Below are 138730 nucleotides of genomic sequence, written 5' to 3'. Positions count from 1 at the left end.
TGTACCACAGCTTGTTCAGCCATTCCCCAATTGATGGGCATCCCTTTGATTTCCAATTCTTGGCTACCACAAAAAGAGCCACTATAAATATTTTTGTACATATGGGTCCTTTTCCCGCTTGTGTGATTTCTTTGGGATACAACCCTAGAAGTGGTATTGCTGGGTCAAAGGGTATGAACATTTTTATGGCCCTTTGGACGTAGTTCCAAATTACTCTCCAAAATGGCTGGATCATCTCACAACTCCACCAGCAATGTAACAATGTTCCAATTTTCCCACATCCTCCCACATTAGGCCGAGCTAATATAATAAAAATGACAATTTTTACCTAAATTAATCTATCTATTCAGTGCCATACCAATTGAACTACCAAAAAATTATCTTACTGAGCTGGACAAAATAATAACAAAATTCATCTGGAAAAACAAGAGGTCTAGAATATCTAGGGTATTAATGAAAAGAAATGCTAGAGAAGATGGCCCAGCCATACCAGATATTAAACTGTACTACAGAGCAGCAGTCACCAAAACTACCTGGTACTGGCTAAGAAACAGAGGTGTGGATCAGTGGAATAGGATAGGAATACAAGATGGAGAAGTCAACAACTATAGCAATCTACTCTTTGATAAACCCAAAGAGGCCAGCTTCTGGGCTAATAATTCACTATTTCACAAAAACTGTTGGGAAAATTGGAAAATGGCAGGGCAGAAACTGGGCATAGACCAATATCTTACACCATATACCAAAATAAAGTCAAAATACGTTCATGATTTAGGAGTAAAGGCTGATACTATAAGTAATTTGGGAGAGCAAGGAATAGTTTACTTATCAGATTTATGGAAAAGAAAAGAATTCATGACCCAACAAGAGATAGAGAGCATTACAAAATATAAAATGGATAATTTTGATTATGTTAAATTGAAATGTTTTTGTACAAAAAAAGCCAATGCAACAAAAATTAGGAGGGAAGCAGAAAATTGGGAGAAAATTTTTTCAACTAGTGTCTCTGATAAAGGCCTCATTTCTAAAATATACAGGGAACTGAGCCAAATACATAGGAATACAAGCCATTCCCCAATTGAGAAATGGTCAAAGAATATGAACAGGCAGTTTTCAGAGGAAGAAATTAAAGATATCTATAGGCATATGAAAAAATGCTCTAAATCACTACTGATTAGAGAAATGCAAATCAAAACAACTCTTAGATACCACATCTCTCCTGTCAGATTGGCTAAAATAATAAAACAGGAAAATGACAAATGTTAGCTAAAACTTTTTATGTCACCATCTTTGCCAGAAGTACCCTAATAGGAAGGATTTTGTGACCAATAATCCACAGTAGACCACATCTTTACCATCATATTATTGACTGAAAGATGTAGAAAATACAAAATCCCACTGTTCGCAAACTATAAAAAATAATTGATTCAGTAGAGGAAAAAAGCTGCCCTAAAGGTATTCCTTATGCATAAGTCAAACTTGTATTCCTTAAAAGGAATAATAGAGATAACATTGCTTGATGAATAGCTGATCATTAATATCAAGTAAGGGGTAATACAAGAAGATGTATGCTCCCCATAAATGCAAGTGTGCTTACAATTGTCATGGAAAAGATCTAGAGCAAAACTGAAATTGAGGAGGAACTCCCCATCCAGATGTCTTGGGGTACAGATAACATCATGCTAATTTGCAACCCTGAAACACTGCAGAGCTTCCTGGATGAAATCCATAATTACTCAAAAGAGTCTGAATTGACTATCCACAAAAAAAAAAAAAAACCGACACAGATGAAGAATGTCTATCATTCAGATGATATGCAATTGTACAGACAACCTAGATAGAGCAGTATATCTATCTCAGACACTGAAAATTGACAACAATTTGATCCCAAAATTGAGCAGGATGGGCAAGTGGGTTGCATCGACTTTGGGAAATTAATGTTCTTTTAATGACAGTAGGCTTTTCCTTAAAACAAAAGCTCATTTTAAAAAATATTAATGTTCTCAGGATGCTGTTGCATGGATGTTGTATTGGCAATCAAAATGGGCTCTTAGCACTCAGTTCAACCAAGTGCCCTTGAAGGGTTTGGCTTTTGTTTCCTTGATTAGATTGAGAGTCCTTGGTGACCTCCTTGCCTCAGGGGAGGGTCTAGTTTACATGGGTTTGATTGGCATGTTTGGGACATCAGAGGCTTTTAGACCACATGGGTTTAAGTCTCCTCTTTGTGACGATTTTGGGTCACGTAGGTGAGTCGCATGTGTGACTCACCCTTGACCCTGAAAAAGATATAAAACCAGGGGTTGGCTTTCTCTTTCTCGGAGCTCTGAGCCACAGGAGGAGTGGCGCGTGACTCTGGGCCAGGTGTTGTCGAGCTCCCCGGCTTGTGAATTCAGATGTTGATGCTTTTTGGTTACTATGAATTGTGATTTGGTCTGTTTCCAATGTATCTTTGTATTTGTATTTGCTCTGAAGTTCAGGGTGCTGGCTTTTTTCCCCTGAATTAAGTGAGTGATATTTGTATGCTGGATTAAAGTAAAATTGTTAACCCCTTAACATTGCTTTCCTTAGTAAAGCAGATCAAAAGAACCTATGCTGGCAGCGTTCTTGTTGTTGGGCTTGTGTTTGTTTTTTACCCCCACGGCAGCTGCTAGCCAGATTGTTGAAACAGATGTGAGTCATGAAATACTATTGTCTCCACAGAACAGAAATTGAGGAATCACCCAGGGACAATGGAGAGGTATGCAGTGGTCATGAGCAACAAGTCAACAAATATTTATTAAACACCTACTATGTGCCAGGCTCTGTACTAAGCACTGGAGATACAAAAAAAAAAAAAAGGCAGAATAGGGTCCTGATCTCAAAGGGCTCACAATCTATTGGGAGAGACAATGTATAAGTGTTGATGTACAGACAAAATATATACAGGAGTCAATAGAAGGAAAGAACTAGAATGAAGGGAGGGCTGGAAAAGGCTTTTTGCTGAAGGTAAGATTTTAGCTGAGACTTGAAGAAAGCCAGGAAAACCAGAAGGTAGAGACAAAAAAGAGAACTCTAGGAATGGAGGGCAGCCAATAAAAGTGCATGGAGTCAGAAGATGAAGTGTCATTTGTGACAAAGTATAAGGAGGCCAAGGTCACAAGATAGACTATGTGGAAGGGAGTAAGGTATAAAAAGACTGTAAATATAAGACCCACTATAAACATGTTATAAAAGGCAATTAGAGTAAAGGCTATTATCCAAGATACGTATAACTGGGAAAAAAAGAAAAGATGGGCTGGTCACATGGTAAGGGCTAGGGAAAACAGACAGACAGCTTTGTTCTCTATTGCTATTCTTGCAATATCAAAGGAAAGCAAGGAACCCTTTCCTCTCCCCTCCCCCCAATACTGAGGGGTCCCTCTGGAGTAAACTTAGACAAGAGTGGAAACAGGAGATTTACAGGATGTGTAGGCATGGATGAATTGCAATTTGCATTGTTGGAAAGAAAACCCCCCCATGAATGAGATCATGCTCCATGAGCATAGAGTGTCTGAGGGAAACAAATCCATGGTGTTATAGCTTCACCGCTGGAGAACCAAGATGGACTCTGGACATTATAATAAAATCCTCATTCAATTCTCTATTGAGAATTTTGAATACTGAGAATATATTTTCTTCATATCACCTGGGTACATGGTAGGGGAAAGAACTTTTCCCTAAGTAGGCCCTCCCCTCCAACTCCATGTCTCCCAGGAGAACGTCTCATCTTGTCTCTGTGACGATCCTTATGGTCTAGGGAAGTAATTCACAGACTGAGGCTGACAGGACAAATTCTGAGATTCCAGCAAGAAAACCTCAGATATCCTGCATTCCTTTAATCTAAAGCATTATTAGACAGGTGGCTGGCCATCCCCTCTTTCATGTATGAAGCAAGAGGATGGGGGTGGGGAGGGGAAGTGTACAATGGAAACTTTTCTCATTGGCACCAGAGATAAGGAAGCAGGCAAAATAGGGGGAAAGTATCCTTTTTTTTGTATTTTAATTCTGTATCATCAAAGCTAAGTAATCACATATGTCATGTGATTTTTTTCCTAGTTCATTAACTAATCATGGCCAGTTGACTCCCATGAGACAGAGCCAAGGGCATTGCAACTTTATTCATTCCAAGTGACACACATTTTACCAGCAAGTGGATAGAAATGTGTGTCTCTTATAATTTAGCTAGCATTATGTATACCACTCATTATATGAGACAAGGAGGTGGGAGCTGCTTGTTATAAAGCAACTAGCGACATTAAAAAAGAAAGGCAAACTTGTTAAAGAGGACATATACCACTATCTTCAGGAAATAAAGAAGGAATGTGTACTTGTTAAAGAGATTAAAAAGAGGGCATATATCACTTGTGACATGGGATAAAGGAGAGAAGAAGGAAGTCCCTGAACAGACAAAAGCAGAAAGAAGACACTGAAGGAAACCAGCCACTGTAAGCAATATGTATAGAAGCCACACAAAACAAACGGCAGCTCAGCACAAAGATGGAGTTGGTTATGACAGCCCTTAATAGTCCACTCAACTCTTAACATTCCATTTTTAACACATGCAAAGTATGTGTTAAAATACAGGTAACAAAGGGGAAAGGCTTGAGCAAGTGAACTATTTCAGAGTGTGGGGCTCAACTGAAACTATAAATAGAAAATTTCATATTTTAACATTTTATCAATATTTTCTCTCTCCAACTAAACTCAGGACAAAGGGGTAAAAACTACGTCTGAGATCAAAGAAAAACAATGGTGCCATCATAGGAAAGCAAACAGTCTTGAGCCCAGTCTAATGGCTGATGAGAACATTGACGCTTAGTTTGTTTGCTTGTTTTTTTAAGTGACCACTTGAACTTGGTAACTCAAGTAGAGCCCCACCTGGTGGTTGATTTCAAGGCATACTGAGCTAATTTAAACCTCTGAGCATCATTTTTATGGATGTGACATATATGATCTAATATTCTAAGTGAATGCCACATCACCAATATTTATTCCATATCTGTGTATATCATCTGTGGCCCTATCGTACTTGTTATTGTTTGCTATTATCTTTAAGTACTTTACTTGAATGCAACATTTTAATCCCCCCCAAATTATTGATCTATAATGATTTCTTACCCCAAATACAGAGCTATATTATCCATGCATGGATGCCTAAGAATTTGTGGATTTTTGATTCCATAAGTTAAGACATCCTGGGGAGATAACCATGGAGTCATATTGTCAATCAATTTAAACAAAACAATTCCTTAGTATAGATATGCCCATAATAACGAAATTGAAAATGGATATGAAAAGTCTAACATAAATTAGATGATCATTTAAGATACAAGCTAGACTTACCAAGCTAGACTTTAAATATTATCTGCTTTCCTGAATTTTAGAACATATCAACACATTTGAAAGATTTCACTTGTTGGTTTATTCAGGATTTACACCCCTGCCTATTGATAAGAATTATTTGAGGCAGCTTTGTTAATCAACCTGAAAAAAACAACTTTTTAACATAGGCTCTCTACTTTGGGGAAACCCAAGATAATAATGAAAATTCTAACAGCTCCTTTGGAGCAGAGATTCTTTTGTTTGTTTGTTTTGTTTTTGTTTATTTTATTTAAATTTATTTTTTATTTTTAGTTTACAACACTCAGTTCCACAAGTTTTTGAGTTTCCAATTTTCTCTCCCTCCTTCTCCTCCCCGCCCCTCAAGATGGCATGTAATACAATATAGGTTCTACATATGCCTTTGCATTGAACTTATTTTTATAATAGTCCAGTTGTAGAGGCAGCTAGGTGGCGCAGTGAGTAGACCACCAGTCCTGGAGTCAGGAGGACCTGAGTTCAAATCCCCCATCAGACACCTGACACACTTAGTAGCTGTATGACCTTGGGCAAGTCACTTAACCCCAATTGTCCTGCCTTCCCCCCTCAAAAAAAATAGTCCAGTTGTAAAGAAGAATTATAACCAATGGAATTAATCATGAGAAAGAAAAAATGAAACCAAAAAAAGAAGGGGAAAAAAAGAGCAAATAGTTTGCCTCAATCTGCATTCAGACTCCATAATTCTTTCTCCAGATGTGCAAAGCTTTTTCCATCATGAGTCTTTCGGAGCTCTCTTTGAACCTTGCATTCATGAGAAGAGCCAAGTCTATCAAAGTTAGTCCTTACACACAGTGTGTGTCTGCAATCGAGTATAATGTTCTCCTGCTTTTGCTCCCCTCACTAAGCATCAGTTCATAAAAGTCTTTCCAGGTTATACTGAAGTCCGTCTGGAGCAGAGATTCTTAACCTTTTGTGTGTCACAGATCCCTCCTCAGATCATGTTGTAAAATAAGTAAAGGAAATGCTAAACTTGAGGTTATTAAAAATAAAGATATCATTTTTTCCCATCCAGGTTCATGGACCTCCTGAAATCTGTGGGTGATTATTCATATTAATACCTAGATTCTTCACTTTGCAAAAGGATTTCTTTAATTTTTTGCAAAAGGTTTCTTTCTTTGTCAAACTTTTCTAACCTTTTAGAATTTACCTATAGGTTTGGGGTTTCTTTCCCCTTTTTCTTCTTAGGGGGCAGGTACGGGTGTGAAGAACTGGGCAGGTTGGTCCAGACTTGTGATTTTATCAAGCATAGGGAGCTCCCAGTGTAGAAATTCCCTTCACTAATGTGGCCTGACATGATGAGCAATTTGCCTGTAATTCATTATTTTAAAGCTTTTCTTGAAGGCCTGAGAGGTTAAGGGGCTAACTTACATATCTCACAGCTTAATTTACAGATGTAATATTTCAAATGGACTACTTAGGATTCAACCCCATCCTTATACTCTCTGCCCTTACAAGAGATTTATAGTAACTTTTAAATGTTGTGACAGAGAGCCTAAAAGCAGATAACGTGCAGTTCAAGTGTTTGGCAGTCACAGAGAGGTGGCCTAGTAGAACCATGCCTGCAGAGGCCTTCTGCAGAACAATGCCTGCAAAGGTATTCCCTCTAAAATAAGAGCCTTCACACGTGGTCCACTACCACTCAAGGTGGCCCACCCCACTTTTCAGAATCATGGAACTGCAGGATTTTGGAGAGCTCTAATTGCTAGGAAGTTTTTCCTTATATCAAGCTTAAACCTATCCCCATTTAACTTCCCCTCGTGGCTCCTAGTTCTGTAACCTGGGGCCAAGCTGAGCAATTCTTACTCCCTTTTCACGTGAAGGCTCTTCACATGCTTCAAGGCAGTTAGTTACATTTTCACTCAGTCTTCTCTTCTTCGGGTTACATTTCCCTTATTCCTTCAACTGAGCCTCAAATTATGTGGTTTCAAAACCTCTTGCTATCCTAATTGGTCTTTAACTTGTCAATAGAGCAGCGTGGAGAATGAACCTGTTAATTGGTCTACAGAACGCCCAGCTAAGGAAATGCCCTCTGCCTAATGCAGGTCAGCACCTTCTCTGTAATTTAGACTCTTAAGCATTTCCTAGAGCCCTAAGAGATTAGGTGCCTTGCCCAGGATCACACAGCCAGTATGAATCAGGCAGGCTTTGAGGCCAGCTCATCTTGTCAACACACATCCTAAAATAACGGTGCAAAGAATTAAACACAATACTCTAGGTGTACCCTAACAAGGACATGGTGTATTATGAATTGATATCATTTCCTGTGTTCTGTACTCTTGGCTTCTCTCAATGCAGCCTCTGAGGACATTGTTTTTACTTCCAGGTCATATTATTGACCCACTCATAACAAAACTAATTTTCACTAGAACTCCCCAAACTTTCCCATATGAAAAAATCATCTTTGACAAAGTAATAGTCAAAAGTCAATAGAAAAAAATTTCAACTTACAAAAAAATTAATGCCTAAATTTTAGAAAAACCTCTATTGTGCAATATGAAGTACTTTTTTTTTTTGCATTATTCCTTATGAAAAAGTTGCAGCTTTTTCTATCTGGGCATTATGCAATTCAGTTCAAACAAGCATAAATTATCTACTACATGTGAAGTACAATTCTTTAACCTAGGGACAGCTAAATGGTATTTAAAGCATTAGGTCTGGAGTCAGGAAAACCTGAGTTCAAATTTGGCCTCAGACACTAGTTGTGTGTTCCTGGGCAAGTCACTTGATTTCTGTCTTTCTCAGTTTCCTCAACTATAAAATGGGGATGATAAGAGCATACTTCCCAGGGTTGTTGTGAGGATGAAATGAGATAATATTTTAAAAACACTTAGTACAGTGCCCAACACACAGTAGACACTTAATGTTCACTTCTTTTCTTCCTTCCTTTAGCCTATTATCAAATGATATAGTGAAAGAGCCCTTGACTCTAGTCAAAAGTCCTGTCTCTGTCACTTGGTCTGTAAATGACTCTGGGCAAATGACAACCTGAGTTTCCATTTCCTCATGTGTAAAATGGAAGGCCCACTCTGTAAGATGCAATATAAACACAAAATATGATTATTATCGTCATCATTATTGTATTTATGCTGACAAAAACAAAATAAAGCTAAAGAAAAGCACATGAGTAATACTAAACAAACCTACCTCCATTGGTATTTTTTGAGAGGGATAAATCTTCCCAGTCCTTATCATTTGGATGCTGTATAAGGGACAAAAAAAAAAATCCCTTAATGTTCACTGAATGACTCACTTAATGATCATACAACGAAAGTATCTGCCTAATATTAACATCTCTTAGTCTTTATCGTTATCCCCCTTCAATGCCCACATTAAACAAGTAATCAATCCATAAGCTGCTATTTGGCATCTACCAGGCGCCATGCTAAGCCCTGGAGCTAAAGATAAAAGTGAAACTACCTAATTGGAACCTGGTATCCTAAAGAATGAGGCATCACCCAGACAGGATACAGAAAAAAAGCTCACATGGGTACCCATTGCTGCTGACCGATGGGACTTTCCTCCCATAGCTTCAAACAAGGTGAATTTGTCTTACAAGTAACCTCTCTTTCTACGATACCTTGGAATCGTGGTCACACCCTTCTGCCACCGATCCATCTGAGTAATAATAGCTCGTAATAATAACTAGCATTTAGAGAATGCTTTAAGGTTCACAGAGGGCTTTACAAACATTGTCTTATTTTCTCTTCACAACAACCCTGGGAGGTGGGTGCTATTATTATCCCCATGTTAGAAGGAAGGAAACTGAAGCAAGCAGAGGTCAAATGATTTTTCTCAGTGTCATACAGCCAGTAAGGATCCGAGGCAGGATTTGAACCCAGGTTTCCCTGACTGTGTATGTGGCCACAGAGGCTGCTATGAATATGCAGGCGTACTCCAAGGTTTGAACCACAAGATATAACAGACTCTCTTCATGGAAGACAGAACCAAGACTTTTATTCCAACACCAGAAAGCCAAATGCCTCATAGCAACAAAGAAATCTATACACATTATCAATGCAGGGGGTACTTCGGTCCCCGAGCCTTCCCTCCATTAGGGCCTTCCCACAAACAAACTCCCTCACTCCTGCTAGCTGCTCTGCCTCCTCTCTCTCCCAGCTCTGACTCCCTCCAACTTCCTGCCCCACCTGCTCGGCAAGCTCCTCCCACCACGGGCTCACAAGACTCAGACTCCAGTGACTTGGTCAGGTCACGTGGGCCTATTGACGAATGGGAAAGATCTTCCCATTTCCACTGTGGGTCTGGAACTCTAGCCCTGGTCTATCTATTTGCCTCTACGTAATGCATAGCAGGGGTTGGGAACTTTTGGCCTTGAGGCCACATGTGGCCCCTCTAGGTCCTCCAGTGTAGCCCTTTGACTGATAACTTTGTGGATTCAGTCAAAGGGCTGTGCTTGAAGACCTAAAGGGCCACATGTAGCCTCCAGGCTGCAGGCTCCCCACCTCTGTACTAGAGCATCAATGAATCTTCAGATAAAAATTCTGTAACAGTTGAGTTGAGTTGTAAGCATATAGTTTCATATCACTTAGCTTGAAAACTAGAGGGGTTGGGATTCAGAGATCACTTTGATTGAATAGATCCACAAATTTACAAAACTCTTGACAACAAATTAGCAGTCATCCAATGGAGAGATGGAACCCAGAAGGAGGCAGCTGCTGACTCTGGCCATCATTGGGACCACGGACCTTTCCACCCCAGCTAGCACAATGAGCTCTCAAACGTTTTGATCTCAACCTCAAAGAGCTCACATTCTCATAGGGAAAACAACATGCAAACTACCTCTGAGCACATCATGTTCCCTGAGGAAAGGCTTCTAGGGGCCAGGATTTTATCTGCCCCAAAGCAACCACTTCCATTTGTACCAGCACAAGACATCTTCCACCTCCTGCTGCCAACCCAATCTCCCAAATGGAATATGAAAAACTTCCAATGCAAAAAAAGCAACTCTCTCTTCTGATCTCCTGTTGTGCCTGTCCTTTGAGGGTACAGGAGTGGTGTCCTCCACTCAACAATGAATATTCTCATGCCTGGTCAGATCCTTCATATCCCAGTGACTTTGAAAACTCCTGCAGATCATTGTTCAAATTTTATTCCTCACTCCCTACCATGCAATTGCCACGCTCCTCAATCCTCTCAAACCAAAGTTTCATCCTAACTCCACCCAGCGCTTCTAATGTGCCCTTTGGAATGCCTGATCCATAGGCAACAAACTTCCCCTCATCTTAAATCTATGCCTCTCCTACTCCATCTATTAGCTCTTACTGAAACCTGGCTTACCCTGACAACACAGCCTCCCTGGCCACTCTTTCTAGTACTGGCTGCGCCTTCATTAATTCTTCTCAGTTCACTGGTCAAGGTAGATGAATTGGAATATTCCTTTCTCCCCTTTTCTCCATCACCTAGTTCTCCCCTTTTCTCCATCACCCAGTAACCTCTCTTCCTTTAAGGTTCATGCTATTTATATCTACCACCCAATCAAAATCTTGGTAGCTGTTGTCTACGGACCCCCCAAGTCATTCCCCTTCCTTTCTCAATGAGTTTGATATCTGGCTTACAATATTTTTTTCTCTTCCCCAACTCCCTTATACTAGAGGAGTTCAACATATATATTGATTCTCTTTCAAAAACCCTAACCGCTCTATTCCTCAACCTACTCACCTCCCATGAGATACTCCTCTACTCTACCTCAGCCACAGACACAGATGGTCATATCCTTGATTTTGTCATCATCTACGTATGTACCACCTCCATCTTCAAGAATTTGGAAGTCCCCTTATCTGACCATAATCTATTGGCTTTTCACCTGTCCCTTGCCTTCCCTTATATAACTCTACTCTTCATCTGCACAGTGACCTGCCTTGACCCTTCAATTCTCTCCCAGACCATCTGCCCTGGCCTACACCATCCACTCTCTCCTCTTCTTCCCATTTTGACACCTTGGGGAACTCTACACTGTCCTCTTTTGAAAGCCTAGCTCCCTTATCCTACTGTTGATTATGCCCAGCCAAGCCTCAGCCTTGTATCACTCCCACCATTTGTTGCCTTCTCTTCTACACACATGCTGTTGAACAAAAATGGAGAAAAAAATGCAGTATTCTGATTGGGTCTACTACAAATTTATTTTACACAACCTTAACTAGACAGGGTGCTTTGGCACATAGTAGGGGCTTAACAAATATTTACTGATTGATTGATTGAAGGTAAATTGGAGGTAATCTCATGGTAAAGGCACTAGCTTTAAGGAGCACTGGGAAAGGCTTGCAAAAAAGTAGGGGTTTTTTTCTGAGATTTAAAGCCAGAGAATCCAGAAGGAAGAGGTAAGGAGAGAGAGCATTCCAGACTTGGGTGACAAGTCAGTAAAAATGCAGAGTCAGAAGGTAGAGTGTCTTGTGCAAGGAACAGCAAAGAGGTTAGCATCACTAGATTATAGAGTAGGTAGAATGAAATATACATATACATATATACATAAAATATACATATAATAATAAATTGGAAAGGAGGAGAGGTAGAAGGAGTAGAAGGGCTTTAAAAATCAAATAGAGTATTTTACATTTAATCCTGGAAGTACTGTGGAGCCACTGGAGTTTACTGAGGTTAGTGACATGGTCAGACTATGCTATAGGAATATCACTTTGTTAGTTAAGGGGAGAATGGGCCGGTGGGGGACAGACTTAGGCAGGGAGACCCACCAATAGGCTACATTAATAGTTCAGATGCGAGATGAGAAACACCTTCGCCAGGCTGATGGCAGTATCAGAGAAGAGAAAGGAGTGTGTATAAGATATGTTGCAAAGGTAGAATCTACTATCTTATGTATTACCCACACACCAAAATTGCTTATTAAAATTCTATCCCTTTGCTTCTGAAGCTCTTGACAACAAACTTGGTTTTATACTATTACCTGTTTCAATCAAAGTTTTTCTGAACTGAGGCCAAAGCTAGATGATAGGTCAGTTTTGCAGATTTGACCAGTTTTACAACCAAGAAACACATTGGTTTAAATTCTACTTCTCTCTTTTGTAAGACTCCAGAAGCCAAATCAGTGGGAAGGTATTGTTCTTGCTCACATGTTAGCAGATATGTTGTAAAGCCTGTAGCATCATTTACTGGTCATGCTGTGTTAATGCACTAGAAATGTCCCATGTTGACTCCACTGCACCTTCTTGAGCCTCTGGGTTCCCAATAGACAAGTGAAATGCTGGGTTTCTCTAGGAGTAGTAACATATGGTTCTTGACTTCTTGATTTATGGGCCAAGGCCAACAACCCCTTAAGGAGATTGCTTTCCAAGTTTCTATCTTACTCTGTGTAGATTTTGACAAGGAAACAAAGACAGAGAATATTTTTCCCCCAAACACCCTACAAACTGTAAAAAGCTTTCTGATTCCTGGGAGTCATGTTTATTCATACTCAAGTAAAATTATCAGACACTACCAGGATGGTGTTGACATTCTTCCTATCTATTTTCAGAGAGCAAAAAAAAAAAAAAATCTACCTACAAGTTTCAAAATCTTGCTGGTACTTACTCTCCAAGTATACAGCATTTTTCTTTGTCCTTTTGGGCAGTCTTACACTTCTTACAGACACCTGATGCCACTGTGGGCCAGAATTGGCTCAAGTATTCTCTCTCTCTCTCTCTCTCTCTCTCTCTCTCTCTCTCTCTCTCTCTCTCAATCCAGGTTAAGTGACTTGCCTAGGGTCACACACCTAGTGTCTAAGACCTGATTTGAACTCAGGTACTCCTGACAACAGGGCCTGCATTCTATCCACTTTGCCACCTAGCTGCCCCTCAAGTGTCTCTCTTGATAAAAGTGTACAAAATCATCATGCACACCTGTCACAACGGAACAAAGTACTTTGGGAAACATCAATTACTTCCTAATACCATGAATGGGATTAGCCACAGTCCAGTGTAGCACTCCAGTGCACAGCCTCCACTTCTGACTTTATCTCAAATATAAGTTGCTTTCAAAGGGACAACTTGAGTCCCCAAGGATTACTTCCTTGCTTTTTGACTCGTATGCCTTCTAACATTCCTTGGTCCATCCATTTCTCTTATTCACCAGTCATCTCAAACCAAATAAGCAGAGAGGGTTGTTTTGTCACAAAAGTAAGGGGGATACCATCTTGTGGAGGTGCTAAGCTCTCAGCAGCACTTTCCAAAGATGAATCCTGTTCTCTTATCTCAAGATTTATAAGGGAGAGGGTTGGGAAAAGTATAGTTGCCTCATCTCGATGCACTTCTCATTATGGGAGAACTGAGAAAGTGCCCACCTGCTGGAGCTGCACACTGTGTTGTTTCCCATAGCCCTGTAGATTTTGCTCTGGCAGAGGCATTCTTTACCTACTAGTAAAGGTTTTATCAGTAAACATTTGCTAAGTGCTTATGTGCCAGACTAAGAACTGGGGATACAAAGAAAGGCAAAAGACAATCTCTGCCACCAAGGAATTCACAATCTGATGTAGGAGACCATAAACAAATATATATATATATATATATATATATATATATACACATATATATATACACACATATATATATATATAATATATATACACATATATATATAAACAAGCAATATATAGAAAAATAGGGAATAATTAACTGAGGGAAGGCACTAGAATTAAAAGGGATCTGAGAGAAGAGAGTATCAAGGAGACGGTAATCAATAGTGTTAAAGGTTACAGAGAGATAAAGGAAAATGAGGACTGAGGAAAAGCCATTGGATTTGTTGATTAAGAGGTCATTGGTAACTTTGGAGGGAGCAGTTTCAGTTAAACAGGTCAAAAGGCCAGAAGCCAGACTGACAGTTAAGACGAAAGTGAGAGGAGAGGAGGGCAAGGCACCTATTGAAGGTGGCCGTCTTAAGTTTAACCACAAAAAAAAGAGATATGGGACAATAGTTCGTGGGATGGATGATCCAACAAGTGAGGGTTTTTTGAGGACAGGGGAAACATGGAACACAGTGTAAGGCAATCTGCTGGAGAAGATGGAGGATGGAATGGGATCATTTGCAAGCAGGTAGAGGAGTTTGCCTTGGCAAGGAGAAAGGTTACCTACCTCTTCGTGTGAAATAGGGGTAAAAGAAGAGAGTGTGGCAGAAAGCATCAGGGATAAGGAAGAGAAGAGACGGCAAATAGCCTCAATCTACTCGGTAAAAATACAAGGCAAAGTTCTCTTCTGAGAGGGTGTATGGAGGGAGAGACCTGGAAAGTTTGAGGAGGGGTGAAAAGGTTTTGTAGAGCTGCTGTCTGTGCTGAGCGGGATAGTGCACTAATTAGGGAACGTGCCTATTGGCAGTGTAGCGGCCCCCAATCAGAAAGGTTGCATGATTTTCCCCACCTTCGATCAGCAGCACAAGTGGGAGGACAAGGACGGTAGGAGTGATCCAGGGCTGAGGCTTGGCAGGGCATAATCGAAAGGTAAGCAGGCAGGGGATCCGAGGGCAGAACTGGGGTTCTCAGAAGCTTCCTGGAAGGCACCCCTCTCCTCAAAAAACCTCTCCAATTGTTACCTTTTTCCTAAAGGCTCGGCTCTTCCCGTCCCACCAGGACTCAAGATTTAGAACGCAGCTTCTGAGAATGAACCTAGCCCACATGAATACACAACGGGTGGAAGGGAGCTCAGAGCCCAGACTTTGGGAAGATCAAAAAACAAGGGAGAAAGGGAGGGGCTGGAGCCTGGGGTGACAGTGGTGCGGGGAAAAGAGAACCAATGTTCTAGTCCTGACTCGGACCCTGGTGGACTGATCATTTCCGGAGAATTCCTTCCTCAGTTTCTCCATCTGTAAAATAAGAATCTCATTGTGGATCCTGGGAGCCCCTCTCATCTCCTCCTCCGGGGGACCGTGGGCTGGCCGGGGCCGAAGCCCCTCGCACACTCCCGGGAGTGGGGCAGCCAGCGAGCCCACTAGTCTTCTCGCAAAGGAGCTCCCACCTGCACAGCTTAGGGGTCGACGTGGATGACCCACGGGCCAGCAGCAGCCCTACCACAACCACCAAGAGCCAACTAGCGGCCCAAGAACGAGGAAGGCGAGTCAACGGCATCTGGCCCCGGCGCTCTCAGAGACCAAGAAAGACTCAGCAGCATCCCGCGTGCGCAAAGGCTGCAGCGGAGCGCTACGTGCAGGTCCAGCCGCGAGCCAAAGCCGTTGCTAAGAGAGGCGAGGGGGCGGAGCGGAGAATCCTGCACTGTCAGTTCTACCCCCTCCGCCCACCTTGAAGCCTCGCCCACCACGAGGACTTTCTACGGGCCTTCCGGGGCGGGGCCCGAATTCGAGTCTTCAACCCCGCCTCCTTCCTTCCAGTCACAGGAAGATAGGGGGCGGGGCTGGGTGAGGGTACGCTAGCGGGTGGTGCGAGCCTCCTCCAATCTGCGCACGTTCGAGAGCTGCACTTTGTCCACTTGTAGAGCTAGCGATGGCGGTGAAGTGGGAGGGTCCCGTCACGTGCTCTCTTCGGAGGCGGAAGTGACGTGCAGACGCGGGCATCCTCAGAATGAGACGGGCATGGCGGCCAGCGCCGGCTACGTTCGCCTGTGGGGAGCCGCGAGGCGCCTAGCGTTGGCGCCAAGGCTGCGGTCTCCCCAGCTAGCTGGCCTTGGGGGACGGGCCCGCGGGCGGAGCCTGCGCGAGGCCCGTCCGCCGCTGTTGCGGCCGCTGCGGAGCAGCGCGGCACCGGCCTGGGCCCTTTGGGACCGGGGACCGGGCCCCGGGCCTGCTGCGCGGGGTGTGGGCGCGTGGCGGGGCTTGTGGGACGAGGCCGGCTCCCGGGGCAGCGGCGCCTATGGCGGCGACGATAGCCCCAAGGACGGCGCCGAGGACGGGGCTGGGAGCAGCGGGGCCCCCGGGGGCGGAGGGGCGGAGGGCCCTGTCATGACCGCACTCACGCCCATGATGATCCCGGACGTCTTCCCGCATCTGCCGCTCATCGCCGTCACCCGCAACCCCGTGTTCCCCCGTTTCATTAAGATCATCGAGGTGAGTGGCCCTCCGGCCACCCCGCCCTCTTCCCGAGCCAGGTGGCCCTCTCGGAGCCTCGGTCTCTTTACCCCTTTTGGAGGAAAACGGTCCTACTGCTTCCCTCGCGGCGGTGTTAGGAGGAAAGCGGTTTTAACCCTACACCCCACATCCCTTCCCTAAAAGCACAGAAGCTAGATTGTCAGAAGTGGAAGGGGCTTTAGAGACCAACTGGGTTCAAATGCTGCCTCAGACACTTAGTATATGTGACCCTGATCATTTAACCTCCGACTGCCTCCGTTTACTTCTCTGTAAAATGGAGATAAAAATAGCCCCTATCTCCCAGGGTTGCGGGGAGGATCGGAAGAGATAATTGCAAAGCGCCTTGCACACCCCTTACAGTACTGTTAGATGTTAGCTGTTACTATCCAGGCCAACCCCCTCCTTTTAAAGATGGGGAAACTGATACCCAGAATAGGAAAGGAAAGTCACTTGCCAAAGGCTTGATAGCTGCAAAATCAGGAGCTCAGCCCAGGTGTACCAATTCCAGATCCTGTGTTCTTCCCTCTGCCTTTAGTTAAACCTAATCGACTTGTGAGAAAAGGGACCCAGACCAGGGGAAGGTCTCAAGGGCAAGGTCACACAGGTCATCGAAACTCCTGCACAGGCTACCACAGAGGAAGTCTAACCAAGCAGCAGGTCCCTTCTCCCCCTGCCTTCACTTTCCCCACTTGGAAAAGAAGCAAGTTGGTCTGTGCTTGCAAAACTCCCTGGAATTGGAAGTCAGAAAATTAGGAGTTTAGTTCCAGGTCTGTCACTGGCTGACCCTGTGACCTTGGACAAATTACTGTTTTTTCTCAGGGACTTGCTATCAAATGGAGGGTTTCAATCATATGATCTCTAATGATCCTTCCAGTTCTAACTTTCTTTGGTTGGAAGTAAGAGACCATCCCTTGCCCTTTTTTTAATGGGAGTCTTTCCTGGGTAGTGCCCTATAGACCTTAGGGCAAGTTGTTTGGGTTTCACCTAGTTTTTTCTTCCATCCCCATCAAGTTTTGGTGGATATGGTTAAAATAAACCTCCAGGACAGCTCTGAAGGAGAAATATCATTAAAGTTCAATAAGAGTTCAGGGGAGGAGATTAAAGCAGGCTGGGCAGAATGGAGAAAATTCTTTTCAAGTAGCTAATTCTTACTCTTCTTTTCCCTTTTACATACTGATTGTACATAAATAACCTGTGCCCTCCCTGCTCCAGCATCCCATTAAAGAGTATTGTCCCCCAAATATGTGAGCCCTGGACAATCTGCCTTGCGCACGTCTGCCCTTGGAGTTCCCGTTTGATTCTCTGTTCAATAAATTTATTCTTTTGACTTCTCACCATACTTTCCATTGTCACTCCTGAGCCTCTCTATCCTTAATAATACCTTTGGTTTAACCACCAGGCAACCCTGTCAGGCTTTGCTTCCTCCTCTGAGCCTTTTTAAGCCATCTTGACCTAGAAATCTCTGGAAGGTACTTGAGGTTTTGGGGGAAGGAAGGAAGGAAGAAAGAAAGAGGAGCAGATGGGAGCCAGTCACAAATATCCTGAAGTTTAACCTGCAGTTAAAGAGCACTGAACTTGGAAGGCATGAATTCACACCCTGGCTCTACTGCTTGAGCCATATTACTGTGACTTTTATTACTACTAGTGTAGTGGCTGCTTTCTTATCTGGGAAATGGGATTAATGGTTGTACTAAAGGCTCACCCTGTTGTGTAGCATTTGGACTTTTTTAGGGGGTTGTGAGCTTTTGAAAGCTCAGTCTACCCAACTGGAAAAAGTTCACATTTGGGCCTGGTAGCACGTATGTAGACAGTCAGCCTAAGTTTAGAGGAACTCCTCACTGAAGGAATTTTTTTCAGATATTTCCACTGGAGAAAGAGTCTACAAAATTGTAGAAGGGTAACCCTTCTACATAGATGGCAAGAGTGCATTCACTCTGATGAGATTGTAGTTCCCTGAAGTAATACTTGTGAGTAATACAAGTGAGATTATATATGTAAAGCTATAGAAATGTAAGCTGTTTTGCTGTATAATTATAACCAGGCTTGACTCCAAAAGAGTTGAGAAAGCACCTCCCTTTGTGGAGATGAGGGACTATTGGTATAGAATAGAGCTGTCCAAAATGCAGCCCTGAGATTTATGCGGCCCACCTACAAGCATAGAAATTTACATAAATGCTTTGAGCTCTCACTAAAATGGCAAATATATTATATTGTCTATTGTTTCAATAAAAACCTAAGGTTGGACAGCCCTGGTATAGAAAATTGCATGTAATGTTGTGGTGGTTGGTTTTGATGAACTGTGTTTTTCCCTCTTATTTTTTATTAGGGATGGTTCTATGGGAGGGGGAGAGAAGGCTATATAAATGATAGCTAATCAACCCCCGCCCCCCCAGCACAGGCTATTTGTAAGCTTTACTTAAAGTGTTACAGGGAAGTGAAATTAGAAACCACTGATAACAGAGGGGTCATAACCTAAGATCTCCCAGTTAGCAGTTAACACAGGAGAAAGAAGCCGGGGAGGAATTAGAGCAGAAAAGAGGACTTTCCCTACTTGCCGACAAAACTGAATTCACTCTCCATTTATTTAAATCATTTTCTGAGTTTTTAGCTCAGCTTCTGTGTTCATGGCCCCTGACTCTACATTAGAATTATTTGTTTGCTGTCCTCCTTCCCTTAGGATATCTGTCTGCCTGGCTCTTCTTCCTCTTTGGGCAGATCTATAACTAAATCAGCTCTGCTAAATAACTGTTACTTGAAAGAAATTTACATAAAAGCATAACAGTTCCCTTCCATGTCATTCTTTTTCTAAGAGAGCTACAAGAAGTCATTAACAGTTGTTTATTGAGGCCTCCACAGGTGTGAGCCATTCAGTAACTATAGCAGTAATTTAAAGCATAGTTTAGGGAAGTCTTGGAAAAACCTGACATCATTCCATTTTTGTTCCAGTTGATTTCAACAACTGAGGAAAAAATTAGAGTTAGGTTTGTAACCTATTAAATTTTACTCCCATGTTCCACCAGAAGTTCTTATTTCTCCTTCGAATTTTCTTTTAAAAAGGCAAAACATTTTTCTCCCTTTTTTGAAACATATTTCAAGAATAGTATAAATAAACTGTTGGCGCCATTGTACTTCTTCCTGTTAATCCTCTTATGAGTGCTAAGGATGCTATCAATATGTATGGCTAGAAAACCTGTCCCTGTATTTCACCTTAAGGTTATTGTCATGCTAGGTTAAAAATAAGAAGTTGGTTGAGCTGCTAAGAAGGAAAGTCCGCCTTGCCCAGCCATATGCCGGTGTCTTTCTAAAGAGAGATGACAAGTAAGTGGCATTTGATTTAATTCCTTTAGTAATTACCCTGAAATGGAGAACTCCTCTTATAAAAACTCTTAATATGGATTACTATCCCTGGTATTTAAGACCTGCAAGAAATTGAGCTGTGGGCAGGATACAGATGATAGTAAGAGTTAAGCATATACTGTAGTCCTAAAACCCCATCATTCACATTTCTTCAGATTCTTGGTATTCAGTAACTTATGGTGATTCATTATCACCATGTTGTTGGGGTGGGGAGAAGGGAACTGGGGATAAATTTTTAAATGTTAAAAATAAAATACTTGGAGATTTTTCAAATTTGCATCCATGCTATAAAGTATACATAGTCTCCATCTGTCTCAGTTTCAAGGAAAAATAATTTCAATTTATTAATTAAAAGATGCTTTCTAATAGCATTGTGAAGATGGCATAGTCTAATAGATTGAGCCATTTGTTTGATTGGGAGTCAGGAATCATAGATTCTTGTCCCATCTTGGTCCTTCACCTTTTAGGTCCTGTAGGACCAAAAATATCACGTTCGCATTTTTGCCACAGTGGGTGTTTGGAGGAGCCAAGCAGATAGCTTTTTGTTCTTATTGGGACATTGGTCCCATATGATGAGAAGTTCTCCCACACACAACAGAGCTAAAAAGGGTTTATGAGTAAATGTAAATTCTTAGTCTCAGTCTTTTCTTAGTATTTACTAGTGAGTAAACAAAGTCGTTGCTTTGGCCATTCTGATTTGTCAATCCATTTTCCTTGTCCAGTCTGGATAAGAGATTGAAGGGTACCCTGAAACCATTTTTTTCCCTTCCCCTGTAGCAATGAGTCTGATGTGGTTGAGAACCTGGATGAAATTTACCACACAGGAACTTTTGTCCAGATTCATGAAATGCAGGACCTCGGGGACAAGTTGCGTATGATAGTCATGGGACACAGAAGGTACGTGAGTTAGGCACTGCTAGACACTAGCAGACTCATGCTAGGGAGATTGTGTGTGATCAGGGCTTGAGAACTGCCATCCAGAATTTTACTATCTTTTCTGGTGTGGTCCAGTCTGTCCTATTGCTTTCATACAGAGCTAGAGGCAGAAGGGGAAGGGAAGGAGTTATTGTTTTTATTCTCCTTATTTTTCTTCCTAAGCCTGCTCTTCCACCTCTCTCTGTAACATCACCATTCACCTCAGATACTCTTGTTTGTGATCTTGGGGTTGTCTCTGACTCTTCCTTACCTATGCAATTAGTTAATGAAGTCCTAAGTCGTAGCTCCAGGCGTTTTCTCTAGCTGTCCCCCAAGCCTAGGATGCTCTTCCTCCTCATCCCTACCAGGCTTCCCTGGCTTCCTTCAAGTCCCAAATAGAATTCCACCTTCAGGAAGTCTTTCCCAACCCCTCTTAACCTTCCCTCTGTTAATTGTTTCCTGTTTATCCTGTATTTAGCTTTGTTTGTACATATGTATGCTTATTGTCTCCCTCATTAGATTGAGTTTCTTGAGGGCAAAAACTCTTTTACATCTTGTATCCTTGTTGCTCTGCTCCAAACCTAGCACTTAGGTAGCCACTTAATTAATGCTTATCGACTATTGATTGTCTGCACAACATCACTCCTTTCCCCTTCTCTCTGCCGGACCAGACCCTCGTTACTCCATGCCTAAAATTTTTTACCATAGCTTCCACTCTCCTTCTACTAAACTATCCTATGATCCACTGTCAGACTTATCTTTCTTTTACAAAACCTGATCTTGTAATTCCTCTGCTTAAAAATCTTGAATGGCTCAAGACCTGAAAAGTTCATATGTCTTTGCCGTTCAAGGCCTTTTACAACATGGTCCCATTCTCTTTTATGATTCCTTCAAGTGTGCTTTATGCTTTAGTCAAGTTGAATTCCTCTGTGAAGTCTTTTCTGACTCTTCCTCCCTCAGCCTCAGCCTTCAGATAGGATTTGTTTTGTAACACCAAAATGCACCTTTATGATAATGTTTATTATACCTATGTCTGTCATTGATTTACTAGTAGACTATGAGCTCCTTAAGAACAGGGACTATGTCTTACCTTTGCATTTCTCACTGCTTTTAGAACCTTGCTGTGTGTAGTAACGCTTAATAAATGGTGGTTTTATTGTCATCTCTTCATAAGTGCTCACAAATCAATGATTCAATACCCATTTATTAGGGCCTTTTATGTGTTGGGCACTGTGCTTGTTAGCATAAAAATAAAGATAATTGAAAGACAATCCTTGACTTCATAGAACTCAGGTGAGCAAATTACTTGCATTGAGGTGGTATAGCCCTTAACATGCCTGGCTAATGAAATTTTGGAATAACCTTATTCCTCACACATCTCAAAAGAGTATTAATTCCCAGGGGCTGATTGGCCCTAGGCAAGAAAAAAAGGCACAGAAGAGAATGAGTTACCTTGTCTCCATGCCCCTCTATGAGTCCTGTTTCCTTTAGTGATTTGTACATTTTTTGTGGTTGAGGCCAGTTTTGTAGCATCTGTATTTTTGAAATCTCTCATCTTAGTGTGGGCACTGTAACTGTAATTTGGTTCAGTGTAGCCTCTGCATGGGGTGTAGTAGGATTCAGGAAGTTCAGCAGAGAATCCTTGACAATTTTAATCCCCAGAGAGGAGAAACAGGAACCTGTTCTGGTATAAATGTGATTGGATTGACTTAGACATTGAACTTGACACTTTTCTCTGTGGTACACTTCTCTACAGGATTCGTATAAACAGACAGCTAGATGTGGAGCCTGAGGAACTGGAGCTAGAAAATAAGCAAAAAACGAGGAGAAAACCTAAGCGAACCAAGAAGGAAGCTGAGGAGGAACAAGGGGCCAAGGACCAAGTGGTAGAGCTGGTGATAGAACCTGCCACCCATTCCCCAGATGAAGTACTCATGGTAGAAGTGGAAAATGTAGTCCATGAGGACTTCCAGGTCACTGAGGAAGTGAAAGTAAGTGCAGGACCCCATTTTCCCAGCATCTTTTCTTTATGACCCAGGGAGTCTCACACATGGTGTCAAAGTAGCCTGGGTGTAGTGCTGCTCACGTGTAAGACTTGTCATAATGCTCCGAACAACTTTGTTAAGCCTTCCGAGCCTTTTCCCCAGTGTTGGAAAGTCAGGACATGTCTAGCATACTCTTTTGGCTTCAAGTTAGAATGGAAGAAACAATGTTTCAGCTTGCACCCAGGGCACTGCCTCTAGCCCAGGCCTCTTTAGCTTCCTTATTTTGTGATAAAGCCAGCTTCTTATATGAAGAGACTGATGGCAGCAAAGGAGTGTTGAGTCAGATCCTGAGGGGCACGAATGCTGCTTCTTCATTCCTTGTCCAGTGAAGCGTGAGTAACAATAATTACCCAGTCCTGGGAGAGCAATTTCTTTCAATTATACAAGCATTTTTTAAGCTTCGTCTATGTACATATGGTGTTTTAGGCCCTGGAGCAGACAGAGGTAAGACAAAATCTCCACCCTTGTAGAGCTAACTGTCTAGTAGGGTTATGTTTTACACACGCACACACGCGCGCGCTCAGAAACTAAGTGTGAAAGAATAGTATACATATGTTGGGTGAGGATTGAGCCTGGCTAGTAATCTGATGGATGGGGAGGAGATAGTGTGCGAGAGCAGATTGGATATGCCTGAGTCATGTTGTCAGCCTCCACTCAGCTTGCTTCCAGAAAAGAAAACAGTGCTGAGAATTGAGCCAGCCTCCCACATCTGCCATGTAGTTCTAGAGTTTTATGTGAGGCCCTGGAGAAAAAAAGGATCATTAAGCAGAAGTAGAGGAAGAAAGAGTCCTAGATTCAGAATTCCATTTCTGGGCCTTACTGTGTAACATGAGGCGAGTTCCCTCCCTTTCTTGGCCATAGTTATCTCAGTAAAGTTTGGGAGTAAAAGTAGTGCTTGCAATTCTACTGTACAGTGGATTAAATTACATTGATGCTATGATTAATGGCAGTGATTTTTTTTTAAACCTGAAAAATATTTGCCGCATATGAAGGTCCTCTAGCCAAGCAGAGATTTTGATTTTGCATTTTAATGTATTGTACTACTTTGTTAACAACATTCAGGAAATCTGCCTCTTTTTCTCAGTCAAGCTGTGTGCATTTGGCCTAACCAATGGGGCACTGCATCATGGTGTGAAACTGGACATTTGGAAGTAGAACACTACTTCCAGAATAGGAAACAGCTATTTCCACTGGGAGGATAAGATAACTTCAGAACTCTGATCTAGGGATGTTTCCTTTGACAGGCCCTTACTGCAGAAATTGTGAAGACAATTCGGGATATCATTGCTTTGAATCCCCTCTATAGGTATGTTTCTTAAACCCTTTCTCTATTTTATTTTTCCAAACTGTCCCATCTCAATGTTGTCAACCTCTTTACCACCTGTAAACCATACCAGAGGCCTGCACAGATCTGATTGTTTGGGTTAGGATTTCATTTTTATGGCTTCTTTTCTGATGAAAAATTTCATAATGTGAGAGACCAAAGTGCTAAGAAGTGGTCCTGCCTGAAGGGCTGGGCCCAGGATGGCTGAGTCTTGTCCTTATCTCTGGTAAGGCAGTCCATATTAGTGTGGGATTCCTCTAATAAAGTCTTCTGCCTCTTGGTGGAAAGGGGTTAACTTTAGTTTCTCAGTGGCTGTGCCAGTAAAGTACCTCAGATCCTACCTAGAAAATCTGAGTTGACCAGGTTCAGTGATGAACTGTGTCAGGCTTTTGAAGGCTAGGAACTGAAAGCTCACTGGTAAGTCACCAGGTGGTGATTTTTGTTTGGCCATAGCAATTAATGAAGATCAGTTACTAAGAACAGCAGAAGTTGTGGTCTAAATGGAGGTGGTTGCCACACTGCAATTAGAACCTTTGAAATAAAATTAATGTAAGAAATGGAAGCTTAATAGCTCATCTTCTCTGAAGCAGAAATAGTCCAGGATATGTCAATATGGAGTTACTTTTACAGTGCTTTTCCTATTATTTCATTATTATCCTATTCAGCCTGACCAGAAACCCAAGAGGCCAGTCCCTTTAATGGATCAGGCAGAGATGGGGCAATGACACTGGAAACTGTTCGCTCCCCAATATTTTTATACACGTGAAATTGGCCTAAAATGAAGAGAAAATTAAGAGCACATAGGATCAGACAGGAGTATCCTTAGGGACCAGCTGTGTATTTGAGCTTCTAAAGTTTCCTTCTGTCACTTTGTATCTGACTTAGGTGTTCTGATTTATATACACTGTCCCCTCTGTCAAAATGTAAGCTCTCTGAGGGCAGGGACTGCTTTTTCTTTTTCTTTGTATTCCCACTACTTAGCACAGTGCCTGGCATACGGTAAGCACTTAATAAATGCTTTTGCTTGATTACTCTTGGGACAGCCCCAGGTACAGAAGGCATAAGCATTTGGATCTAAATTCGGCTTATTTCTTTCAGAGAGTCTGTGCTTCAGATGATGCAGGCTGGGCAGAGAGTTGTGGACAATCCCATCTACCTGAGTGACATGGGGGCAGCACTGACAGGAGCTGAGTCTCAGGAGCTGCAGGATGTTCTGGAAGAAACAAATGTGAGTTTGATCTCTAAACAAGCTCAGTGTTTACCCTGTCTACTCTGTAATAGGGCATATCTGCCTCCTGAAGTAAATAAGGTGAATTTCCTCATTCTAGGTATGAAGGACCTGTAGAGAATATATAGCATGCTTTTATGCATATGATATTTGTGGTTCAGTTCAATATAAAGAACAAGTTAAGTACTGAGAGTATCTAATATGTGCCCAGCTTTGGGAGGTGGGGGGGGGGCAGTGAATACAAAGAAGTCTGAGACTCAGACCCTGCCCACCAGGAGTCACCCTGATGAAGTTGCAGATCCTTGGTCTATTTGGAGTAGAGGGTCATTAGCTTTGATGTTGCCCACAACTGGTGACTCATGGAGGCACCAAACTCCCAAGTCTTTTTCACAAGATCTGTTGTTTGGCAGTACTTTCCCCCATCCACCTGTGCTCCCCATCCTATGTTTGTGCTCTGGATTTTCCTCAAAGCAAGTGTAGTACTTTACATTTGTCTCTATCACATTAAGAAGAAATTTAAATCTTGTTCCTCTGACATTTAACTATCCTCCTGTGATGCACACCAAAAAATGAGGGGGAGTTGGGAAAAGGCTACACTGTTAGAATAAGTCAGAAGTAGTCTCAGGAGAGTATTTGGGGATCCCTTGAACTAGAAATATTTAAGCCAAGACTAGATAATTACCTGTGGGATATGCAGGGGAGGAGATTCTTCTTCAGGTATAGGTTGGACTAGATTCCTCTCAAGGTCTCTGCCAGCTCAGAGATGGTTATTGCATTGTTTTTTTGCTGCTATCTCTTATCTTTTGGTTATACTGAGCTTATAGTCTGCTACTGCTAATAATTATAGAAATAACCCACGTGACAATGCACTTCGAGATTTATAAAGTGCTTTCTTCACAATAACCCTGTGATGCAGACAGATGGATGTTGTCAAACCCCATTTTGCAGGTGAGGAAACTGAGACAGAGGGAGGTTAAGCAGTTATATGGCTTGTAAGCAGCATTGCTGGGACTCAAGCCCAGACCCCAGTGCTCTTTCTACTATACTTCTTAGTCCCTTCACTTAATGAGTGAACCTGGGAATTGTGGCAATTTTAGTTTTCCCATCCTGGAATAGGGAAATTTTAATCCTCACCCTCTGCTCTTACTTGCTATACATGGGATTTTGAAGATTGGTTTGATTTTTTTTGCTCCTTGACAGATTCCAAAGCGGCTCTACAAGGCCCTCTCACTTCTCAAAAAGGAATTTGAGCTGAGCAAGCTGCAGCAGCGTCTGGGCCGGGAGGTAAGACCTTTCTCTAGAACCTGTCCTTGGGACATAATTTAGGAGAGAGGCAGAAGGACTTCTGCAGATAGGGCTCAGCTCTGCATTGGCCCTCTTTGGAGTAGATTAAGATGAAAATATTTTTAAAATTCTGGAAAATAAGTTATTTTTCTATAGCACTTGTAATTGTACTAAATATTTTCTTCACAACATGCTCAAATATATATATATATATATTCTTATTTTATAGATGAAGAAATTGAGGCTCCAGGTTTACCCTCTATCCAATATCTAGTAAATAGAGTAGCTGAGAGGCAGTGTACTATTAAGATTGATCACCTGAACAGAGATATAGTGAGGACATGCTTTGTACAGAGCACCATGTAAGGTGCTGGTGGGGATTCAGAGATCAAGTGAGAGAGCCTCTGTTCTCATGGAGCTCACATTCAAGGAAGGAAAGTCACAAGAGATGTTCAGAGGGGGAAGAGGATACAGAGAAATCAAGCAAGAGGCAATTTTTAAGCGCTACCAAATGGACTAGGTGTGAGGTGCTGAGGATGCAAAAAAAAGAAAGAAAGAAAGTCTCTGCCTTCAAGGAACTCAGATTCTGTATATAGAAATAAGTATACACAATATTTCCAAAGTAAACACGAGATCAGGAAAGGTCTCATGTAGGAGATGGCACTTGAACTAAGTTTTGAAAGAAACTATGGATTCTGAGGCAAAAGTATGGAGGGGATACATTCTAGGCATGAGGCATTGCCTCTGAAAGGCTTGGAGATAGGAGATGAAATGTGGATGACTGCAAAAAGGCTAGTTAATTTGGCTACAGTGCAGTGTGTATGAAGCAGGAGAAAGAAGTCCGGAAGGGGAGGTGGAAGCCAAGTTTTGAAGCACTTTAAAAGCCCAACAGAGATATTTATATTTGGTTCTAGAAGCAGGAGAATGTCCTGGGGAGTTGTTGATGAGGGGAGGAGGGGGTGACATGTAAAACCTGTGCCTTAGGAATGTCCTTGTGGCAGCTTTGGAGGATGTACTGGAGAGAGGGAGGTCTCACTCCTAAGCATGGCATCCAAGCAAACAAGTGTGTGAGGAGAGAGCAGGATTGACTTTAATAGAGTGTGAGAAGTACCTTCCTTGTAAGGAGCGTGTGGTGCTAACCTCTGGATGGGAGTTTTTTACATAAATTCTTACGCAAAAAAGCTCAACATTTAATTTGCTCCCTGGAGGCCACTCAGCCTCTCTAGCCTTCAGCAAGGTAACAAGCAAAGTCTGGAGGGAATCCCAAGGAAAGAGTGGTATTTGAAAAGCTGGGCTTTCCAGAGAAAGGTCCCACAAATTGGAGTGACTGGCCCTGTGACAGCAAACCTGGCCAGGCTTCAGCTCTTCTTCCCCAAAGTTTCCAAGGCCCAAACACGAAGCAAGAAGCGAAGCTCAGTTTTGTCTCCTTCTGCCTGATCTCCTCTTAATACATATCTCTCCCTATACCCCATAGCTTTCTGATAGCCATTTGTATTCCTCTTCTGGTTTAGCCATGTTTTCCCCAAACTTAAATACTGAGACTGGGAATACAAAGATGAAAAAGGGCACTTTTCACATTGCTGGCACCTTGAGAGAAGAATGACACTTGTGCATTTCCTTCGCTACTTTCAAAGAACTATGGCTTTAGCAGGGTGGACATTTCCACCCTGTCAGAGTAAATCGGAGTTGAGCTGCTGTGGCCAAATTTCTGGTGAGGAACTCTTCAGTCCAAGCCAGGCTGGTCTTTGGAAAACAAGAACCTCGCTGTCCTTCAGCAGGCTGGCAATTTATAACCTGCCAGGACTTGCCACACAGCCTTCAAGAGTCCAGGGTCACTCTGACACCAGAATAAGATAGTAGAGGAAGACATTTCAGAGACAATGGGATAAGAGAGAGGTAAGAACAGAGAAAAGAATGTTTAAAGGAGTACTTTGAGCATTGTAATAGCAACATTTGAAGTTGAAAGCTATCAGAGCCTAGGCTGCGTCAGTGATATAGGCATGTGCTAGTTGTATTCTGTCTCTTACCTGTGTCTGGTAGCCCTTGGGAAAGGCCATGGTGGAGACAATGGCTTCAGAAGGTACTGGCCAGTGATCTCTTTTCTGCCAATAGAATGGGAAAGTAATGGGAGACTTAGAATCTGAGGAGCATTTTGTAAATAAAAAAGCCACTGGCTTGGTTTCCCTAAAGAGATGATAAAAACTGGATGAGCCCACACTGTTCCCTCAGACTTCTTCTGGAGCCCTCTCCAGGGGGCAGGGCTGAGCTGGGTCTGAGGAGCTGTCAGTAAACATCTGTTACTCTGGGGCAGTGCTGGCAGCCTTTTGAGGGGACACAGCTGGAAGTAGTGACTTTGGGCCAGTTTCTGGTGTGCGTGCATGTGTGTGCATGTGTGCACATGTGCCCGCTCTCAAGTGTGATTGTGTTGACTCTGAAAGGGGGAGTTCATGATGGCTGCATGTGACCTGCATGTCTTACGTGAGGCTCCTGCCCATCTGCTCTGTCACATAGAGGTCAGCTATTGCCTGTTGTAGGTAGAAGAGAAGATCAAGCAGACTCACCGCAAGTATCTTCTGCAAGAACAGCTAAAAATCATCAAGAAAGAGCTGGGTCTGGAGAAAGAAGACAAAGATGCCATTGAGGAGAAATTCCGAGAACGTTTAAAGGAACTCACCGTTCCCAAGCACGTCATGGATGTGATTGATGAAGAGCTCAGTAAATTGGGCTTATTGGACAATCATTCCTCAGAGTTCAAGTTAGTAGCTGACAACCAAGGGTCCCATAATTCAGGAGGGTGGGGAGACAGTCCATTTGTAGCTAGTCTCTGGAGCCCAGAAGTTTAGCAGAGAGGGATGAACTTGGATAGTACTCTGGGTAAAGCAAAGTAATATAATTGAAGAGAAAAGGCAATCTGGAATTGACCTGGTAATTATATCAGTTTGTACACGTGGCAGCAGCTAGTGCCAAAAGGATTTGTTCTGTGAAGTTTGGATTCAGTCAAAGGGCCGCACATGAGGACCTAGAGGACCACGTGTGGCTTCAAGGCCACAGGTTCCCCACCTCTGGTCCAGAACATGGACTTCAAAATCCAAGAGGTTGGGGACACTTCAGCATCCTAGAGCAAAAGTCTTGGTATTCAAAGAACCTTTCTCATGGCCAGAGGTACCAATCCCAAACCCTGGTGATAGGGAAGTAATTCTAACCTTCAGAATTGGGATTGCTGAGAGTTGAATTTGTATGTCTTTTGCTCACTGCCCTCTGGAAACAACAGAGTTGTTTATCTCCTTTGAAATTTCAAGGCCTTCTTACAGAACAGTGCGTCATGCCTGAATGCTAATCATATTAACTGTACCTTGTCAGAGGAGAAATCTGACTTTTATGGTAAGCAAAACATCCAACTAATCAGAGCCCCAGGATGTTTGCTAAACTATTAGGAATTTTGAGGGAATTCTATGGAAGTGTCTGCAGAGAGAGCAGTAACCAGTGAGGATGGTAATCTGCTTCCTGGCCCTGTCCTCTCCTGAAAAGTATTTTAACTTTTGGGAGCTCCAGTTCCGGTGGTGATTATCTTCATTAATTTGGTGTGTGCTGGGGGAGATGCCAAGACAGGCACAGCCTCTCTCCTCCAGGAGCTTATTATTTAGGTTACGTTGGTGCCTGTCACAGTGTGGTGGGCTTCTCTTTGTTCAAGGACTAGATCTCCGAGGGAAGTTCCATATCAGAAAAACAAGTCAGGTAGTTCATCCAAGAGCTGAACTTGGATTGAGTGAACTAGCTATTGCCAGCCTGAACATAGACATGTGCCCCCCATTGGTCACTTTGTGCATTTATTGAACATGAGTTCACTCACCTCAAGCCTAGATCAGGCCTATCAGCCAGCAAAACAAAAAGATTGTGAATTTTAGGGGCATACCTGGCCAAAAATAGGATTGGGCAAGCTCTGTAGTAGTGAGCCCTCTGTTAATCAGAGGTGGTCAGGGAGAGGGCATTATAGTTGTGATTTATACATACTTGAAACAGGTACCCTCCAAGGCAAGGGTTCGTAACCTTTTTTGTGTTTGGGCCTTACCTTTGGACCTCTTCTCAGAATAACGGTTTAAAATGCATAGATTTGCAAAAGAAGCCAATATATCAAAATGCAGTTACTAAAATTTTTTTTGAATAAATTCATGGACCCCAGGTTAAGAACTCCTGCTCTAATAAAGATATTTGAATTGGTTGAGTTTTGCATATAGCTGTCTTGAGAATTCCTGCCCCCTTCCCCTATCTTGACTCCCTTAAAAAAAAAAATCTCAGCTTATAGAATGTGAGAATTGGAAATGCCCTTAAGAGATGGCCATTTAATCCAGCAGAGGGAGAGGACTTAGCATATGAGTGATACCTTGGCTTTGAGGAAAGTGGTCTACAGTTGACACAGATGTTAGTGCCCTGAGGTAGAATGTATGCTGCCTGCTGCCTTGAGGCTCTTGGAGAAGCTGGGCATGAGTGACCTGCTTCTGGCTCCCATTCCACCTCTGGCAGGAGTAGAGAAGCTTGGGCTGGTGTACTTGATACCCACCTTCAGCAGGTTGCCAACCCGGAAGCTATCCCTTAATTACACAGACAGTTTCTGCTCTAATTGTCTTCAGCTTTCTCAGAGACTATTTGCTTCCCTCTGTATCTCTGCTTCCCTTCTCTTCCCCCCCCCCCCCCCCCCGACCCTTCCCAGCTAAACTAGCCAGCAGCCTAGGGTAGCTATTTCTCCTTTTATCAGTTTAAGGTCTTGCCTTGGACCCCTCCTCTCCTGATACGATTTTCTTCATCAGCATCTCTCAAGCTTGTCTTTTCTAGCAGGCCTTTCAGACCACCATCTCGCTTCCTAGCTGATAGAGAGAGGAGAGAATGGTAAAGGTGTAGGGGGCAAAATGAACACATAGTACAGGACTGAGAAAGTAACAGGGTATTTTCAGGGAAAAGAAAGTAGCCCCGTTTGCCAGCAGAAGTTGGAGAGTATGATATGAGAAGAGGCTGTAGTAGGAGGGTAGCTGCTTATTTGTGAAGGTCATTTAGTGTCCAGAAAAGGGGTTGGCATTTACTTATTAAGAGGTAAAGAGCCATTGAAATGTTTTTAACTTAGGAGAGATGTGGCCAGAGTCCTACATAAGAGGCAATATCCTGAAGGTATGTAATTAGGTCTCTTCTGGCAGTAAGTCAGTCTGAAGGCTAAATTGCATTGAGGGGAGAGTAGAAGTGGGAAAACCTGTTAAACAGCTAATGTCTTGTCCCACCTCTTCTCCTGTCCCTGGTAGATTCAGAAGGAATCAAAAGGTGGCAGAGATTTGAGAGATGTTGCAGGTAGATTTGGAAAGATTTCGATAACTAATTTACTGTGAGCCAGGGCATTGTCCTGGGGATACTAAGACAAAAAAATAGGACCATATCTTTCCTGAAGAAGCTTATTAACATTTTACTCTGGGGAAAATACACAGATGAGTCATTTCTGGGATTCATGGGACTCTGGCAACTGGAGGAACAAATCAAGAAGGTCCTTATGTAGGAGGGGGCCCTTTAAGCCAAACCCTGAAAGGAGCTGGAGATTTCGAGGATCTGAGGTATCCCAGGGGTAGGGGATGGCATGAAGCTGGGAGATATCAAGTAGACCCATGTGTCTAAAGCATAAAGGGCATGAGGGAAAGAGTAATGTGAAATCAGTTTTGAAGACAGATTAGAACCAGATTGTGCAGGAATTTAAATGGTAGGCACAAGTATATGTAGTTATTTCCTTCCACATAGTCACTTTCCCCATCGAGGTTCTGCTGTATCGTGGGTCAGCATAAGAAATTTAGACTTCTCTGTTACAAAGGAAGGGTCAAAAAATTTTATGCAGATTTTCCACGTGGTGGGGACGCCATGCCCATAATCCAAGCCCAAGATGTGGCAGGGATAACTTATTTTCATCCTACAGGCAATAGGAAGCCACTGAAGCTTCAGCAAGGGAAATTGTTAGGAAGTTTTTCCATTCATCCAAACATACGCTTACATACAAGCAGAATGCCCCAGACCCTTGGCCCATTTGAAATCCTAGCCCAGCAACAGCCTGACCCAAAGACATCCTATCCCATGAGGAAGAGTCACAGATAACTCTCTTCCATTCCTGGTCTAGAAATCAACAAGCTTTTATTGCATAGCTGCCACATGTCATACGTTGTACTGGAGATAGGGAGAAATCGAAACAGTATCTGTTCTCCAAGAGCCTAAATGTTATCAAGAGAAACAATAGGTGTACATATAAGGACACACAAAAAGCAAATAAAAGATAATTTTCTGTTTGGGGTGTCGGGGGTGGGAATGGATCGGGAAAGACATCTTGTAGGAGGTAGCACTTAAGCTGAGTTTTGAAGGAAACTCAGGGATTGTGAGAGGCAAAGGTAAAGAGAGAGGGCATTCCAGGCATGAGGGGACAACCTGTGCAAAGATATAGAGACAGGAAATGGAAAGTCGTGTATGAAAAGCAGTAAGAAGACCAGTTTGAACCACAGAGTATGGTTTAGATCCGCAGTGTCAAACTCCAGTTGAAAATACCTTCAGGCTTTATAACGATTTAGAATATCATACAACACCATGTTCTATTGCATTTTTATTTATTTTGCTAAATCTTGCCCAATTTCATTTTTAATCTGGTTAGGACTCCACTTGAGTATTGGTATTGGTATTGGGGGCCCCAGAGGAGTGTTTGGTGTTTGACAACGTCTGGTTTAGACTCTTCAGTTAAGTCAAAGTTAATTCATTGGATATGTGTATTATTCAGTGTCACCCGAAATTATTTGGACTGGTTGACTTCCATACCCTGGGGGAAACAAAGTGATGAGAATCTAGATCTGGCCCGAGCCAAGGAAGTCCTGGAAGAAGATCATTATGGCATGGAGGATGTCAAGAAACGCATCTTGGTAAGCTCTTTTCTGCACGCTGCAGCCTCCTACTGTAACACCGACCCAGACTCCAGTTTTAGACCCTTGATTTCCTTCTCTTTTTTTTTAACAGGGTTACTATACTCAGGAGAGGGACATAGACTTAGTATACCTGGATTTCAGCAAAACATTTAACATAGTCTCTCATGCCCATCCTTGAGGACAAGGTGATAGTACAGTTAAGTGGATAAATAACTGATTGAGATAACTGATAGACCCAAAGATTTGTCATCATCGGGGTGGAGGGAGGCCACCAGCAGAGTGTCTGAGACATTGTTGTTAGGACTTGGGTGACAGAATAGCTGACTTGTTAGAGTGTCTGAGACATTGTTGTTAGGACTTGGGTGACAGAATAGCTGACTTGTTTAATATATTTGACAGGAATCCAGGAGGGTTAACTAATGTGTTGGTTGGGTGGGATCTCACAAGGTAGAAATTAATAGAGATACATGTAAAGTACACTGGGTTCAAAAAAATCAAAGTTCACAGGTGCAGGATTGGGGAGGGTGTGGTGTGAGAAGAGTTCCCTTACAAACAATCTGGAGGTTTTAGTGGAATGCAGACTCATTCCAAGTCATCAGTAGCACTAGCTGCCTTAACAACAGCAGAATGTCCGTATTAAGGGTGGTGAGAGTCCCACTGTCCTCTCCTGTGGTCAGCCCATCAACTGATAAGGGGATGGAAAGGGAACATGCACGTGTTTTATGCTAGGCACTGTGTTAAGCACTTTTTACAAACATTTTGATTGATAACATTCAGTCTTACTTGGTTAATGAGCATTTATTAAGCACCTATCATGTGCCAAGCAAGGTGTTTGTTAGATGCTAAGAATATAAGATAGAATGCAAGCTAATATAAGACATGCTTTAATGCTAGATTGTATGCTGTAGGTGCTAAAGTATAGGGGAATGAGTATCATGGAAAGTATCCTAGAAGGAGTGGGAGAGTCAAGCAGTCAGGGTACTCTCTGTTGCATATGACCCTAAGCAAAGTTCATAAGCTCTCTACCATAACTTCTATCTTGGGAGATGGGGGTCCTACTTGTAGTGTGTATAAATTTGAGTATTCCTGACCCATAATACTTCCTTCCTGTGTTCAGGAATTTATTGCTGTGAGCCAACTCCGAGGATCAACACAAGGGAAGATCCTTTGTTTCTACGGTCCTCCAGGAGTGGGCAAGACAAGCATTGCTCGCTCCATTGCAAGAGCTTTGAATAGAGAATATTTCCGATTCAGTGTTGGAGGCATGACTGACGTGGCAGAAATCAAAGGACACAGGTAAGTCCCTCAGGACTGAGAAGACACTGCTGTGTTTGAACTCTTCCTTCTCTCCAAGGCTTAGCTCATGTTCCACCTCAAGCCTTCCCTGACCATTTCAAGCCTTCATTGTTCTTCCCAACCTCTGAACCTTTATGGCATTTGTGGTCTACAGTGTATAGTTAGGATTGAATTAGATATGGTGGTATCTTATTTGCTGAGGCTTTCCTGAGATTTAGACCTCAGAGGTGGCATCTTTCTTATTTGACTGTGATTTTTTTTTTAAATGCAATTTATTTATTTAACATATTTGGTTTTCAGCATTGATTTTCACAACATTTTGAATTACAAATTTTCTCCCCATTTCTACCCTCCCCCCCACTCCAAGATGGCTTATATTCTGGTTGCCCTGTTCCCCAGTCAGCCCTCCCCTCTATCACCCCCCTCCCCTCTCATCCCCTTTTCCCTTCCTTTCTTGTAGGGCAAGATAAATTTCTACACCCCATTGCCTGTGTATCTTATTTTTTAGTTGCATATAAAAACTTTTTTTGTTTTTGAACGTTTGATTTTAAAACTTTGAGTTCCAAATTCTCTTCCCTCTTCCCTTCCCACCCACCCTCCCTAAGAAGTTGAGCAATTCAACCTAGGCCACACATGTATTATTATGTATAACCCTTCCACAATACTCATGTTGTGAAAGGCTAACTACATTTTGCTCCTTCCCAACCCATCCCGCTTTATTGAATTTTCTCCCTTGACCCTGTCCCCTTTCCAAAGTGTTTGTTTTGATTACCTCCACCCCCATCTGCCCTCCCCTCCATCATCCCCCTGCCTTTTATTTTTTTTTTTATCTTCCTCCCTCTTCTTTCCTGTGGGGTAAGATACCCAACTGAGTATGTATGGTATTCCCCCTCAGGCCACATCTGATGAGAGCAAGGTTCACTCATTGCCCCCTCACCTGCCCTCTCCCCTCCTCCCATAGAACTGCTTCCTCTTGCCACCTTTATGCGAGATCATCCACCCCATTCTATCTCTCCCTATCTCCCTCTCTCAGTATGTTACTCTCTCATCCCTTAATTTCATTTTATTTCTTTTAGATATCTTCCCTTCATCTTCAACTCACCCTGTGTCTGCTCTCTCTCTTTTACATCTATATATATATAAACACATATATATACATATACACATACATACACATACATACATATACACATAGATATATACATACATACACATTCACTTATATATATATATACATATATACATGCATATTCCCTTCAACTACCCTAATACTGAGGTCTCACGAATCATACTCATCATCTTTCCATGTAGGAATGTAAACAAAACAGTTCAACTTTAGTAAGTCCCTTGCAATTTCCGTTTCTTGATTACCTTTTCATGCTTCTCTTGATTCTTGTGTTTGAAAGTCAAATTTTCTATTCAGTTCTGGTCTTTTCACTGAGAAAGCTTGAAAGTCCTCTATTTTATTGAAACTCCATATTTTGCCTTGGAACATGATACTCAGTTTTGCTGGGTAGGTGATTCTAGGTTTTAATCCTAGCTCCATTGACCTCCGGAATATCGCATTCCAAGCCCTTCGATCTCTTAATGTAGAAGCTGCCAGATCTTGGGTTATTCTGATTGGGTTTCCACAATACTCAAATTGTTTCTTTCTGGCTGCTTGCAGTATTTTCTCCTTGATCTGGGAGCTCTGGAATTTGGCAACAATATTCCTAGGAGATTTCTTTTTGGGATCTATTTGAGGAGGCAATCGATGGGTTCTTTCAATTTCTATTTTGCCCTGTGGCTCTAGAATATCAGGGCAGTTCTCCTTGATAATTTCCTGAAAGATGGTATCTAGGCTCTTTTTTTGATCATGGCTTTCAGGTAGTCCAATAATTTTTAAATTATCTCTCCTGTATCTATTTTCCAGGTCAGTGGTTTTTCCAAGGAGATATTTCACATTGTCTTCCATTTTTTCATTCCTCTGGTTCTGTTTTATAATATCCTGATTTCTCATAAAGTCACTAGCTTCCACTTGCTCCAATCTAATTTTTAAAGTAGTATTTTCTTCAGTGGTCTTTTGGACCTCCTTTTCCATTTGGCTAATTCTGCCTTTCAAGGCATTCTTCTCCTCATTGGCTTTTTGAAGCTCTTTTGCCATTTGAGTTAGTCTGTTTTTTAAGGTGTTGTTTTCTTCAGTGTATTTTTCAGTATTTTTTTGGGTCTCCTTTAGCAAGTCATTGACTTGTTTTTCATGGTTTTCTTGCATCCTTCTCATTTCTCTTCCCAATTTTTCCTCTACTTCTCTAACTTGCTTTTCCAAATCCTTTTTGAGTTCTTCTATGGCCTGGGGCCAGTTCATGTTTTTCTTGGAGGCTTTTGTTGTAGGCTCTATGACTTTGTTGTCTTCTTTAGGCTGTATGTTTTGGTCTTCTTTGTCACCAAAGAAAGAATCCAAAGTCTGAGACTGAATCTGGGCGCGTTTTCGCTGCCTGGCCATATTCCCAACCAACTAACTTGACCCTTGAGTTTTTCAGTGGGGTATGACTGCTTGTAGACTTACGAATTCTATGTTCTACGTTTGGGGGGGAGGTGCCAGCTCTGTCAGAGCCGCACTCCTCCTTCCCCAAGGACCCCCAGTCCAGACTGGGCTTAGATCTTCGGCAGGCTGTGCACCCCTGCTCTGATCCGCCACTTAATTCCTCCCACCAGGTGGGCCTGGAGCCGGAAGTAACAACAGCTGTAGCTGCCCCACCTCCGCTGCCCCCGGGGCTGGAAGCCGAACCGCGAACTCCTTCCACTCCCGCAGCTTTTCCCACTAACCTTCTCTGCAGTCTTTGGTGTTTGTGGGTCGAGGGGTCTGGTAACTGCCGCAGCTCACATATTCAGGGCGCTAGGGCCCCCTCCGCCCGGCTTCTGGTCTGGATCGTCCACGCCGCTCAGGCTGGGCTCTGCTCCACTCCGTTCCCAGCTCCCAGCTCCGTGTGGAATAGACCTCGCCCAGAGACCATCCAGGGTGTCCTGGGCTGGAGCCCTGCTTCCCTCTGCTGTTCTGTGGGTTCTGCCGTTCTAGAATTGGTTCAGAGCCATTTTTATAGGTTTTTGGAGGGACTCGGGTACGGAGCTCACTCTAGTCCGTGCTTACCAGCCACCATCTTGGCTCCGCCCCCATTTGACTGTGATTTTATAGATCAGGAAACTGAGGCTCAGAAAGGTAAGGTGATTTGTCTAAGGTCTGTCTTGACTCCTGTGTCACCCCAAACACCTGCCACTGGGCTAGGGAACTGGAAACACAGCGAAGAGTTGTCTTCCTCGTCTCGGTGACCTTCATGCAGATGGCACTAGTGCTCGTGTGCAGCCCACTTATTCAGCCTCGGTCATTGCCACATGTTTAGTCAAGTCAGAAATGTGTTTGTTGAGAGCCTGCCTTGGGTGCCTACTCCTGTGTCATGAAGCACAGATGAGGATGGAGAAGAGGCAGTCTGAGACAATGGGAAGAGCACTGGGTTTGGAGGCAGAAGATAAAAGTTCAGATCCCTTGCATGCTGTACTTTAGGGAAGATTTGAAAAGAATGTCTAAAGTCCTGTCTTTCTAAACCTGTGATCCTCATGTAAGTCTTCCCTTAAGGAACTACTAGTCCTGTTGATGGAAAGGATATTCATTGAAATTTGGGTGAGGACTTGGCTTTGGTGAGGACTTTCCTGGCATTCTTGAGCTGGGCTTTGGCAAAGAGGTCAGCCTGTGACCTTAGGGGCTCCTATCAGCAAAATGAGAGGCTTGAATTAGATTAGGAGTTCTTGACCTGGGTTCTGTCAGCTTTTTAAGAAAAGTTATGATGACATATTTCAGTGTGATCTATTTCTTGTATAATCCTCTGTGTTTTAGTTTATGCATTTAAAAACAGTACCCTAAGAATCCAAAGGCTCCACACTGTCAGAGGAGGGTTGGGGCACCATGACACAAAGAAGACTTGGGAGCACTCTCTGAACTAGATGGACTCCTAAAGTCCTTTCAGCTCTGGCATTCTTGGCTCCCAAAGGAGTGACTGAGAGGGTAGAGGAAAAAGGCTACATTATGAAGATAAGACTTGTCCTGGCCCATCTTGATTTATGATGATATAACCAAGGCCTTTGGTTTGATGAGACAGCCTTTGAGAGGATGTGGGAAAATAACTCTTTGATGAAATTACCCAACTGATCAACGAATGACTTAAGCAAAGTCCTTGAAAAAACTGAACTTTGAGAACTGCTTTGCCTTATTATCCCTAAATGGGATAAGTCCCATTTCATATCTGTTCCCTATTTAATTGTGTAGCTGTTGCCAGTCAGGAATAAGGGTGGATTCCATTTTGAATTTGGCAGTGCATGGATTAGAGACTTGTTGAATAGGGGAAGGGAGGATCCCTTCCATCCAGGATGGATTTGGAAAATCAGAATCTCTGCCCTGTTGCCCACTGTCAGCCTCGTGACCTTGGACAGATTGCTTCCTTTTGAAACCTTGTACTTCTCTATAAAATGGAGCTAACAGCGTCCTTGATCTTGCAGGGTTTTTTGGAGGGAAATATTTGACAGGAATCCAGGAGGGTTAACTAATGTGTTGGTTGGGTGAGATATTTGGCTTAAGTCCTGTTACCTTTGGGTGGGAGTTGATTAAATATTTTATGAACTTCCATCCAAAGATCTCAAGTCCTCATGTGGAGAGCTCTGTGCTAGACACAACTGTATTTTTAAAAGATTTCATTATTACTATGACTGTCAACCATTTCATGTGCTTAGAGGCTTTGAGGTTTACCAAGTACTTTTCTCCTACAAGCCTATGAGTTAGGAAATGCAAAAATCTCAGATTTACAGAAGAGAAGAAACTGGGGTGCAGGAAAGCTATAAAGGAGTTGCCCATGTACACTAATTTGAGAGCCAGGATTTGAACTTGGGGCTCCTGATTCCACCGTTCTGGCTGGCTCTCTGAGACAATGGCAGAGCCACAAAATTAACCTTGTCTTCAGGCACGCTCAGTACCCATACAGTATAGGACATATAACAGCTAAGGAGTTAACGGGATAATATTGGAAACATTTGTTTTGACCTATTTTGTATATTAAATGGTCCTTTGAAATGTTTCAAAAGAAAGACACATTTGGGCTCCTCTTTACCCATTTCCCCCCAAAATTTAGTTCAGTTCAACAAGACTTTGTTTAAATTTTAACTCTGCTGTGGTCTCTCTTCTCTAGGAGGACATATGTTGGGGCCATGCCAGGGAAGATTATCCAGTGTCTGAAAAAGACTAAGACGGAAAACCCCTTGATTCTCATCGATGAGGTCGTGTGTCTGCCCCCTTGGAAAGCACTTCTTCTATCCCGTCTGGGGAGCCTGCTCAGAATACTTGTGTTGGGCCTAGGGAAAAAGCCAGGTGCCCAGGGGATGCATTTTCCACTAGGTTCAGCTTAGTAACTAGAAAAAGCTTGTGGAAATTAGAGTGGTAACGTCACCACCAATACTTTTGGTCAGATTCTGAGTCCTTCTTGTCCCTCACTAATGGACAACTGTGATACTTCCTAAGGGCCATGGAAAAGGAACCCCCATCATTTCCTAAGAGCTCATCTCTGCAGGTTGGGCAGCCTTTCCTCAAATACCTCTTGAAATAGGGAACTCAGTACCCAGTTAGCCCTTGGGGTAGAAATCATGTGGCAGGTAGAGCTATTACTTAGATCCAAAAGGTTGCATTAAAAGCCTTGGTTTTCAAACGAGCCCATGGTCTGGTTTATCAGCCAGGCTGGCACAGTTATGGATAGAGATTTCCCCCTATTCTTGTCACACAAGGAAATAGGAGTCAAGGTATTGCAATAGAGAGGAGCATTCCTCAGTGACAAGCTGGCCTAGGCTGAGAGCTTCATTTCTCTAGTATCCCCATTCTAAAGTAGAAATGGCACCAGTGACCTTAGAGTCTCGGAGCTGGTTGGACTGGACTGCACTTACCTTGGTCAAGTCCTGTAAGTTGTTTGAGCTTCAGGGTCCACATCTCTACTGAGGGTTTGGGTTAGATACTGTATTCCTTTCAGTTCTAAAGCTTAGAGTCTGCTTCCCATAAGTGGAGAGAGGTACCAACTGGATCTTCCACAATGTGCTGCAGGTGGATAAGATCGGGCGAGGCTACCAGGGAGACCCCTCTTCTGCATTGCTTGAGCTTCTAGATCCAGAGCAAAACTCTAACTTCCTGGACCACTATCTAGATGTCCCAGTGGATCTGTCCAAGGTATTTATCTTTCTACCATAGGCCACAAGCCACTGAGTCCTGATGGACCCATGGCTATGCTTGGATTAGAATAGGGTACCATCTGCCTTATGGGTCTGGCTTTCCTCAGGTTCTGTTCATCTGCACAGCCAATGTTATAGAAACCATCCCTGAGCCCCTGAGAGACAGGATGGAGATGATCAACGTCTCTGGCTACGTGGCTGAGGAGAAACTAGCCATTGCAGAGGTGAGATAAGTTCCGAGTGTTTGTTCTTCCTGTTTCCTGCCCAGCCTGATGTGGGAACCATAGTCTTTTCCCCCAGCCTTTTCCTGGGGCCTTGGGTGTTAGGCTACTGGAGCTCCCATGGGTACCACCTTTTGCCCCTTACAGCTGCCTAGTTTCCTCTCTAAATACCCCGGGGTGGGGAAGTGCATGAGGTCTTGTGATCACTATCCACTTCGCCAAGCTGCCTCCCAGGGTCCTCTTCCTCATCTAATCACCTGTCACTTTGTATCCTAGTCCACACCTATGTATCTTGCTGGGTATTCATTATTCACAGATAGAGTTACTTGTACAACGGCTTCATTTATTTGGGTATGAATTAGATTAGCTAGCCCTTGAGGCTCCAATCTGAAGTCTTAAGATTTTGTATTTTCAGTGAAATGAAGGATAATTTTGTGGTTGTTGAAGCTTGACTGGTCATTTGTGGCATTGTCCTGTTGAGTGCACTGAATCTGGAGTCAGAGTACGTGCATTTGCATTTCCACACGTTCCCATCTAGCTCTTGGCCTGGGCAGGTCACCTCACCTCTGTGGTCGCTTTTCTGTTGTATGTAAAATGAAAATTCTTGCACTCTCTCACAAGTTTGTTGTGAGCAAAATAAAACTCCAAGTGTGAGCTACTGAGAGGTTGAAGCACCACAGAAATATAAACAGTTCATTCCTGTTTGAGGCATTAAGCTTTTCACTTGGACTCCAGACTGACTGCTCCCTCTGACACCGGCTGTCATTACTATCTTCAGGTATCTGGGGTGTGTGACCAAGGAAGCACCGTGGCCACTTGGGAGAAATGCCAGCATAGAGTGGATTCCGGCACTGGGCAGAAAGGGATAATTAATTTCCAACTCTTAATGTTCAATGAAATGAGGGAGGAAGTATAACAGATGGCAGGATTCTTCCCTTTCTTGTTCCCCCAGCACATACGTTAAGTTGATGAGTTGGTTTTCCTTTCAGCGTTACCTGGTCCCTCAGGCCCGAATCCTGTGCGGTCTGGATGAAAGCAAGACCAAAGTCTCATCAGACGTGTTGACCCTTCTTATCAAGCAGTATTGCCGAGAGAGTGGTGTTCGAAACCTACAGAAGCAGGTGGAGAAGGTGAGCCTTGGGGTTGTTCAATTCAGCCAGCATTGACGGAACTCTTACTTTGTGTTAGGCACAAACAACCTAAAGGGTCAGGAAAGGCCTCATGGAGGAGGGCCTGTTGACCCCTGGACAGAATGGCCAGAGGGGAGATCATCTGAACATTCCAGCATGGAGGGACCACCCATGTGGGGGTACCGGGGCACAGGTTGGGGTGAAGGTGGTGGGGAGAGGGAGAGAGGAGTTGCCTTTTTTGGTTTGGGGCAGTAGAGCCAATAAGCATCTTAAGCAGAGGACTAACCTGATCTGACCTCCCCATTGTCTCCCTACCCGCAATCTAATAACCTATTTGTGTCAAACTAACTGGTGAAATTCTTCCTTCCTTGCCCTTTCCCCAGATGTTAAGAAAGTCTGCCTACAAGCTAGTCAGTGGGGAGATGGAGTCTGTGGAAATAACACCCGAGAACCTACAGGACTTTGTAGGGAAGCCCCTCTTCACTGTGGAGCGCATGTATGATGTGACACCACCAGGCGTGGTCATGGGTCTGGCCTGGACAGCCATGGGTAAGATAGGGAAAGAGGTGGGGCTGATGGGTAATGGTCCTTTGTGAAGGACAGCTGTTTGTAAAGTACCGTGCCAGGCATTAGGGAAGTGGAGCCCTTTGGGTGGTAGACACAGATGATTATAATACGTATCATGATCCTTAGAGGTGGAAAGAGCTGAGGTGAAGTCTGGAGTGGGAGAGGTGAAATCAGGGAAGGCTTTTTGGAAGAGATGGTGTGAGTTAGCCCTTAAAAGATGAGTAGGAATTGCAGTAATGAGGTGAGGATCACAGCTGTTCGAGGAACTGCATAAGCAGGGAGAGGCAAGAAAGCACAGCCTGTTTATGAAGCACGTGGTCCAGGTTGGCTGGGAGGGGTTTGAAATGATGAGGACCATTTCTTCCTCATAAGACAAGAAGAGTGAACCAGGTGTGGTGGGCATATCAGGCTCGAGCAGCTCTGTGACCCTGGGCAGTGCCATCAGTCCTGCTGCAGAATTAGAGTGGATCTGCACTCCTGAGGGAAGTTGGCTTGCTGGGAGTTTTCCCTGTACTATTGAGTTACATAAGTCCAGTCCAAAACCAAACCACAGTAGGAAACCATTGAATGCCCCCAGTGCAGCCAGGACATGGTCATAATTAGCAGTGTTTAGCTCTGAGCCTGATCAGATGGTCTCTTTCCCTGCCTCAGGAGGCTCTACCTTGTTCATTGAGACCTCACCACGGCGCCCCAAGGGAACAGACAGCAAAGATGGAAGCATAGAGGTGACAGGTCAGCTGGGGGAAGTCATGAAAGAAAGTGCCAAGATTGCATACACATTTGCCCGGGCATTCTTAATGCGTAAGGACCCATCCAACGATTTCCTGTTGGCCTCACACATCCATCTGCATGTGCCTGAGGTAAGCATACAGCCCAGCCCACACCCCCACCCCTTCTTGTCCTCAAACCCCTAAACCCTGCCTTTGCACCAACCCACAAGCCCCCGTCCTCTTCTTCACAGGGTGCAACCCCCAAGGATGGCCCCAGTGCAGGCTGCACCATTGTCACTGCACTGCTCTCCTTGGCCATGAACCAGCCCATTCGGCAGAATGTGGCCATGACAGGGGAGGTGTCGCTCACTGGCAAGATCCTTCCTGTGGGAGGCATTAAGGAGAAAACCATTGCAGTAAGTGCTTGAGACTGCTGGACTCAGAAGCCATGAATACAAGTTCTGGTTCCAACTCTGATTAGCTCTCTCATTACCTCTCTTCACTTCTCTGGTCCTTAAAATGGGTGATGTTACTTTATACTACCTGGGTGGGGAGGTGAGGGGGTTTTCAAAAGCCCCATAGAAATGGGAACGGTCATGGTGTTGTTTCCTCTAAGTCCTCTGGCCTAGTCTTCTGCCTTAAGGCAGGTAGTGATGTTGCAACTGAGGTCCAAAGTTGACTTAATTCAACACTTATTAAGCACTTCATGTGCAGTGCCCTATGGATAGAACAAGGTATCAGTTCCTGGCCTTAAAGCTAACAAAATCTTGTGTTGGTGGTGGGGCTAGAACCCAGTGTTTTTTCACCAAACATTTTTATTTACATGCTTATTCATCAAGTTTTAGTTGATGTTACTCCCCCATGCCCTATTATGCCAAGATTTTGGGGGAAAGAGACAGTGTCAGTCCTCTCCCTGGAGAAGCTCGCTAACTAACTATTCATACTTATTTTCTCTCCTGCTCCAAGCATTCATTGGTTCCATGCCACTTAAAAGGATTGTGTCCAGATTCTTGCTTGGTGATTTTTATTGTTGGGGCCTGGGCATTAGGATCCCAACACAGGTGCCAGCCTGAGTTGGCCCCCATCAGAGCCTTACTCCTGATTTTGTTCATTGCCCTTGTAGGCCAAAAGAGCAGGAGTCACCTGTGTCATCCTCCCTGCAGAGAACAAGAAAGACTATTATGACCTTGCAAGCTTCATCACTGAAGGGCTGGAAACACACTTTGTGGAGCACTACAATGAGATCTTCGACATTGTTTTTCCCCACGAGGAAAGTGTGGAACGATGAACTTTCAGATTCTAAGGGGAGGGAAGCTTCAGCCAAACAAATTCTCAAGGTTGGCATCACAGACAGAAGTTTTAAGGATCAGTAAAGCTGCTAGACCGCCAAGGAAACCCATTCATGATGGTTTCATACATAATTATAGCTTAGAGAGCAATTTATAATTTAGAGAAGGCCTGTTGTGCTTGAAAATATAATTTATGATAAAAATCATTTCCAATACTGGTGTTTGCCCATCTTTTTCCTGATTTTAACACATCATCAATTTATCAGACTGAAGGTACTAAGGGGTCCACTCCATCTCTGGTGCTTAACAGTGCCTAGCCTATAAAAAAGCACTTAATAAATGCTTGTTTTGGACCTTATCTCAAGGCCCTTGCTCACCAAAGGAGATTGTCCTCAAACCACCATCCTTTTGTGCTCATATATTCTTAGTTGTCTTTCCTTTTTACCCATTCTTTTAAACCTCAATTCAAAACAAGCCCTGGCAAGAACAGCATTTGAATCCAATTTATTACCAAGCCCAGAACTCTGTGTGCCTACCATCTACTGTGCTGCCAAGGGCCAGGGCAGTGCTTTCTCTACATTTCCCACCCCCCAAATTCTTAAAGTGTTTGACAAAAGTTTGTTCACTATGTTTGTTCAACAGATCAGGTCCATAACACAAGCCTATTTGTCAAATCTTTATTGGGTAAGTGGGAAAGATTGGCAGGGTCCAGTTTAGTCCTTCTTGGCAGCAGCCTTCCTCATGGCAGCTAGGACGTTGCTGAGCTCCTCTCTCTTCCTCTTGGCCCGGATGTGAGTTCCCACCTAACACACACAAAAAAAGGACATCAGAGGGGGGGATGTTCTGCATACCCCCCCTAGACCCCCAGGAACTCACACCTACCCTTTTTTTGATGAACTTAAGGGCTCTCTTATCCTTAGAGACCTTTAACAATTCCATGGCACGCCTCTCATAAGGGGCAAATCCACACACTTCCCGGATCATATCTCTCACAAACTTGGTGTGTTTGGTCAAGCGCTATTAAAAGACAAAGGTTTGATCAGGCCCTAAAAGTACTACCATGAGATGAAAAAGATACCTTGACCTCTGGGGAAGAACTTTATTTTTGTATCATCCTGGGAACCAAGGACACAAATAAATGATCAATGAATTTATGTTGAAAACAAGGTAAATAAATGCTTATTTAATCCTAGTTTAGTTATTTACTGGATAACCTTAGCATATAATTTACTTTTTTGGACCTTAATTTAATTTCCTCTGGAATATAAAATGGGCTAGAGGATTATCAAGTCCCTTTCAGTTCTAAATCCCATAATCCCTATTTTGTAGCTATAACTTAATATGAGTCATTAACTCAAAAATCTAGTGCTTTTTCCGATGCCAAACTGCCTCTACACCACCTCTAAGATGGACCACCCTTGAGTGGTCACCAACATATTCCACACTAACCTGTCTCTTACCTCTAAGATGGACTACCCTTGAGTGGTCACCAACATATTCCACACTAACCTGTCTCTTACTAGAGGTCCCTGCAAGGAAGAGACCTCTGGCTGCCAGACCTTGATTACTTACACAGCCCCACACCAATATGAATGACTTTAACCAGAACTCAAGGTAATCCTTCCAGAAAATTCTCTTTACCAGTGAAATCCATGACTCCATCTGATCAGTTGCCAATTCTTGTCCATTCTATCACCGTTAACATCGCTTCCATCCCTTGTCCCTCTTCTCTCATTTCGAGCCATCACCCTAATTCAGAACCTCATCATCACCTTTTGTTTGGACTATTACAATAGTCCTTGTTAGTGCTCTCATTCCATTTTCCACACAGCTCCCATATTGATATTTCTAATGCAGAAGTGACCATGTCCCTCCCTTTGCTCAAGGAGCTTCAATAGCTCCCCTCTTGCTTTCTAGGACAAAACAAACTCCTCTATTTAAATCAACTACAGTCTGGCACCATCGGATTCATTTCTTTCCCTGAATTCAACATTCCAGTTCAACTGGCCTACTTCCTGTTTTGAGTACTCCCCCCAACACTCCAGCTCTGAGCCTTTGCCAAAAGAATTAGAACAGCTAGCTTCTTTACTAGCACAGCTCAGGGACTACTCCCTACATAAGACCTTTCATGATTTTAAAGTGTTCCACTCCACTCCAACCCCCAAAACAACTGGTTTACATACTGTACACATGTGCCCTTCCCCCCAATTAAACAAGCCTCTTGAGGGCAGGTAATTTTATTTTTGTCTCTGTATCCTTGCTAACAGTGAGCACACAGAAAGTGCTTGTTAAATGGAAACTACGAAACAGGCCATTAATCTCTACAGACTTGACCCGGCTAGCCCAAGCACCGAGTGGCCTAGTGCTTAGAACACTTGCCTCGGTTTGAATCCCTATGTGATCACATAACCTCAGAGCCTCAACTTCTTTCTCTATAAAATTTACACTACCTATTCCACAGGCTTGTTGTGAAGAAAACATTCTGCTTACCTTAATCAGAGTGTGATAAAAAAAAAATTCAGAAATGCCTAGAGAGTTACCAAGAGGTTCTAGACCTGGTCATTCACTGAACAAGCATGAAGAACACCATTCTGGCTCTATGGAGGCAAGGGGTGGGGGTGGGGGGAATGGAGAATACACAACTGCTAAGGTACTAAATGTAAGAACTAGTAATAAATAGGTCATCTATCCTGCCATTAAAACTTCCACTTACTGATGCAGCCCGGACTATTTCAGGGAAGTGCTACAAATGCCAAAAAATAACCACAATAAATCTAAGGCCGGATGTGCCAAGAACACAAAGCATACCAGACCGCGGACTCTTGTGGGCTTAGCAAAAACAAATCGAGAAAGTCGGCTATTCCGAGCTCCCTATTTCTCCCACTGCAGAGCCTCACAAAAACTCTTCTACGGACACTAACGAAAAAGCACCCGATGCATTTGGTCTGTATTTCCGGCAGGCCTGTCTACTGGGGCATAGGCTGCTATTTGGGCACCGCCACCCAGTCATCAGGCCTGTTCATGCAGAGCAGGGAAGAAATGGGAGAAAATTATGGTTACGCCAGGTCCGACTACCCCTGGCTATTCTATGAGGGACTAGGCCTCTCTGGGCCTCGATACCTCCTTTTATACAACGCAGGAGACCGGATTAGGGGTCTCTAAAGCCAAGATCCCTGAGTTAATGCTAAGTAGGGCAAGCACAGCGACTCCCCGAGCCGATTCCCTCAACCCTGCCCCCATCCCGGTCTCTCGGGGCCACGTGCCCCCGGCAAACCCCGGGCCCCTAGCCCAGGCACCCCTGCGCGTACGCAAACCGAAGGAGTCCCGCCGCCACCCCCCCCCATCCCCCGTCGCCCCTTGTGCTCGCCGGACTCGGCTTTCGACTCACCCCACGGCGGCGGCAGTGTCGCGGCTTCGAAACGTTTTTGGTAACTTTGTGGCCCTTGTTAAGGCCCACGGCCATGGGGTATCGGATGGCCATGGCTGCGGCGCTGTGGAGGGAGACAAGAGTAATCGCAGAAAGCTCCTTGGGGCCTCCCGGACACCCACCCGCCTCCCTAAACCCGTGGCCCCAAGAGCCCTTGCCCCTCCCTTCAGGCTGCTTTCGGGACTGGGGTGGGGAAGCGGTATGAGCCGCGGATGGCACCGGATTCCCCGGTAGCACCCTCTAATCACCTACCGTAGCCCCAACGGCAGCCACAGCAGAAGGAAGGAGAGAGCGTTGAACTCTGGGATATGTAGCCTCTACTTCCTGGTCTTCCAGAGGCAACGAGTGAGTAAGGGAAGAACGTCCCTCCCGACTCTATGGACGCTCTAGCCGACCTGGTGACTGCCCCCTACTGGAGCTCGTCAGCATCGTGAAGTCTAAAACTCCGCGACTTTTTCGCCTTGCACATGCGCATAGAGTCCTTGGGTTTCCTGGGCTTTGTAACTCCCCTGAATTTGACAAGTTTGTGCCTTGAATTTTGAGTCGCAGAATACCTAGAGACTATTACCTCTCCCTCAGGGAATGGATAACGTGCTTCGTCAAATGCCCTCTGGAGACATGATAGATCATGTTCTTAAGTTCTTAAGTTTTCCAAAATGTTTTCTTCCTTCCGAGGTTGTTGTCCTTGTACAAACGGTTTTAGTTCTGCTGCCTTCTCTGTTAGCAGGTCTTACCGGGCTTCCCAGGAGTCTCTGAAATCATCTTTTACTGCGCAATCATATTCTGTTCTATTGATAAACAATAATTTGGTAAGCCGGTCACCAAATGATGAGTACCTCTTAAGACTCTAGATTTTTCCTCTTTTTATATATTTTTGCCCTTTGAATCTCCCTTTTAGGATCAGCAAGTTTGTTTTGCTTGCAAAAATAGTCCCTCCTCCCAGTCTTTGCCGCTGGTTTCTCTGTTGAGAATTATGCATTTTTTAAATTTTACCTTGTTAGAGAAGATTTAGGTGCTGTTTTTATTGTATTACTATTACATGCTTATGCATCTGAAAACCGTTGTTGACATTTTGCTCTTCTAGTCTAGACAGGTACCGTTCCTTCCAATGTCCCTGAGTCTCATACAGTCCCTCTTTTCCTTCGAGGCAGCCAAAGTATCGCCTTCTACAGGAAGCCTTGACCAATACCCTCAGCTTCAGGTGCCTTCCCTCTGACACTACCTTGTGTTAAATGACTTTATATTTATCCTCTACAGATTTACCTACATTAATATATAGTCTCTTCTTTGACATAGGTACTGCCTGTGAGACCCTGGGCAAGTAAACTCACCTCTCTGCCACAGGTCTACTCTCTCAAAATCTGCATTTCAAAAGGTGTTCGCTAGCCTTAATAGGTGGCGTTTTGTGCCTTGGGAGTTCCCAATACCAATAAAATCACAGGAAATAGCCCATATCCCCACCGAAGGAATTCTCTTCTTAGAATGAATATAAGCTCTGTGAGGGCAGGAATCATTTCATTCTTTGTATTTGTGTCCTCAGCTCCTAACCCAGTGCTTGCAGCTTAGTAAATGCTTGTTGATAGATTGACAGGTTTATTGATCCGGGGTAAAGAAGGCATGTGGTAGGTACAGTGGATAGAGACCCCAGCCTGGAGTCAGGAGGATCTGAGTTCAAATATGGCCTCAGACACTTAGCAGCTGTATGACCCTGGGCAAATCATTTAACCCTGTTTGCCTCAGTTCCCTCATCTGTTAAACAAACCTCTCCTCCAGTATCTTTGCCAAGAAAACCTCAAATGGGATCACGAAGAGTCAGACATAACTAAACAACAACAACAAAGAAGCTTCCCAACCCTGGGACTCAGTTTCCCCATCTAGAAAATATCATCCTATGAAGTGGGGAGAAATGGGCTACAGGGCATGGTGGGATAAAGGGGGTCCCCAGCTCTCCGGGATCCCCTGGCTACGAGGCTTCCTCCATAGAACCTAAAAGGACAAAGCCACACTTGAGAGATGGCTAGGCAGTGCAATGGATTAAATATGAGACTTGGAGTCAAGAAGGCCTGAATTCGAATCCTCTTCTTAAATGCTTACTACCTGTGTTACCATGGTCCAGTCACAATCTCTTTCAACCTCAGTTTTCTCATCCATAGAATGGGAAAGATGATAGCAGCAACTTCACAGAATTTGACTGGAGAGGATCAAGTGAGGCAGTAAACATTAAACCGTTTTTTAAACTTTAGAGTACGACATGAATGATAGCCCTCATTATCATTCCCTGTGGCCTTTGTGGTGCCCATGCCAAGATTAGCAGTAATAATAACAGAGATAGCTAGCATTTTACAGTACTTTAAGTTTACAAAGTGCTTTACAGATATTATCCTTAAAATAACCTAGGGAGTTAGGCACTATTAAAGTTTTGAGTTCCAGATTCTATTCCTCCCTCCTGTCTCCCCTTCTCCTCCCCCTCCTCAGATGGTAAACAACCAGATATAGGTTATACAGGAGCAAGTATGGAAAACATTACCATATGAGTCATTTTGTACAGGAAAGCTAAAAGAAAAGAAAACGAAAATGAAAAAAACAAAATGAAAAATAGCATGCTTCAGTCTGTATTCAGTCCCTATCGGTTCTGTCTCTGGAGGCAGATGGTATGCTTCATCATTAGTCCTTTGGGATTATCTTGGATCATTGTATTACTAAGAATCGCGAAGTCATTCACAATTCTTCATAGAATAGTATTGCTGTTATTGTGTACGACATTCTCCTGGTTCTGTTCACTTCACGATGCATCAGTTCCCATAAATCTTTCCAGGTTTTTTCTGAAATCATCCTGCTTGTCATTTCTTACAGCACAATAATTTTCCATTACAATCATATACCACAGCTTGTTTAGCCATTCCCCAGTTGATGGGTATTCCTTCAATTTTTAATTCTTACCTACCGCAAAAGGAGCTGCTATAAATATTTTTGTACAAATAGGTCCTTTTCCCTTTTTTGGGGTGTCTTTGGGATATAGGCCCAGCTGGATCAAAGGGTATGCACAGTTTTATAGCCCTTTGGGCATAGTTGCTCTCTAGAATGGTTGGATCAGTTCACAACTCCACCAACAGTGTATTAGTGTTCCAGTTTTCCAACATCCCTCCAACATTCAACATTTTCCTTTTCCAACATCCCTTCAACATTCAACATCTTCCTTTTTTGTCATATTAGCCACTCTGACAGGTGTGAGGTGGTACCTCAGAGTTGTTTTAATTTACATTTCTCTGACCAATAGTGATTTAGAGCATTTTTTCATACGACTATAGATAGCTTTGATTTCTTTATCTGAAAAATGCCTGTTTGTATCCTTTGACATTTATCAATTGGGGAATGTCTTGTATTTTTATAAATTTTACTCAGTTCTCTATATATTTGAGAAATGAGGCCTTTATTAGAGATATTTGTTGCAAAAAAAAATTTCCCCCAGTTTTCTGCTTTCCTTATAATTTTGGTTGCATTGATTTTGTTTGTGCAAAAGCTTTTTAATTTTATATAATCAAAATTATCTATTTTACATTTTGTAATGCTCCCTATCTCTTCTTTGGTCCTAAATTCTTCACTTACCCATAAATCTGACAGATAAACTATTCCATGCTCCCTTAATTTGCTTGTGGTTTCACCCTTTATGTGTAAATCATGTTCCTGTCTTGACCATATCTTGGTATATGGTGTGAGATGTTGGTCTATACCTGGTTTCTGCCATACTGTTTTCTAGTTTTCCTGGCAGTTTTTGTCAAATAATTAGTTTTTGTTTCAACCATTTGGATCTTTGGGTTTTAGATTGCTATGGTCATTTACTATAATGTAATTTTCTACCTAATCTATTCCACTGATACGTACCAGATTGTTTTGATAATTATCACTTTGTAATACAGTTTGAGATTTGGTGTGGCTAGACCTCCCTTGATATCCTTGAGCTTTTGTTCTCCCAGATGAATTTTGTTATTATTTTTTCTAGCTTTATAAAATAATTTTTTGACAGTTTGATTGCTATGGCACTGAATAAATAGCTTAATTTAGGTAGAATTGTCATTTTTATTATATTGGATCAGGCTACCCATGAGCAATTAATATTTTCCCAATTGTTTAGATCTGACTTTATTTGTGTGAAAAGTGTTTTATAGTTGTGTTCATATAGTTCCTGGGTTTATCTTGGCAGATAGACTCCCAAGTATTTTATATTGTCTACCGTTTTTTTTAAATGGAATTTCTCTATGTCTTCCTGTTGGACTTTGTGGGTAATGTATGGAAATGCTGATGATTTAGGCAGGTTTAGTTTGTATCCTGCAACTTTGCTAAAGTTGTTAATACTTTCAAGTAGTTTTTTAGTTGATTCCCTAGGATTTTCTACGTATAACATCATGTCAACTGCAAAGAGTGATGGTTTTGTTTCCTCATTGCCTATTCTAACACTTTCAATTCTCTTTTCCTCCCTTACTGCCATAGCTAGCATTTCTAGCACAGTATTAAATAATAGAGGGGCATCCTCTATAATTAATAGAAAATGGGCATCCTTGCTTCACCTCGATTACATTGGGAAGGCTTCATCCCTGTTTTCCAGTGAGTAAGGTGAGACAGAACCAGGTTGGTAAATATCTGAGGCTGCGCATCCTCCGCAGCTCTGCAGCCCTGACCAAGACTCTACTCCCAGGACCTTCCTTAGCAGCTGAGGTCCAAGCCCACCGGAAGAGAAGACCAGAAAGACTACAACTCCCAGACGCCCTAGCGAGGGCTCCTAGTGTCCAGTACTACATCTCCCAGATGCCTCAGTTGGGGGCAGGCCCCCGGTGGTGGCCCGTACTACAACTCCCAGAGGCCTGAGCTCGCCCGCTCTAGTACCGGGCCAGCCCCGGGCGCAGCGGGAACCTGGTCGCCGGCGGGCGGGCGGAGCTCCGTGTCCTTGCGTGGCCGCAGAGCAGCGGAGCTCGGCGACCATGGCTGCCCGCCTGTGGCCCGTCTTCGGGTGAGCGCGCGCGCCCGTTTCTCGAGTCACGCGGGGCGGGGGAAGGCGGGCACCCCAAGCGCCGGGACCTGGGCCCGAACCTGAACGCGGGGCGGGGCCGGGCCGGGCCGGGAGGACCCTTCTAGGCCTTCTGACAGCCGGGGCTGGGGGCGGGACAAGGGAGGAAGGCCCGGCCTAGCCGAGCGCAGCAGCCGGCCGAGACCCTTTTACCAGCTGGGCGACCCTGGAGAAATCATTTCTCTGAGCCACATTGCCCTGGCCCGGAAGTCGGGGGCTGCTGGACGACTTAGGCCTGGAGATTGGGCCTGTGACCCTGGGCCCATCGTCTAACCGGCACCTGGCCGAGTTCGCCCATCTGTGAAATAGGGGTGCTGGGAACCCCAAGCGGTGGGGTAAAACGGAGCCATGTGTGCGAAGCGCTTCCAAACTTTAAAGCCCTGTGTTATTGCGGGTTCTTACTGGCTTTGTTATTACCCACCTCCCGGGGCTCCCGGGGGACTCACATGACATCGTGCCTGCAGAGGGATTTTCAAACTCTTTTTAAAAGTCTAAAAAGGTGCCAATAAGTGGTCTGATGATGATAATAATAAAAGGAACGATAATGGTATGACTCAAGTGAACCTATGTAAAGTGCTTTGCAATCCTTAAAGCGCTGTTTTAGATGAAAGCGCCCAGCTTTCATGGGGGGGGGGGGAGTTGTGCAGACGCTTTCCTTATCTTACCCCCTTCCTCCCCCAGGACCCTTCCAGCTCTAGAACCCTGAGCACTAGGGAGCTACTGAAACTTTTTGAATGGGAAAGGGACCAGGGAACTGTGAGAATTAGAATTCATTTCCCTGATGATCAGTTTCTTTGAGTGAGTGTGTGCTCACCTTTGGGGGAATGGAAATAGGTAGGGAATTGACTAGAGTCCCTTGTCCTCCATGAGTTGGTGGAGGGAGAGTACACGGGTAGGTCAATGGGGGGGCGGGGCAGAGAAGACTCCCAAAGTGATGTCACCCCAGCTAGGCCTTGAAGGAAAGACAAGGATTCTACTAACAATAGAGAAGGGGTGCCTTTCAGGTTGGAGCTGGAAGATATAACCCAACCCCCTTTTTTGTTTTTTTAAATCTGTTTGTTTTGTTTTCAAATGGGCAAATTGAGATCCAGCTTAAGGAATTCGCCTCAGGGTCACGAAAGAATCAGTGATTAAATTGATACTATAATCTAGGATAGAGTCCAGGTGTTCTGTCACCCCAAGAGTCTTTCCACTTTTTCCAAACAGTCTCTCTTCCTCTGCCCCCCAGGTTTTTCATTAAGGCTGGCTTGGCTGGTGGGTCTGTATACTTCGTTTACGATCAGGGGCTGCTGGGATCGAGTTACCAGGGTCAGGCTGCCCTACGAAGGGCACAGGAGGCAATTCCAGTCGCTGTCACCCATTACTCAGACTTACTTTCGAAGCACACGGGAGTCCGGTTGGAGGTACCACAAGGGGTCTGGGGGTGGGTGGGGAGCTTAGGGGTGGGGATTGGTCCAGAACTTTATGGACAGGAGGCAGGGGAGGTGAGCTTTTAGGAAGAGGGAAAGTGTCTGCTGTTTTTGGCACAGAGTAATAAACTATCTTTTTTTCTGATTTCTGACCTTTCTGATCAATGGGATGGGGGGAGGGGCAGGACCAGGCAGGCTGAAGATAGGCTGGCCTGAGCTAGCTGGGCACTCTCACCTGAACTCCATTAAACCTTTGATAACTGAAAGGCATTCATTTTGTGATTCGGGCTTTGTCGGGGGCCAGGTTTCAGTCTTATTTTGGTTATCAGATTAAGCCCTGGATCCAGGCTCAGAGCAGGCTTCTGACTTTGAGCCCTGTTTCAGTGCATCCTGGAGGGCCCCTGGCACAGCAGGGAGGTGGGCATCTGATATTGGAGCATGTGATTCATGCTCCTTTCCCTCTTTTCTCAGCTCCCACCCACGCCACATTTCAACATTAACCTTCGAGACAGCTGGAACTCAGGTAGGACCATGGACTCTACTTACTGAGAATCTGCAGCAGTGGCCCTTCTGCTGAGGAAGAATGCTGCTGTTCAGGCGCTCCTCTGCTCCCAGGACCTCCAGACCTAGCCCAGCACCTTCTGCCTCTTCCCCATCCCTTCAGTTTTCCCCTGAGGGTGGTCCCTCCACCCCAGGATCTCCCTGTATTGGCAGGATCAGAAGGCAGAAGGACAGATGACTAGTCGTGGGACCAACCCTGGGTGGTGGGCTTCTCGCACAGAATGGGGTGCGTTTGAGCCACCCTCCAAACACCAACACTTAGAGAGTGTTGGAGCCAGAAGGGACCTCAGAGACCATTTAGTCCAGTTCCACCCCATTTTATGGATTGGGAACATGAGGCCCAGAAAGGGGAAGGGACTTAGTCAGAGTTCTCTTGCATGTCATTGGCAAATGCTTGCTATTTGGCTGACTGACTTGATGGAGCCCTGACCAGTAACCTAGAATACCGTGTTCTGTAGAACAGACTTCAGTGAGGAAAGTCATCGTGGCTGTTAAGTTTTGACAGGCTTGGTTATGGAATCAAACACAGGCCAAACAACAGGCATTTATTAAGTGTCTACTATATACTAGGGCCTGGGAATACAGAGACAAAATGAAGCAGGCCCTGCCTTGAAAAGGAGCTTATGTTCTGTCATAGGAAACAGCACCCACAAGATAAATGTACATAAAGTGTACAAGGTTAGTGGAAGATCACTGGGGGAGAGGGAGAAGGAATCAGGAAAGGCCTTAGGAGCTGGCTCTTGAGCTGAGCTTGGAAGGAAGTCAGGAACCCACAGAGGTGGAGGGGAAGAGGGTCTGCAGTTCAGGGGTCAGGGACAGCTTAAACAAAGGCACAGAGGTGAGAAATGGGATACAGGGTTTGAGGAACAGCAAAACAGTCGGTTTGGCTGGAATGCTGAGTACACGAAGAGGGGGCCCATGAATACTAAGCCTGGAAAGAGGTGCCACAGTGAGGAGTTTATATCTTATTTTAGAGGCGGTAGGGAACTAAAGGAAATAAAAACTATCTAATGCCGTTGGGGCCTCACTGATTGATGCTAAGTTGGCTAGAAGGGTGAAGGAAGAAGGAAGGACTTCAGAAGAGAAGTCTGAATTGGAGAAAATTTTGAAAAAATGTGGTTTGGCTGCTAGGAAAATCAGTTGAAGGAACTGGGTGCAGCTAGCCTGGAGAAGAAAAAATTTAGGGGGAGGAATGTAACTATCTTTAGGTATTTGACAGGCTGTTGTGGATAAAGGGGACTAAATAGTGTCTTGGCCCTAGAAAGGAGCCCCAGAAGTAATGAGTGCCAGTTGCAGAGGCCTATTTTGGCTCAGCATAAAGAAAAACATAATATAACACTTGCAGCTGTCTCGGAGTGAGACGGTGAGCCTTGTGGGGTAATGAATTCCCTTCCCATCATTGGAGGTTCCCAAGCAAAGGCCAAATTATCATTTGTTGGGAATGTTGTAGAGGGAATTCCTGATCAGCCAGGAACTGGACTGTATGTTGTCCAGTGTTCCTTCTACCTTTTGAGAACCCACAATTCACTAATTCTCAAGCAAACACAGTAATTCCAATTGACCTCATCAGGTACTGCCTGGTAAGGATTCTTAGAGGATACCTACTTTAATAAATATGCAAGGATAATTTCTAATTAACACCACTTATTTTGTGTAAATGGCATGTCTAAAGTGGAAAAGAAGGTTGAACATTCCCCTTATAATCTTGTCTTAATTAGTTCAGGCTTTCTTTATCATCACTAGTGTGAAGACAAACACCAGATTTGTCCCATTTGCTATGGATTTGAATTTTGTTGCATTTCATGTTAGGCAGGAGAAGCCAAGGGCTCAGTTGGTCAAGAAATTGGGGGCCAAGAAACCTGTTGCCAAACCTGCTTCGTGTGGAGTAACAAGTAGGGCAGAAGGGCAGGTGGTGTGTGGATAGTGGGAAGAGGGCTGGGCTTGGGATTCAAGAGACTTGGTTAGGCTCCTAGATCTCTCCATCATTTACTAGATAATGCGGCCACGGGCCTTGTCTCCCCTCTCTGAGCCTTAATTAATTAATCATACTTGTGGTTTTTGCCTCACGTTGTGAAGAGGGCCCTTTGTCAGCCTTTGAGAATTGTAGTGAACTGTTCTATGGCATTCCCTTTGGGAAGAGGAGAGGGAACAGGGACAGGGATCCATGAAAACCGGTGACCCAGCCAGGGCAGCTGGATTTCCAGTGAGGTACATTGGAAATGCTTGTGGAGTGATCATTCTGGGTAGGGTTCCTCTCAAGACCAAAGATTCTTCTGTCCTACAAGCAAGACTGATGATTTGGTGTTCAGAGATCTGGGTTTGAATCTCAGTTCTGTAACTTAGCATCTGTGTGATTTTAAACGAGCAACTTCACCTCTCCAGGCCTCAGTTTAGTGATCTCTATAATGGGGAGACAGGATTGGGTGATGTCTGGAGGCCTTTCCAGCTTTAGCTCCTCTGATTTGCTCACTCTGAAGAGCCTGGGGGTCACTAAGCAAAGAGCATTTGAGAGCACCCAGGTCTGGTCATTGTGCTTCAAGGAGCACTCAGAGGCCCAGAGAATAGTGAGCAGAGGGAACCAGAGGGGTGGAGATGGGAGCTGAGGACAAGCCTGAGTGCTGTGCTCTGTACACCTCTGCCCCATGCAGAGAAAGGAGCAGAGGTATAAAACCTGTGGGGGTGGGAGATAATAACTCTCTTTTCTGTGGTGTCCTTGGAGGCAGCCAGGACAAAGATTCTCATTTTAAAGATGAAGAAATTAAAGCAGCGAGCAGCCCCTTGGGCGGGGGGCTGGGGCTGGGGGCTGGGTGGAAATTGTAACATAGCTAGCTAATAAGTGAGGGCACTAAACTTTGGACCCAGGGCTTCAGGCTCCCAATCCAGCAGTCACTCATTTACCGTCTCTGATGCAGGGTGGAAGTGTGGCCTTGTTCCCCAAATCCACCCTGCTGAGACTAAGGGAGGGCCCATTCTATACTAAAGAGACAACTGTCCCAGTTTCACCGCTGATTGAAGAGTGACCTTGCACGGGCCCCTTCCCTTTTCTGGGCACAGCTTTCTCTAGTGTCAAATCTGGGGATGTAACTGAATGATCCCTGAGATCCTGGCTCAATGGTGCTGCCTTGAAACCAAGAATTTTCTGAGAGGTATAAATGTGGAGATACTTGAAAACCTCAGACATGTTATTAAGGGGAGTCGGGGAGGGTAGACAAAGGAGATGGGAGGGAGGTCAGGGGACTTTCTGAACTTCTCAAACCTGGAGCCCTGCGTCCTCAGGCCAGCTCTCACTCTCCCATTCAGAGGCAGAGCTGGGCTGGAAATTTCACTGCAGTACACTGGTGTGGGGACATTTCTGACCTCCGTACCATGGGCTGGGTTAGTTTTCAGTGGAATCTTTGGGGACCTCCCCTCCCCAGGTTAACCAAATGTTTCCTCCTCTGCAGGCATCAACAGCTTGATGTCTTCACTATCCACCGCCCCCTCAACGATCCAGGCTTATGGTCGTGAAGCCTGGAACTACATGAAGGGTCAGAAGTGAAGCTCCAACCCCTCAGGCGCCTTGTTGGGGTGGGGGTGGTGAAAAGGGCTTGGTGTTCAGGATCCCAAAGCTGTGGAATGACGTTTGTCCTCCTGAGGGCAGCTTGTGACCAGGCCCTGCCCAAATAAAGGACTTTAGAACGCTTTCCCCTCACCCCGTGTGTTGTTGGTGAGGTCTTGGATGGTTGGGATGGGAGGCCTGTAGAACCTCAGAAGCCAAACATCTTTTTTTTGCCCACGCGTTTTTTTTTCTGGATGCCCAGCTTGGTGGAACTTGGGCAAAGGTAGCAGTGATAGTTTAAGTACCCTGATCCTGGCCAGTAGCTAGTTGGTTCTACACCTACAAGTATCAGACCAGGCCTTGGGCACTGGCCACCAGCCAGACGGACCTCCACGGAACCACTGCCCCCTCTGCTCCTGTGCTGCCCACAACAGAATGGGTGGAAAGAGTTGGTGCCCTTGCCTTCCTTGCTGCTTGGTTATGGAGCACAGACTTCTCTAGTCCAGTTCAGCTCCCTCACTTCACAGGTATATCAAGGCCCAGAGAGGCCCCATGACCAGCCCTGGGTCACCCATTGGACCTGGGGTGGGGGGTAGGGGGCCCTCTCCCAGAACCTTTTCACCTGAATCCTTGGATACTTTAGTGGACGCTGCTCAGCCCCTGGCCCCTGCACACCTTCTCAGTAGAAGCATTTCTCAGGTGGGCCCCTTCTCCCCCAGAGTGCTGGAGACTTCCCTCTGGGGCTCGGAGTGTTCTATTGGTAGCAGCATGGCACCTGAGCAGTCCACCTGCTCCCGCTTTGTTCTCTCACTGCCCCATCTCCTTTTCCTCAGAGAAGTGTCCTTACTGGTGTCTTCTGTTCCTTACATAAAGTGCTTCTTGAATTTTAAAGCCCTGTACAAATGGCAGTTATTAAATTGTAAAGTACGTTCCTCACAATTGCATGAAATAGATTCCTGTTTTATTGTCAGGAAATCAGTTCATAGGTACACATAGCAAATGAGTGTCGTGGCTGGGATTCAAACCTGGGTCTCTCCCGACTCCAAGTCTCAAGTACTCCACTGTGCTGCTCTGTGATCCAGCAGTGAGGTCACAGTCAACAGAAACGGATCCCTGCAGGCTGCTTCTTGACTTAGAAAACCATAACTTAATGTTACCTATGTTGTATTTTTACTTATTTTGTTAAACTTTTCCCAGTTAGATTTTAACCCTGCTCAGGAGTTTTCTTGGCTGCCAGCTTGACGCCTCTGCCTTACAGCTCATGTGCTCATGGAACTCAGAGTCTAGTAAGGGGATGAGACAGACATAGGTACCTAGTACACAGGCATGGGGTAAATTGTGGAACTAGTACTGGGCTTGTGAGTCAGCAAAGATGTGTTGAAATCCTGTCTCTGACACCAGCTGTGTGGCCCTGGGCAAGTCACTTGAACCCATCTGTAAAATGGGCACCTTACCACCAGTAGTACCCAATTTCCAGTGTTGTGAGAATCAGCCACAGTTGTTTGTGTGTAAAGAGCTTGGCAACCTTTAAAGTCCTGATAAGTCATTATTATAAGTGAATCAGAGAGACAGGAGACAAAACACTGTGAAAGGAAAAAAAAAATCTGTCCCCCTCTCTTCACTGACCATCTGGGGAACCATGAGGCAATCGAAGATTAACAGGCTCTTTTGTTTCATCTGGCCTAGACTTAGACTATAATCAATGTTACAAACTGAGGCTGTGGAAGAGGTCCCAATATATGTGTGTGCGTGTGTGTGTGTGTGCGCGCGCGCGCCTTCAGATCTCCACATGAGGGTAGGGATTCCAGGTCGTCTTCATCCTTTCCTACCCCAGGTCCCCTCAAGACAGGTACAATTCAGACCCTTCAGACCCTACTCAGCCTGGGCGTGTGGCTATATATACCAGGAGGAGGTTCACTTCTGTGTTTTTATTAAGGGTTCAAACCTACCTAGGAAAAGTCCCCTTGGCTTGGGATGGTCTGCTGCACATTAGAAGGAGGTCCTGGAGCTTACTTTGCAATTTATCAAGTGTATAGGGGGTTTGCCCAGATGATTTGCAAGTCAGTCAGGGATCCCTGATAATCCCAGAATCTCAGAGCTGGAGGGCCTCTAGTCCAAGCGCACCAGAAGTAAGTATCCCCTTTTCAACATCCCTGAGAAATGGTGGCCCTGTGTAATATTAATTAAGGTGGGACTTTTTAACTGTTTTCTCTTTTAGCACATGTTTAATCAAGTGCCCTTGATGAGTCGGGCCTTTGTTTCTTTGATTAAATTAGGAGTCTTTGATGACCGGAAAAATGGCGTGGGACTCAGGGCAGCCATTTTTAAGAGCCCCCAGTTTGCAAACCCAGATGTTGATGCTCTCCTGGTAACTATGAGTTGTGATTTGGTCTGTTTATATTGTGTATGTTTGTAATTTGTTTGTATTTGCTTTAAAGTTCAGGTTGCTGGTTTTTCCTCCTGAACTAAGTGAATGATATTTGTATGTTAGATTGAAATAAGATTGTTAACCCCCCTTAAATTTACTTTCCTTAGTAAAGCAGATCAAAGAACCTGTGTTAGTAGCCTTCTGTGTGCTGGTTGTTGTTGGTTTTACACAGCCACAGTAGCTGCTAGCCAAATTGTTGTTACACTCTGCCTTTCCTGGAAATTTTTAGAGGGGACAAAGTCAAGAATCAGGGGTGAGGAACCTGTGGCCTCAAAGCGACATGTGACCTTCTAGGTCCTCAAATGTGGCCCTTTGACTGAATCCAAACTTCACAGAACAAATCCCCTTAATTAAAGGATTTGTTCTGTATAACTTGGACTCAGCCTAAAGGCTACACCTAAGGACCTAGAAGGCCACATATGGTTTCAAGGTTGCAGGTTCCCTACCCCTGGTCAAGATGATACTATGAGAGGTAACAGTTTTGCCTTAACTCCTTCATGACCTCCTCCACAATGACCGGTAGAGAGCACCAGGCTGAATTCTGATCAGGAAAGCTAAGAAGTCATAGTGGGTCGTTTTTCCAGCCCAGGGCAGCTTAGGAAGCTAGAGAGGTCTGCAAATATTGGGGTGGAGGCTGGCCAGGAGCACAATGTGGCAGCAGGTGGAATTAGCAGCTGGCTGGGATGTAGTCAGCAGCATTGGCAAGGAGGTGCCTGGCACTCAGGGATAGAGGACTGAGCATTGGGAATCCCAGGGGACCTCTATGGTAGCACAGGGAATGGGAACAGGTGCCATGTGGCAACTGTTGCCCACTACCCAGTTCTGGGCACAGTCCCAGGGCAGAAAGGAGCAGTCTGTAGGGATCAGGGGCCCTACTTATGTAAAGAGGAAGGAGCAGACCCTAGAACCATAACCGTGTGGCTCTGAGCCCAGGAGTGAAGAGGGACTCAGTCCTAACCTTTAGTACCACACATAAGACTGAAGTAGAATAAACCATGGCAGGAGATCAGATCCAAGTGGAAACTGAGAGTTCAGTCACTCTGAACTTGCAGAACCTCCCAGAAAGCTAACTGTGATTGAGTGTAGCCCAGGCTGGGGGAAACTCAACCACACACAAGCCAGCAGACCCAAATCTGGTCAGGAACTTGCAGAGCACTGACCAGGAAGGCAGTGAACAGACTCCTTCCCAAATCACACTCCTTTATAAGCACTGAAAAATTATAGGCCTCCAGATTGAGCTGTGAAAGCAGCAGAAGGGCATAAAAGCAGCTCAGAACAGACATTCCTAGAGGTGAGCAGAACCCAACACTAACATAAGGTCTAAAGTCAACAACTATGCTGGAAAAATGAGCAAATAACTAAAAACAGAATCTGACCATAAAAAGCTACCATGGTGGCAGAGAACCTCAAGAGACAAAATACAGAAGACAATAACTTGAAAACATCTACAAGCAAAACCTCAAAGGAAAATGTACAAATTCAGTAAGAATTACAAGAGTTTTTTAAAAGATAAAAAAATTGGTTTGAAAAATCATATAATTTTGACTTCCAGGAGCCAAAATGGCAGAGTAAGAAGTAAGTTGCTCTCACCCTCCCTTACTGATCTCTGAAAACCCAGAAAAGACCACCCTGGAACACTGGAACAGCTGAGCCAGCAGAAAGTTGGGGTGCAGCAGTCTTGTAGCTCAGGAAGCTAGGGGCATTAACAAGAAAGGCCCCTCTTGCTCTGGGAGAGGGGGAACAGTACAGGACAGGAGGCATCCCAGCAAGTCAGCAGTAAGACTCACCTCAGCAAACCAGGGGGAGATCCTGAGCCCCAGAGTGGTGGAGCAGGCAAGTGCCAACACCAGGACCTCTGAGTCCCTCAGCACAGGAAGAGGAACCAGTAGACACCAGCTCAGAAAACCACCACGAGTGCCAGCATCCTCCAGCAGCCAAATCTGGTGCTTCCGCACAACTCCAGGAGGCACAGCTCCAGGCTGGCAGGCATCCTCCAGAAGCCAAACATTCTAATGCTTTAAAGAAACCCAGATGAGCAGGTGTCCTCCCACCTCGACTCCAAGAGTTTCAGTATTACTGACCCCAGTTTAGCACCAGGTAAGCTGGTAGACTCCTACAGCCTCCAGCAGCCAGCGCCTGAGGCCCCAACACACAAAGCCAGTGACCAGGTCCTGGGCTCCCAGCCCAAGCTTGGGTTTGTGCCCACTACACTCCACAGGAGAGCTCAACTTTAAAAGCCAGGAAATAGGCAAACACCATAAGCAAGAAGCAGAAATGGACAATGACCATAGATTCTTGTTATGGGGACAATGAAGATCAAGGCACAAATTCAAAAGAGGATAACACAACATCCAAAACCTCAAAGGGGAATATGAACTGGTCTCAAACCCAAAAAGCCTTCTTGGAAGAGCTCAAGAAGGATTTTAACAATCGGAGGTAGAAGAAAAATTGGGAAAAGAAATGAGAGGTATGCAAGAGTCAATAGCTTGGAAAAGGAAGGACAAAAATTGACTGTAGAAAACAAGTCCTTTCCTTGATGATTTCCTGAAATATATTGTCCAGGCTTTTTTTTCCATCATGGTTTTCAGGTAGAGCAATAATTTTTCAATTTTCTCTTCTGGATCTATTTTCCAAGTCAGTTATTTTACTAATGAGGTATTTTACATTTTCTTCTATTTTTTTCATTCTTTTGTTTCTCTTTGACTGATTCTTGATATCTCATGGAGTCATTGGTTTCCACTTGCCTAATTCTAGTTTTCAATGAATTGTTGTCTTCTATTAGATTTTTGTACTTCCTTTTTGATTTGGCCATTTTACTTTTTAAGGAGTTGTTTTCTTCAGTGTACTTTTTTCCATTTGGCCAACTGTATTTTTTTAAGGACTAGTTTTCTGAGATCCTAGAGACCAGAGTCTGAGTCCTGAGATCCTAGAACCAGAAGGTAAAATGGTCATTGAGAAAATCCACCAGTCACCTCCTGAAACAGATCCCAAGTTGAAAACGCCAAGGAATATTGTAGCCAAATTAAAAAATTATCAGGTCAAAGAGAAAATACTGCAAGAAGCCAGAAAGAAACAATTTAAAAATCATGGAACCACAGGATTACACAGGACCTTAAAGCTTCTATGTTAAAAGATCAGAGGGCATGGAATACAATATTCCATAAGGCAAAAGAGCTTGGATTACAACCAAGGATCAACTACCCAGTGAAACTGAGTATAATCTTTCAGGGGAGGTGTAACGCCAATCATAGCAGTACACCCAAGGACTGCTGTTGTGAATAATTTCAAGGGTCTAATCACACAGTATGATGAACTCTCTGTTCAGCAATAAACCAAAGCATTGTTCAATAAAGCATAGCATAACATTCATAACAACATCCTTAAGCAAAACATATCATGTAAAATACATATATATATATATCATATCATATCATATCACTCAGTATGTCATATGGTGCATAGCATATATCATTGCATTCAGTAGCATTCCCCAAAATACTTGTTTACACAGCAGGAGGTTCCTGGCTAAGGTCTTCCTTAGCACAATGCATCCTTCAGGGGTAGCAGGAAATACTACACCATCCACCCCAGGTCGCAGTAAGAACAATCTCCTTAATCATTATGAAGCATCCAAGTCCTCTTTCATCTTGACTTGAGGTTGACTTTCAAATCCCATTGCTCTTCCTCTGTAGGCTGACTGCTCCCAACTCTCACCAGGATTCACATGTAGGCAGCTCTCTGCTCCTGCACCAGGTCTCAGCTCATGGGGACTGCTCCACTCCAAGGTCCTGCTCCACAGCAGGCTCGAGGGGTTCCTGCCTGCAGCTTCTGTTTCTGGGAACAAAGTTTAACAGGGCAGCAACACACACCACCATTGCAATTCACCTCCAAAGTCCAGAGGCTCTGTGGTAATGGCTCAGTTCACTTTAAAAGCTCTCAAAAGGGGCTTAAGTTAAGCCTCCCTCCTGTGGGCAAGCCTGCCCTATAGTTCCACTCACCTTCAAAATTCAGAGGCTCCTTCAGCAAGTCTCTGCCATCAAAGGTCTTCTCTATGCTCTCGGAGGTCTCCTCTGCACTCTTGGAGGTCTTCTCCCAGGTCTTTTAGGTCTTCTCTCTGCTCTAGAGGTCTCCTCCCAGCTCTTTTAGGTCCCTTGCCAGCTCTTTTAGATTTCCTCTCAGCTCAACTCTCACAGCTTCTTCTTCTTCATCTCTTAGTGCTGGCAGCTCTCTCAATGTCTTCTCTTCAATGCCCACTCAATGTCTGCTTTTCTCACACTCTGGGCTCTCCTTATATACAGTTCTAGCCAGCATCTGATTGGCTAGAACTCAATGCATATTCAATTCAGCAAAAATTCCACTTTGCCATTAGAGGAGGAGATGGACATTCAATGAAATAGAGGACTTCCAAACCTTCCTGATGAAAAGACCACAGTTCAACAGAAAATTTGATCCTTAAATACAAGACTCAAGAGAGGCATAAAATGGTAAATAGGAAAGAAAAAAATGTTATTAATAAGGGCAAACTGTTTACATCCCTACATGGGAAGATTACAATTGTAACTCTTGAGAACTGTATCATTATAACATTTAAAAGGGGGTATACCTATATAGACAAAGGGTGTGGGTATAAGTTGACTTTGATGTGACAATAAAAAATATAATTATGTGGTGAAAAGGGATTGTTCTTGGAGAAGACGAAAGGAGGAGGCAACAAGAGTAAATTACATCATATGAAAAGGCACAAAAACCTGTTACAGTAGAGGGAAAGAAGGGAGGGAGATGAACATTGTCTGAACCTTACTCTCATCAGCTTTGGTTCAAACAGGGAATAACATAATCAGTTATATATAGAAATCTAACTTACCCTATAGGAAATAAGAGGGGAAAGGGGAAAGAAAAGGGAGGGGTGGATAGAAGGGAGGGAAGAAGTAGTAAAGGTATAAGGGAAGAAAAGGGAGGGGGCTGATAGAAGGGAAGGCAGACTGAGGGAGGTGGAAAGCAAAACTAGTGAGGAGGGAAAGGGAGAAAGGAGAGAAAAGCATAAATGGGGAAATAGGATGAAGAGAAAGACACAGATAGTAATCATAACTGTGTATGTGAATGGGATGAACTCTCCCATAAAATGGAAGCAGATAGCAGAGTGGATTAAGAACCATAATCCTAAAATATGTTTTATACAAGAAACACATTAGAAGCAGAGGGATATACACAGAGTAAAGGTAAAAGGCTGGGGCAGAATTCATTATGCTTCAGAGGAAGTAAAAAAAGCAGAGGTAGCAATCCTGATCTCAGACAAACCAGAAGCAAAAATAGATCTAATTAAAAGAGACAAGGAAAGAAACAACATCCTGCCAAAAGGTACTATAGACAAATGAAGTAATATAATTACTAAACATATATGCACCAAGTAGTATAGCAACCAGATTCTTAGAGGAGAAGTTAAGAGAGTTACAGGAAGAAGTAGACCACAAATACTAGCAGGGGACCTCAACCTCCCCCTTTCAGAACTAGATAAATCTAACCACAAAATAAACAAGAAAGAAGTTAAGGAGGTGAATAGAATTTTAGAAAAATTAGATATGGTTGACCTCTGGAGAAAATTGAATGGGGATAGAAAGGAATATGCCTTTTTCTTTGCGGTACATCACACCTACACAAAAACTGACCATGTACTAGGGCATAAAAACCTCAGAATCCAATGCAGAAAGGCAGAAATATTAAACGCATCCTTTTCAGATCATAATGCAATGAAAACTACATGTAATAAAGGGCCATAGAAGGAGAGACTAAAAATTAATTGGAAACTAAATAACCTAATCCTAAAGAATGAGCAGGTCAAACAACAAATCATAAAAACAATCAATAACCATCCAAGAGAATGACAATAATGAGGCAACATACCAAAACTTATGGGGTGCAGAGAAAGCAATTCTTGGGGGAAGTTTTATATCTCTAAATGCTTACAGGAATAAAACAGAGAAAGAAGAGATCAACCAATTGGGCATGCAACTAAAAAAGCTAGAAAAAGAACAAATTAAAAATCCTCAATTAAATACCAAATTAGAAAATCTGAAAACCAAAGGAGAGATTAATAAAAATTAAAATTAAGAAAACTATTGAACTAATAAATAAAACTAAGAGCTGGTTTTATGGGGAGAAAAAAACCTAATTTGATTTAAAAAAAAGAAAGAAGAAAACTAAATTACCAGCATCAAAAAAACGAAAAGGGTAAATTCACCACCAATGAAGAGGAAATCAAAACAATAATTAGGAGCTATTTTGCCCAACTGTATATCAATAAATTTGACAATCTTAGTGAAATGGATGAATATTTAAAAGCATATAAATTGCCCAGATTAACAAAAGAGAAAATAAAAAACCCCATTTCAGAAAAAAAAAATTGAACAAGTCATCGATGAACTCCCAAGGAAAAAATCTCCAGGGCCAGTTGGATTTACAAGTGAATTCTATTAAACATTTAAAGAACAATTAATTCCAATACTATATAAACTATTTGGGAAAATAGACGGAGTCCTACCAAATTCTTTTTGTGATACAAATACGGTTCTGATACTTAAATCAGGAAGAGCCAAAACAGAGGAAGAAAATTATAGACCAATTTCCCTAATGAATATAGATGCAAAAGTTTTAAATATTAGCAAAGAGATTACAGCAACCTATATCAAGGATAATACATTATGAGCAGGTAGGATTTATACCAAGAATGCAGGGCTGGTTTAATATTAGGAAAACCATCAGCATAAATGACCATATCAACAACAAAACTAACAGAAATCATATGATTATCTCAATAGATACATAAAAAGCATTTGACAAAATACAATACCCGTTCCTATTAAAAACACTAGAGAGCAAGAAATGAAAGGAGCTTTCCTTAAAATGATAGGCAGCATTTATCTAAAACCATCAGCAAGGATTATATGTAATGGGGATAAGCTAGAAGCATTTCCAATAAGATTGGGGGTGAGACAAGGATGTCCATTATCACCACTGTTGTTCAATATTGTACTAGAAATGTTAGCTTTAGCAATAAAAGAAGAAAAAGAAAATGAAGGAATTTAGAATAGGCAAAGAAGAAACAAAGCTATTACTCTTTGCAGATGATATGATGATATACTTAGACAACGCTAGATAATCAAGTAAAAAATTACTTTAAACAACAAACAAATTTAGCAAAGTTGCAGGATATAAAATAAATCCACATAAATCATCGGCATTTCTAGATATTACTAACAAGGCCCAACAGCAAGAGATATAAAGATGTAGCAGCAAGCACCCTGGCACACCCAGGATGGCCTGCTAGCATAGGTTCTTTGATCTGCTTTTAAAGGAAAGACAACTTTTTAAACGTGTCAACAATCTTACTTTAATTACATTCACTTGTTCAGGGGAAAGGTCAGTACCCTGAATGTGGAGAAAATACAAGCAGAGAAATCAGCACAAAGATCAACATATAGGGCTCTAACTACAAAGCAATATTGCTATACACTTTACATACACCACTGGATGAGAGAGTGTTTACACCTGAGTAGTCATGGGGCTCTGAACAAACAAACAGCTACTCGGTGTCTCGACCAGGAAATCAAAAGGTCCTTCTCATGAGCAAACCCCCAAAGCAAAATACCAATTTAAGAATATATATACTCTTCTCAAAACCAGAAAACATCAGTGACTCAGTGCCTAATTAGCTTAGTACCAAAAGGTGTGAAAGCCTTCCTACAAGCAAGCCTCCACATAAACAAGCTTCTCCTTTAAGTAAGTTCCTCCCCCAATGGGTTCTATATGACTCAGGTTGTACCACAGCTGTGAGCTGGAGTTTAAAGCAGCAAAACATCCATGACTGAACACATGTGGTCACATAGGCCTATTAATGGACAGGGAAGATCTTCCTATTCCATTAACATTACAAAAGAGAAATTCCATTTAAAGTTACTGTAGACATTATAAAATATTTGGGAGTCTACTTACCAAAACAAACCCAGGAACTATATGAACAAAATTGCAAAACACTTTTCACACAAATAAAATCAGATCTAAATAACTGGAAAAATATCAGTTGCTCATGGGTAGGCCAAGCTAATATAATTAAAATAACAACTTAACCTAAATTAAATTACTTATTCAGTGCCATACCAATCAAACTACCAAAAAATATTTTATAGAGCTAGAAAATAAAAGTAATAAAATTCATCTGGAAGAACAAAAGTTCCAGAATGTCAAGGGAATTAATGAAAAGAAATGGAAGGGAAGGTGGCCTAGCCATACCAGATCTTAAATAGTATTATAGAGCAGCAGTCATCAAAACTACTTTATACTGGCTAAGAAATAGAGGGGTGGATCAGTGAAATAGGTTAGGTATGCAAGACACAATAGTCAATGACTATAGCAATCTACTATTTGATAAATCCAAAGACTCCAGCTTCTGGGATAAAAATTCACTATTTAACAAAAACTCCTGGGAAAACTGAAAAATAGTATGGCAAAAACTAGGAACAGACCAACATTTCACACCTTATACCGAGATAAAGTCAAAATGAGTACATGATTTAGCTATAAAGGCTGATACTATAAGCAAACTAAGAGAGCAAGGAATAGTTTACCTGTCAGATCTATGGAGAAGGGAAGAATTTATGAAAGAGAATATTATGAAATGCAAAATGGATAATTTTGATTACATTACATTGAAAAGTTTTTGCACAAAGCCAATGCAACCAAGATTAGAAGGGAAGCAGAAAGCTGGGAAACAATTTTTACAGCCAGTCTCTCTGAAAAGGCATCATTTCTAACATATATAGAGGACTGAGTCAGATTTATAAGAATACAAGTCATTCAGCAATTGATAAATGGTCAAAGGACATGAACAGGCAGTTTTCAGAGGAAGAAATTAAAGTTATCTCTAGTCATGTGAAAAAAAGTTCTAAATCACTATCGATGAAAGAAATATAAATCAAAACAACTCTGAGGTGCCACATCACACCTGTCAGCTTAGCTAACACGACAAAACAGGAAAATTATAAATGTTGGTGAAGATATGGAAAAACTGGAACACTGATGCATTATTGGTGGAGTTGTGAACTGATCCAACCATTCTGGAAAGCAACCTGGAACTATGTCCAAAGGGCTATAAAACTGTGCCTACCTTTTGACCCAGAAATATCACTTCTAGGTCTATATCCCAAAGAGATAATCAAAACAGGAAAAGGACCCACATGTACAAAAATATTTACAGCAGCTCTTTTTGTGGTAGCAAAGAATTGGAAGTTGAGGGGATGTTCATCAACTGGGGAATGGCTGAATAAGTTGTGGCATATGAATGTAATGGAATACTACTGTGCTATAAGAAATAATGAGCAGGAAGACTTCAGAAAAACCTGGAAATACTTATATGAACTGATGCTTTGTGAAATGAGCAGAACCATTGTACACAATAACAGCCACATTATTTGATGACTGACTTTGATAGACTTAGCTCTTCTCAGCAATGCAAGGATCTAAGACAACTCCAAAAGACTTATGATGGAAAATACTATCCACATCCAGAGCAAGAACTTTGGATTCCGAATGCAGATGGAAGCATATTATTTGCTCTCCTTTTCTTTAGTTGTTTTGTTTTGTTTGTTCTTTCTCATGGTTGCCCCCATTAGTTCTAATTCTTCTTTACATCATGACTAATGTGAAAATATGTTTAATATAATGTATAAATAGAGCCTACATCAGATTGCACACCACCTTAGGGAGGGGGAAGGAGAGGGAAAGGGAGAAAATTTTAAACTCAAAATCTTATGGAAGTGAATGTTGAAACCTAAAAATAAATAAATAAATAGTTTGAAAATAAAAAACAAAACAAAAGAAAAATCATACAAGAGCAATAGAGGATTAATGGGGTCGGGGGAATGAGAGCTGTGTAAAAAATTATGAGAAGAGAATTAACAGCTTGATAAAAGAGGCTGTTTCAACAATCCAACTAGCAACTGTTGTGGGGGTGAAAGACCAACACAAGCCCAACAACAAGCATGCTACCAGCACGCTGCAAAAGCCCAGGTTCTTTTGATCTGCTTTAGTAAGGAAAGCAACGTTAAGGGGTTGACAAGCTTACTTTAATTCAGCATACAAATACCATTCACTTAGTTCATGGGAAAAAGCCAGCACCCCGAACTTCGGAGCAAATACAAACAAATTACAAACATCGACAGACAGACCCAATACAATTCATAGTTACCAACATCTAGGTTCAGCCTGGGAGTTCATAACAAGGGCTGGCCCAGAGTCACGCGCACCACCATGGCTGTGGGTAAGAGCTCTGAAAAAGAGAATGCCAACCCATGATTTTATATCTTTTTCAGGGTCAAGGGTGAGTCACACATGCGACTCACCCACGTGACCTAGAATCGTCACAAAAAAGGCACTTAAACCCACGTGGTCTAAAAGCTTCTGACTCCCAAACATGTCACTCAAACTCATGGGTAAACTAGGCCCTCCCCTGAGGCAAGGAGGCCACCGAGGACTCCCAAATCTAATCAAGGAAACAAAGGACAAACTCTTCAAAGGCACTTGGTTGAACTGAGTGCTAAGAGCCCATTTCATTTGCCAACACAGAGGCACAAAAAATACTGGAGGAAATAACTCCTTAAAAATCAGAATTGGCCAAATGGCAAAAAGAAGTACAAAAAATGATGAAGAAAGTAAATCCTTAAAAATTAGAATGGGCCAAATGGAATGTAATGAGTCCACAAGACATCAAGAAACAATAAAAACAAAGTCAAAAGACAAAAAATAGAAAAAGATATGAAATATCTCAGAGGAAAAACAACTGACCTGGTAAATAAGTCAAAAGAGAAATAATTTAAGAATCATTGGATTACCTGAAAGGCATGAACAAAAGAACCTAGACATTATATTTCAAGAAATTATAAAGGATAACTGCACAAATACCTTACAACCAGGGGGCAAAATAGAAATTGAAGGAAATCCCAAAATGAAAACTCCCTGAATGACTATAGCCCAAATCCAGAATCTCCTAGGTAAAGGAGAAAATACTGTATATAGCTAGATAGAAAGAATTCAAATACCTTTGAGCTACAGTTAGGGTCATACAATATTTAGCAGCTTCCACACTACAGAAGCAGAGAGCTTAGAGTATGGTATTCTGCAAGGCAAAAGAACTAGTATTTCAACCAAGAATAACCTACCTAGCAAAGTTTGAATATATTCCTACAGGGGGAAGAGTGGACATTTATGAAATAGAAAACTCTCAAGCATTCCTGATTAAAAAAAAAAGACTAGAGCTGAATAAAAAATCTGACATTCAAACACAAGACTCAGGAGAAGAATGAAAAGGCAAATACATAAGTGAGAAATCATAAGGAACTAAAAAAGGTTAAGGTATTTACATCCCTATGTGGGAAGATGATACATGTAATCTCTCAGAAATTTATCATCACTAGGGCTGTTAGAAGGAGTGTACCTAGACAGAGTGCATAGGTGTGATTTTATTATGTTAGGATAATCTCAAAAGAAGAATGGAAAGGTAAGAAAGAGGAATAAATACATGAGAAAAGGGAGAGGAAAAATGAGGAAAATTCTTTCATAAATAGGGCATGCAAGAAAGAGTTTATACCAAGGAGGAAAGGAGCAAGCAACACTTAAAGCTCACTCTCATCAGAACCGGATCAAGAAGGGAAGAACATAAATATGTAGATTAGATAGGTAGATAGATAGATAGGCAGATAGAGAGATACAGGTGCACATTTGGGTATTGAAATCTATCTTGCCCAATAGGGAAGTAGGAAGAAAAGGGATTAAGAGAAATGTGGGGGTGAGGGGTGGGGAGAAGGATGATAGATTAAGGAAGGAAGTGGTCAAAAGCAAAACAGACTTGAGGAGAGGGCAAAAAAGAGAAGGATAAGAATAAGAGAATAGGATAGAGGGAAATATACAACAATCATAACTGAATGTAAATGGGATTAATTCATTCATAATACAGAGGAGGATGGCAAAATAAAATGGATTAGAAACCATAATCCAACAATGTGTTGTTTACAAAGAAACACTTGAAACAGAAAGAAACAAGAGTTAAAGGGCTGGAGCAGAATCTATTAAGTAAAAAAGGCAGGGGTAGCAATCATGATCTCAGACAAAGTAAAAGTAGACCTAATTAAAAGAGATAATCAGGGAAATTACATTTTGGTAAAAATTACCATAGATAATGAATGAATATCAATACTAAACATATTATGCACTAAATGGCATAACATCCAAATTCTTGAAAGAAAAATTAAATGAGTTACAGGAGGAAATGGACAGTAAAACTATAATAGTAGGGGGCCTAAATTTACTCCTCTCAGACCTAGATAAATCTACTTATAAATAAGAAAGAAGTTAAGGAGATAAACAGAATCTTAGAAAAGCTAGCTATGATAGCCCTCTGGAAAATATTAAATGGTAAGAGAAAGGAGTATGGCTTTCTGAGCTCTGCATGGCAGCTTTACAAAAATTAACCATGTATTAAGGCATACCAGCTTTACAAACAAATCCAGAAAATCAGAAATATTAAATGTATCTTTTTCTGACCATAGTGCAATAAAAATTACATTCAGCAAAGAGCACCTAAAGCACAGATGAAAAATTAATTGGAAAGTAAATAATCTAATCCTAAATAGTGAGTAGGTCAAAGAATAAATCACAGAAACAATAATTTCATTAAAGATAATGACAATGAAACAACATAACAATATTTGTTGAATATAGCCAAATCAGTACTTAGAGGGAAATTTATATCTCTAACTGGTTATCAATAAAAAAGAGAAAGCAGATAAATGAATTGGGCATTTAAGTTAAAACAACAAATTTTGAAACACCAATTAAGCACTAAAATAGAAATCCCAAAAATCAAAGGAGAGATTAATAAAATTGAAAGTAAAAATCCACTGAACTAATAACACTAGGAGCTAATTAAAAAAAAACCCCTAAAATACATAAGTTATTGTAATAGCAAGCAAAGTGGGACTTTTTGTTGTTCTTTTTTCTTTTGGAGTTCTAGTTCTTCTCAGCACTAAGGTAATCAAATGCCTTTGATTCAGACTTGCCTTTGTTTGAACCAAGAGTCTTTGATTGAATCAAGTCTTTGATGACCTGCTTAAGTCACAAGCAAGACTAAGTCACATGAATTTGAGTCACATGGTTATGACACCCTCTGACCCTGAAGAAGCATGTATATATGTACTCGGAGATTAGCATTTTGCTTTGGAGGGCTCACTCATTGAAAGAGTGTTCCTGTAATTTGGCCAAACAAGACTCTGGGTAGCCAATAAGGAGCTCCCCAGCTTTGAAAACCCAGATGTTGGTGCTTCTCTCTCTGGTAACTATGTATGTATTGCTATGGACAGACAGAAATCCTGTCTGCTGATTTGTGCTATTTGCTCTGTTTATATAATTTCTGCTTGTAATTTCTGTTTATGTTTTCTCCAGAGTTCAGGGTACTGGCTCTTTCCCCTGAACTAAGTGAATGATATATGTATTACTAGATCTCAAACTATACTTCAAAGCTGTAATCATCACAACAATTTGGTACTGAATAAGAAATAGAGTGATCGATCAGTGGAACAGATTAGGGATACAATATACGGAAGCAAGGGGCAGCTAGGTGGTACAGTGGAAAAAGCACCTTTCCTAAAGTCAGGAAGACCTGAATCCAAGTGTGACCTCAGACCCTTACTGTGGGATCCTAGGTAAGTCACTTGGCAAGTGAGGCAAGTGCCTCAGTTTCCTTATCTGTAAAAAATAGCAAACCACTACAACATCTTTGCCAAGAAAATCCCAAAGGGGATCATGAAGAGTTAGACACAGCTGAACAACAAAAACATAGAAGCAAATGACCACAGTAATCTAGTATTTGATAAACTAAAAGATCCCAGGTATTGGGAGAAGAAGTCACTATTTGACAAAAACTTCTGGGAAAACTGGAAAGTAGTCTGGCAGAAATGAGGCATAGACCAACATATTACACAAAATGGACAGATGACTTAAACATAAAAGGTGGTATAAACAAATTAGATGAACATGTAAGAAATTTCCTGTCAAATCTCTGGATAGGAGAAGAGTTCATAACCAAAGACATAGAAAGGTTCATGGGAAGTAAAATGGATAATTTTTGTTACATAAAATTAAAACTGTTTTACATAAACAAAAACAAGAAGAAAAGCAAGAAACTGGGAAAATCTTTGCACCAAATTTCTCATAAAGATCTCATTTTTTCAAATATAAAGGGAACTGAGCCAATTTTATAAGAATAGGAGCCATTCCCTAATTAATAAATGGTCAAAGTATAGGAGCAGACAGTTTCTAGAGGAAGAAATCAAAGCTATCTATCTACCTATGAAAAAATGCTCTAATTACTAGTAAGAGAAATGCAAATTCAAACACCTTTGAGGGACCACCTCACACCCATTAGATTGATTAACATGACAAAAAAGGAAAAGGACAAATGTGGGAGAAAATGTAGAACAATAAGGGAGGGAAAACTGGGGAAGATTTGTATGAACTGACGCAAAGTGAAGTAAACAGAACCAGGAGACAGTTTACACAGTAAAACTTGTACTATAAAGATTTAAAGAAAGATTTAGCAACTCTGATCAACACAATGACCCACCACAGTTCCAAAGGACTCATTATGAAAAACTCTGTCCACCTCCAGGGCAAAAACTGATGGACTCACAGTACAAAGTGAAACATTTTTTTTCCTCTTTCTTTTTCTTTTCTTTTCTTTCTCTTTTTTTTCAGAATATAGCTAACAGAGAAATTTGTTTTGCATGACTTCATTTTTGCAATGAGTTTTATTTTTCTTGTCTTCTCAATGAGTAAGAGAGGGGCTAGGGAAGGGAAAGAATCTGGAACTGAAAATAAAATTAAATTGAATTAAAAAAAAAGAAAAATTGGAAAGAACAAAACCTATGAGTTCCTATCAGAGGAATTCATAGCAGTGGCCTGTTAACTTTTTCTTAGCCTTGATTCTGAACACTCATGTGATTCTACAAAAGCAGACTGGACTAATAGACAGAGAGCTTGGCATAGAATCAAGAAGACCTGGGCTCAAGTCTCCCCCACTGACCCCTGGACAAGTCAAAAGGCACTCCCAGTGCTCCATTGCAAATCAAGTGCTGGTCAGCTTGAGTCCCCTAGTCCAATGAAATCATAGTCCAAAATTGTTAGAGTTGCAAGGGACCTCTGAAACTCAGTCCAATCCCCTCATTTTACACAGAGAAAAACTGAGGCCCACAGAGGATGAATGAGTGACTTGTCCAAGGTCACACAGGCAGAATCAGAGGCAGAGCTGGAGTTCAGAATCCAAGCCTTCTGGCTCCCTATTCATAGCACCTTCCACAACACGGTGCTGTCTTTCCAACATTAGAAGAAAAGGCTCTTCTGGGATTTGAACCAGGGATTTCTCTCACTCATAACAGGAATTGTACATAGCCCTAGACACATCCAGTTTACTTCACCAAGTTCGTGTTGAACATTTACTGTCTGCCCAGGACTGGCCTGTGAGAGAGAGACAAGAAGTAAAAGATTTGGTCCCTTCCCCAAGGGAGCTCAGTCCAGTTTGGGAACAAGATTTACACTCTGTACACATGAGGATGAGACAAGTCAGTGTAACCTGACAGTATGGAGTAGTTGACAGAGGCCTGGCTGTAAATCAGGACCTTTTCTGCATTCTGTCTCTGAGACACTGGGTAAATCATTATTGAAGGAGGCTGGTCTCTAAAGGCCTTCCTATCTCTAACATTCTGGGTTCTAAGGGCCCTCTTGACTGTGACTTTCTGTATTCTAAGGTCCCTCCCAGTTCTGACATCCTGTGTGCTAAGGACCTTCTGAACCCTGACATTGTGTGTTCTAATGTCCCTTCCAGATCTGACATTCTGTATTTTAAGGGCCTTCCAAGCCCTGACATCGTGTGTTCTAAGGACCCTCCCAGCTCTGATATCCCATGTATCTTCTAGTTCTGACATTCTGTGTTCTAAGGACCTTCTGAGCCCTGACATTCTGTGTTCTAATGTCCTTTCTAGCTCTGACATTCTGTATTCTAAGGACCTTCTGAGCCCTGATATCGTGTGTTCTAAGGACTCTCCCAGCTCTGATATCCTATGTCTCTTCTAGTTCTGACATTCTCTGCTCTAGAGGCCCTCTCAGCTCTAAATTCAGATTTCTCTTTAGATTGTGAACTCCTTGAAGGCAAGGCCTGTCTTTTGCCTTGTTTTGCATCCCTGCCCCTTAGCTCAATCCCTGTTTATTTACTGTCTAAATCCTGTGAAAACTGTATGATCAGTGAGGGCTTCAAGGAAAGGTGATCCCAAGGGACTGGGTGCTGAAATACCACCATTCTTGTGTCCTGTTAGCACAGGTTTCTCATCTGATAGAATTAAAAGGTAGTTTGGGGAAGGCCAAAGGGAAAGAACAGACCTAAAACATGCATAGAGAGTTTCAGAAAATGCTAGAGCTGGACACACCCTTAGAAACCAATGAATCCAAACCCCCTCATTTTACAAGTGAGGAAACTGAGGCTTAAGGAATTTAAGTGATTTGCCCAGGAACTCAGATCTCATAAGTGGCAAAAAAGATGCTCAAACCCAGATGACCACCCTCCCCAGACCAGCCTGCTTTTCTCCACTGTGCCATCATATTGCTTTGATTCTAATAACTACAGATAAATCTTTGTTTCTTTCCTTGATGAGATGGTGAGAGGAGGCACCATGGGGCAAGACCAGGCTCACTGGCCCACTGTGACCTGCTGGATCCTTGTCTCCTCCACACAAGTGGTCTCAGTGTAAAACTCGGTCCATTCCCAATGGGTCACAGTCAGGTGGGGCTGTGGTTTGTCTGACTCCATGGCCCTGGTGGTCATTTCTGTTCCTTAGAGGAGACAGGAAAGGAAAAAAAAGGATAGAATAATGGGTCAGAATTTGGGAGTATGGGAGAGCAATTGCTACCCATCTTCATCCTCAAATTGGGTTTCTAAACCAGCCCCGTGCTCTTTTTTCTTTTCTTTTTTTTTACCTCTCTCACTGTCTACAGTCCTTCCAAAGAAGAACACAGTGAAGGACATCATTGCTGCTACGGTCAGGATGGCCAGCAAAACGGCCCACCAGCGAGTCTGAAGGGAAAACATTCAGGTTAATTTTTTTTTAAAAAATCAATACTAATTACTCTTTACATAGTGCTTTTCTCACAACCATCGCATGAGACGGACACTACGGTTAATATTATCCCCATGTTGCAGATGAGAATACTGAGGCCCGAGAGGTTAGGTGATGTGCCCTTGATCATACGCCTAATAAATGGCGGAGGTGGGATTTGAATCCAGGTCTCCTGAGTCCAGGTTCAGCCTTAGAGACCGCTGTACTGTGCTTTCTTCCACTCATTGACTTTGAAGCGCAGGGCCCTGTACTCAGTGCAGGAGATTAAAAGGAAATAGAGGATACATCGGCTAATAGGATCTAAGGCAGCAACAGTAACAATTGGTAACATTTACAGAGCACCTACTATGTGCCAGGCACTATACTAAGTGCTTCACAATTATCATCTCATTTGATCCTCACAACCACCCTGGGAGGAAGGGGCTGTTATTATCACCAATTTATAGATGAGGAAACTGAGGCAAACAAGGTTAAGTGACTTTCCCAGGGTCACACAGCTAGTAGGTGTCTAAGGCTGGATTTGAACTCAGGTCTTCCTGACTTCAGGCCCAGCGCTCCACCTACTACACCAGCCACACCATCTAGTGCCTCTGGCCTGGAGGCAACAGCCCCTCTTCAGGGCTAAGGCAAAAGAGACGATGACTCCCAGAGCAAGCTAGCAGAAGAAACCATGCCGTTGTGTACACACCAAAGAGTCCCAGGGCTGAGATGCAGGAGACGAGGGAAGGTGGCACAGACCAAGTGAAAGTCTAGATCGGTAGTGGCTGGAGGAGCAGCTAGGGAGGCACTGGACCTAGGGAGTGTGCAGACCGCAGAGGAAAGGAACAGAGTGGCTGACGCAGAACTGGGGCCCAGACCCCAATAAATGGGAATTTTGTGGGAGCTGGTTTGTGCAGCTACCACTGGGGAGAAAGGAAATGGTGGTCACTCCTCACATACAAGGGGGACTATGACCATCACTCTTTCAAAAGTGCTCAGTGGGTCTGTTATGGGTTGATGATCTTAAGAATGGAAAGAAAGGGGGAAGGGGATACACTAAGGGGGAAGGGAAAGTAAGGTTAGGGAAAATTATCTCACACAATCAGGATGCCCAAGTAGGTATCTCTACTATCTTGTAGTTGTAAAGATACAAACAAGCAGTTTTACACTGCTTTATAGTGGTGGTGGGGAGGGGGGAGGGCAGCAGCTGACACTTGAACCTTATTCTCATCTGAACTGGCCAAAAGAAGGAAGGAGAGAGGCAGAGAGAGAGGGAGAGAGAGAGAGAGAGGGATCCATTTCACTCAACAGGGAAATGGGGGGGAATAGCACAAAGTGGGAGAAGGGATTAGAGAGAGGGTAGATAAAACAGGAGATGAGTCCTCAGTGAATCACAAAGGAGGATAGTAATAGTGATGCAAAAACAAACAGAAAAAAGGAAAGAAAAGTATTAAAAAATTTTAATATTCAGAAGAGAATATATGTTCAAAAGGGGACACAGAACATTTTATACAGTAACCACAATATTCATTAAAGAACTATGAATCACTTGGCTATTCTCAGCAATACAACAATCCATGACAATCCCAAAGGACTAATGATGAAGCATACTATCCACCTCCAGAGAAGTAATTGATATTGATTGAGTGCAGACTGAAACATGCTATTTTTTGCTTTCTTTCTTTCTTTCTTTTATTTTTTTTCTTTTCTTCAAGTCTTCTTGTACACAATGACTAATATGGAAATGTTTTACATAATTGCACATGTATAACCTATATTTGCTTACCATCTGAGGGAAGGGTAAGTAGAGGGAGGAAGGGAGGGATAGAATTTGGAACTCAAAACTTTAAATAAAAATGTTTAAAAAAATGGGGTGGGGGAGAGACACAGACAAGAAGGGTATTGTTGATACTACCATGCTAAATTTGATGTCTGCTTGGAAGAGCTAGAGACAGATGACAAGGAAGTTATGATCAGAGAGAAGAATCCCAGAGTTCTGGATCAGGGAGGCAGAACATTTACGGGTGATGGTAAGACCAAGGGCATGGTTTGGTGTGTGGCTGTAGGTGCTTAGTAAATGCTTAGTGACACCTTGAAGAGTCAGCTGACCTAGAAGCCCAGGAGGTTTGAGGAGATGTCCAGACCCAGATGGCTCTGGAGGAGAAAGTGAGGCTGGTGACCTTGCACAGCCCTCCCTCACTCAAATCAAAGTCAACTGCAAGTCATGTCCCTGATATCGTGGTCCTCTTCGAGAACAAAGGACAAACACAACAACATTGAAGAAGGTCCCAAAGGTAAGGGCAGATGTTGGCTGGAAGACTGTGACCCATGAACCCTTTAAGGGGGGAAGACCTTGAGCTTGGTAGATAACTACAGTCCTGATATACGTGAGGTGATAAAAAGATACACTTTGTACAAATAAGTCATGACGTTGTTTCTTTTTCTTTAAGAAGGGAATAGATAATTCTATAAATATCTATTTGTAAAACATCCACTATGTGCTGGGCCTTATGTTAAGCACTTTATAAATATTATCTCAAAACTGATGAAAGAACCAAATGGAAAAGGGATTCCCTGAAGATAACCCTCTTTCCCAAGCTAGCCCTTCAGATACATGAGGATGACTATTATATTTCCCCCGAGTCTTTTCTTCAAATCTTGTTATGCTAAAGAGAACCTAGGAATGAGGCCAAAAGCAGGTTAGCTATCTCCTGGGAGCCCTCACCTTCATCCAGGCAGACATGTCCTCCAGCTCAATGTAGCCCACGATGGCATTCTTCACTCTGGCCATCGGCCCGTCATCGTCCACCAGGCGGCAGATGTGAAACTTGTCACAGTAGCCCCGGCGGCCCTTGCACGGTGTGCCTGGGATGAGTGGGATCCGGGTGCCATTGAACTCGGACTTCAGCAGGGAGGATCTGGTGCTGGCGCAGGTACTGGGCCGGCCTGTAGAGGTGCGTAGGGAGCAGAGTTTGTTGAGGTCTCAGCTCCCCCTGCCCTTTTCCCTCATCACCACAGGTCAGAGCTCTCCGTGGCATTGTGGAAATGGCCCCGGGGCCCTGGAATCTGGAGAGCTGGGTCTAGTTCTGTCTGGCTCGGATGCCATTTAATTACTGTAATAGCCGACATATGGCACCTACTAGGTGCCAGACCCTGCGCTAAGCCCTTTACAATTATTATCACATTTGACCCTCACCCGGGGAGGTTGGTGCTATTATTATTCCCACACGTGAGGAAACTGAAGCAAAGAAGTTCAGTGACTTGCCCAAGATCAGCTAATATGTGTGTGAGGCTGAATTTGAACTTAGGCCTTTCAGTCTCTAGGCCCAGTGTTCTATCCACAGTGTCACCTAACTGCCCCTTGTTATGTGATCTTGGAAAAATCATTGTCCATTTTTGGTCTTCAGTATCCCCATCTACGTCATTATCGTTGTCATCATTATTAACAACAGCTTGGTGGACCGACGGAATAGTGTGCTGGGCCTAGAATCAGGAAGACTTGGGTTCAAATCTAGCCTCGGATACTTACTAGCTGTTTGACCCTGGGCAAGCCACTGAACTGCTGTTTGCCTCAGTTTCCTCATCTGTAAAATGGGAATGATCATAGCACCTCCCCACCCCACCCTGGTTGTTGTGAGGATCCAATGAGACAACATCTGTAAAATGCTGAGCACAGTACCTGGCACAAAGTCAGCACTACGTAAATGTCAGCAGATACCTACTAAGTGCAGATACCGACTCATTCATGCTCTCTCATCCGGTATAATTCCTCCTCTTCTGGAATCATAGAAGACCTATTCAACGCGCTGAAGGCTTGTTTTGTTTGTTTGTTTGAAATAAAAATCTTTTGTGGATGCCAGCTCAACAGTGAGCCTGTCCAGCCATCATCCCGCCCCTTCCTTCCCTGCCTGGGCCTTTACATTCATCTCTCTCCTTGGTGGCATCTTTTATAGCACTTTGCTAATGCATCCTCCTCATATCCACTAGCCCAAGGTTTCCTGGGGCTCACAAAATGCCTTTATCATGACAGCTCTGTGAGGTGAATTTTGATTTTATGTTGAGGAAAACAAGGTCCAGAAGCCACAAGGAGCCACGGTCATGCAGCTAGTGCTGGGGTGGAGTGGGGTAGAATTCAAAACCAGGACTCCTCGTTCCAATACCTAGAACCCTTTCATCTCTCCCCTACTATAGCTCTGGGACTCCTGTGATCACAAAGCGCTCCTGAATCTACTTCTGTTGGACGAGGCCCTTTCTTTGTATTCATCCTCTGTTATCGGTCCATATTTCCACCTTCTGCATGTATGCTTTTAAAATCAGAGCTGGTCTGATGAGTTCTTAGAGGGTGAAATGAAGTGAAATACATTCCAGAGAAACAAAATGACTCAGGGCAGTAAAAGAGAGCTGGGATCTGAGCCCAGGGCTTCCACTACTGAATCTTGTACTAAATTTCCTCAAAAATCGCTCCCAGGTCTAACATTCTACCTGGTCCGAATCTATCCATCCTCTCCCACACCCTGCTCTCATATTGCATCCACTCACTTCTCAGTTCCCAAGGGGCTGCAATGGCAAGGGGTCAGTAGGTGAGCGGGGGTAGAAGCCCTAAGGTCAGTACAGATGTCCCCTCCTCCACTGGCTCCCTCCACTGACTATTGTCCTCACCCCTAGGCCTCGACCTCTGCAGGAAGGAATGGGATCACATATAGGAAGAAGGAGGTCTCCTTTGGCCAGTCAAACTATCTGGGGCTCTCTTAGCTTTCACCTCCATAGCCCTTATAATGTTTAAAAATAATGATTTTATGAGGAAAGCTTTGCTGGTATCATTGCTGCCACTTTGTGAAGGAGGAGGAGAGAGGAAGTGACTGTCATACAGAAAGTTAGTAAATGGCAGAGCCAAAGTTTGGACCCAGATCTCCTTCCTCCAAATCCAGGGCTCTTCCCCCCTCATCCCACCCCCTGGGCCCCAGTGGATAGAGACAATGCCATTCTGCCCAAGATGGGCCTGGGGATTCCTGCCCAGCAGGCACCTGGCTTCTGGCAGCAAAGGTGGCACTGCTCCCGTGGGGAGTGGCTGACACATTCACAGGGCTCCAAGCCATGGCTGAGGCACAGGGAGCCTCTGCAGCTCTGTGGAGATAGAAGAGAACAGGAGTGAGAGTTGGTAGAGACCTCAGAGATTTAGTTCACTCTACAGTTGGGGAAAAGGGGCCTAGGAGAAAGGAACTGGCTTGCCTAAGGTCATACAGTGGCAGAGAAAGAATTCAGACCCACTTTCAAACTCCAGATTATATATCCAGTTCTTCATATGCCACAATTGAGGTGTTAAACCCAAGGAATTCTTAATTAATACCAAACCATCAAGCCCAAATTCCTCAGCCTAGCATATCATTTCTGGATTTCTGGAATCTGACCCTGTCTTCTAGCCTACATGAGCCTTGCCTACCGTAGTTGATGATGTTTCCCAAGAGCAGAGCCCCGGGTCTTCTCCTCCTGTATCACCTACCCAGGATTGTCTGCCCATGTGGCACCTTGAGAAGGGATTCAGAAAAGCCTTGCTGAATTCAGCTGGACTCGGAGGAGGGGAGTGTAGCACAGAGAGGGAACAGTAGCCATTGGGACACTATTTCTGACCATAGCAGAAAACCAAAGTCTCAGAGGTGGAAGAGACTTCAGAGGTCAATTGGACAGGATTGACCTCTTTACTATACCCAAATGGTCATCTCCCTCTTGCTTAAATACCTCCAATAAGGAAGACCCATCACTTTCTAGGCTACCCATTCCACTTCTGGAGACATCTCATTGTGAGAAATGACATCAGGTCTAAATCTTCCTTTTTGTACTTTCCACCCCTAGTCCTGCCCTAATCCCTCTGCGGGTGTGATGGTCCTTCAACAGACGCTTAAAGGTGGCTGTCTTCTGCTCGCCTCCAAGGCAAACCCCTCCTGTTTTTAGCCTAATTCATAGCACACGAATCTTGAGAACTCCTATCATTCTGGTCACCTTCTTCACTTATCACTGAAAAGTCAAATGATTTGTCCAGAATCACACAATCAGTATGTGTCAGGTGTTGGACTTAAACCTAGGTTTTCCTGATTCCATTCTGTTTGGCATTTAAAGCTGTTCACCACCTAGCCCCAACCTACCTTTCTAGACATATTATATATTATTTCCCTCCATATGTTCTGTGGTCTAGCCAAATTGGTCTTCTCATGCACAATATTCCATCTCCTTTCTTCCTTCCTTTGAACTGGCTGTCCCCCATGCCTAGAATGCACTCTCTTCTTACATCTGCTTCTAAGAATATCTTCTTCCTTTCAATACTCACCTTGAGTACCCCTTTCTGTATGAAGACTTTCCTCAGCTCCCAATGCCCTTCCTCCCAAAACAGTCTTGGATTTGTTGTATATATGTTCTGTATATACGTACATATTTTCTCCCTCCTTAGACTATGAGCTCCTGGAAGGCAGGGACTGGTTCATTTTTGTCTTTGCATACCCAACACTTAGCACAGTAGAAAGAATGTTGTGTATAAGGAACAGCACTATATCCCAGAGTACTGGGAGGAGAATAAGGTATAAGAAGACTGGAAAGGCAGGAAAGGGCCAGCTTCTAAAGGGATTTAAATGCCAACCAGGATTTTATATTTGATCCCAGAGGTAAGAGAGACCTTAAATACTTGCTGACTGATTGTTTGATTAAAGAGAAGGATTCTGGAAAACAGGGAGGAGAAGGGAGTGCATTCCCACTAAGGGGGACTGTCTGTATAAAGTGTTGTTTTGTGTTGTTAAGTCGTGTCTAACTCTTCATGACCCCATGGACCATAGCACATCAGCCTTCTATCCTGCATTATGCCCTGAAGCTTGTCCAAGCTCATATTCACTGCTTCCATGACACTATGTACCCATCTCATCCTCTGCCATCCCCTTTTCCTTTTGCCTTCAATCTTTCCTAACATCAGGGTCTTTTCCAATGAGTCTTTTCTTCTCATTATGTGGCCAGAGTATTTAAGTTTCACTTTAAGTATTTGACCTTCCAGTGAATAGCCTGAATTAATTCCTTTAAGTATTGCTTGATTTGATCTCTTTGCCATACAAGAGACTCTCAGAAGTCTTCTCCAGCACCACAATTCGAAAGCATCAATTCTGCAGTGCTCAGATTTCCTTATAGTTCAACTCTCACAGTCATGCATTTCTATTGGAAAAACCATAATTTTGACTATATGGACCTTTGTCAGCACGGTCATGTCTCTGCTTTTTAGTATACTGTTCAGATTTGCTATAACTTTCCTTCCAATGAGCAAGTGACTTTTAATTTCATGGCTGCAGCTGCTGTCTGCAGTGATCTTTGAGTTCAAGAATATAAAATCTGACACAGCTTCCATTTCTTCTCCCCCTATTTGCCAGGAAGTGATGAGACCAGTTGCCAAAATCTTAGGTTTTTTTTTTTTTTGATGTTAAGCTTCTTTTACCCGCTTTAACCCTCATCAAGAGGCTTCTTAATTCCATTTCACTTTCTGTCATCAGAGTGGTCTCATCTGCATATCTGAAATTGTTGATATTTTCCCTGGTACCTTAATTCTGGCTTTTGATTAGTCTAGTCTGGCATTTCACATGATGTACTCTGCATAGAAGTTAAATAAATAATGTGACAATATGGAGCCTTGCTGTACTCCTTTCCCAATCTTAAACCAATCAGTTATTCCATGTTAGGTTCTAAGTGTTGCTTCTTGGCCCCTCAGGAGACAAGTAAGATGATCTAGTACTCCCATCTCTCTGGGAACTTGCCACATTTTGTTGTGATCTGCACAGTCAGAGGCTTTAGTGTAGTCAATGAAGCAGAAGTTATGCCTTCTGCATAGTGACTTTCCCCATTGAAGTTTTAATATGTTGCGGGTTGGCATAAGAAATTAGAAGGGAATTTTTAGGGAGTTTTGCAGAAGCCACAGATGACACAAAAGACCTGCAGAAAACACAGAGCTATGACCAAATACTTAACCCGAAATTTACAATAAAGTACCCCATAAAAGAAAAAGAAAAAAATTCAGACTTCTTCTCTGGTAAGACAGGAGGGCCAAAAAATTTTACAAAGACTTTCCAGGTCATGGGAGTAGCACACCCCTACTCCCAGCAATGTGGAAGGGATAACTGTAGGTGTTTTCTGGAACTCTCTTGCTTTCTGCATAATTCAGTGAATGTTGGCAATTTGGTCTCTAGTTCCTCTGCCTCTTTGAAAACCAGCCTGCTATTCTGGTAATTCTCAGTTCACATATCACTTAAACCTAGCTTACAGAATCTTAAGCATAACCTTGGTGGAATGTGAAATAAATGCAATTTCTAAGTAATTTGAACACTCCTTGGCATTGCCCTTCTTTAGGATTGGCATGTAAACTGATCTTTTCCAATGCAGCAGCTACTGTTGAGTTTTCCAAATTTGGTGGCATGTTGAGTGCAACACTTTAGTGGCATCATCTTTTAGGGTTTTAAATAGCTCAGCTGGAATTCCATCACCTCCATTAGCCCTACTGTTAGCAATACTTCCTAAGACCCACTTGACTTCATTCTTCAGGATGTCTGGCTCTAAAACAGAAACCACACCGTTGGGGTTATAACAGTTTCTTGATTTTAACATCTTTCTTGTATAGTTCTTCTGAGTATTCTTGCTACCTCTTAATCTCTTCTACTTCTGTTAAATCCCTACCATTTTTGTCTTTTGTCATGCCCATTTTTTGCATAATATCTCTCATTTTTCTTGAAGAGAACTCTTATCTTTCCCACTCTATTGTTTTCTTTTATTTCCTTGCATTGCTCATTAAAGAAAACCTTCTTAGCTTGCATTGCTATTCTCTAGAATTCTGCATTCAGTTAGGTGCATCTTTCCTTTTCTCCTTTGCCTTTCACTTTCCTTCCTTCCTTCCTTATCTATTTGTAAAGCCTCATCAGACAGCTGTTTTGCTTTCTTGCTCTTCCTTTTTTTTTTTTTTTTGCAGGGGGAGGGAATGGCAATTGGGGTTAAGTGACTTGCCCAAGGTCACACAGCTAGTAAGTGTGTCAAATGTCTGAGGCTGGATTTAAACTCAGGTCCTCCTGATTCCAGGGCCAGTGCTCTACTCACTGCGCCACCTAGCTGCCCCTCTTCTTTTTCTTTGGAATATTTTTTGTTGCTTCCTCCCGTACAATATTTTGAATCTCAATCTATAGTTCTTCAGGCACTCTATCTACCAGATTTAATCCCTTAAATCTATTAATCTCTCCATTTCATATTCATAAGGGATGTTATTTAGGTCATACCTATATGGTCTGATATAGGGCAGCTAGGTGGCACAGTGGCTAGAGTGCTGAGGCTAGAGTCAAAAAGAATCATCTCCCTGAGTTCAAATCTGGCCTCAGATACTTACTAGCTGTGTGACCCAGGACAAGTCGTTTAACTCTATTTGCCTCAGTTTCCTCATCTGTAAAATGAGCTGGAGAAAGAAATGACAAACCACTCCAGTATCTTTACCAAGAAAACCCCAAACGGGGTCACAAAGAGTGAGATATGACTGAAATGACCAAATAACAATAGAGTCTGATGGTTTTCCCCACTTTCCTCAATCTAAGTCTGAATTCTGCAATAAGAAGCTCATGATCTGAGCTACAGTCAGCTCCCGGTCTTGTTTTTAACAGACTATATGGTGCTTCTTCACCTTTGGCTGCCAAGTATATAACCTACCTGATTTCAATATTGACCATCTGGTGATGTCCGTGTGTAGAGTCGCCTTTTGGGTTGTTGAGAAAGAGTGTGCCGTGACCAGCGACTTCTCTTGACAAAACTCTACAGGTCTCTGCCCTGCTTCATTTTGTACTCCAAGGCCAAAACTTGCCTGTCACTCCAACTATCTTGATTTCCTACTTTAGCATTCTAATATCCTACGATGAATGTAACATCTTTTCTCTATGTTATTCCTAGACGTTGTCGGACTTTATATAATCTTTTCCAGTGGATCACCTCTTGTCAGAACTCTCCACTATGACCTGTCCATCTTGGGTTACCCTGCACAGCATAGCTCATAGTTCATTGAGCTATGCAAGCCCCTCTGCCATGACAAAGCAGTGAGCGGAGGGGTGCAGAGAGAAGTAGAGGGAAGGGTCTGTGTAAAGCAGGAGACAAGAACACAAGATTTAGAGGTAATAGCGTGGCTGCAATGAAAGTGAAGGAAGAAAATACAGCGAGAGTAGAAAAGTAGATGGCAGCTCAATTGTGGAGGCCCTTAGACCCAGGCAGCTGGGTGATAAAGTAGCTGGAGAGCTGGGCTTGTGTGACCCTCGGTTTCCTCATCTGTGAATTGGGAACATAAGTAGCCCTTACCTCCCAGAGATGTGATGATCAGATGAGCTATAGCACAGTGCCTGGCACACAGTAAGTGCTTAATAAAGGCTTGTTTCCTTCCTCCCAGGTACAGAAGTTTATATTTCGTCATTCAGATAAGAGGCAGACACTTAAGATTTTTGAGCAAAGTAGTGATATGATGCATTAAGATTATTGGGGCAGACATATGGTAAGGACAGATTAGAGGAGGAAGAAAATAGATAGGAACACCAATTAGAAGGCGCTCTCTATGACAAAGAAAGACCAGACTCACCCCATCAACGCATATCTGAGCTCCCATGAGACATGGAGTAAAGTTGGCCTTGGCTACAGGGGCAGGGCAGTAGGCAGTGTTTCCCAGGCAGGAGCTCCCCAACAGGCACTCTGTCTCTGTTTGGCACAGCTTCCCCGTTGAGAAATATTTGCAATCTGGGCTACAGCAGGGGCCTTGGCTGGGACTGAAAGATGAAACGTATCACTTTGTTACCCACTTTGTTACCCAATTCCAATTCTACAGTTATTTTAAATGGGGTATCTCTTACTATCTATTGGCTCTGCCCAATGTAATAGGTCCAAGCCCTGCTAAAGCCAGCCCTAGAACTGGAGGCCCTGAACAGCTGGAAGCCCAGTAATATTCCCTTATTTCATGTACCACAATTTATTTAGCCAGTCCCCAATGGGTGGGCATCTACTTTGTTTCCAATTCTTTGCTATCTTTTTTTTGTTACATTTTAAGTTCCAAACTGTCTCCCTCCCTCCCTCCCCACCCCACTCTAGAGAAGGCCAGCCTTTGACACAGATACATATGCGTATGTATACACACACATATATATATGTACAGATGTATATACACATACACATATGTGTATATATGTATGTAAAACCATACTATGCATACTTCTGTTTGTCAGTTCTTTCTCTGGGGGTGGATAGCCTCTTCCTTCATTGGTCCTTTGTAGCTGATTTGAGTACAATACTCAGAATAACTTAGTCATTCACAGTTACTCTTCAAACAATACCGTTGTTACGGTATACAGTGTTCTCTTGGTTCTGCTCATTTCACTCTTCATTCTTTCACGTAAATCTTCCCATGTTTTTCTAAAATCAATCAGCTCATCATTTCTTACAGAATAATAGTATTCCACAACAATCATATACCACAACTTGTTTAGCTGTTCCCCAATTGATAGGCATCCCTCAATTTCCAGTTCTTTGCCACCATGAAGAGAGCTGCTATAAATATTTGAGAATTTATAGGTTCTTTTCCTTTTTCCCTGACCATCTTGGGGGACAGGCCTAATAATGGTATTGCTGGGTCAAAGGGCATATAGAATTTTATAATTCTTTGGGCATAATTCCGGATTGCTCTCCAAAATGATTGGATCGGTTCCACCAACAGTGCTTTAGTGTCCCAATTTTTCCAGCATTTGTCATTTTCTCCTTCTATCATTTTAACCAATCTGATAAGTGTGAGATGATATCTCAAAGTTGTTTTAATTTACATTTTTCTAATCAATATTGATTTAAAGCATTTTTTCATATGATTATGTATAGCTTTGAATTATCAAAAAACTGACTGTTCATATCTTTTGATCATTTATTAATTGGGAAATGACTCATATTCTTATGATTTTGACAAAGTTCTCTATATATTTGAGATGTAAGATCATTATTCCATAAAATCTTTATCTTTATTCCATAAAATATCTATAAAATTCCCCCCTCCAATTTTCTGCTTTCTTTCTAAACTTGGTTACATTGTTTTTATTTGTAAATACCTTTTTAATTTAATGTAATCAAAATTATGCATTTATATCTTACAATGCTATCTCTTGTTTATTCCCAAATTCTTCTCCTATCCGTAAATCTGATAGGTAATATGTTCCATGTTCTTCTAATTTACTTATGATATCTCTTTTTATATCTAGGCCATGTATCCATTTTGACTTTATCTTGGAATATGGTGTGAGATCTTGGTCTATACCCAATTTCTGCCAGACTGCTTTCTAGTTTTTCCAGTAATTTTTACCAAATAGTGAATTCTTATCCTACAAGCTTGGATCTTTACATTTGTCAAATACAAGGTTACTATAATAATTTACTACTGTGTATTAAATTTCTACTCTGTTCCACTGATCCACCTTTCTATTTTTTCGCCAGTACCAGAAAGTTTTGATAATTACCTTATAATTTGATAATTACCTTATAATAGTTTAAGATCTGGTAATGCTAAATCTCCTTAACATTTTTTTCCATTAATTCCTTTGATATTCTTGACCTTTTGTTCTTCCTAATGAATTTGGTTCTTAGTTTTTTCTAGCTCAATAAAATTTATTTTTTGGTATTTAATTGGGATAGCATTGAATAAGCACATTAGTTTAGGCAGAAGTGTCATTTTTTATTACATTGGCTCTGCCCACCCATGAATAACTACAATTTCTCCAGTTATTTAAATCTGACTTTGTTTATGTAAAAAGTGTTCTATAATTATGTTTGTGTAGTTCCTGGGTTTGTCTTGGCAGGTATACAAACAGGTATTTTATGCTGTCTACAGTTATTTTAAATGGTGTATCTCTTACCATCTCTTCTTGTAGGGTTTTGTTGATGATATATAGAAATACTAATGATTTATGTGGGTTTATTTTATATGCTGCTACTTTGCTAAGATTATTGATTTTTCAACTAGCTTTTCAGCTGTAATTCTTTGCTATCACAAAAAAGTGCTGCTGTGTATATTTTGGTAAATATGGGGAATTTCTTCTTTTCAGTGGCCTCTTTGAAGTATAAGCCTAGTAATGGAATCTCTGGATCAAATGGTATAGACATTTTGGTTACTTTATTTGCATAATTCCAAATTGCTTTCCCAAAATGGCTGAATGGATTCACAGTTCCACCAACAATGCACTAGTATGCCTATCTTTCCACAAATGTCAAATTGATAATCCAATGATTTTTTAAAATTACCTTTTTTTGATCAGTTTTCTAGGTTGGTTCTTTTTACTATGGCACCCTCCAGCTGCCTTGGTGAGGGTCAGGGCAGGATCGAGAAGTATTTCCTCAATTTACCAGCTATTGACCCTTAATCCAGACACTATGGTTTATTGCACTTGCCTGTAATGGTTCCTGTTCTCTCCTCTTTGTCAGTCAATCTTATCTCTTCTTCAGGGTGTGGCTTAAATCCCCACTTCCCTTTTATACATGAGAAAACCAAAGCTCAGGGAATGTGTCATCCAGGGAGTGGGGATCAAGGTTTTCTTACCTTCAGGCCTCGGACTCTGGCCACTTCCCTTTTATGAGTTTCAGCTACCCCGGGGGCTGGAGCGAGGCAGGGATCATGCTTCCCCTGAGAAGGCTCAGGGGTCTTCAGCCTTGTATTACCCAGCAGGGTAAAAGGCTCCTGCCCATGGGCCACAGTCCCCGAGGAGTCTGAGAGTCAGTGCAAGGGGGCCAGGAAGCACAAAACATTGTCATTTTGAATTTTATTTAGTAAATATACTTTAAATAAGCAATAAACTGCATGTCTCACTATTTCTCCCCAGTAGCATGTAAACTCCTTCAGGGCAGGGGGTCTCATCTTTGTATCTGCAGCACTAAGACAGCTAGGTACAAGTACACTGCCCATAGCAGACAATTAATTAGACTGGATATAATAGTAAATTATTCAGAACCTGAGAGTTTATGTGACTTGCCTAGGGTCACACAGTATGTGCCAGAGGCCAGTTGTTGTTCACTTGTGTCTGACTCTTTTCTTGGCAAAGATATTGGAGTGGTTTGCCATCTTTCTCCAGTTCATTTGACAGATGAGGAAACTGAGACAAACAGGGTGAAGGGACTTGCCCAGGGTCACCAGCCCCTTCATTTGACCAAAGGTAAAAGTGAAACCCGGGAGTGTGAAATGGGTTGCCTGAGGTCACCCAGTAAGGGCAGAACAGGGATCAGAACACAATTTTGGGCTCGTCATCTAGGGATCTTTCCCCTCTACTTCATTGCCTCCTGGGATGGATGGGAGGAGGATGGAGGGTGAGGAAGGCACATCTGTGTTACTACTGTGCTGCAGAGCTGGCAGCTGAGGGGCAGCCATGCCCAGGGTGCCCCAGGCTCCTACCTGCACTGCACTCCTGCCTTCAGCCGGCAACGAAGCCCCTCTGTCTCAGTGGCAGCATGGCAGCAGGGGTCTGTGGTGTTGTCCCCCACATCACACTCCTCTCCAGCGTCCAGCACGTGGTTTCCACAGATGGGCCGGTCAGTTTCTGGGAAACAAAGCAGGCGGGGTGGGGGTGGGGGTGAGGGAGGAGGGGGGGAGGGGTGGAGAGTGAGAAGAGAGCAGAGAGTTTGCTCATTTGGCCATACCTGCCATACCATTAGGACAGGTAGGTGATACAGTGAATACAATGCTGGGCCTGGAGTCAGGAGGACTTGAGTTCAAATCTAGCCTCAGACACATATTAGCTATGTCATCCTGGGCGAGTCACTGAACTTTTGTCTGCCTCAGTTTCCTCGTGTGTAAAATGGGAATAATGATAGCACCGACCTCCCAGGGTGGTTGTGAGGATCAATGAGATAATAATTGTAGTCTTTAGCACAGTGCCTGGCACACAGTAAGTGCCACACAAATGTTAGCTGAAGCTATTATTATGCTCCTATTAATTAAGTTCATTTCACAAGATTTAGAACTGACCTTTGACCAAGACCCATTAGTTTTGGTGCAGGGGTCCTTTAAGAACGAATATAGGGATGCTGGGGAGAAGAGAGAAGGACTCAGACAGTGATTTTAGATAGAGCTCTCACCAACCTTGGGATCCTTCCTGGTCCTCTTGACTTCTTCCCTATTGATATGCTCAGGAATAACAGAAAGGCCGGTTTAAAGACCACCGGTCCAGAGGACATCTATAAGTGGCCTCGGACTGAGTTGCCCCGATGGGAGGTGGCTGCCATCTGCATCAGCAAGGCCCTGCCCTGAATCCCTGACTCTGCTCCCAAGAGATGCTCCAGTCCGGGTGCCCTGCTCACCTACAAAACACTGATCCTTCTTGGCTCGGAGGGTCTTCCCGATGAAAGCTGTACTGCAGGGAGAGAACCTGTCGTTGTTGGGCTGCTCGCCGTCGGTGGCATGGGCGAACATGAGGAAGTTCCCATGGGTGGTATCCATGCTGAAGCGGGCACACTGCTGGCTCTCATCATGCTGAAATGGGGGCACACGTTTCCACATTTAGTTCAAAAGAACAATTTCCCTCATTCTCCTAATCCTCAACACGCCCCCTGACGATGGGGGTCACCCACTGGAGTTCCCCTTTCATCTCTTACCACAGACAAAATAAGACACAATCTCCAAGCCTATTTTGGGAGCAATCCTTGCCCACTTTACCTCAGAGGACTGTTCCCTGTGAGAAAAAGGTCCTTTGTAGAAAAATGGGAGTCACGACAATGGGCTTGATGGGTCATTTCTTGCAACGCTTGCCCTCCCCATTCATCTCTAGAATCCAAAAGTACTCTAGTCCCTGATGAGGAGAATCTTATGCAAATACCTGTACTTGAACCCTGGGCTGCCTGCAGTTACTTGCTCCTACCTCCTCCATGGAGTTTTCCCCAACTTCTCCATTCCACATCGGAGTGAGTAAATGCTTGATGCTTGTCTTGTACCACTGACTGTACCTCTCCATAGCAAGAGCTATGCTGGGAAAATCCAAGAATCCTAGAATTTTAGAGCTTGAAGCAAGCTTAGGAATTAACTAGCTGAGTCTGACCCTTTCATCTCACAGGTAGGAAAATTGAGATCCAGTTCAGAGGAGTGACTTAGTCAGGTCAGTGTCAGAGATGGGACTAGACCCTTGCCCGATTGGCTCCTAGTCCAGAAACTGGGTCCTGATGCTAAAGAATGTTGTTTTTGTTTTGTTTTCTCATTTCTCTACCTAGAACCTCTTAAGGAAAAGGTAGGCTGGAGGCTTCTCTAGGATTGATCTTTGAGATGGGATAAAAGTGTACTTACATGGGCCCCTAAGCTGTGGCCCAGCTCGTGGGCCAGTGTGATGTGGATGATGCGGGGCGGGAGGTAATGGCCATATTTCTGAATGGTGATCAGCCCTGTGTTCAAAGACCTCAGTGTCCCTTGAAACTTCCTGTGCTTCGAGCAAATGCCACCCAGGTCCCCTAGAACAAAGCAGAAAGAGAGTTAGATTCTTCCTCTGTGGTGTGCAGGAGAAATCTATAGGAAATATGGAAACACCATATCCTCCTAGTCACCCAGGCTTGAAGTTTCAGAATCTTCTCTGTCTCCTCCCTTTTCTTCCCACTCCAATGATTCCACCTTCCAAGTGGCTTTTGGTCCATCACAAGCCTTTATCATCTCTCATCTGAACTATTATAATAACCTAAAAATCACTGAGTGTTAGAATAAGGGTCCTTCTCTGTCATCTCCACCCAATTTATAGACTGGGAAACTAAGGTTCCCAGAGATGAACTGATTTGCCTACAACCCTACAGCTAGAGAGTGATAAAGCTGGGACTTGAATCCAGGTCTTCTGATCGTTAGACTATTCTTGGAATTGCCTCCCAGCCAATCGACCCCTTTGCCTTTAGTTTTCTCTGCTCTCATCCACACTACGTAGGCAGCCAAATTCATCTTTCTAAAGTCCAACTCTGATCTTTTTATTTCACTGCTCAGAAATCTTCAGTGGCTTTGTGTTACTTGTCACATCAAGGGCTAATCATCCAAGTTTCATAGGACTGAGTGCTGGAAACCCCCTTGCTTTATAGATGGGAGAAGTGAGGTACATAGATGGGAAGTGACCTACCCAAGGTCACCTAGGCAGTAAGTAGCAGGATTGGTTTCAAATCCACATCTTCTAACTGCAAATCCAGAATTCACCCAAATCCCACTACAACCTGCTCTCTGCCTGTGCATTTAACTCTACCACTTCCCCTTTGTATAACACTTTGTTCTATTCAGGCCAGTCTCCTTAACATCCCCACTTCCCAAAGTCAAATGGCTCAGCTCACCAGCTTGGCCGTTAAAGGCAATTCCAAGGACTCCGCTGTAGTCTCTGTCTGTTAAGAGGTAAGACAGGCAATAACCATCCCAGTTGGACTGAGCATGCAGCATCAGGAGCTTCTCTGGACCAATGAAGGGTGAGTACATGGAGCTGCTGGGGTCATCTTCCTGTACAACCTAAGAAAAAAGAAGGGCTATTGATAATTCCCTCCTCCAGGGTGTGAACAAGGGCTGAGGGCACCTGTGATTCTAATCGTTAACATCCCCATCCCCAACAGATGAGATGGTTTTGAACTAAGCCTGACTAACACTGGCAGTTGTCATCTACTGGCTCTGAGTTCAGTGCTTGGCTGATAGTCTTTCTCCTCTCCAACTCTTGCCCTCCTAATAGGAAACTTCAACTTATTCATTGATACTTCCTCAAACATTCTAACCTCTCAAATTCAACTCATCTCTCATGATCCTGATTTATTCCTCCACCCCATCAAAGCCACATACAGAGAACGCTGATATTGCCATCACTCATAAGCATTCCACTTTTATGCTCATAAACACTGAAATTCCTTTATTGAATTATAATCTTTTAAGATTCTTTTTTAAATGTTAAATTTTATTTTTTCAATCTATGAAAATCTGCTTTCTCCCCCTCCTACCTCTCCACCCTTCCCATTGAGAAAGAAAGAAAAACAAACGTGGTAGTCAAACAAAACAAATTTCTGCGTTGTCTGTGTAAAAAAAAAAATTCCCGAAAATGTTTTACTCTGAACCCGTCATTAGGAGGTGGGCAGCATGTTTCATCATGAGCGCCCTGGCACTGTGGTTGATGATCATTGCATTGATTAGAGTTCCTAAATCCTTCAAAGTTGTTTGTCTTTAGAATATTGTTGTCTTTGTATGGATTTGGATAAATTGTTCTCCTGGTTTCTTTGAAACCATTCACTTTAGCATATCTTTTAGCACAGTAGAATTCCATCACATTCCTATACCATAACTTGTTCGACCATTCTTTAGTTGATGACTACTCCCATTCTTTGCCATCATGAAAACAGCTATTACAAATATTTATGTTTGCTGTGTTTAGGATTAAACATTAAACCCTTAATAAATGAATGAATGAACTATTTACAAAGCCTTGCTATGTGAAAAGCACTGTGCTAAGCCCTGGAGGTACAAGAAAGAAAATTAAGACACCACCTGCTTTCAAGTTGCTCACATTCTAATATGCAAGGTTTTAGCTACAAGTCAGATGGACAGGTCCCATCGTCCTTAGGGTACAGCAGCAGAGCAGATGCCTCTTCTTCAACGTCATTTCCACTGATAAAACCATATCGATATCTGATACTGAATCACTTGACAATGCCACATGCTTTGGTGACAAGAACTTTCTTGTCTGGGTCTTCAGTACCTGCAGTTGTAGCATCTGCAGACAGTTGCTCTATGCGTTTCCATAGTGGTTATCTCACAGGACGATAGCTGAGGGCATTGTGCTGAAAGCATTGCTATTCCCCAGGCTCTGGGGTTCAGGGTCCTGGGCTGTTTCTATCAGAGTTCCAGAGGTGGTGATCAAGGTGGTGAGTGGTTTGTCTTGCCTGGCACATGCTGCTTCCTGTTTCTTCCTCAGATTGCCTACTTCTCCAGCTGGTCTGGCTTGTCTGCACACTCCCCCTTCTCTCCCTTCCATTCCATTTCCTTTTTAAGTAAAATGTATTTCTGTACCCAGCTTGTGTGTGTATGTGTGTGTGTGTGTGTGTGTATGTCTATTCTTCCTTCCTTTGACCATTTCAGATGAAAGTGAGGTTGAAGTCTCACACGCTTTCACCATTCATCCCTCCTTATTTTTAGAACTATTCTTGTATATTATGATTACGTGAGATTATTTTCCCAATCCTTTTCCTTCCTCCCCTTCAAATGCATTCCTCTTCTTCTCCCTTTCCATTCTTCTTTTAAGACCATTAAAATATAAGAGCCACTCCAAGACCTTCTGACCAATTATACCTTTTTTCATGACCCAAGGCTTAGAGGGAACACATGTATCATCTCTGCATATTAGAATGTAATCAATTTATCCTTGTTTAGTCCTTTGTAAGTGCTCGTTTTTTTACGTTTCTCTTGACTCCAGGGTTTGCACCACAGAGTTTCTATGCAGTTCTGGTTTTTTCAGCAGGAATACTTGGAAGTCTTCTAAAGGTCAGCGCTTTCCCCTTGCTAAGTGGCACAGTAGATAGAGTATTGGCCAGGAGTCAAGGAGACCTGAGCTCAAATCCAGCCTCAGACACTTACTAGCTGTGCGATGCTGGGCAAGTCAACCTCTGTCTGTCTCAATTTCCTTGACTGAAAATGGGGGTAATAGCACCTATCTCTCAGGGTTGTTGGGAGGATCAAGTGAGATAAAATTGTAAAGTGCATAGGATTATATTCAGTTTTTCTAGTAAGTTATGTTTGGTTATAAGTCTATATCCTTTGCCTTCTAGAGTATTGTATTCCAAGCTCTCAGCTTCTTTATCATGGTAGCTGTCAAATCATATGACTTCTCAGTACTTGAATTCTTTCTTTTTAACTACTTGAAGTATTTTTTTCTTTAACCTGAAAGCAATGGACTTTGAATATAATGTTACTGGTAGTTTTCATTTTGGGGTTTCTTTCAGGAGGTGACCAGTGGAGTCTTTCTGTTTCTGTGTTCCTGAACCCTGTGCCCACAGACCTCTATGTCTGTCTCTCTATGCCAGTCTGGGCTGGGGCTGTGTTTTTTCCCTTGGATTTCTAGACCAGAACTTGATTTGTTGCATTTTCTAGACCTGTGCAGAGGACTGTGGGGTAGAAATTGGCTGTATTTCTTTCTACACTCACTCTCTCTCTCTCTCTCTCTCTCTCTCTCTCTCTCTCTCTCTGTTCTCTATTTTCACCATGACCTCCAATCCCTCTCCCCATCAGCTCTTTCCCAGGCTATCACCCCTATACTCTCTTCTCTTCCCTATCTTGAGCCTTTGGTGAACCAACTCTGCATTAACCTCTACAAGACTTCTTTGCCCCTCATCCTGTCACTGATTGATCATGCCTTCCCAAGCCCTAGCTTTGGACGACTCACATCTTCTGCTACCTTTGGTCCTATTCATGTGCTCCTGAATGGAGACGGAGAAAATCAGGAAACCACGATGACCATAGGTCACGACTCCACTAAAAATTTATGTTATGTAATCTCAACTGGGCTCTCATGGGGGCATGCCAGTTCTTTTCTACCTCCTTAATTAATTTACTGTCACCACAATGGTTATTCCAAATCTTTGTCTCCCTCCTCAAGTCTCCCTTAGTACCTTCACCCTCATCACCTCAGCTAGGAACTTTGCCTCATACTTCACTAAAAAAATTTAAGGCCATTCTCCAAAGGCTCTCCTCTCCCCACTCCCCCTCATCTCACATCACTCAGACATCTTCCCCTACTATTTTTCTCTCAAACACAAAGATGTGGCCCTTCTCCCTGCCAAGGTTAGCCCCTCTACACATACCCTTGATTGCACTCCATCCTATCTTCTCCAGCAGGTTGCCCTCTCCATCATCTCCACTCTTGTAAGAATCTTCAATCTCTTGTCTACCGACTGCTTCTCTGCTGCCAATAAACATAACTATGTATCTTCAATACTTTTAAAAAAACCCTCACTTGATCCAACCAACTCCACTAGCTACTGTTCCATACCCTTCCTCCCTTTTGTGGCTAAACTCCTTGAAAAAGCTGTTTACACTGGTTGCCTCAACTTCCTCTCCTCTCATGCTCTTCTAAACCCTCTGTGAGAAGCCTTGCAAAATCACCAGCCTCACTTTCTCCTCCAGAGCCATCTGGGTCCAGTGGCCAGATAAGGATCAGGACAACTGGAGATGGCCTAGGATGCAGTGAAAGAACAGTAGCATCAAATCCTCTGTAGACTGACTTCTGATCTCACCGTTCAACGGAAACTGCTCTCTCCACCATTATCGATGATCTCTTAATTGCCAAAGCTAATGGCCCTTTCCCAATCCTGATCCTCCTTGAACTTTCTGCTGCATTTGACCCTTATTAATCACCTTCTCCTTCTGGCTTCCTTTAATATGCAGCTCAAATCCTACCATCTGTAGCCTTTCTTACTCCTCCCCACTGCTAGTGCCTTCCCTCTAAGAGTATTGCGTATATGTGTGTGTTGTATGTACGTAGCTGTTTGCATTTTGCCTCCTCTATTGTTAGGTAAGCTCCCTGGGGGCAAGAACCATGTTTTTGCTTGTCTTTGTACATACAGCACATAGTACAGTGCTTCACACATAGTAGACACTTAATAAGTGCTTGTTGATTGGCTGACAGTTCTTCAAATCTTGTTTGCAATTGATAGTACAACTTTATGACATAACTGGCTAAGAAATGAGCGTAATCTGGGGCCATGATTGGAGCTCAGCAGCCTTGACCCACAACACGAATACTGATGTCACCAAGGATGAGGATAGGGGATGCCATGAAGATCACTAAATAGGTAACAGATGACAGATGTAAAGACAGTGACCTGGAAGATGGTAGATAAATGGCGGAACAGTTAGACCATGCCTTCTCAACAAATATCTTTACTTGCTTTTTTCTAAGAAAATCAAGGACATCCATCAGGAGCTCCCTCATCTTCATTATTCTAAACTTCAAAACTCAATATCTTCCCCCTTCAATCTCAGCTTTAAGTAGGAAGGAGCCTGGCCTTTTTTTTTTTTTTTTGTCAAGACCAGCCTTATTACTTTGTACTCTTGATTCCACCTATTCACACTTCCTCTGGGAGTTTGACCCATCTCATCTTCAACATCTCCATGTCTACTAGGTCCTTCCCCATTGCCTATAAACATGCACTGATCTCCCAATCCTTTAGAAAATACCCTTCATTTGATCCATTCCTTCATTCCACTCTGTGCCCTGCTCCTGAGTCTTTGGACTTCTTTTTCTACCAGATCCCATTAGACCTGTCACCCTGGGAGCTATCTTCATTACTCATATAGCCTTCTCATGCTTGAAATTCCACCCTCCTCCCCCCATTCATGCAGACCCTACTTATATTTCATTTTATTTTTGATAAACTGAAACTGGAACTAGAACTCAGGTTTCTTTATTCCCAGTCTAGGGTTATTTTCCTTACTTCACATTTTTTCTTCAACTTAGCATTCCCAGACCAGGAAGTCTAGGCTATTACTGGGCTCCTACTTCCCTAGACTGCCTGTCTAGGAGAGATCATAGGAAAGCAGATTTAGAGCTATAAGGAACCTTTTATCTTTGAAGACTTTGAAGGGCAGTGAGTGACATAAGAGTAAGTAAGGATAATAGACTGGGAGAATAGGGAAAGATAGATAGATTAGAAGTTGTATTGAATATGGAGATGGAGTTTAGAAGGAGTGGGGTCATTACAGAGGTGAAAGGACCAAAGATTATGATCAGAAAGAGAAATTTTAGAGGCTAAGATAAAAAAGGAAGCAGTTTCCGATGGTGCTTTGCTTAGAGGTGTTTCTGTCTTTGCAGGTAGCTCAGGTTGTTATGAGTTGAGGAGGCTGATAAACTCTGAAGCCAGGGTGTCTAAAGGGACATCCTTATGAAGACAGAAGTCACCAAGTGCAATTGGAGGGTGGGATGGAGAAGAGGATTCTCCTGAGTTGGGTACTGAACGCATTAAGAAAGGATGGCCCAGGGGCAGCTAGGTGGCGCAGTGAGTAGAGCACCAGCCCTGCAGTCAGGAGGACCTGAGTTCAAATCTGACCTCAGACACTTGACACACTTACTAGCTGTGTGACCTTGGGCAAGTCACTTAACCCCAATTGCCCAGCCTTCCCCCCTCAAAAAAAAAAAAAAGGATGGCCTGGTGCCAGGAGATACAACAAGAATCTGGATAGAAACAACCAGATGGGTGGAGAGTATTTCACAGGAAGAGAGGCTGATGAGTTATGGTGGCAGAGAAAAGATCTAGAAGCCAGGAACAGGGTCAGGATGGGGGGTGGGGAGGAAAGTGAGTCTCCTCCATGGAAACAAGCTAGCGTTACTTACATGCAAGGTTTTCACTTTGAAGTCTATGTATTTGATGCCTCCAAAATCAGCTTTTTCATAAATGGTATTCACAGCTTTTACATAGCTGGCAATCTGCCGAGGGGGAAAAAAAAATTAGCAGCACCAAACCATCTCCACAGGAAACAGGAAACATATGGAGAAACTCAAAAAGTAGCTCATCCTTCTGGTTGTGTTCTAAGGAAATTCAATCAGACCTCCTACTTTCTGGCACATTTGCTCTATCATTAAAGGATCTGGCGAAATAAGTTCATAAAGCATCAGAGGTGAAAGGCCCTCAGACTATAGAATGACAGAGCTGGGAGGGACCTTGGAACCCAGCATGGGGCTGGAAGGGACCTTAGAGAACATAGAACACAGACCATCAGGACTGAAAGAACCTGGGAAGCTAGAGAGAATGTTCCATCTGCAAATGGCCTTAGGCATCCAATATTCTAACTCAGAGAAGGCTGATGATTTGCCTAAGGTCACATAGAAAGCCAGTGCCAGAACTGGAACTAAAACTCAGGTCTTTTCATTTCCAGTCTAGCATTATTTTCTTTACTTCACATTACTTCTTTAACTTTGCATTCCTGGACCAGGAAGTCTGGGCTATTACTGGGCTACTACTTCCCTAGGCTGCTTTTCTAGGTGAGATCATAGGAAAGCAGATTTAGAGCTAGAAGTAACCTCAGAAGTCATCTAGTCCAATCCCCTAATTTTACAGATAAGTGACTTGCCCAAGGTCACATAGCCAATAAATAGCACAACTGGGATTTGAACACTTATCCTCTGACTCTTTCCACTAGAGCTTAATAAATGTTTCTCAATCGATTGATTGAATGAAACCTACAAACCTCCTTCTTAGTCCCTTGAAATCACAACTTATTGTGAGAATCAGATGAAATAATACAAGTAAAAATGCTTTTCAAGCTGTAAACACCTACTTGAGGAATTCTTATTAAATATTGGTCCTTTCACTCTTCCACAGTCCTCTGACATGTCTGCTTACACAATCTAGCTGGACCTCAGAGCCCAGCAGGCAGGGTTGGCTATGGATCTAAAGATATATTGGCATTCCCAAGAGCAATGATGTCAGCTAAGGAGGAACTGGGGGATAGGGATAGGGACTGGATCTATCATGTCAGTGATGTTGGGAACTCCTCTACCATTGCAGGCAGGCACCTTCTTATCAACTTATAATATTAGAGGCTTGCCTAGATCACTGAGAGATTACAGGATTTGCCCAGGGTTGCACAGCCCAGTATATGTCAGAGGAGAGACTCAGACTCAGGTCTTCTTACCAGCTCTGAGGCTAGCTTTCTAGCCACTACATTCCACTGCCTCTCAAAAAGGGAGTAAAAGCCCTCTCGTCAGTATGATACTCTCTGATATAGATCCACACTTTTGTAGATGGTCTTCGTATGTTGTTGTGGCCAAAAAACAAACAACGAAACAAACCAGCTCCACTTGCTGGTGACCAGCCTTCTGGTACCAACCCTCCTCAAATGTGGCCAGGTTGGTCCTTGGATAACAGATGCAGTCTGGCTGAGAAACCGAAAGCTCATGTCCTTGTAGTGCTAAGGTCCACACAGCCTTGCCCTCACAACTACCTTGTGAGGTCAGTGCTGCAAATAGTAATATAGGTTTTATCCAAATGGGGAAATCGGACCTCAGAGAGATGAAGCAATTTGCCTAGGGATACGAAGCTATTAAATACCAGATGTGGGGCTTGAAACCACTGATCCAGGTCTCCTAGTTCTTAGTCTAGTGTTTTTCCTACTACATCACACTGATGTAGACCTGAGGTGGGGGTTAGGGGTGGTATCCATCCCACTACCCTCTGCTCTTTTCTCCCTGGGACCAGCTCCCTTCCTCTTCCCTTGGGGTGGATCGCCTAGTTCTCAGATCCTAAAAGGCATCAGAGGGGTAGATGAGCCTCTGCCAGAGCTCACCTGAGCAACCACAGATTCCAGGCTCCCAAATCTCCTGTAAAACAAAAAGTCAGCTTTGAAGTGCATGAGACATGATGTCCTGGAGTAATCAAGGCTCCTTCTCTGTCTTGATAATGTTTTCTCCTCCTGGGGAGATAAGAATTGGTTAGTCAACAAGAACTTTGGTTGCATTCTTGAGGCCTTGAGTCTTCATCCATCTATTTATCCAGTGGATCAAACAACATATTTATAAAGTATTTAGCACAGTGCCTGGCACATCAGTAGGCACTATATAAAATTCTTGTTCCCATGTCTTCCCTTCCCCATCCGTCATCAAACATTTATTCACCATTTGCTCTGTGTTAGGCACTGTACTGGGTCCCGGAGAGACAAAGCAAAATATAACCATTCCTGCTTGAAATGAGTTTCTATTCTATTGTGGGAGACAATATATAAGTAACTACAGAATATATACCCAATAACTACCAGGTGATTTTGGAGGTAAGAGCACTGGGATCTGGAGAGATCAGGAAAGACTCATGAGAAGGTGGTGCTTGGGTTGAGTTTTGAAGGAAACAGGGATCTGAAGGACCTCATATTGTTGGTGAATCTGGCTATGAGTGATTCAGGGATTGGTATGGTGTGATGACCCAGAAGAATTGATAACTTGGGAGTTGCTAGGCTATAACTGGTTATGGATACAAGACAAACAATCTTTCCATCTTTCCTTTCCAGCCATTAATCAGTCAATCAGCAAGGGCCCATTAAGGCCTGCTGTGTGCCAGGCCCTATGGATACAAGTACAAGGAATGAATCCCTACTCACAACCAGAGGTTGGTTTGTTTGTCTGTTTTTTCCAGCAAGAAGAGATTTCTTTGAGCTTGTTCACAGAATGGGCTGGGGGAGAGGTGTCAGCCTTGTCTCTCATCTGGTCATGTTGTCTTTGAGCATCTGTCTTTTTGTCTTTTTGTATTTATTCTTTCCTGATAGTAAAATAGAAAAATGTTGGAGGATGGGTGATGTCTTCACTTGTGAATGAACTAGATAAAAGTGAGGCAGAATTGCACAAAGGCATCAGCCTCACTCCCTCTTCCAGAGTCATCAAAATCCAGTGGCAAGACAAAATCCAGGATGACTGGTGATGGTCTGGGATGTAGTAGCTGACCTTGACATCTTCAATGTCTGACCAAGCTCTAAGTGCTCCACAGCACCTGGTTCAGCCACCTTCATGACCCCTTTGGCACAAATTGTGCTCATCTGCCCATTCTGCCAGGGGAAGTCTTCACATGCTTGGCATAGACATCCCCCAATTCACTGACAGGTTTACAGCCTGTCAGTTACCCTCAATCTGGTTTAGTCCATCTGCCAAGATGGTTTTACTGGGGTGTGGCCTGTGCATGCTACAGTTTCTTGGAGCCACAGGTGAGAGTTGGGTGACAGGTGGACACCAAAGGTAGGTGAGCAACCCTGAAAAGGGTTCAGCAAGCCCCCACAATGGAGGTGCTAGTCGTCCCTGAATACTCCATACACTGTTAAATTTGAAAAGACTATAAGCCAAGACCAAGGTAGAGGAAGAATCGGTGCTCGACTTTTTGTTTGCAGATGATTGTTCACTCAGTGGATTCTCCTTTGCTTGACCTAATTTTGGCTTGATGACCAACACCAAGAGAAGAGAGGTTCTCCACCAGTCAGCACCACACCACCCATATTTTGAACCACTTGTTATAGCAAACGGAGAAATTCTGAATGCCATAGATAACTTCATTTACTTTAGCAGTATACTTTCCAGGGACGTCCACATAGATGATGAGGTTGACACATGCATTGCCAGAGCTAGCTCAAAACTTGGGAAGCTCAAAAAAAGTGCGAGAGAGAAGAGGTTTTAGGTTGCATGTCAAACTGAAGGTCTGCAGAACTGTTGGGCTGACCTCATTGTTGTATGTCTGTGAGACCTGGACAGTCTACCAGCACCATGCTAGGAAATTGAATGGCTTCCATTTGAACTGTCTTAGGAGGATACTGAAGATCACCTGGCAAGATAAGGTACAGGACACTGAAGTCTTCTCTTGAACTGAACTGCCAAGCCTTCAAACTCTACTGCAAAGAATGCAACTCCGATGGGCTGGCCGTGTAGCTCAAATGCCAAATGTATGTTTACCTCGAAGACTTTTTACTGAGAACTCAAGGCAAGCACTCACAGAGAGGTCAGAAGTGATACAAGGACACTCCCAAGGTCTCGCTGAAGAACTTTAGTAAAGTTGTGATATATGGAGATGCTGGCATAGGACTGCCCAGCATGGTATGCCCACATCAAAGAAGGCATTGTACTTTATAAGCAAAGCAGAATCACAGTAGCACAAAGGAAATGTGAGATATACAAATCTAGAGACATCTCCATCCCAAATATTCAAATGGACTATTTGTGCCCAGCCTGTAGTCGAGCCTTCCAAGCTTATATTGGACTGATCAGCCACATTTGAATACACTATACCTGACCCCAATATCATGATGTCATTGGTCTTCAAGTATGAAGGACAAACAATTCTTTCCTGATATGAGGTGCATGAGTACTCCAAGGAGAAAGTGTCCAGATAACAATAACAATGAATAGTAAGGTTAGGTGATTCAGAGGTGTCATCTAAGGTCCCAGTGGCAGAGTCCATTAAAGGGGTAGCAGTGGGCACTGGGTTTGGAGGATGACTGAGCAGCAACCTTGAGATGGACATGCTCAAAAGTGACCTTGTGAGCATTACAAAGTCTGGAGAGCTGCTGAACCCAGTGGGGAGCCCGGACAGCAACCAAGTATCCTTCTTGACCCAGTCCAGCAGTATACTGACATGCCTGGTCAAGACACCACCACCTACAAGGAGCAAGCCCAGCTGAACAGCATAACAACTTGTCCATCACCAAAGCCATGACCACCAGAGAACTGGTGGAGGGCTTGATGTAGTTTAAAAGAAAAGGACTTGGGGCAGCTAGGTAGTGCAGTGAGTAGAACACCAGGCCTGGAGTCAGGAGGACCTGAGTTCAAATCAGGCCTCAGACACTTGACACACTTGCTAGCTGTGTGACCTTGGGCAAGTCACTTGACCCCAATTGCCCTGCCTTCCCCCCTCCAAAAAAAAAAAGGACTCCCAGGGCAAAGTGTTCTCCACATCATTACCTTTGTACTTTATATTTGAGCCTTTCTCCCCTAGGGACCTTGTGTGAGTAAGAAGAGAGTGTGCTCTTGGTTTGAAGGAAATGTATGGTATCAATTATTCTAGCTACTTAAGGCATGTTTTAGTTATGTCTGACTCTTCATGACCCTATTTAGGGTTTTCTTGCAGAGATACTGGAGCAGTTTGCCATTTCCTTCTCTAGCTCATTTTACAGATGAGGAAACTGAGGCAAACAGGCTTAAGTGACTTGCCTAGGGTCTCACAGCTAGAAAGCGTCTAAGGTTGGATTTGATCTCATGAAGATGAGTCTTCCTGATTCCAAGATATGTTCTATCCCCTGTGCCACCTAGCTGTCCTAGCTTAGTAATTCTATTATGCTAGCTATACCTGTTTAGTAAATATCTTCTGGGGAAAAGTTAATTAATTCTGGGTAGCATGGTTGTTCACGGAAAACACACTAGTTGGGGCTCATGAGCAACATGATTAGCCCTTAGGATGACTTCTAGAACCCTGAAAGAGTAGTAGCAGCAGTAGCTGCCTTTTGGAGAATTAGACCACCAATGAGAACCGGGGGAGGGGGGAAGAGTGGCCCCCTAAGCGATGCTACATAAGGAAAAATTTCTTAACAATCAGAATAGTCCCAAAGAGGAATGGGCTTCTCAGGGGGAATGAGTTCCCTCTGACTGGAAATCTTCAAATGCCAACTAGATGACCCTTAGTTTGGAGTGCTATGCACATGACTCTTTTCCAGGCAGGAATAAGACAAAAATGAAATGCGAGGTTCCTTCTAAGTCTGAACTTCTTTGGTTCCATGACTATAAACCATACACATGAGTCTTTTGCCTTTTAAAAAAAATATCTCTTTGAGGTATATACCTTATAATGGTACCACTGGGCCAAAGGGTATATACATTTTACCGATATGGGAGGGGTATAGTTCCAAATTGGTTTCCAGAATTGCTATGCCAATTCACAAATTCACTAATAATATATTAGTTTGCCTGTCCTCCCAAACCCCCTCCAACAATTGTCATTTTCTCTCTTTATTATCTTTGCCAATCTGATGGATTTGCGGTGGAACTTCAGGGTTATTTTAATTTGCATTTCTCATACTATTTGATTTAGAACATTTTTTCCCCATATGTTTATTGATAGCTTGCTTTTCTTTCTGGTTGGTTGTTTATTGTTGTTGTTGTTCATCCCTCATTCTCAAAGACGGACAACGACACCAGGAGGGTGATGTCTTGACTCGGATTGGATTTGAGGGAGGCAGGGCTGTGCAAAGTCATCAGCCTCACTCTCTCCTCCAGAGTTATTAGAGTCCATTGTCAAGACATAGGTCAAGGTGACTAGCAATGACACCCTCTTTTTTGAGAAGCGATTCTTTATATGCTTTCTTATATCTATCTATTGGGTAAAGACTTTCCTTAAATATTTAAACCAGTTCCTTATATTTCTCAGACATCAGACTTTTATCAGAGAAACTTGCTGCAAAGACTTTTTCTTTTTAGTTATTAAAAATTTCCTTTCCAATTTTAAATGCATTGTCAGTAAAAAAGTTTTTTAATTTTATATACAATAATGTCCATTTTTTCTCCTGCTATCCTTTCTGTCCCTTGTTTGGTCAAGAAATCTTCCTCTATTCATAGCTGTGAAAGGTATCACCTTCCCTGCCCCTCTAATTTGTTTATGATGCAACTTTTTATATTTAGGTCATCTATCCACTTCGAGCTTATTGTTGTATATACCCCTAAGAGAGAATCACTTCAGGAATGGAGGGAGAGAAGGAAAGAGAGTCTCTCCTCCCCACTCACATCAGAAAATGACCCTGTGAACTTTTTTTGAGGCAATCAGGATTTAGTGGCTTGCCCAGGGTCACACAGGTAGAATTTGAATTCAGGTCCTCCTGACTCCAGGGCTCTATCCACTGTGCCACCTAGCTGTCCCCTTTGCCACTTAGCTGCCCCCTCAGTGAACTTTTAAAGGTCAAAAGATCTCAACATCCCATAGAAGATGGTAGCAGTAACCCAGGAGCAGCAGTGGCCTTTGAAGAAATTAGAAATACGGAGGAAAATCAGATTGAGAACTCTACAAGCACACAAACCTTCAAAGCCCAGCAGAAAGCTCCATACCTAAGCTTCATAAAGATTTCATGAAGGGAGAAAAGGGTTTCCATCCAACCAGGAGCTGTCATTCCTCTGCCATATGTTCCCTAAGTTTGATCTCACTCTCCTCTGCATTCTTTATGTACTTAGAGAAGAGTATGTCTCATATTTTTTAGGGATGTTTATAATCTGTTTTTATCAGTAGTAAATACCCCCAATTAAAGGCTAAGTAACTCAAACTAACTGGTCAATAGTTGTTAGCACACTGGTAGGATCTCATGAGGGGCTGTACCAGAAAAACCCTCCCAAGACCTCAAGGATACAACATGGGGACCCAACCTGTCAGTATGAATGGGGGTTGGGAGAGAGACCTCGGGTTGGGAAGTCAGGGTAGGGGGAGGCTACACAGATAATTATGGCTTACATATCATTTTACAGTGACAAAATGCTTTCCATATAGTTGTCTCATTTCACCTTCTCAAAAGCCTTGTGAGAGAGTATGTAACTAACTCCATCTACCATGTGAGGAAACTGAGGTTCAGAGGTTAGATGACTCATTCCCAGTGACATGACTAGTAATGGATTTTAACCCAGACCTTACGATGACAAATATAATTAGTACTCTTTCAACTATGGGGTGTTCAGGGAGTATTAGCACCTTTGGTGTGAGGGCTTGCTGAGCCCTTTTCAGAGCTGCTTATCCACCTTTGGTGTCCACCTGTCACCCATGGCTCCAAGAAGCTATAGCATGCACAGTGGCCACACCCCAGTAAAACCATCTTGGTAGATGGACTAAACCAGATTGAGGGTAACTGACAAGCTATAAACCTGTCAGTGAATTAGGTGGATGTTGACCCTAAGCATATGAAGACTTCCCCTGGTAGAATGGGCAGATGAGCACAATTTGTGCCAAGGGGACCATGAAGGTGGCTAAAGCAGGTGCTGTTGAGCACTTAGAGCTTGGTCAGACATCAATGATGCTGTGGTCATCCACTGTGTCCTAGGTCATCAACAGTCATCCTGACTTTTGTCTTGCCACTGGACTTTGATGACTCTGGAAGGCAGTGAGGCTGATGCCTTTGTGCAATTCTGCCTCACTTTAATCCACAAGTTAAGACATCACCCTATGATGTCATTGGTCCTCTTCAAAAACAAAGGGCAACATGACTAATGTGATTAATATGAATGTATGTGTAGAGCCCATATTAGATTGCATGCTGTCTTGGGAGGGAGGGGGAGAAAATTTAAAACTTATGGAAGTGAATATTGAAAACTAAAAATAAATAAATATTAAAAAAAGATAAATCAAAAACAAAGGACAAACGATGATTGTGTGAGCTGCTGGTCTGCTCTGAACCTACTTTCTGGAACACTGATTTCCCTTTTTTCCAGCAGTTTTTTGTCAAACACTTAAATCTTAGCCTATTAGTTGGGGTGGGAAGAGGGGGAAAGTATCTTTGTGTTTAAAGAAGACTGTGCTATTGTGTTTGTCTTCTTCTGGACTTCATGTAACTGGATCTGATCAACTTTTTGATTTTTTGACCGGTACTAAACAGTTTTAATGATTACTGCTGTGTAGTATAATTTGATATCTGATACTTCTAGGTCCCTTCCTCCCCACTTTTTTTTCATTATTTCCCCTGAGAGCCTTGATTTTTTTTCCTCCACATTAATTTATTATTTTTCAGGTGCTATAAAAATAACCTTTTAGTATTTTTGATTGATGTGGCACCTAATAAATTAATTTAGATAGTATTATAATTTTTATTATGTTGCCATGGCCCAACCATGAGCAATTAATACCTCTATAATTATTCAGGTTTGGCTTTGTTTCTATAGAGAATATTTTTACTAGTTGTATTCATATAATTCTGGGGCATGCCTTGGTAGATCAGCTCCTAAAAGATTACATAGTCACTTGGAATTTTTCTTTTTTTCCTTCCTTACTGTTGATAATACACAGAAAAACAGATGACTTATGGGTATTTTACTGTTAATTTTTAGTCATCTCTAGGGTTTTCTAAGTAGACTATCATCTCATCTGCAAAAAGTAATACTTTGGTTTCCTCTTTGAATATATTTAGTCCCTTTCATATCTTGTTGCTATAGTTAACGTTTCTACAATTATTTCAAATAGAAGTGGTAATAAAAGACAGCCTTACTTTATTTCTGATATTACTGGAAAGGTATTTAGCATTTCTTTATTATGGATAATGATTATTCTTAGTTTTAGACAGATACAATTTAAAAAACTAAGAAAAAATGCATTTTTCTAAGCTTTTTATGTTCTTAACAGAAATAGATGTTGTATTTTGTAAAAAGTTGTGAGTTTTTTTCTTGAATCTACTGATATAATTATATGATTACTATTCTTTGTTTATGTTCCATTTTTTAAGTTATTCTTGGTTGTAAGCCTTTACCTTTGGCATTTTGGAATGTGATAAGCCAACATTCTCTCTCCTTCACTGTAATTGTTGCCAAGTCTTGCCAGTGGTCCTGAATATGGTTTCTTGGTACTTCAGTTCTTTCTTCCTGGATGCCTGCAATATTTTTTCTTTGATCTGAATCTGTGGTTTGTAACTATGATATTTTGAGGAGTTTTCATTTTGAGGTCAATAGGTAGTGCCTTCTTTCTATTTTCATTTTGCTTTTTGGTTAAACTAGATCTAGGCAGTACTCAGTTGTGATTTCTTAAAATAGTACATTTTTGTGGTTTTTGTTTGGCCATATTTTTCAGGAAGTCCGGTATTTCTTAAATTCTCTCTCCTTGACCTGTTTTCCAGATTTTTTGTTTTTGATATTTTTTCTGTTTTTTCAATCTTTTGATTTTGTTTTAATATTTCTTAGTTTCTCCTAGAGTCACTGAGTCCTATTTGCCTCATTCTAATTTATGAGAAGTTTGCTACTTGAGTAAGGCTTTTCATCTTCTGTTTTAAGCTATTTAGTCTTCCACTTTTTTCCCTCCAGAACTCTTATTTCACTTTTTTAATGTCTCTTTTTTCTTTCAAGTATTCTTGTAATGCTTTAGCCAAGTTATCCCCTCCCCCCCAAGATTCTGCTTATAGCTTCCATAATGTTGCTTTCTTGTGTTTCTTGAACCATGATATGATATATACACACAAACTGGTTTGCATTTTGTCTCCCCCATTAAAATGTGAGTTTATTGAGGGCAGAAACCGGGTCTTTGCTTTTCTTTGAATCCTCAGCACTTATCATAATGCCTGGTAAATAATAAATGCCTAATAGATGCTTGTGGACTGCCTGACTGAGAATATTTGGAGTATACGATAGAGAATATCAGATCCTTAGAACACAGAACATAGAATATCAGAATTAGGAGGGACTTTAGAACATGGAAAGTCAGAGATGGGAGGGTTTATAGAACACACATTCAGGTTTTCTCCATCTGTGAAAACGTTTCATCTGATTCTACCTTAAGCTATCATCTTATATGCCTCTTCCCTTTCCCAAATAAACTCCCAGGGGGAAAAAAATTCTGATTCTTCTCTTGCTCACTGCTTAACCCTTTGCAATCTAGTTTCAGAACTCTTCATTCAATTGAAATTGTCCTCCCCACAGTTACTCTCAGTTGCCTGATCTGATGGCCTTTTCTTGGTTCTCATCCTTTAAGACCAACAGTTGTCGCTTCTGGACACCCTCTCCTACTGGATTGTTCTTTCTTTTTTGGGTTTTCATGACAGTACTTTTTCTTGGTTTTCTTACTAGTCTGATTATTCCTTATCAGTCATCTTTGCTTAATCATTGTCCATATCCCATTCCCTGTGTGAGTGTACTCTCAAGGCCCTATCCTGGGAGCTCTCTCTCTGTCTCTCTCTGTCTCTGTCTGTCTCTGTGTGTGTGTGTGTGTGTGTGTGTGTGTGTGTGTCTCCCTCTCTCTCTTTCTCTCTCTCTCTCTCCCCATCCCTAGAAACCTGGACTCAGACTCTGTCTCAGACACTTACTAGCTGTGTAACCAAGGGCAAGTAACTTAGCCACTCTGAGCCTCAATTTTTTCATCTGTAAAATGGGAGGAGGGTTGGGTTCAATAATCTATCTCCAATATTCCTTCCAGTTCTATGTCCACAATTCTGTTCACCTTTTCAACTCCCATGGGTTCAATTATTAGTGCTACGAAGATCACTGCTAGATCTACATATCTAGCCCTTGTCCCTAGAGTTCCTCCCCCTTCCTCCAGACACAGAATACCAGTTGGACAAGCCACCAGGTGAGGTGCCTCTGCAAACTGCCCAGTGTATTCCTGGCCTTTCTACATGCAAATATTGCCACCATATGTCTGAATAGAGTAAAGGCTATATAAAAGGTCTTAATCTGAGAATGGTTTTGCCTTACATACTTCTGAAATTTTAAACTGGATGTCCTGTAGACATCTCAAACTCAACATATCTGAAACAGAACTCATGATCTCCCCCTCCCCCCCAACAAAGGTACCACTTCCCTCTTGCTATTGAAGGCACCACCACTCTTCATTATTGTTATTGTTATTATTAGCTTTGAAAGTGTTCTTTACTGACTCAGTTTCCTCACAATCCATTTCATAGATGAGGAAGTTATTTTTGGGAACAAAACATGTGTAAAGATGGAAAGATCGTCAGTTGAGGAAAGTGCCCCAATCATAGCCGTGCGTCACTTTTTACACATTGGTTTCCAAGTCTAAAAATAGGTGCTGACTCACCAGTCAGGCTAAAATCTGAAAAGTTTCTTCAGCCTAGATGATTACTAAGTCTTCGAAGCCTACCACTTAAATGGCAAGGAAAAGAATCATTATAATGATCCAAATGTGTAAAATTGTTCCAGTGACTCCAACTCTATCCTAAGAAAATGGGTGTCTGTAGATGAAGAGGGTACCACCATTCTTCCAAACAGCCAGGTCTACAACCCTGGAGTCTTCCTCATCACCCTCCCTCAGTTGCCAAGTCTAGTCAAGTCTACCTCCACATGCCTCACATCAATCCCCTTCTCTCCATTCATGGCCATCACTCTTGGCCCTCCCTCTTTTATCTTGCAACAGAACAATGGTAGCAGTCTCCTAATGGGTCTCTCTGCCTCTAATGTCTCCTGTCTCTTTCCAATCCATCCCTCCACCCAGCTGCCAAAGCGAGGAATTCCTCAGGCATGGGGCCAATCATGTCATTCTCCTGCTCAATGAGCTCTACTCGGCTTCCTTTTACCTTTAGGATCAAATATAAAGCTTTCTATTTAAGAGTTCAAATCCTTCATAACCTGGTTCCAATCTACCTTTCCAGGCTTTTTATACATTGCTTCTCCAGGAATATATTAAAAGCCTCCTTTTTAGTTCAACTAAAAATACTAAGAAATAACTATTTCTCTAAACCTAAAGTCCTTTCTAGACTTCTCCCTTTATAAAAGTGTAGAGGTCAAAGATGAAAAAAAAGAGAGGCAGGTGGAGCACTAGATAGAGTGCTGGGCCTGGAGTCAGGAAGACTCATCTTTGTGAGTTCAAATCTGTCTTTGGACACTTACTTATGTGACCCTGGGCAAGTCACTTACCCAGTTTGCCTCAGTTTTCTCAGCTATAAAATGAGTTAGGGAAGGAAATGGCAAACCACTCCAGTATCTTTGCTAAGAAAACTCGAAATAGGGTCATGGAGAGTTGGACCTGACTGAAAAAGGACTTAACTGTAACAAGAAGAAAAAAATGCCAAAGTTCTGGGGAAATAAATGTTATTAAGAGTGGTAACTAAACTTGGAACAAAAAATGCCTCTGGTCTTCCCTATCCCCTGGAATGATTATGAGGACTGACCTAAAGACAGCACTCTCATTCCCATGCCGAAGGTTCCAGGGATTACTCCAGAGGGGAAGAGTCAAAGAAGGCTTTAAGAAGAATATTCCATAGGAGATTAAGTGACTATTGTTCAGCCAGAAAGAGAAGAAGGTTAGCCCCACCTGTATTAAAATACACACACACACACGCGCGCGCACACACACACACACACACACACATATATAGTCAGTCAAAGCACCTACTATGTGCCAGGTATTTTGCTAAGCAGAAGGGTGGGCAGTGAATGAAAAAGACAGTTTCTGCTGTCTACAGCCGGGTGCTCAGACTCTAATGGGAGAGACCACTATGTACAAACAAGATACCTACAGGAAAAATTAGATGAGAGAAGGCACTAGAATTAAGGAGGATTGGGAAAGGTTTCCCCTTAGAAAGTGTGACCTTTTCTTTGTTCAAGATTCCTATAAATGTTATTTATCTCAAATTGTTTTGGGGTAGAGAGACAGATGAGGGGCGGGTCAGGGATGGAAGGACAAGATGGGACTATGTCAGATAGACATTTCTCTCTCGAAGCTACAAATGCTTGGATCTAGAATAATGGTAACTTAAAGTTTCTGGCAGACTTGTGCCTAAAAAGCAGAGCACAGCAGTCATTTTATTTTATTTTTCCTTTGACCTTTACCTTCATGCACTCTGCAGTCTGGACAGATTGGTCTTTTGTGCTATTCCTCACACACAATACTCCATCTCCTGTTTCTGCGTCTTTGCCTGGGCTGTTCCCCATGCCTGGAATACAAACCCTCCTCCCACCTGCCTCTTAGAATCCCTAACCATCTTTGAAATTCAGCTGAAATAACAAGTGAATTCTGGAGCCAGGGATTGTAAAGTTTTGAGTTTGAACATTTATGCCTTGGAAAGCCTCAAATGCTACAAACCAGGGCTTGATTTATAATTCTGTTGGTTAGAGACTTAAGAAAGTGATTGAGAAAATGTTGATAATACAGATAAATTTAAAAGCGTTTTCTTTGGAAAGCCTGCTGTTAAACATTTACCAGAGCAGCCCCAAGCTTAAGAGCTACCTCCTGATCCTTAGTTGCTATGCTTCCTTCCCCCTTCCCACCGCCCCCCCCAAACCTTCCACCTTATTTATTTTATACATTATTTATGTACATATGTTATCTCTCTCCCATAAAATGCAGGCTCATTGTGGGCAAAGACTGTTTCTATCTTTTTTTCCTTTGTATCACCAGCCCTTACATGGTGGCTAGTACATGAAAGGCGCTCAAAAATATGCATGTGTGGCTCTCATTTAATATTTTATACCCTAATGTTAAAATAAGATTAGAGACAATTTACAACCTGCTTGAGGAGGCAGTCCCCTGTATGATAATGATTGCATCCCACTGTATTTCTGAATCCCCTTTACTAAGGATCCCAGTGTATATTGATTGATTGACTTTAGAAGATGGAAAGAATGTCTGGACTGGGGGGAGGTATGGGAGACCTTAGAACTCATGTAGTCCAACTACCTCATTTGACAGATAGGGAAGTTAAACCCTAAAGAGGTGATGATTTACTTTTTTTTTTTATTTCATTTTTCTTAGGCTTTTTTTTGTCTGTGTTTTCCTTTACAACATGATTAATATAGAAATATGTTTTTCATGACTGCACATGTATACAACCTGTAACAAACTGGGAAGGGGAAGGAGGGAGGGAGCAAATTTGGAATTCAAAATTTTTTAAAAACAAATATTTAAAATGGTATTTATATGTAATTGGGGGAAAATAAAATATTAAATTAAAAAAACAACAATGCAAGAGGTGATGATTTGCAAGAGCGGGTAGTGAGCAGCAGAGTCCACACTCCAAGTCCTCATCCTTTGCCTCCCAAGTCAGTGATATTTCTATTGCCCCAAGACACTGATTAAACTTACCTTCAAATTGAGCTCGGGAAGCTGAGGTTGCCAAAACAGATGCATCTTTAAGGCCAAACAAGGACAGTTTGAATTGTTTAAAAGGGAATAATCTAAAGTAGAGAATGTACAAAGGTAAAATACAGAATGGTTACAACAGACCTCCAACAGGATGTGAAGTGTTAAGTGTAATCACATGCTCTCCCTCTGTGGCTATGAGGCAGCTAGGTGGCACCATAGTACAAAGAATGCTGGGCCTGGAGTTGGGAAGATCTGAGTTCAAATGTTGTCTCAGACACTTCCTAGCTGTGTGACCCTGGGCAAGTCCCTTAACTGTTCTCAGCTTCAAGTTTTCCCAACTGCAAAATGGGGATAACAGCCAGGGTTATTGTGAGGATATTTGTAAATTGCTTAGCACAGTGTGTGTGCTTAATAAATACTGTGTTCTACCTTCCTTTCCTTCCCCTTCTCATTGGTTTGTTGGTTTACCTGAAAGGTTACAGCTAAGAGAAAACCTTCCTTCTAAAGAAACAGGCGCATATAGTTGTAGTCTGAAACCAACTGAGCCTTGGGTTAGTTTAAGCCAGAAGAGACCTTAGACATCTTCATCATGTCCAACCTCTTTCATTTTACAGATGAAGAAAGAGCTGGCATTGCATTTGGGAAACTACACAGAAGGACATGGACAAGAATTACACAGGAGAAGGAGGGGTTATGGATAAGGCATAGTCTATGGCTACAAAGGGAGTACCTGCTTTGGTAAGGTCGTGGAAAATAATAATATTAGCTAAGATTTCTATGGTATATTAAGGTTTACAAGGTACTTTCCCCTCAATAACCTTGTATGGCAAGTAGTGCGGGTATTATTATCCTCATTTTACAAATGAGGAAACTGAAAGCTAGAGAGCTTATGTGACTTGCCCAGGATCACACAGGTAGTTAATTGCAGATCTTGGACTTTAACACAAATTTCTCTTGATTTCAAGTCAATGTGTTCTTTCCACAATATGATCTGCTGAATCACCAAAATAAAAAGAACTAAAAAAGGAAATAGCAGTGGCATAGGACATGTAGGAAGTTTGAGGTGTAAAGGATGTCAGGGACAGGTCCTGTAGTTGAACTCACTCAGAATGCTTTTTTTTTTTAAGGCAATCAGGGTTAAGTGACTTGCCCAGGGTCTCACAGCTGGTAAATGTCTGAGGCCAAATTTGACCTTGGGTCCTCCAGATTCCAGGGCTGGTGCTCTACTTACTGCACCACCTAGATGCCCCAGAATTCTGAACAGTTGAACCAATGGACTAAAAGCTGTAGTTGCTTGAATGTAGGAGACTCTCTGTAAATGAAGAAACTGAGCCCCAGTGGGAGCCAGTTAATGGCAGATGCCTGAGTACTTTTTACCCCCAGTTAGTTTGTAAGATCCTTGAGGGTGGAGATCATGTTGTTTTTCAGTGTGTGTCCCTAGCACTGAGCAAGGAGCTTTGCACAGTCATAGCAACCTGGTGTTGGGAAGAGAACTTGGAGGGAGGTCGACTTGGTTGCCCCTTCCACAAATCATAAATCACTGCTACAACATCTCTCAAAAATGGCCAGTCTTCCTTTGAACACTCACAGTCATGGGGGATTCACTACCTCCCAAGGCAGACCATTCCACTCTGGGAGAGCTGTAAGGCATGAGTACCAATAATTACAAAACACGTCAGAATGCAGTAAGTGCATAAGAGGAATCCTCCCTTCCATGTAATCAGATGAGGGAAAGGTCACTTTGAGCCAGGAGCAGGTGTGCTATTACTACCATCATTTCCACTCTTCTGCCCCGCAATTCCCAAGGCTCTACCTCATCCTTTACAGCTGAAGTGAAGAACCCTGACAATAGAAGTAGGTGGGGAAGATGGCTCCAAGAGCAGAGTCCCCTATTCTTTCCATTCCCAACAACTTTTGAGAGGCAAGGGATGTAGAGATGAACTATAGTTCTGTCCTCTGACAGGATACCCTGAGAGCTCCAATAGTGTATACAGTCAGTGCTTAACAAATGTTTACTAAATTACATTGAACTTAATTGTAGATAGTGGGTTAAGAGGGTGTCTAGAGCAAGTTAAAATGGAGTGCTTGATTGAGCAGCCTAGAGAGCCTCCGAACATTTCTGAAGGGAACTAGGACTCACCTATCTCCCGTTGGTGGTAAATGATGGAAAGCCTTGGCCCTGTTTCATTACCAGAAGATGTTCTTGCCAGTTCCACGTAGTAGGTGCCATCTTTAGTGTGGATGATGCCTTCAAAGAGACCATGAATGATGGAACCATGGCAGGAAGAGCCTGGTTCATCTATCAAGAGACATTGGAGAAATTCAGATGTTGTTGCCATGATGCTTTCTGGAGAGCTTGTGAAAGACATACTGAACCCATGAGGACGGGCACAATCTGGCTACTAGATCTGTCCCAGGTAGATTTCTTGGAACAGTGAGAAGGATTGGTAGGACTTCTCTGAAGACTCCACTGTTTTCCTCCCTTAAAAGTGACACCTCTCAGGTGACTGAGCACACACCTGACTATTGTACCCTTTGAATATCATGTAAGCATATTACATGAACTGACAATTCTGGGATCAGACTATACTCAGTGTCAAGATAAGATCAAGAGAAACTAGGTACTCTCCCCAAACAACAGCAACCAACAGTTACAACAGAGGTCAGTTTGCAATTCCCAGTTCAGAATCATTTAGAACATGGTCCACAAAGAGTACCTAAGAGCCATAGAGTGCCCTCTTCTCCCTTCCATAGAAAATTCTCCTGTTTCTCGAAGAACATACTGCTGATCCTTTTCTATTGTCCACTAATTTGTTTGGTTCTACTTTGTTAAGTGCTGAGGTTTTTATGCAGGAGTGTGCTAGAGCCAGCTCTGATGGCACTTGGGAGTTTTTAGTATGAGCATTTACACCTTAGAAGTTAGTACATTGCTATAAAATCAGGACTTGATTTATTGCTTGATTGATTTCTAGACTTAAGAAAGTGTTGATGATGCAGATTACATTTAAAAGTGTGTTGCATATGTTTTCCCCCTGGAAAGATGGTTGTTAAACATTTACCAACATATCCTTGGCTCTGTGTAACATGTTTTATTTCTTATTCTGTATGCTTATTTTATTGTTTAGCTTTTGTGGAAAATATTATACTATTTTATATCATTTCTAATTTCAAGTAGACCCAGAGCCTGATTTAATGAGTAACTGGATGAAGATCCAGGACCTGGGCTTCTTTGTTTTCTCTAAAAGTTTGCTCAGGTAATAAATACCCTTACCTCTGTCAACAAGGCCAGATTGACTGACCTAAGGACATTACCCTAACCCCAAGAGAGATTACCTTGCTTAATATTCTACAAGTATATACTATGTTATGGAATGTAATGAGACACAGAGACGCTGGGCTGTAGTTTCAACTGACTTTTGTCAACATCCTTTACAACTCTATTCCATTAAGGAAAATCCTGGGGGTCCATGGGGGTCATAAAAATGAGGTCATACAGGCTTGCTAGCTCTGCTAAAAGAACGTATATAAGTTTTCTCATTGCTTTGTTCAGGCAGCCAGAGTTTATACTCTGACTCCTTGTACATACAAGTAAGCTAGCTTTGCTATGCTTTAAGGGAAAATAATAAACAACATGGATTTTTCTATCACCTAGCTCTGTTGTTTCCTTCAACCAAATTTTCAGGTTTAACAGTTATGGTGCCGTGACTTTTGGATGGAAATGATGGAAACGGGACAATGCAGCCCAACCTTGCCAACGCTTTTGGGCGCCATAGGATTAATTTTTCTTGGAATTTTGGCCTTGACAAGGTGGGGTAAGTTGTCTCTCTTCCCAGCTTCCAAAAAGAACTCCCACAAAATTGGTTGAAGTCTGAAAATTCCCTTTAAGCTAGCTCTGGGGGCAGGGATCAAATCTGTGGTAAAACACAGATCTGCAGGCAAACGCACATAGATCCCCTGGAAACACTGATTGATCTAGAAAATTAACTATGGATCAGTCAAAAACTAGAATTAGAAGTCCAACTGTTCCTCCACTCCCTCTCTTCCTTCGCTTGGAGGCTCTGGTCCTGGGGAGAAAAACTGCACTTTGCTTTTTCCCTCCCCTTCTGCCTCCCAGGAAGGGCTCTGATCCTGAGGGAGGTAACTCTGTTCTGCTACCGTTGCCTCCTCTCTCTCCCCCCCCCTTTCCCCCTTTCCCTTAAGGGCTCTGTATTTGCCTTCTGCCCTATTCCTGCTTCCTTCCCTTGAAGGCGCTGATTATGGGGAGGATAAATGCATTTTATCCTTACTCCTCGCCTTCCTTTACCTGTCCTAGTCCTCCTCCATCTTCCCTTTCCCCCTTCCTAAGGGATAGGATATGGAGAGTCAGAAAAATCAGGAACGCCAAGGCTTCCCCAAAGACCATAGGGGTGCTAATAGCTAACTGATGAAAGCTTCTAATTCTCTGTTGTTTGAACTCTGAGCTCAGTCTGTATTTGTTCTGTATTTGTTTTGTTAATTGTCTGTTAACTGTCTGTGTGAGAGCGTGTGCTGTGAAATGTCTATACCACGTAAAATCTGAAACGCAGGTAGCCAGAGAATTCTAAGGCTGCAGTTAGGGAAACAGAGACTCTATTTCCTTTTTCAATGTCTGGTCTGCCCAATCAGACTTGAATTAAAAAATAGAGCTGAAACATTTTAGCATATTCTGGGATTGATTATTCATTAAAAGTTTGGAAATTGGTTAGTTGGATTTTGGGACAGAACTCCTGAGACTGTAAAATCCCTCCAGGAGCTCACTCTTGCTAAAACACCTTCCCAATGCTGATCACTTAGATGAAGTTTACTTGAGTTACAGTCATTGAGATATTTCACCATTGTCTTGTCTCTGACCAAGCCAGAGCTGCAGTAAAAGTTAGAGCAGCTAAAACAAACCTCTCTCCTCCCAGATCAGATTAGGAGAAGAGAATGCAGGAGAACTGTAGGGAAAACTTAAATCACCCTTCTCCACCTGGCAAAAGGAGGAGAAGGACAGAAATTCACAGACTGACAGTATTCTGACAGTCCTGTGCCCCTGGGTACCTTTGTAGCCCATCCTTTTTGGCAAAGCTTGGAAATGTCACCCAGGTCCTATGCATTCTGCCCACTCTACCTAGCAGCTGCAAACTGCCCTAGGCTCAGTAACTTCTGCAGTTGTGGGGGAAGGGTGAGGTAGATGGATTTGGACTTTCTGCCTCCCACAATTGTCACCACTGGGATACTAGCTTCTGCTCTAGGTAACTTCACACTTCTTGTTCCAATTGCAAAACTGTATTTTAATCTGTTTGACCTGTTTACTGATTTATAAAGGGAAAATAATAATGATGATTGTTATGGGATTAAAATGATAATGATTGTAAAATGCTTAGCATAAAGTCTGGTATATGTTAGATACAACATTATTATTATCTCTCTCTGATTTAATGTAATTGTTAACTTTTGAAGTGGTTTTTAAATACCAAAAGTAATAAGCTGAATAATTTCTATATGTGGAAATCTGGAAATGCAATAGATGTCATCTGAAAATTATTGTTTCTGTATTTCTAAACTTGCATTGTGTTCCCCAAAATTCTCTTAGATTGTGAAATTTGAGAAGACTATTGTGTGGTAAGAAATGATATTATAGCAATTTTAAGCTGATTTTGATATATGTGAATTGGGTTTCCAAAGGGATGTGATAAAATTTGGAACTGTTATATGTGGTTATAACAAGAAATAATACTGATATTTAACCATGAGAACAGACTTTCTGTGTGAAAAAGTTTTCTATTATGAGAATATATCTGGTGATTTAAAGTTATAGTTTCAAATGATGAGATGAAAGATTCTCTGTGCATGGAGATTTAGGAATATGTTCACCTAACTGATAAATGGGTTGTTTCAAGTTTTAAAATGCATAATTATGTTTAGGGCACTGTTACATTTCTAAATTGTGCAATTTGACAAACAGATGTATCAGCAATATTGAAAAAATATGGTTTTAAAGGCAATAATCTTTTCTAGGTATTGGGCCTTAGAAATTAAAATGTTACCACTAGTGATTAAAATAATTCCTCTTATAATCTGGATGTTGTTAGATTAAGAATTGTAGTTAATTAAGAAATTGAGGTTATTAACTGAAACAAGAACTTTTGAAACCATCTAGTCATGAATTCTTATCAATCTTGTGTGGTTTTCTGTGTAGAGGAATTCTTATGGAAAAAGTTTTTAAAGTCCTGGTAAAAGTTATTATTGTGATAAGGCTAATTAATTGGGTATGTAATTTATAGAAACTAAGTGTCCTCCACACTACAACACTTTTTGACTAAGGAACTTTGTAATATCTAGGAATTCTGGGCAATATTTGAGAATGAGGACATTTGGTACCAACTTAGTTAATGAATTCCAGCATTTAAGGATTAATTTGCTTTAAGGAAAGTACTTTTGGAAAATGTTCTGTAAAATCTTTTTGTATAATTTTAGAAGGCCCGCTGAATTTCCACCTGTAAGCCAATTGGTTGCAGTTCAAACCTATTGTGAGTTCTCGGAGTTTCTTGGGTGAGAACCTAATTAGAATTATTAGAATTAATGCTTATCTATAGAAGCGCCCATTCAATGTCTTATTCAAGGTTTTTTGTTTTTTGTTTTTTTTTGAGTAAGGAGGTTGGAAACGACAGTCTGAATTCCTTACTCCTCCCCGCCCTTAGTTTAGATAAGAAGATTCACCTTAGCCCACCTGTCAGAAGGGAAGGAAAGGGGAGGGGCAACAATTACTGGGATTTGAGTTTTTACTGAAAGAAAGAACAGTAGGGGTCAGAAGCCTAAAAAAACCTGGCTTTTTAAAGTCAGCAAAAGTGATGCGTTTTTAGGATAAGACTGGGTTTTGAGGAGGATGTGGGTCTTAAGAATACAGTTCTTATTAGTGAAGCTTGCCTTCTGATGGAAAAGAACCCTCCCTCAGGGGGAGATGATGTGGCAGATCTCTTTACTCAGAAATAAGCAGGTAGTGACAAAAGGGAAGTTATCTGCCAGAATCTGTTACCATTGTGAAAGAAGTTGTTTTTTTGAAAAAATGGGAAATTGGATAAATGCAAATATATAAAATATTGTTGTTATAATCAAATGACTGGTTATATTGGTACTCTTGTATAGTCAAATGAAAGATAATATGGTTTCTAAAGTGTTAATGAGAATAATTAGAAAGGGAAGAAAAGTTTTATGATGTAGGGTTGAATCATTATCCCGTGGACTAAGACTGGGATTTTAAAGTTATACTGTATTTATGTGAAATAGAGTTCTTAGATGTTGTGAAGTGATATAAGAGCAATTGGGTATTGACACAAATAGTGTAATTAATTACTGTGACTAAATCAGAGACATCTTCAGTTTAGGTAAACAATTCTAGAAGTATTTTGGAAAATGTTTTTGTGATTTTAAGTGAGAGTTAGAGCTTAACAATGTGTATAAGACTCAATTCCTGAAGTGCTCCTTTTTTCCTCCAGAAGGAATTAACAGGGATAAATCCATCAACTTGTGAGGTCAGTCATTAACCTCTTTTGTTTGTTTAAGCAAACTGGAATGGGATTCCAGTATATACAGTTATGTCAGTAAAAAGTACTAACTTATGAGTTGTTTTGTGTTATGGTTGAAATGTAAATGGACACTGAGTAATAGGTTGGAAAGGTAAATAAAAGCTTGAGGGGATACGAAAGGCAGATGAGAAAGTTAGGGGACAAATGGGAGTTAGCTAAGCCTCCCCTGTCCTGAGAATGATAGTTTCAGATGGTTTTAGCAAGTTGGAAAAGAGTGTGAGGAAGTATTTAGAAGCTGGAAATGTTATGTAGCTTGACTTGTTAATTATTAGCTCAATGAAATTTGGGCAGTCTCATGTGAAGGATATTTATTTGCTATTTAAGATTTTATGGGACTACAATTTAATATTGTTTTAAGCTCTGATTACAGGTTTAGGTCACGTGAAGCCAGTAGTAGAATGGCAGGCATTACAGACTGAGAATTCATAAAGGTGGATGTCTATGCCTGGGAGAAAGTCTTGAAGACGACCTTGGACACAACCTAGGTAGGATCTTCCTGACTCTATTTCCCAATTCTGCTATTTCCTTTCTGAAAAGGAAAATCCCCACCTGGTTACTCCTAAGCCCTGCTTTCAGCACCTGGTGACTGTAAGATTGGCTAACAGATATGACTCGTGCCTGGAATCAAACAGAGCTAAGGAAGTTCTTTCCTTCTGTTAAGATATATGACATCGTCCCTCATTTCTTTCATAGCAAATTTATATTATCAAGAAGTTTTGTAAGCACAATGCTAAATCTATTAGGTAATAGATGAACATTGGAATATCTCTGAGTTATTATAATAGGATACAGGAATGAATAGCTTACAATTTTAACCTATGTTCATGACCAAATAAAGATTAGAAGGAGTATAGAGATAACATCCTCCAAAAGGAGGAAATGATTAGACACAGTAATAAGACAAAGAAGTAATGTGATAAATGTCTAATTAAATAGGATAGCAAATTTTGAGAGGAAAAGGCAATAGGACCAAATTGATTCCTCTAAGAATTATATACAGATGTGTATGATTGGCTCCAAAATTTATCAGTCATGGAAATTCAAGCTAATAAGTGTGTTTTGGTAATAAGATCTTAATTGTGGATTTTTGTACAAGAAAATTGTATAAGATAGTGGTACAGGTGAAATTATATCTCCTTTGTAAGGTATCTGTCTGATGATTTTAAAAAGAAGATAAGTTCAATTTATAGTTGGACCTTTATATTTTAAAGGACTCTTATATCAGGTACAAAATTTAGGTAAGGACAGAAACAGTAGATGATATATGAACTGAAATACTCTGAAGTTAAAAGAAGGAGAGCCAAATTTAAGTGATTGTACTAAGTTATATTAAGTCAGAATTGTTTGAGAATTTCTAGATCTGAACCAGAGAAGCAGAACTCTCTTTTACTATCTAGGAACCAGATAACTACAATCAGGCACCTGAAACTTTATTGTAATTGTTTAAACTCAGCCCTGTGTGGCTGGGATACTGAACCATTTATTGTATTTGTTTGAACTTAGCCCTGCGTGGCTGGGACCTATGTTGTGCTGTTTTTCTCTCAATTATCAAATTATATGTGTTCTGGGAGCTCCTGTTGGATCTGATTACTTCTATAGCTGCCAACTTGTGGATATGGACTCCTTGATCCTTCTATCACATCTGATGATTGCCCGTGCTCCTGAGTGGACATCTGAGCCCGTAAGACACCTTGCCCTCCAGTTTCAAAGAGCCTGAAGGGGACAGCATCGGACACAGGCAACCTTCCCAAGGGCCCGGACCAGAACCGGAACAAAGAACTGCTCTTTCCCTTTCTGAGTCCGTTGCGTTCCCAAGACTGTTTACTTGTACCTTTGGTGTCTTCAGCTTATTTTACTTAGGTGCTCCAGTTTCCCCATTGTGCTCCCTACTGATCAACTTGCTCCCCCTGCTTGTTTACAAGTAGTTTACAATTACTGTCCATCTCTGGGGATGTCCAAACACAGAAAGAGAGAAAAAAACCTGAATCCACCTAGATAAGGTTTTTTTAGAACTTTTAAGGTAGAGGTTTTTCCATACCTTAACTGGTCTTCAGGTGAAGCTTTCAGCTTACCTTTGACCAAAAGGAGGAAATGTGGAAAATATTATACTATTTTATATCATTTCTAATTTCAAGTAGACCCAGAGCCTGATTTAATGAGTAACTGGATGAAGATCCAGGACCTGGGCTTCTTTGTTTTCTCTAAAAGTTTGCTCAGGTAATAAATACCCTTACCTCTGTCAACAAGGCCAGATTGACTGACCTAAGGACATTACCCTAACCCCAAGAGAGATTACCTTGCTTAATATTCTACAAGTATATACTATGTTATGGAATGTAATGAGACACAGAGACGCTGGGCTGTAGTTTCAACTGACTTTTGTCAACATCCTTTACAACTCTATTCCATTAAGGAAAATCCTGGGGGTCCATGGGGGTCATAAAAATGAGGTCATACAGGCTTGCTAGCTCTGCTAAAAGAACGTATATAAGTTTTCTCATTGCTTTGTTCAGGCAGCCAGAGTTTATACTCTGACTCCTTGTACGTACAAGTAAGCTAGCTTTGCTATGCTTTAAGGGAAAATAATAAACAACATGGATTTTTCTATCACCTAGCTCTGTTGTTTCCTTCAACCAAATTTTCAGGTTTAACACTTTATTGTTGGTTAGTAAGTTATTAAAATGTTAAATTAAAACAATTATAATCTTTTATACAGTGAGCTAATTAGGGTGGGTAGGAAATAAATAAATTTTTTCAAGGCCAAATTAGAGACAAAAGAAATACAACAGAACAAGGAACACTCACAACCTCCAGAGTTTTCTCTAAAAAGAGACAAATGAAATTCAATTAATGTGTGCTGTTTATTCCCTTTAAGCCACTGAAAACATACATATGGGAGTCAGAATAATCTGATTCAAAGAAAGGCCAGTTGAAGGAGATTTTTATCCATAGAGTAAGGAGGTACTCCTTCCTTCCCCCGCTGACTCAAGATGCCTGGGTCAGCCAAAATTACGGCTTCCATATCTGTCACCCATAAACATGGATGTGTCATAAAACATGGATGTCATAACAGGATAGTGCCCACAAAATATCAAGATAAGTCCTGTTATTCAAGATATGTCCAGTTCAAGGCACCTGGTCCTCATCAGTCCTAACAGAAGAATGCTCCTGGTCAGCTTCATCTAGCTTTGTAGTTGCTGACACAGAAAAAAGTATTTTGGGTTCACCCAGAGAACACGCAAAGTGTTATGGCAGGTGAATTCAGAGTGGGCAAAAATGTCTTTCCCTTGATTGGCCAATCCAGGTTTTTGGCTTTTTTCAGGTGATGGGGGCTGAAACTGGCTTAGGGGGTTTACACAAAGAATTGGAAATTGAGGGTATGCTTATTGATTGGGGAAGGGCTAAACTGTGACATATATGACCAGCAGGATGCTTTTAGGAAAACCTGAAAAGGCATTTTTGAACTGATGCAAAGTGAAGTGAGCAGAACCAGATCATTGTACACAGTAACAGCAACACTGTAAAGATGATCAACTGTGACAGGCTTAGCTACTCTGATCAACACAATGATCTGAGACAATTCTGAAGGACTCATGATGAAAAGTACAATCTACCTCTGACAGGGTTTGGGCCCTGGGAACCACCTGAGGCAACCAGTCATTCCCAGTTAATTAACTGCCCTTTTATTGTGGCTTCACAGCCAAATCTCCAATTCTCTGTTACCTCTAACCTAGGCCAGCCCCTAATTGTCTGTTACCTCCTGATTGCCCTTCCCCACCCTCTTCCCCCTCTTCCCCCGCTTCGCACCCTTAATTCCTTCTAGACCCCTTCTCATAGTCACCTCAGACTACTTGGCTACTCCGAGATCCTTCCCACAGTCTTTCTGTATATAAGGTCCATCTTGCCCCCCATTAAATTGCTCAGATTCCTTAAGGGTCTGGCCAATGCTCAGATTCAGTCTGGCCTACTTGTCAATACAAGCGTCACAATATGGAGGATTCTTAAAATCTCACCTACCCTGACTGGTGTTCTAATAAACTTTGTCTTTGGCTGAAAGAAGGCTTGGGTCGAATTCATTTGAGGCAGGACCTGTGTCATTTGCCCTTGAATTTCAAGGTCACAGCACCCCTAGATCTCAGCACTTCCAGAGAGAACTAATGAACTTTAAGTACAAATTGAAGAATAATTTTCTCTTTATTTTTCTTGCTTTTTTTTTTACAACATGGCTAATATGAAAATGTTTTGTATGATTTCACATGTATAATTGGTATCATATTGTTTGTCTTCTCAGTAGCTGGAGGAAGTGTGAAAAAGGTAATTCATTGTTCTGCTGTGGCACTATGGAGGGAAACACTGGGACCTTGGGCTTCCCCTTATTCAGTTTATGGTTAGGGTACATCCCGTCTGAAACAGGAACTAGAGGCTAGGACGTCACAACCCCTCAAACCCTGAGAATTCAAACAAGGAGCAGAGTCCTCTTGCATCTGCGCATACCTAATGACCTTCATGCATATTAACTTGCACTCCCATGAATAGATTATCCCTCCACTTTCTGAACATGCAACGCATGTTCAGGGTGGAGGAACATGTCAGGGAGTAATGTGTGGTGAGTAGGCTAGAAAGATTGTAACTCAGAAGAGCTGGGACCAATCCCAGCTCTGAAGGGAGGGACCAGGAATGATTAACCTCATAAAAGGTTCAGTTTGACTTCTGTACGGTGTGTATGTCCCTTTTGGGGTATCATACACCCAATTCTTGCAAGCATTGTAAATAAACGCTTCCTTCATACTCACTTAAGTTTAAGTTTTGTTTCTTAAGAGAGTGACTGAACCCTATTTCTAACAGAAGGGAGAAAATTTGGAATTCAAAAAATGTTAAAAATAATAAAATTTTTAACAAAATAAAATAAAAAAACACAAATGACTGTTAAGATGAGAATCTGACATGCATTTCTGGCCATGACCAATGTGGGAATTTGTTTTGCTTGACTATACATATTAGTTACAAAAGTTTTTTTGTTTTTTCACCAAGGTTGGGTAGGGGTGGGGGTGGGGAGTAGAAGTTTGGCCTGGGGAATGTGGGAAGGCTAGAAAAGAAATGCTTTCTAACTGAAAAAAGAAAAAAAAAATAGAGGCAGGTTTTTAGTTTGTTTCATTCTGGGCAGGATGGTTTTGTGTTATGCTGTGCTTCTCTTTGTTACTGTAGATAAAAGCTCAAAAAGAAGGCTTTTCTCACCCTTTCCCCCTGTCTATCTCTCTCTTTCTGTTTCTCTCTCTCTATCTCTGTCTGTCCCTCCCTCTCCCCCTTCTCCCTTCCCCATCAGTCCCCATGCTTCATGTACCATTTCTGCGCAGGTGACTCCTGAATCTACATTCCTAGTCCCCAAATCTCTCCTGATCCCCAATTCCAAACCACCATTGCCTGCTGGATGTATCTCTCTGGATGTTTAATAGGCATTTCAAAATGAACATATTCGGGGCAGCTAGCTAGGTGGTGCAGTGGATAGAGCACTGGCCCTGGAGTCAGGAGGACCTGAGTTCAAATTTGACCTCATTTACTAGCTGGGTGACCCTGGGCAAGTCACTTAACCCCGACTGCCTCCCCAAAACAAAAATTAACCCATCCAAATAGAAATCATCTTTCTCCTAAGACCTGCCCTTCTCCCTGATTTGCCTTTTTTTCTCAGGGTGTCACTATCTTTTCTGTTACCCAGCTTCCCAATCTTGGAGTCATCCTCAAGTCTTCATTTCCTCTCTTCCCCATAGTCATTCATGTGCCAAGTCTAACTGATTTTATGCTCACAGCAGCTCTTAAACCTACTCCCTTCTCTCCTGGCTCCTAGTCCCTCTCTTGCCTGTACTATGGTAATAACTGGTGTTTTTCCTTTCCAATTCATCTACAGAAGTCCCAAATGATTTTTCTAAGTCACCAATCTGCCCATGTCAATCCACTTCTTAAGAAGTTTCTGCAGCTCCCCATCACCCGGAGGATAAAATAGAAGCTCCTCTGATTGGCCTTTCAAACCCTTCAGAATATGGCTCCAACCTCTCTTTCTAGACTAATTTCCCATCAGCCCCCTTCCTGCACTTGCTGGGCCAGACAAACTGTCGTAGCAGCTGGCCAGCTTCCTTCCTGCCTCTGCACAGACTGCGCCCCACTTCCAGAATGTTCTCCCTCCTCACTACTGCTGCCTTTCAGAATTCCTAACATCCTTTAAGCCTTCAAAATCAAAGATAGCTCAGGTTCCACTCCCTACATACACGAGGCCTTTCCTGGTCTCCCCAGCTCTTAGCGATTGCTCCTCCATTTCAAATTACTTTGTATTCCTTAAAATATACTTTGTATTCACTCATCAGCAAACACACCGTATACCCTCCTTAGAATAGCGTCCTAGAAGGCAGATACTGTTTCGCTTTTGTCTTTATATAATCCTGGTGCCCAGCACAGTGCTTGGCACATAGTCGATACTCAATAAATGCTCACTGAATTGAACTGAACATGTGTAAAAGAGACACAGGTCCAAGGGAGGGATAGAGTTTATCTAATGTTTCTGTTAGAGGTATTATTAGATACTGTTGATCAATCAGCATTTGCTTATTAAATAGCAAACTGTGCTAACCCAATGGAGCCTGGGATGAGAAAGCACTAACACCTGGTAGGGGCAGGAAGCCTGGGTGGGGGTGGGGGTGGGGTGGGGGAGGAACAGAAAAGACCTCTTATAGAGGGGCAGTGCTTGAGCCCGGTCTTGAGGCTAAGCAGGCACTCCAAGAGTGGTGAGGAGGGAACGTACTCCAGGGATGAGGGATGGCTGCTATAAAGGCAAAGAGGTAGGATGTGGAGAATCGTGCGTAAGGAACAGTGAGTTGGCTGGACCTCAAAGGAAGTTTAGAGGAGTAATTATCTAAGAACACTAGCGTTATAGGAAGCCTTATCCAGAGAGGATTTTCTATTATAAATAGCAAACTAAGTATTTCACATTTGATCCCAGTGGCAATAGGGTGTTATTGAAGTTTATTGCATGATGGGGGAGGGGGTGCCAATCAGGGAGGGAAGGAGAGGTGAAGGGGTCGTCAGGGTCCTATTTGTAATTTAAAAGAAGCAGAGAGAGACAGGAGGCAAGGGGGCCAATTAGAAGAATATTACAATTGTACAGTCAAAAGGCAATGATGACCTGAGCTAGGGTGGTTGCTGTATGAGTAGAGGGAAGGGGACACACATGAGAGATGTTTTGGAGATACAAACAACAATACGTGGCAGCTGATTGACTATATGGGATGAGGATGAGGAGTCAGGATGATACACGTTTCCAGCGTGTGAGACTGGAAGGATGTGGTGCCTTTGACAATAACAGGGAAGTTCAGAAAAGGGGTGGATTTGGGGGAAAGATAGAGTTCTGTTTTGGACATGTTGAGTTTGAGATGTCTCCTGGATATCCAGGTTGAACCGTCCAATAGGTGACGAAGGACTTAAGCTCAAGAAGGAGACTAGGGTTGGAGATAGAGATGTGGGAGTCATCTGCACCGAGATCATGAGCTGAGACCATGGGAGCTGATGAGGTCACCAAGTGAGAAAGTGTTGAGAAAGAAGGGAAGAGAGCTCAGGACACAGTCCTGGGGGATACACATGGTTAGTGAGCATGACATGCATGATGGGTTAGCAAAGAAGACTGAGAAGTAGTAGTAGGCAGAAAGGAGGATAACGAGAGTCAATAAACCAATAAACATTTCCTAAGTGCCTACTCTGTGCCAGACATGGTACCAAGTCCTAGGGATACAAAGAGAGGCAAAAGATAGTCCTTGCCCTCAAGGAACTTACAATCTACTGGGGGAGACAACATGCAAATAAATACATACAAAGCAAGTTACATGCAGGATAAATAGGAAACAATTAACAGAGGGAACGCATGAAAATTAAGAGGGGTTAGGGAAGACTTCCAGTAAAAGATGGGATTTTAGTTGGGACTTAAAGGAAGCCAGGGAGATTAGAAGGTAGAGTGGAGGAGGGAGAGCATTCCACATGTGGGGGATGGCTAGAGACAATGAGGAGAGCAGAGAAGAGAGAAAATATCCAGGAGGAAAAGCTAGTTGACAGTGTCAAATGCGGTGGAGAGGTCAGGCAGGATGAGGACTGAGAAAAAGCCATTACATTTGCCAGTTAGGAGATCTCAGTTGCAGTTGAGTGATGAGGTCAGAAGCCAGATTACAAAGTGTTTCTGTGAGAGTGAGGGGAGAAGAAGTGGAAACACTAAGGATAGATGGCTTTTTCCAGGAGTATGGAATTTAAAGAGAGGAGTCTCTTCTAAGGAAAGATGTAGGGCAGGGTTTTTCATTTCTGCTACCAGTTCCAAGGACTTTGTTCCTCTGCTCTTCTTCCTTATTCACTGATGATGGTGGTTCCCAAGGTGGACTTACATCTGTGCTGGAGCCCAGGACTTTTAATGAGAAGAAACTCTTACCTCTCAGCTCTCCAGAGTAAAGGAAAGACACATTGAAAGAGCTGGTGCGCCTCATCCCAGTGAGTTCAAAGTCTTTGGAGAAGATGCTGTTATCACGTTTCAGGCTGAGTTTGAAAGTCCTGGAAGGCCCAAAGAAAGGACCCCACAATGTCAGCACCTTTACCTTGGTCTCCCTAGTTTTTGGCAGAGGCTGGGGGATGGGGTGGAATCCTAGGAATCATAAAACTTAAGAGCTGGAAGGAACCCACTCAGTTTACAGATGAGGAAATGCAGACCAACAGAGATTGAGTGACTTGCCCAAGGTTATACAGCTAGAAAGTGTCTGAGGCCAAATCTGGACTTGTATCTTTCTGACTCCAAGCTCAGTGCTCTATCCACCATGCCTTGTAGCTAGCTGTCTGCTCCTGGTCCTTGTCATCAGCCTGTTGCTATACCCTTAAGACTTCTGGGCTTTTCACCTGCCCTGCAACTGAACTCTTAGACATGTTGTCTCCCTGCAGCTTGAATGTGAGTGAGTTCCTTGACAGCTGAGACTATCTTCATAATTTTATTTATATTTCCAGCACTTAGTACACAGTAAACATTTAATTAATGCTTTTTCATTTGTTCATTCAAAGAACACCAAGCCAGGTCTCCTGGGTCCTAGGCCTGGGTCAGTTCAGTTCAATTCAGTTCAACTTAATTCAACAAGCATTACATGTCTAACATGTGCAAGGCACTATAGTTGACCTTAGGGCTACAGAAATGAAAAATCAAACAGGCCTTGCTCTCAAGGAGCTCACATTCTACTAGGAAGATACTTCACATACAGAGATGTAAGCACAAGATCATTTAAGAAGGGAGAGATTACAAACTGGGAGATCAGGGAAGGCTTTATCGAGCAGGGGGCATCTCAGCTGAGCCTTGAAAGGAGATGAGGATCTTTGCAGGCTGAGATGAAAAGGGGATCTATATCTATGTGTGACCTCAAACAAGTTGTTTGCCTTTTCTGTAAAATGAGGGGATTTGGCTAGCTGGTCTATGAAGTTCCTTTCAGCAATGGCGAGCCACATGCAAAATTGCATAGCTTCAGTCACACGTTAGCTTGGCAAGAGTGTGGATGGCTCAGGGTAGCCTGTCCCCACTACTAGTAAAAGAACTCAAGATACTCTCCCTTCTGATAGTGGGTCAGGAATGCCATTCTTATGTACAGAGGGCCCAAGTGAGTATATAAATTGAATCTCACTGCACCCTGAGGCAAGGAAAAACTTTCAACCAACTCATGATGGAAGCAAAATTACAAACACAGGACCTATTTGATCCCAGTGGCAATAGGTAGTTATGGAAGTTTCTTGTATGACTTGAGGGGTGGGGGACAGGAGGGGAAGGAGAGGTGAAGGGTCGTCATGGTTCTGCTTGTAATTTAAAAGACCTGCTCAGGACGCTGAATGTAGGATGGATGGAGAGACAGAAGGCTAAGGGGAGCAATTAGAAGAATATTACAATTGTACAGCAAGAAGCAATGATGGCCCGAACTAGGGTGGTGGTTGTATGAGTTGAGGAAAAGGGACATATGTGAGAGATGTTTTGGAGATAGAAACAACAATATTTAGCAAATGATTGGTAATATGGCATGAAGATGAAGAGAGGGATGATGCATGTTTCCAGCCTGTGGGCCTGGAAGAATGGGCTCTGCTTTGTTCCTGAATTTCCTCATCTATAAAGTAAGAGTTTGGGACTAAAATTCCAGGATTCTTAACCCTGTTTGTGTCCAGGACCTCTGTGACAGGCTGGTGAAGCTCATGGACCCCTTCTCAGAATAACATTTTTAAATGCACAAAATAAATTCAGTAGGATTACAAAGAAACCAATTTCTTTGATAACTGAAGTTATCAAAATATTAAAAACAAGTAGTAGACCCCATTACTGGAAAAGCTCTAAGGTCCCCCTAGCTCTAGTGTTCTAGTATTCCATGATTCCAGTCCTGGTGGAGGGAAAGGGCTGCTTGGGTGCCTCTAATGTGGACCACATAGGGTCATGCAGGTAAAAGAACCACTTGAATATTAGAGGTTGTTTCTGAAGTGCCACTGACCTTTGATATGCTTGGAAATCAAGCTGGACTGGCTCTTCCCCTCTGTTGGTGGATCTCTGGGTCCTCCAGAGTTCTTGATCCAAAGCAGCCCTGTTGTATGAGACTTGCTCATGGTAACGGATGAATGGTCTGGAGCATTCTGTCAGGTCTCCTAATGGGAATGGAAACACAAATTTTTTTTAAAGTGTTTACAGACTTATAGATTGATAAAATTTCAGGGCCAGAAGGGACCATGGATACTATATCAAAGAATGTCAGACCTGGACAAAACTACAGAATGTCAGAGCTGAAAGTAACCTTAGAATTTGTTGATGTTCAGCCTTTGTTTCGGAAGACGACCAATGACATTATGAGATGATGTCTTGGGGTGTGTGTGTGTGTGTGTGTGTGTGTGTGTGGGTGTGTGGGTGTGTGGGTGTGTGTGGTGTGAATTGGACTGAAGTGAAGCAGAGTTTCATGAAGTCATCAGCCTCACTTTCTCTTCCAGAGTCATCACAGTCCAGTGGCAAGACAAAAGTCTGGACAATTGGCAGTGGCTCACAATGCAATGGTTGACCTTGGTGTCTTTGATGTCTGACCAAGCTCCAAGTGCTCCACAGTGCCCGCTTCAACCGTCTTTGTGGCCCACTGGCACAAATTGTTCTGCCAAGGGAAGTTTTTGCATGCTTGGGGGTAGACATCTCCCTAACTCACTGACAGGTTTGCAGCCTTTTGGTTACCCTCACCCTGGTTTAGCCCGTCTGCCAAGACAATTTTACCAGACTGTGGCACCCCAGGTGAGTGTTAGGGGCCAGGTGCACACCAAAGGTGGGTGAGCAGCCCTCACATTGGAGATGCTAGTCCTCCCTGAACATCCCATAACCCCTTACAATCCAGCTTCTAACCTCATTCCACCAAAACTGCTCTCTCCAAAGTTACTAATGATCTCCTAGTTGCCAAATCCAATGACCTTTTCTCTATCCTTATTCTCCTTGACCTCTCTGCAACCTTTGACCCTGCTGATCACCCTCTTCTTCTAGATCACCCTTTTCTCTAGGTTTTTGAGACACCAAGTGGGAGGGACATTAGAATACAGAATACCAAAGCTGAGGGCGCTATTGGGACATAGAATGTCATACCTAGAAGGGACTTGGGAACAAATAATTTCAGAGCTTGGAAGGACTTTGGAACACAGAATGTCTGAGCTGGGAGGACTCTTATAACAGACTGTCCAAAGTTGAGGGACCTTTCCAATACTCCAGATTTAGAATGGTCCTCAGATACCATCTAGTCCAGGGGTGGGGAACCTGCGGCCTTGAGCCTTACCTGATCAAGACCTCACTATCTTTCAAAACACTCCATTCCACTTTTAGAGAGCTATAGTTAAGTCTGCCATTACATTGAACCCCAAATTCTTTTTGTTTGCCTATCAGCCTATCCCATTGGCTACCAGGGAACTGAGTTTTCCTAAAAGTTGTACTTCTCTTCTGCATGCTGAACAAAAAGGGTTGTTGAGCCCCAGGGTTCCAGAAAAGGAGATCTTTTCTCATAGGCTTTAGAGCCTTGAGAGTCTTCTAAGTCGCTGGGTCATGTTAGAGATGAAGATGGCAAGGTCCTGAGAGGAAAGTGATTTTTCTCAAGGTCACTGAGGAAATTAGATGACAAGTCAGGATTTACATTCAGGTCCCCTGACTCTAAAGTCAGTGCCTCCACTATGCAAGTGTCCCTCTGCTCTAGAAGAGGAAACAGGTCCAGAGTAGAGAAGCTACTGGTCAACAAATAGGAGGATAAGGATTAGAACCCCAGTCCTTCTGAGCCCCAGTTCTATATTATTGCCACTATACCGCATGAACATCCTGTTTCCTGCTCCTGTACATGGACATCATTTCTTTGACTAAATCAGTTATCACTGGACTGGCTGCCCCAGCTCCTATATTCTTAGAGAAGCTCTGCTCTTCTAGGAGTGGACAGCTAGGTGGCACAGCAGATAGCATGCTGGACCTGTAGTCAGGAAGACTCATCTTCCTGAGTTCAAATCTGGCCTCAGACACTTATTAACTGGGTGACCCTGGGCAAGTCACTTAATCCTGTTTGCCTCAATTTTCTCATCTATAAAATGAACTAGAGAAGGAAATGGCAAACCACTCCAGTATCTTGGCCAAGAAAATCCCAGATGGGGTCATAAAGAGTTGGACAGGACTGAAAAAGCAAGGAACAACAATTCTTCCAGCAACCCAAGAGATGCCCTGAGGCACCTCATTCCCCGAGTCAGCAAAAGCAATTCAGTCTGACTCACTTCCCTAGTAGAGACAACATAGAGGGCAGTCTCCCTCTAGTAGGTTTCTGGAAAAGAGTTCTAATGGCCTGGTCAGGTCCTTTGTCATGTCCAGCCATCAAAAAGAAGTGAAGAAGCTAGGAGTCTCACCTGAACTTGCAGTTTGTGATGCAGAGATGTGTAATACCAAGAGGAAAGAGGCAGATTTGAACACAGCCATGGATGAGCTCACTGGGACTATCCTCTTTTGAAGAAATAGATTCTTTATCGCAACATCATGATTAAGGCAAATTAAGGCAGACCATGGATGCTCCCACCTTACAAACTGTGCAGTGAATGGCGATGTTCATTCAGCAGCCTTCTTGTCTCTGGCCCTCCGTGTCTATCTGAATCCACCTTCTGCCTCTGTAAGGCTGTAACAACAAGACTTTGCCTCTACCCTGTTGATTAGTTTCCTGCTCTGACTTGCTCACCTCCTCCCCTTCCTGGCACTCCTTACCTGCCTTTCCTCCCAAATACTGCGTTCATTAACTCTTAGAATACTAGAATCACTAAGTTTCAGAATGGGAAGGGGCCACGAAAGGCACCTAGTTCTCCCAGTATCTGAGCAGGAATCTTTTGGACAACACCACTGATGGATGGGCTTCCGGTCTTTGAAACCCACCAGTGTCAGGGAACTCACTATCTCCAGAAGTAACGTATCCCTGATCTTTCGGAAGTTTGTCCTTACACAGAGCCAAAATTTGCCATTCTTCAACTCTGCCCTGATGTTTTTAGTTCTGTCCCTTTGAGCCAAGTTTAAAAAAGAAGTGTAATCAATCAATTTCGATTTGAAAAAGAAATGTACAGAAGATGGAAGTTAGACCAGCTTAAAAATGTTGACTATACAGGTGTGGTATGGTCCTGTAAGAAAAGTCTAAGAAGTGCTAAAGCTCAGAATGTGCTTAGAGGTAGAGAGACAGAGAGGGATAACCAAAAAGGTGAGTTTCTGTCAACAGGGCTTCATCACAAATCGATTACTCCAAACTAACCTCATTTTCTTTATGGACAGGAAGAAAATGTTAACAGGATTATACTCTAACCTGAGAATGAGTAAACAGCAGGCTGGAGACAAAAAGCCAGTAATCAGGTAGTGGTTTAATTAATTAGTTTCATTATGAGGAGCAGATTTGCAAACTGGGAATTCTCCTGAGTACACATAAATCACAAGTGGGAAGGGAGGGAGGGAAGGTGGATTACAAATAATCCTTCCCAGGGCCAGAGTGGATTCCTACTGACAAACCCACAAATGGAAGAAAATACAACAATCCTGGAATCCTGTGGGTGCAATGTCACTCGAGTCCTTGGGGGTTGTTACTTAGTGGGTCATAGGACCAGAGTTCTGTGGCCGTAACAGGTTCTACAATCTTTGATTCGCTTCACTTCAGGTATGCAGGCGGAAGAAGGCCAGTGATTGTGAGCCTGGTCAATGTCTGATTGATCAGTTCAAGGAGGATTGTGAGTCTAACTCACAAGCTGGAAAAGTAATTCTGCAAAATTAGTATATTCATTACAC

The 138730-nt window shown here is 42.6% G+C and overlaps 4 protein-coding genes across 4 annotated transcripts; 2 read left to right on the top strand and 2 right to left on the bottom strand.

The window, feature by feature from the left end:
- Nucleotides 1–15921: 15921 nt before the first annotated feature.
- On the top strand, nt 15922–45157 carry LONP1 (lon peptidase 1, mitochondrial). The gene is made up of 18 exons (XM_036760947.1): nt 15922–16392; nt 19643–19731; nt 20548–20667; nt 22442–22676; nt 23975–24036; nt 25153–25282; nt 26483–26566; nt 29101–29321; nt 33354–33492; nt 34613–34791; nt 40002–40089; nt 40901–41023; nt 41133–41249; nt 42236–42376; nt 42760–42925; nt 43595–43803; nt 43905–44069; nt 44777–45157. Exons 1-18 carry the CDS (start codon nt 15922–15924, stop codon nt 44939–44941), a joined length of 2904 nt encoding a protein of 967 aa, XP_036616842.1. The 3' UTR covers nt 44942–45157.
- A 448-nt stretch (nt 45158–45605) lies between these two features.
- Nucleotides 45606–48705, bottom strand: RPL36 (ribosomal protein L36). Its single transcript, XM_036760958.1, has 4 exons — nt 48622–48705; nt 48331–48433; nt 45825–45959; nt 45606–45745 (listed from the first exon to the last, which is right to left on the bottom strand). The coding sequence occupies exons 2-4, from the start codon at nt 48421–48423 to the stop codon at nt 45656–45658; spliced, it is 318 nt and encodes a 105-aa protein (XP_036616853.1). The 5' UTR covers nt 48424–48433; nt 48622–48705; the 3' UTR covers nt 45606–45655.
- A 4531-nt stretch (nt 48706–53236) lies between these two features.
- MICOS13 (mitochondrial contact site and cristae organizing system subunit 13) lies at nt 53237–59092 on the top strand. Its single transcript, XM_036741619.1, has 4 exons — nt 53237–53374; nt 54660–54834; nt 55312–55363; nt 58845–59092. Exons 1-4 carry the CDS (start codon nt 53346–53348, stop codon nt 58937–58939), a joined length of 351 nt encoding a protein of 116 aa, XP_036597514.1. The 5' UTR covers nt 53237–53345; the 3' UTR covers nt 58940–59092.
- A 19058-nt stretch (nt 59093–78150) lies between these two features.
- LOC118832264 (disintegrin and metalloproteinase domain-containing protein 10-like) lies at nt 78151–137410 on the bottom strand. The gene is made up of 16 exons (XM_036739666.1): nt 137326–137410; nt 134922–135072; nt 132851–132969; nt 118950–119108; nt 116810–116901; nt 103869–103994; nt 101917–102009; nt 95894–96062; nt 94884–95044; nt 93908–94079; nt 93003–93147; nt 89172–89355; nt 83581–83680; nt 81282–81502; nt 78438–78534; nt 78151–78293 (listed from the first exon to the last, which is right to left on the bottom strand). The coding sequence occupies exons 1-16, from the start codon at nt 137393–137395 to the stop codon at nt 78151–78153; spliced, it is 2202 nt and encodes a 733-aa protein (XP_036595561.1). The 5' UTR covers nt 137396–137410.
- Nucleotides 137411–138730: the final 1320 nt, after the last annotated feature.

The sequence above is a fragment of the Trichosurus vulpecula genome, chromosome 1 (genome assembly GCF_011100635.1).
Source record: "Trichosurus vulpecula isolate mTriVul1 chromosome 1, mTriVul1.pri, whole genome shotgun sequence".
In the NCBI taxonomy this organism is placed as follows: domain Eukaryota; kingdom Metazoa; phylum Chordata; class Mammalia; order Diprotodontia; family Phalangeridae; genus Trichosurus; species Trichosurus vulpecula.
The sequence above is the reverse complement of the archived record's forward strand: the minus strand, read 5'-3'. Positions and strand labels throughout refer to the sequence as shown.

Coding starts and splice junctions, on each gene's coding strand:
- MICOS13 (XM_036741619.1), top strand. CDS start 53,346: ATGGCTGCCCGCCTGTGGCCCGTCTTCGG. Junction 54,835..55,311: donor ACACGGGAGTCCGGTTGGAG/GTACCACAAGGG, acceptor CTCTTTTCTCAG/CTCCCACCCACGCCACATTT. Junction 55,364..58,844: donor TCGAGACAGCTGGAACTCAG/GTAGGACCATGG, acceptor CCTCCTCTGCAG/GCATCAACAGCTTGATGTCT.
- RPL36 (XM_036760958.1), bottom strand. CDS start 48,423: ATGGCCATCCGATACCCCATGGCCGTGGGCCTTAACAAGGGCCACAAA. Junction 45,960..48,330: donor GACACTGCCGCCGCCGTGGG/GTGAGTCGAAAG, acceptor GTCTTTTAATAG/CGCTTGACCAAACACACCAA. Junction 45,746..45,824: donor TTAAGTTCATCAAAAAAAGG/GTAGGTGTGAGT, acceptor TGTGTGTGTTAG/GTGGGAACTCACATCCGGGC.
- LOC118832264 (XM_036739666.1), bottom strand. CDS start 137,395: ATGGCTGTGTTCAAATCTGCCTCTTTCCTCTTGGTATTACACATCTCT. Junction 132,970..134,921: donor GATTTCCAAGCATATCAAAG/GTCAGTGGCACT, acceptor TGGGCCTTCCAG/GACTTTCAAACTCAGCCTGA. Junction 102,010..103,868: donor TGGAATCTGTGGTTGCTCAG/GTGAGCTCTGGC, acceptor CCCCCTCGGCAG/ATTGCCAGCTATGTAAAAGC.
- LONP1 (XM_036760947.1), top strand. CDS start 15,922: ATGGCGGCCAGCGCCGGCTACGTTCGCCTGTGGGGAGCCGCGAGGCGC. Junction 16,393..19,642: donor GTTTCATTAAGATCATCGAG/GTGAGTGGCCCT, acceptor TTGTCATGCTAG/GTTAAAAATAAGAAGTTGGT. Junction 20,668..22,441: donor ATAGTCATGGGACACAGAAG/GTACGTGAGTTA, acceptor ACTTCTCTACAG/GATTCGTATAAACAGACAGC.